Raw genomic sequence first — 144,179 nt, forward strand, 5'->3', positions numbered from 1 at the left:
AATTAATTAAACCTAACTGTAATTTAAGATATGATATCAGACACAAAAATGTACTTTCTCTAAATGAACATACCTTTTTTCTTTTTTTTTTGTTGACAGATTTGGATTCTTGAACCTAAATTTATGGGGGGAGCCGCAACCTTCAAAATATGGTCCCAATAATTTAGTCAAGAAAGGAGTAAAAGATTTAGATTTGTTAATTATTTCATTTTTTGCATATTTCAATTAAATGGCAAACTTTTTAAACTAATCTGAAATTTTTTGTGCCCAAAATCTATTTAATGATAGTTAAAAAAAATTTATTCTAGTCTGTATCATTTGCTTGGTGTGAAAAAGCATCTATAAAAATGATTCCTAACTGATGTAGTTATGTGTAAAAACAAATTTACCAATTATGAATGATAAAGCTATTTTAAATAAAGAAACAATTATGTTTTTTGTTTAAGTTTGCAATTAATTTAATGTCATAAAAATTAGTTAGCTTTTAGAAAGGGAGAAGAGGTTTGTTTATTTGAGTTGCTTGTTTTTTCTAAAATAACTTTTTTTCTAATTAAGCTTTCAACTCTAAAAGTAAATCATTGATAGCATCAACTTAAGTGCATTCTGACTGCAACATGAGGTATCGTCAAAGAGTTCTCTGAAGAACCTCACACAAATATTTTAAAAACTGTTTAATCTACTTATTTGTTTTGTTAAATTTTTTGTTTTGATACTTTTTGTGTTTCTTTATTTAACCTTTTCTGCATTTGGTTCAGATGTTTTCCCCGTCGCTGGGAGAGGTTTTTATGATGTCTCCTAAAGGTTTTTTCCAACACAAAGTCTTTGGAAAATATTCTGTGCCACCCAAAAGTGGTCGTAAATAGTGGTGGTTGCTGCATGAGTATGGTCTTTCCAGGAGGTTTCACTGTTATTATAAAAAGTTATTTTTTAAATGCAATTATCTTGAGATAAAGGAATTTTATGAATGTATTAAAAAATTATTTGATTAGCTTAAAAAGTTTTTTTAAATGTTTAATTAAGTATATTAACTATGCAAAAATGAACTTGATATAATTTCTTATAGGAGGTGTTTATTAAACAAAGCATTGAGGATGATTCAGATAGTAATGATGCTGATGGAAGTAAAATTATTTTTTGTGGGGAGAAAGATGATAGTACAACTGATGAAGATACTAGTGAGTCTGAAAAGGAAGATGATACTGTTTTAACAAAGATGAATGAAAAGATGCAAATCATAAGTAAGGAAAATAAACTCTGTATAGAACATGAAGAAACAAATAATAGTGATTCTTCAAGGTTTAATTCTCCTGCAGGTGAGAGTGTTTCTGACAAAAACAATCATAGCAATTAAATTTTGACTCAACGCCAGAGAAATAATGTCAGAGAAAGATGCCATGTTGTGTAATACTTTGTACATTGTAAATAAAATAAAATTGCATTTTATCCCAGTCCAAATAAAATTTTTATATTCTTCATGTTTGCTGTATTTAGAAAACAGGAATTGAATTATTTTGCTGTGAAAAATCTAAACTTGCTGCTCTTGTTAATCTTATGAATATTATTGAGCAACTTAATCAACAATCTTTTAATAATTTTTTTTTTTTAAAAATTTGGATACGATTCACAAGATGTGCATTATTTCCCATTATTAGTGTGAGGAACTTCATTTTTTATATTTTAATTATATTTTTTGTTTAGCAAGTTTCCACTTTTTGGTATAAAATATATATACTTATATATATTATCAAGTAAAATTAGGTTTAATTGAGAATTAGGTATAAAAAAAAGTAACTTTGAAATTGACAAAGAAAAGCACTGTGGTTCTTTAATGTTAAGTTTGAAAAAGCTTTGTACTCACAAAACTAAATCTAACATTTTGAACAACTTACAACCTATTGCCACTAAAGTATATAAACCCAAAAATTAACTGAGCTACCTTAATTGCTATTAAATGCAGCCTAAGTTGTTTGTGATGAGACTATTAAGGGATTATTAAGAAATATTTATGCATGTTTACATAATCCTGTTTGTTACTCAAAGCCAATTATCATGATTTTGTTCTTTTAATCTTCAACTTCTTATGCCTTTTTTGACTGTAAATATTTTATTTAATTCAGTCATGAAGTTTTTTCTCTTGTAAGGTTTTAATATTCAAATAATTTATTGAAATTAGCCATATAATAAGAAGTTCATTAATTTTTGCAAAATGATGAAAAAAATAGAATAGTATGAATATTTATATTTTTCTCCATGCTCTTATTTTTTTTTAAGTATTTTATTTTAGAATCTTCTTATTATCTTTTTGATTGAGTTTCTGTGATGTTACCCATTGCAGAGGTTTGACATGAAAGTATACACACAGACTCAAGATAATCATGCATTTTTATAAATGTTGACTTTATTTATTTAGTGACGGTAAGAACCTATGAAGATTAAATCTTTGGCTAAATTTGTAAAATTCAGCAACTATCGTAGAAAATAAATTTCCTTCAATGTAGAATTGCCATTCAGATAAAGTTTCTAGTCTTAATTTTTGCTTACTGATTTTTTTGAACTTTTCAAAAAGGTGGCGCTGATAATAAACAAAAATTAAAATGTTTTGTTTAACTGTTTACTGCACTAAATGATTACTTTGTTTTTTTACTAAGTTTTATTAATTAGAAATTATTTAAGGTATTTTATTAGTTAAAAATTATAAAGCATTATCTTCGCTTCAACACTAACCATACCTTACAACTAGATTTAGAATATTCTCTTCATTTGTTACCTGCTACAATAACCAAGAAGTCACAACCGCTTTCAAGACTTTGTTGTAGTGGTTGCCACCGAAATGATGTTGGAAACATCGGAAAAGATGAAAATCATTTAGCGCACTGTTTTAACGGGTGGTCTAAAACTTACCTGCCAAAAGAGTCCAATAAACTGAGTTGTATAGAGCCATTGTCATGGAGTAGCAAAATTTCCTGTCAGCATGCCAGTAGGAAGCTTCGTAAACTTCACAAATCTACTGTTAAATGTATGCAGTAGACAGGGTTTTTGCCGATTAAAAACATGTCACTGACCGTACCACATATGCGGCGGGTGATTTGTTAAACTTGAACATTTTAAAGGCATAGAACTGACCAAACAGATTATCTACACAGTTGTTCCCAAGGAATGCTAGGACATGACGCAAGCACTCATTTTGGCGTGCACGTCACCTATTAGTGTACACAACGAAACGGCCCTCGCTTAAAAATAATAACCCTCATATTAAGTTAGGCTTTTGAAAAGAATTCTAAATAAAGAAAAAATATAATCATCAACATATTTTTATTAGAACAAAAGCAGAAATGTATTAGACTTTTGAATCAGAAACAAACTACAAAGCAAAATCACGAGTGCAAATTTACATAAAAATGCATAGCACATGACTTACATAAAAACAATCACAACAATTTCAATACAACTGTATGCATAATATATTTCAAAAACAATAATATGTCTGAAAAGTGCAATGAGTTTTAAAGTGCAGTGTCAAATATAAAAGTATTATTAAAAAAATATAAACAAACTGTAATATAGATGAATAATATATATTGAAATTATTTATTAAATTTCCTCGGGTGCAGCTTAGTTAATGATTAAAGTGAACCCCTTAAATGCATCAGAAGCATCAAAGTTTAAAATTCATTGCGTGGAAGTCAGCAACCTGGCAGTGAAGGCGATTCAGCAAACCTTTTTGAAACATTTGTTACAACCACTCTCTGTGGATACCTAATAAGAAATTAATTTAAAAAAATTTATAAACCTAGCCATTTAGTAGAATAATATTCTGAATAGAATAAGAATAGTATTCTGATTCTCAAGTATTCTAAGAACAGTATTCTGATTAGAATAAGAATAATATTCTGAATAATAGTAGTATTCTGATTCTCAAGTATTATTTTTCTTGCTATAAGTACAGAACGACTTAAATAGATTATTTAAGATAAAGAATGAAATATTTTATTCAGCCGTTCAGCACTTATAAGTGAATGTTATATTTATTCCATAATGATCAAGCCATCTCGAGAATCGGATTATTAATGTAAATGCATAGATGTTATATTTATTATAGCTTTCCAAAGCATCTAATTTAATTTGTAATAAGTTATAAATTAACTAATAAGTTATAAATTTACTAATCCACAGTCTTGTCGTCATCTTGAAAGTGGTGCTTCCTATCCACAGAATTATTAAAAAATTGACACTCTTAAAGGACATTTTCATGAGCAACATATATATTTTTCAAACTCTTTTCAGATTTTGATATCAAAATGACTCTTTTTTATAACAATTAACTTAAAGGCTTTTAATTTTTATGTCTAACATGCATCTGGTTGTTCAACGTTTTTTTAACTTAAGTTTATTCCTGATTGTTTTAGAACAGAGAATAAATATGTAGAGTAATTTGCTGTGCATTTTTACGATCTATCCATAACCACGACTGTCAAGAAGCAAGCCTTTAATTTTGCATTCTAGAAAGCAAGTCTAAATGAAAATGCAAACAGTAACTCAAGTGCCTGTGTAATGACTTTTCTATATTTTAAACATCAAATTTTTAATTATGTAACTTCAGATATATCTCATTAAATTCATCATAACTTTAACAATTTTTATTATTTTTGTCGGGAAAAAACATCACACAAGTTATTAACAAGTTTGCTTTTCGTTTAACATTAAATTCCCATTCATTATCAACAGTTAATAGTCTATATGCACAACAGTTTTTTTTAAATCATTTATAACATATTGTGATTACACTGTCACAAACAGAAGCGGTATCAGATTTTTCTAGACTAGTGGGCAATACTTTCACGATTAGCATGCCAAATTAAATTTGACTCGTTAAAAATCTCTGTAAAAAATTACAAATTTTGTCCCAAGTAAGAGACATTTTGTAGGTGTCACTTCATAAGTATGATTATACTATAGTATAGCAAAGTGACATATTTTTCTATAGTGCCTTTTAATGAGTTAGGAATTTTGACCCAAAAAAGGAGCGTTTCTTTATTCTGTCAGAGTCGCTTTATAATTATGTACTTATAATATAGTATACAGAAGTGACATCAGATTCCTTTCCATATTCAAATTCAATAAGAAATTTGACCCATCATGGAGACATTTTTCTGTTTTGTCAATGCGACTTCATAATTAAGTAGTGATACTATATACAGAAGTGACATATTTTGTTTTTCTAAATTTCCTTTTTAGTATTTAAAATCATGAATTCACGGAATGAATGAAGTATTTTACCTCTTTGTTTACTTAACTGGTGCCACTTCTGAGAATATGGCAGCTGCTACAACAAGCTAAATACAAAGAACAAGAAGAAAACATATAGTTGAGAATTCCCATCTGGAAAGTTCTCGTCACCGGGGTAAAATTTGCTTTTGCAACCACAATATTATGGCGCTGTTCATATTTTAAAATTACACATACATGAGTGAAGACAATAGCACAAGACAATAACCATAGAATAGTGAAACATATTGACAAATACATTGAAGCAAAATATAAAAAAGAAAATGTGGAAATAATGAAGGGCTTTTAAAATGAGTTATTGAAGAAATTAATCTATTTCTAATGTCACACTAAATGTGAATTCTATTTAAAAAGTTAAGACCTTTCAGCGTTGAAGTGAAGTTATTCATAAATAACACGAAACATAATAAAAGTTAAAATCTTCAAAAACATGAGAGTATGTAGGATGATGTTACACAGTTTAGAACGTTTAAAAATTCCTGAATAACTGGATTAAAAACAGCACAAAAACATAAACATGATATATAATGTAAATCTTGCAAGTCGTTATAAATACATGTATTCAATAATCAATTCCAGTAAATCATAAAGTTTAGTCTTCTATTTTCTCTTAATGTGTTCTTCATTATGTAAATGTTCCTTAGTATCAAGAATTTATAAACTGTCAGCTAAAAAACAAGAAATTTTGATAAGTAAATATCATACATTTTAATACCTTTTATGAGAAAAACACAATTTATTTTTTCATACATAAGATATATTCAAACTAATCCATCAGGGTGCATAGCCAGATTTTTCAACAAAAAACAAGCACCTTTTAAGCATTCAAAAAATATTTTTAATCACTTTCCAAAATAAAAAAAAAAATCATAATTAGGATATGTGCAGTAATATTTTTTTTTTAGTTTTAAGTTCTTAATTTATAAACAGAGAATCAACAAAATACAAAAACACTTTCAAAAACTTTACATAATCATGATCAAAACCCTAGTTTTTATAAATATTGCAGAGAAAAATGTGAAAATCATGCTTTTTTGTAATTTATAACGAGAATTGACACGGCAAAGAAAAAATCTTTTTTAAAAAGATATAAATTTAAGCACTTTTTACAAACTATGAAGAAAAAAGCACCTTTAAAGGCTTTTAAAAAACGTAAATTAAAAATAAGCACTTCTTAAAAAATTTACAAACTTAGTCTATTTATATCTAGCTTTCTTTAAAATGGATGGGTTTTTTTTCTGAAAAAAGTGTTATCTTAAACCTTTTACAGGGTGCGTAGCCAGCCTGATTTTTCAACAAAAACACTTTTTAAGGACTCAAAAAATATTTTTAATCACTTTTCAAAAAAAATAAATCATAGTTAGAATCTGTGCAGTAATAAAAATTATTTTTTTCTATCATTTGAAGTTCTTAATTTATAAACATAAAAATCTATAAAATTTAGAAACATTTTCAAAAACTTTACATAATCATGATAAAATAACTAGTTTCTGATAAATATTGCTGATAAAAATTGAAAATCATGAATTTTTTTTTTGGCGATTTCTGATGACAATCGCTATAGCAAAGAAAAAATCTCTTTTTAAAAAGATAGAAAATTAAGCACTTTTTACGAACCCCAAATTTTAAAAAAAGCACCTTTAAGGGCTTTTAAAAAACGTAAATCAAAAATAAGCACTTTTTAAAAATGCTACGCCCCCTTGTTTTAGGATTAATATTTATTCTGCAAGAAATGAGATAGTCTTGTCCACTATAATATGTTAATGATATAAATATTCATATTTTGACCGGAAGTCAAAATACTTAGTTTTTTTTTAAAGCTAAAGTGGCAGGCAACACTATGAAATACAAATATGTACCACCACTTTTTCATTGTACAGGTGTTTATTTTAAAACTACTCTTGGTCGTTAATGGATTAATTTGTGGCGTATAACTACCACTATAAATATTAAATACCAATTCCCTAATATATAAGACATGTTAACTTGATTCTATGACAAGGTACCTTATGATAGATGAAGGTTGATATAGTCGATTAAAACAGTCCCTTCAAATTTACCAAAAAACTTTACATGAAAGAACACAAAAATAATCATTGCTAACTAGTATATTGACAATTTCAATAACTCAAGGTTACCATGCAGAGCTACTGCTGTAATTTTAAATAGAATCTTGATTATCTGAAATAATTTTGACTCCACTGACTTTGATAATTGAAATATTTAGATTATAGAAATAATATTCTTCTATCCATTTTCATCAATTAATTCTAAAAATTGTAAGTTTTTCTTTCTATAACAAAACAGTATTAAATTGTGTTTGAATTCAAGGCCATTTAATGAATATCTTTATGACAAAAAACTTATTTTATATTTCATTAGCACTAGTGTCTTAGCTAGCAACTATTTCTTTCTTTCTTTTTTTCATAAACTATAGCACAAATATTATCGTTAGCTGATACCAGTTGTCCTTTTGCACTTTGTTATGATTTCATTAATGAAAATTTCATTTATCAATATATATTAGTTTCATTTAATAAAAATGTGTCATTCCTTTTACAAGTAAACCTATAATAATATAAGCCAGAATTAAATAAATTCACATTTTGTGGGTGTGCAGTATTTTTGAAACATTGAATATTACAGTTAAATAATCTGCCAAAGGCAATTAAACAAAACAAAAAATTAATAATATTTAATTGTAAATTCAATTCAAGCTGCTCTTGTTTGTATTTTTAAATAAATTATTTATAGGTTATGGGCAATAAATGTTTAGCTTTAAATGAATAATTGTGGTCTCCTTGCTGGCCATATCTGCCAACTCTTAAGCTTTACGCAGAAGATTTTTGCAAATAACAATTGAAATAAGATTTTTTTTTTCCATTCTGACCTTTTAAAAATATTACAACAAAATTATCAGACATTTTATATAAAATATTGTTTTTAAAGAATTTTTTGTGTTGATGATTTCTTTTTATCAAGATTAATTACTTTCTAAAAACTTATTACAATGAAAATAAAATTTCAACAGTCTGATGAACTCAATAAATAAATAAGTAGGTAACACATTTTAATATTGATGGGTTGCAGGGAAAACCATACATGTTATTTTATTATTATATACCGAATAAAAATTAATTATACAATAGATAATTAAATACACTGTATAAAAATAAATTTATTGGATCATTTATACTCACCATCATAACAAAAAAATGTTGGTGATTTTATAATGATATGTTTTCATTTTGTATTCTTTTTTCTTTTCTTCTTATACCTTAAAAAAATATAAAATAACAGTTCTTAATAATAAGAAATAATTTTATAACTTTTAATTAATAGAATAAGTTCTGCAATTTCAAATAAGATAGAAGAGTGAAACTTTTCGGGAGTGACCACTCTCTGTTCCTCATTAAAATGTTGAGGGAAGTTGGTTGTTCTTATAGATTACCCCCATTGATTTCAAGATTGTTATTGAAAGACTTTTTGTGAACTATTTTAATTTTAGTCAGTGTCATTTTCTTGAAGCTGAAATGCCACTTCTGTTGGCCTCGTGAAAAGACGAGAATAGATTAATAAAATTTAACGTCAATAAAAACAATACCGACTGATATAATTAATGAGTAAAAACAAATTTACCATTTATGAAGGATTAAGTTATTTTAAATAAGCAAAAAATTATGTTTTTTGTTAAAATTTGCATTTAATTTTACATCAATAAAATTATATAGTTTTAAAAGATGAGAAGAGATTAGTTTGAGATGCTTGTTTTTTCCAAAATAACTTTTTCTAATTTAACTTTCAACTCTAAGGGTAAATCATTGCATCTTTAGTGCACTCTGACTGAAGATGTTGTTTCGTCAAAAAGAACTCTTTAAATAAGAGCCTCACACAAATATTTTGAATACATTTCATTTACTTCCTTAAATTTTTTGTTTTGATATTTTTTCGTGCTTCCTTATTTGACCTTTTCCCCATTTGGTTCCAGTTGCTGGGAGAGAATTTAATAGTCTCTCTTAAAGGTTTTCTTCAACACAAAGTCTATGGAAAAAATTCTGGGCCTCCCAAAAGTGGTCATAAATAGGTGTTGTCTTTCTTCTTGGAGGTCTCACTGTATATTATTTTAAAATTAAAATCCTTTTTTTTTTTTTTTTAAGAATTACTTAGATAAGAAAAAAGATTAAGATCAGCTATTGAAAACAAAAGCAGATTTTTTTTTCAAACATTATAAAATAATAATTTAAAAAACTTTAGAGAACAATCTTAGATGATATTTTTCAGTAACACAAAAAAATATGTGCTTTTTTTTGTAATTAATGCAAAGATAAGTGACATAATTTTGTTATTAAAATTTGAAAAAATGATCCTTAAAATTAATTACATTACATGCATAATTAATCACCAATCCATTGTGCAATTAATTCCATTTAAGCAATTTAATGGAATAGATTACCATTTGAATTATCAGAAAGCACGTTATTTTTAATTAATCTTCAACTTAATTACTAACATGAAATTATTTAAACCATAATTATAAAATATTTTTCTCTCAAATATTTAAAAGAAATTTACCATAATTTATTTTATATATATATATATCATAGCTGTTAATTTTTTACCCTTTCAGTTTATTGAGAGCTATTTAAAATCTCTCAATAAACTGAAAACTATATTCTTTAATAATTTAGCAAATGAGAACTTTAAATCTATAACTTTTGTTAAAATGCGTCGAATTGAGATTAATGTGACAAATTTTAAGAAAAGTTAAATTTTCAAACAGGTTTTTTTTTTTTTTAACAATTTTCAACCTTAATATATGGCTGTTGTAATTTTTAAATTACAAAATTAAGCGATCGCATTTTCATGCACAATTTGCTCATTTCTATGAATAAACATTTGCCTATTTCTTTACTATTGAAACAAAATTTTAATATAATTGTAAATCTCCCTCGCCTTATGAATACAGTGTGTAGCTACATTCAAGATATGTTAAAGGCTCTGTGCATGTACTAGGTGACCTATAAAATAAAGAGGCCTACAGAGGGTTAATCAAATTCTAAAGCATTAGAATGACAGTTGCATAAATTAGTCTGTAACCGTAAATTATTTACTTACCAGCTGTCCCGACCCATCGTTATTCTTCTGAGGGGTTTTACCGCCTCTGGAATTGTACAATTAACCCCCAGAAGTCAATTAGACAAGATCGAACTCGCAGGTGATGCGTCTACTCTGCGAGCAGACGATTGAATGAAATGCACCGGTTTCAGAATTCTGCAATGGTCTGGAGAAGGGGGAAAGGTGATTTTCCCAGGACTTGCGCCATGCAGCCTTTTCGCCTCCTCAGTGCAGCTATAGATCCGTAGATTACCTCTACCCTGGATACTGATTCAATCATCTGACAGATCTTTTTTACGCCTTTAAAAATTCGTAGACATAAGTGTTACAATGTATCAATGCATAAAAATCTATAGCAGACGATTTCTTATGTAATAAAATTTAAGGTTATAAAGAAATATAGCAGTCGCTACGTAATTTTATATGGTATACAGTGGCGTACATAGACTTGGGTGCGCCCCTTGCAAGATTATTAAATGCGCCCCTTTTTTTTTATCCTAACACAAATTATAATATAAATAATTTTAAAATTATAATATAAGACAAGAAGAGACATTCGAGAATTTATTATCATTCATCTTATTTCAATTTATATTAATTTATGGATTTTAATTTGAGTTATTTTAATATGAATTAATAAAGAATCGCTGTGAAAATATAGTGATACATTTGCATTAAATTAAATTATTTTAAATAATTATAATTCTTTTTTATCGTTTGAATTATTTAAATTGATTCTTTTTTCTATTTTCTTCTTCTTTTTATCTATACAAGAAATATATTTGCATGAAATTAAATTCTTTTAAATATTAACATTAAAAATTGAAGAAAACCAAACTGATGTTTTTCAAAATTAAAATATTTTCTTTTTATCAGAAAAAAAATAACTAGATTTATCGAAAAATATAAAGATGAGGAAAAAATGATGGTTTTTTATCACATCACGTAACATAAAGGTGTATTTTAAAATAAATTAACTTTAATGCTCTTGAATTAAAGTTAAAATTAAAAAGAAGATAAAAATTTTTATCAGCATAACTGCAAATTAAATATTTTAATTAAAGAAATCGTAGGAGATCTAAATTGATTTAAAATAAAATAAACGCATTATAGCTTAAAATAAGATTTAACATTCAGTTGGGATTAAGTTCATTATATTTTTAAACTTAAGACATTGATATTTAATGAACTGTAAGAAATTTTATGAATGTTACATCTTAAATCAGTTTTTTTTAATTACTTTTTTAAGCTACCTAAAATTAGAAACAAATCTCAAAAAATAGTAAGCAGTTTAAAACTCACAGTCGTATTTCGCATTTTGTAATAATATTGTTGTGTTTATAAAGTCAAAACATAAAAATAAAAAAGTATATGATTGTAAAATAACATGAATGGGTTATGAAATTGGCGGAAATGAAAGACTTCAAAATTAATAATTAAAATGTCCGATTTGAAAATCGCAAGTCGTTTTAATACCGGATTAAAAATATCAGAATTTTCGAAACCCCGAGGAAAAGCCAGCAACAACTGTAGAAAGAACGATAAAAATAAATAAATAAATCTCTTAAATTGTGGAGCACAAATAAAGCACCCATTTAAATGCACGATTCGTGAGTCGCATTGATACATATTAAAAATATCGGTATTTTCAAAACCTTACGCCACTGATAAAATAAAAATTTGAATTTAGCACTCTTGTTGTATTAAGCTAAAAATAAATGATGGAAAGTTATTTATATCATTTGTCTGACATGTATGTTACATATTACATCGACGTATAAAAACAATGGCAGTTCAGAGCATCTTAAAAATATGCATTTCAATGTATTAGAATTTTAAAACTATTTCCACGAACATTAATTTTCTCTAAAAAATTAAAAGGAGGCTAAAGTTATTTATAATCTCTCTTTGACATGTGCGCAACAATGTATTGATGCATGAAAATAAATAAAACGAAAATATGGAACTAAAAAAAGTATTATATATTATGCATTTAAAAAGTTTATAAGTTGTAGTTGTTGTTATAATAAACAGATCAAAGATATTTACTTTTTCCGTCTAGCGTTCGGGATTTCAACGATGCTTCGCACGAAGTGAATTTTAAAGTTTTGCAGATTTACACTGTTCTAATTTAATGGGAGATTTAAGAAAATAGTATCTTCACATGTTCCTATTATAACACATTTTAGATTAGTGGCGTACATAGACTTAAGTGCGTCCTACTGCAAAATTTATAAATAATATATTATGTTATCAAAATATATTATCTGACTTTTTTTTTAAAATTTTAATATTAAATATTTATATTTTAATTAATGTATATTAATTTTAATTAATAAAGAATTAATAACTTCGACAGAACGGCGGAATTTCAAAAAGTACTAAATTGGAACATTTTTATACACTTAACAACTGACCACATTTCAATGAAATTCATCTTAATAATTCGAGAAAATTATTCACTTTATTACAATAATATATTCAAAGTTTAATTAAAGGTTATCATTACTTGAAAAGTGAATTAAAAAATAACTTATAAAAAAATAATTTTTATTGTAATTCATATTAGGGGTGCCTAGACACGTTGTTGTTGTTGTCCTAGGTCATTATGGCAACGGGTGCGATTGTTCTTGTTTTCCAGTGGCGCCATCTGTGGCCAAGAATTCGACTTCTGCTATTACCATATGTCACACCTGTTTACAGGGCTGACCCATTCATACATCTATTCATCTACAGATCGTAATTTTGACCTGAACCAGAGAACGATCCAACATCTCCAATTCAGTACCCCAAGAGGTTTTTTTGTTATGAGAACATGAAGGACTTTGTGACCCGACATATTTGACGCGTACCAGTCACCATTTAGTACGCGGGGAGTCTTCGGCTGGCTGGATTCGAGCTCCCGTTTTCACGAACTTGAGTCCAGAACTCTACCAACCAGGCTATCCCGGTCAAGTACCTAGACATGCTGACGGCAATTATGAGAATTTTAACAAAAATATTAGTGTTTCAGGCGCAATTCTTTTTATCAGTCAACCTAGTAAAATCTTTGCATGACATTATATTCTTTTAAATAATAAAAAAAAAATATTATTTTAATTATTATTTTTTCTTTGTAGTCAACTTAGTAATATATTTGCTTAAAAATGAATTCTTTTAAATTTTAAAATTCATTTAAAACTGTAAAATACCAAAATTATACTTTTCAAAAGCAAAATATTACCTTCCTATCAAAAAATCATTACTGTCGAAAAAAATATAAAGACTTAGGAAAAGTGATGGATTTTCCATCATATCACGTAATGCAAAAGTTTATTTTAAAGCAAATTAACTCTAATGTTCTTAAATGAAAGTTTAAAAAAAATGTATGAATATTTTATTGAGAAACATAAATGCAAATTATATTTTAATTAAAGAAATTGTATGGGGTCTAAAGTGATTTTAAATAAAACTATCGCATTATAGCTCCAAATTAGATCCAACATTCAGTTGAGATTCAGTTCAGTATATTTTTAGCTTTAGGACATTTATATTTAGTGAATTATAAGAGATTTTATAAATGTTAAATCTTAAAACGGTTTTTTAAGCTCTTTTTTTTATGTGACAAAAAATTAGAAACAAAGTTCAAAATCATTAAACAGTTTTAGAAACCCAGATTCGAATTTCATGTGTTATAATAATAGTGTATTAAAATTATTGAGATTTAAAAAGAAAAATTTGGAAATATCTAGTAACAACTAAAGAAATAAAATGATTAAAAACGAATGAAAAATAACTTGGATTGGCGATGAAATCGGCACAAATACAGCGCATCAAAGTATTTGATCAGAATATTTGATAAATTAATATTTGATGATTAAAATGCCTGATTCAAAAATCGCAAGTCTTAATAATTACATATTAAAAATATCGAGCGTAGCAGTAATTGTTCAAAAACGATTTAAGAAAGCTCTTAGGTTTGGGATGCCGCTTAGATTTGTGATGCCTCTTAGATTTTTGCCCCCTTTATTTGCGGCACAAATAAAGGACACATATAAATGCGCGATTCGAGTGTCATAGTAATTTCATATTAAAAATATCTGGATTTACAAAATGAGATGTGGAAATGCGTAGCAATAAGTGCTGATAAAAACAATAGAAAAAAATACCTAGAAAAACGAGCATAAGTCAAAACTTAGTTACGAGTTGAACTTAGATATACGTACTCAGAAATAATACCTAGAAAAAGAGAGTATTTAGCCAAAGAGCGAGTATTTAGAGAAATAGAGTATTTAGAAAAAAAAGCACGATAATATTAATACATAAGCACGTCAAAAGTGATCGCTGCTGGCATTAAATATCCTTAGCGGTAGACGGATCATGGGCGAGCGAAACATGGGGGTTTTCGTGATTTTCCTCTCCATGTAACGCAAATGCGGATTAGTTCCATCGAAAAGTTCTACTCGAAGGAAAATTTCTCCCAATACTTGATCCAGTAGTTCCCTTGTCTTCTGGATTGGGTTCAAAATTGCACGGTTGTGTAGTTGAACATTAATAGTTGTAAACCCAAAAATTGGGTCGACTATTCAGCGACGATTATAAAATATAGTGTAACATAAATAAAATGCAAAATAAAAAGTAAGCGTAGCGTAATGGGGGGAGGAGAGTTTCTGTTTTAAGAAAACTGTTGGTGTATTCTAAGTTTTATACATACATATAAATGAACAGTTTTCAACAAAAAAGAAGTGTGCCCTCCCCCCCTTTTCACAATAAACCTAAACACTCAATTCTCTAATTTTCTTAAGCAGGGATTTTTCTTAATCGTAACTTCGGAGTTACGAAAACATGTATGTCTGGGAAAGTTTCCGGTCTGGGAAAAATAATCAATATATAATAGGGGAGGGGGGAACTGTGATCTTTCAATATTTCCGGTATTAGGTGAAACATATTTAACAATCAATTCAGACAGTTATAATTTATAAAAAAAGTGTAGTAAAACTGAGAAGTTTTCAGTAAAAAAAAAAAAGCAAGTACTTGAAATTTCGTTGTGTTTAATTAAATCAAAGAGTGAGTATAACAGCTGTTTAAGTGAAATTATACCCCATGTTTGTGTGGAAGTTGAATAGAAATCATTTTATATCCCTTCGATCTAACGTGAATATTACAGAATTTTATTGACGGATACTGCCAAATATTTGGTTACGAATAGGTGAATTTGAAAACTAATTGATTTTGCAATATGTCATACAAATAATAGGTCTTTATTGCAACACTTTAGTAGAATTTGAATTAGGTTAAATAGTTGTATCTAAAGTTAGAATAAAGAAATGTCCACTGACATAAAATTTTTTATTATTTTTCTAATTAATATTTAATTAATTTATATGCAGCGCTTATTGAAACTACGCAAATATATGTACAGTGCACTTAAAGAAAAAAATATCACCCTGAATAACTTTCGTTCTAATGATCGGATTTTCTACCATAACAAATTAAACCTCTGGGGGTATTGAATTGGAGATTGATCGTTCTCTGGTTCAGAGGTCAAAATTACGATATGTGGATGAATGAATGGATGTGTGAACATGTTCTAGGGTGACCTCAAATATGCTAACTATTTATTTCTAATTATTAATTAATTTACGAAATTAGAGTTCATAACGTACTTTCTCTGAATAAACAAAAGTTTTTTTTTTTTTTTTTTTTACAGATTTGGATTCTTTGACCTTCAAAATATACGAGGTAGCACCAATCTGTAAGTTGTGGTCCTAATAGTTTATACAGCAGAGTGGAAAGTTTGATTACCTTAAAAATTTCACTTCGTGAGTTTTAAGTCATATCTTTAAAATTACTACAGCAATTTCAAAAAAAATTGCACCCACACGTGAAATCCATTTACCCAAAGATAATTTCAGACAAACAATATTTTTTGATAATTATTTATCATTTTTTATTATTTAATTTAATTGTGGATGAAAAATTTTTGAATTATAAGCCATACATTTTTTAAACCATATACATCTACATATTTTTCTATCATAAAATCTAAAGGTTCAACTGTTTTTAATGAGTAGAAGCCGAGAAAAATTTAATTTAATTATTTTTAAAGAAATAATTTGGCGACAATGTAGAAATATCGAAATGGCGCGATCAATATTTAAATGTGATGAAATTACTAGGAGTTTGACTTCTGCATGTGTAGCGTAATATTTCATTCATATTTTTTCACCTGATAACCGAATGTTAGTCTTTTTTTTATATATATATTATGAAATAGAGTATTTCTTTTCGTCTGAAAATTTATTCGTAATTTAGCAAAGAGAATTAAATGAAACATTTTATTCAACAAATGTTGAGTTTTATTAAAGCATGTTTCTGATAGAATGCGGTTATATGTGTGTTTTTTTTTTAAATTTTATATGTTTAGTTGGTTTATTGAATAATTGATATAATTTCAATAATATACATACGTATGTATTGATTTGGAATAATATATATTTTTCAATTATCAAATAATTACAAAATGAAGTTAAAAGTTTTATAGAAAGTATCGTTATAAATTCTTGGATAAAATTGTAATATCAACGATGTTTATGTGAAATTGCGTTTCGATACTCCATGTTACTGCAAAGAGTTGCCGAATACGTAGCCAATATTTTCAAACATCTTAAAATTTCTCAAGATGTTATTATTGTCTTGAACGTCTTAATCTTATAATAAATATTTTAATTATTTGGCCGAGCGTGTTTCGCATGTATTTTATCAACTATTTTTTCATTTTTCAAAATTTTATTCCATACGCTACCACGTAGATTATTTTTTTTAATAACATACTAATCGATTTTTTTAGTATTTTACTTTAGGTTTTACTCTAAATCAAATCATTAAGGACTTAATGAAAGAAAGCTTAGAATTGTTAATAAGTAAATTTGATAGAAATTTAATAAAAAGAAAAAAAACCTGCCTTAAAATTACCTGATGTTATTTACTTAACATACTATTTTTTTCAAAAAAATTAAAATAAAATTATTAGGTGCTTTTTTTAAATTGTTTTCTTATTTATTCATGCAAGGAAAAGTAAATGCTTATGTGTGCAACGCAAAAAAATACAACAGGTTGCGCTGTTTTTTTTAAAAGACAAAAAATTCTGGAGTTCCTATTTAATTTTGACGTTCAAACTTATTCTTTCCCGCTAATTTTAAGAAATTTTCCCTTTTGAAAAAGATAATGGTGAAAAAATTGGTTTAAAAAAGTTGTTAATATTATTTATCAACTTTAGTACAATTCACAAGATATCGTTATATCAGAAAAATTTTCAATATGCCTTTATTTTGGTGAAAAGCAAACACCAAAAATATAAAATTGTAAAAAGATTACAAAACAGTGCTGTTTTTAGAATAAAATTTTTTTTCTTTTTGTAACCTTAGGTTTTTCTAAATACAGAAATGAAATATATTAAGACAATTTCGGACTACCATTTATTTTAGAGCTGTAATTTGTTTTTATGTTCAGCAAATAGTTATAGCATATTTTTTTTTATCTTTTCATAAATTATAAATAGAAATTTTTCTTATATTTCGCCGTAAGGAGTACAAGAATGTTAATATTTCATTGATGCTCAATTGAACCGTGTCAATCAACCCCAGAATTGTCAGACGTGAGTAAGAAAAAAGTGATTTGGAACAAAAATGTATAAATGCCAACGAAAAAGGAAAGTGAAAAACAAAAATTAAAGAAAAGAAAACATAGCAGGCGGGAGTGAATCAAAGAAAGAATGCCTTGCAATCTTGGTTGCATCGGGCGAACCAGCCGCGCTTTAAAATGCAGACTAAAGGAACAGGGTCTATAAATCCGTTATCAAAAAATGCAAGAAATCATTTATTTCCTGAACATTCTTTAAATTTTGGGGATAAATTCAATTTCAATAATGCCAAATTTTTTACCACCCCTGTCGCATCAGCTCATCTTGATACTCGGGAATCTTGTTTTATCCATATGAATGTCGATCTCTCGAATGCCATCACTCTAGGCACGTGGAAATTGATTTAGCCCAGATTTGCTTCTCTCAACCTTTGCGGTTTTTCTAATTTCTTTTAACTTTTTTATTTCATTTTTCGTTCTCGGATACTACGGTTTTTTCAGTTTCATTTTTCGTCGGCAACTTATTATTTCCTGTTTCAAATCACTTTTGCTTTCTTGATCCAGGTCTGGTTAAAATGTTAACTTATTTTTGAGGGCTCGAAACATGACGTTTTTATAATATTAAAATCTCAAATTTTCTGAAGCCAACGAAGTTTTTACATACATTACATTTGGGTGTTGATCATTATTTTGATAAGAATCTTATGCTCGTAAAAGCAAACATCCGTATTTTATTACTAACAGGGCTCTTGCAGTCCTTAAAACATTAAGGAAGCGGCTATCCCCTGTGACATGACAAAAAATTGTGATTGGGGGTCAGAAATGCGAATCCATCGGGGAAAAAAAAGATATGTTTATTCAGAGAAAGAACGTTTTGTGTCCGATTTCGTAACTTAAAATATCGCCAATACTAACAAATTAGCATATTTGAGGTCACTCCCTCGAACCATTTAGAGTGAATCTTAGAACGCGAAGATCCGATCATTAGATCAAAAGTTATTATGGGTGGTCCGTTTTTTTTTGTTTTGCGCACTGCATAACAAAATGTCTAGTGCTAAACCAACCAGAAAATTCCATTTCTCAAACTTATCTTCAAGATGATCGAATTAAAATGTTTGAACGACTTTTAAAATCGATGCTAAAATTTCTAACGTTGTAAAAATACAGCCAAATTTCTCAACAATTAAATACTTTAAAAAAAAAAAATTATTAAGGCAAAATTGTAGGAAATATTTGTAATACAAACGTATCATACCAATAATATATTAAAAATTGGTTATGGAAGTTGATTTCACGAATAATAATGCACCACAACTTAAGCTTCCTAAACGTTAAAACCATGTTTTTATTATTAAACAAAAACATTTTGCAATTAAAAATTTTATGCACCGTAAAAAGTTTTAATTTTATAAGAAAAAAGTTTAAAATTTTTTTATTCTATGTTCTTTTTTTTTAATCCTAAATTTTAAATATCTAACATGAACGCAAATGTCAAATTAGAAATAAAAATATCGATGCGGAAGACATAGTAATTTAAATCCCGTAGTTCCGCACAAATACGGAAGTAAACGTAGATGAGGAACATGCGCCGTAAAAGGTTATTGACCTCACAGACTAGAAGCAGACACTAAAGTACCAGTACATTCTATCAATAAAATCTTTGATCAAAATAAAGAGTTATTGACCAATAACCTATGATAAATACAAAAAAAAAATTATAATAATGTATATGCATCAGTATTTATTGATTTATTTTTTAACTTCCTTATGATTTATTACAAATATTATTTGATTCGTATTTGAATGAAATAAAATAACGCGTTTGTTTGTTTTCAAAACAATAAATCATAATATGGAATAGTTAAGGCGAACATTTTTGATTTAAAGTCTTTCATTTTATAATTAAAAGATATAATAAATAATTGTTTCAATTTTGCTTGTGTAAAAATGTGCCTAAAACCAACATCACGTCTACTTTACATTTGTTTCAATCACACTGGCGAATAAATTTTTTGTTGCATTTGTAAAAGTAGGTACTTGATTTCACCTAATTCGGTTGTGGGGATTTCAAATCTGAAATTAGTTTTGTTTCGAAAGCAACAGTTTTTTTAAAAGTTTGTTCTTTGTTTGACACTACAAGTTTATAAAAAACGTATAGGTTTATATGCGTATAGGTATATAGGTTTCGCGCCTTTGAAACTAATACATTTAAAAGAAGAAATGAATTTATGACCTTAACGTATCGCTTTCTTCCTACCACTCCCTACTTAGGAGAGAAGTGTGGTACCCAACTATGGCTATAGGAGATGCTCTGTCATTAAATTAAATATATAGTAAAAAAACATATCCCGGTTAAGATATAGGTTTTGCGCCTTTGAAAATAATATGACAGTTTAAATATGACAATTTAAAGACATGGCTTTTAGTTATATCTGGCTTTTTTTTTTTTTTTTTNTCTGGTTTTTTTTTTTTTTTTGTTAAATGTTATACAGAAGCTATTCAACTGATTGACTTTAAATTCTAACTGTACATAAGCAATGAATGTAAATGTACTTTCTTTATTGATGTGAAAAGTGCCCTTATGAAAACAACGGAACACTTGCATTCATTCTAAATGAATATTTTCTAATGTTAGCTACCACTTAAGTTCTTTTTTAATCGAATTTATATATTGAAAAAACTGAAGAAATTAACAAAAATTTAGATTGTTTCGCTATTATGATAGACAGGAGTATCTTGTCATCCCAGAATAAATTTAAAAAATCAATGATCGAATTTCCGCCATCTTTTTTTTCTTAAAAAAACATTTTTCAGGATCTTTTTGTCAAGTAAAATAAAAAAGTCAAAAGTACCTTACACTGAAGGCAAAGCTATACTAACTAGATAAACCATTTCACTATAACAAACTATCTGAGCATTCGACAGGTATGCATATGATATGAATGTATGAATATGATATATTCAATGAATAATGAAGATACTTTAATCATGATAGTCAAGGGTATACGGCAGGGCTCGAAAAAACTCAGAAATTTTACCCGTCCCCGAGGACGGCATGTCCAACAATGTACCCGTCCTCCTTTGAAACTAACCCGTAGCTTCTAAATAAATAAAAACATAATTTTCTCTTATTTATTACAAACCTTTACATAAATTGCACAATGAATTAGTAGTTACTAGGATTACAAATGCTAGGATTACATTATACAGTAATAAAAGAAATACTAGGATACTAATAGTAACCTAGTATTTCTTTTATGAAATAATTTAAATGACAAAGGTCAAGTTACCTGGAATGTTAATTTACCCGAGGGTACTGCGTTTTTTAAATGAATCAAAGATGGCGCTTGCCAGTTCCACAATCAAGCCAATGATTTACAGAGGTTTCTGAACAGAAATCTGAAAGGGCTTTTGCATTTAGGTAGATGTTCATAATTGCGTTTTTAATGCTTCTTGTTTAAGACCAGTACGTAATGTGCTTTTTTGTAAGTTCATTGCTGAAAAGCCCCTTTCCGCTACAGAGAAAACATCAATTCCACCTTACGCAGATGTTGCTGTATTTCTAGATTAGAGGCTCATTTTAGAAGTGAGGCGCTAGACTCTTGCAAGATAACAAAAATTGAAAATGTATCACGAACATTAACGGGAAAATGGCCGCCCTCGCGGACGTCGGATTCGAGAAATTCGTTGTCCGCGGGGAATTTTTGACCGCCGAGGACGGGCGGTTTTTCGAGCCCTGGTATACGGTGAAGGTAGTGTAAGACCGGGTAACTAATATTTAAATGCCTGTTGCAGCTAAACTGGTGAGAATTGGCGAGCAGGGCCAGAGTCTCTTAGTTAAAATATCAATTGTTTAGGTGTGTGTAATACATGATTCTATAAAAAGTCATATATGCACTACTTCTTTTACAAATGATTTTCCTCTAGAAAAAGACAAATCTCCCTATCTTGCCCCACTAGCGGGGTTAGAACAGGTGCAAAAGTGAACTCTATAGGAAATTTAGAAACACAAGAATTTCAGTAAGACATTTATCTGACATTTTCTTTTATAAGACAATATAGAATATTATATCCAAAATTCACACTTGAAGTATTCATCTGCTTCCTTTCATAGGACCAGAAAACAGTTTTTCAAATTGAAATCCAATTTTCTTTGCATGAGAAATACATCGCTGCATTATAAATAATCGAGTGTTTTTTTTTTTATCGTCTTCATCGAAAGAAACAACAATCAAGGATTTAGGATTCTTTTTAGGTAAAACAGTTTTGTTATGGATGGTGTTTTCTACGCTAGGGAACGCTGCAAGCTCGGTGCCGCCTAAATTTCCGGGTTACTGTTTCCGTTGTATTTTAAAGCCATTTGGCATCATTGTGTTTTGAGATTCTTGCAAACAATGTATTTGATTACTTATTACTTGTGTTTACAATGCTAACAATACCTGTGTTTACAATGCTAAAAGTGTTAACACTAACGTAAGATGGTGCACAGCTTGCATCAAGAACAAACAGTAATAAACTTACGGAAAGAGGCCAAATGAAGACTGCCAAAAAAGCGAGTTATTCAAAATCTAGCAACCATGTCATCTTTTTTAACAATATATCTCTAAATAACTAAAACAAATTTTCGCTTCAAACTCACCAGAATTACATAATAACATTAATATCTTATGAAATACGGCAGATTTGAGCTCAGAAATTATCCAATTTATTTCTTTTATTGAAAATAAAATTATCCGTTTGAAAATATCGCCTCGCAGAATAACATGTAGTAAGCAGCTGCAAACTTTCTAACCGGAACTAGAGCAGGCATGCAGCTCGAGATTGTTATTATTTACATTTCTACTGAAAACACCATCCATATTGGTTCTTCATACACTTGATCTGGTCTTTTTTAGGTTCCCCACTTTTTTTTTTGAGTCACTGCCAAAACTTTATTTTCTTTCATAGAAATTTTTTTTAAAATATTGTTTTTTCTTTTATTTCTCCAGATATTATAAATCTTTTTTAGATAGTGAGAATAGTAGCCGTTCTAACCGCAAGAAAACAATAATTGAGCTGTTATTGAAAGGAAACAGAACAAGGCTTCTACTGCTCTAAATCCTTATTGTTTGTTGGAGTGTGGATCCTCAGTAATAGTTAAGTTGGGCCAAAATTATTTTTATAACTGTAGTGACCAATAAATAAGGATAGCTCAGAAACATAGAGAGTTGACACTAAGACAAATTCGCTCCAGCGGTTCCCAATTTAAATACGGCTACTGAACCTCAAACAAACGAATCTCAGCGATGGCTGGTCGATACGAATTTAGCACTCAGCTCGCACCGACCACAGTGCTGACGTAACTATATCCTTATTGATAGACGGATCATGGGTTAGTCCCATTGCCGTCAGACTAAGCTAAAGAAATTTTCGTGGTTTCCCTCTCCATGTAACGCAAAAGCGGATTAGGTCCATCGAAATATCCTCCACGAAGGCAAAATTTCGCCCAATACTTAATTCAGGAGTTACCTTGTCTTCTGGATTGAGTTCAAAATTTAAAGGAGCCTATGGAGTTGAACATTGGCAGTTGTAAAACCAAAATTGGGTCACTTGTTCAACAATGGTTATAAAATAAAATAAAAACATAAATAATGAAATTTTTCAATAATCGTTTATTAAATAGTTTATCATTTATAAAACTCTTATAATAATAAGTTTTTTTTCAAACAATTAAATTCGCAGGCCAGGACTGGCATCTACTCTAGTTCTGAATTTGTTTTTGGTGCAGACATTAGCACAAAATGAACAAAATAAGTATAATTATAATTTTCGAAAAAGAACTCTTATAAACGTTGAGAATAGTTCAGTTCGTTTTTCTTCATTTCGGTCATTTTATTTTGAAAAATTTAAAGAGAAATGCTAATGCAGATTTTTATTAATTTTTCGATTTTTTTACTTGAATGTAACTTTAATAATTTCATTAAAATAACCAAAGTAAGAAACAATGGTTTATTGTTTTAGTATAAATACAAGTTTCAAAAATTATTACTGATTTAAAAAAAATGAAACTCTCAGAACCCCCAAGACCCTTCTATGTAACCCCTGAGTTCCGCATGACACCATTTGGGAACCGCTAACCTACATAGATGCCGTAAATTTGACAACATGCCAATATGATAGCTCCATCTTCTTACTAAGATCTTCTTAAAATGTAATTCAGAGTCAGTTCGCCAGGAAACAGAACTAATTTCGTCAGAATCGAGATAACCGGTCTTACCCTCGGAACCCTTCCACGGAGCCCCAGCATTCCACAGAACACCATTTGGGAACTGTTGACCAACACAGACGCCATAATTTTAAAAACACGCCAATATGATAGCTCCATCTTCTTAACATTTCTTAAACAAATGAACTTAACAATTGAAATGTAAAGATCTTCTTAACATTTTCTTAGAATATAATTCAGAGTCTGTTTGCCAGGAAACAGTAAATTCGTCATAATCGAGATACCCGATCTTACCATACTCTTTCCTCATTATTTTTCACGGAACACAAATTGTGAATAAACTATGTTGTTATTTTTAAATAGTACAGCTACGAATACTTTTTTAAGCAAGACAACAAGAATAGCAACTTTAGAAGATAAAAAGTAACGAAAAGAAAAAACAACAATTCATCAAAAATAAAAGAATTAATGTTTATTAAAGTCATATATTTTAAATTGAAACATCAAAATAATGATGATCTATAAAACAAAGGCAGAACATAAAAATATAATAACAATGCTGAATAGTTCATTTAATTCAAGCAGAACATTAACAATTTTGAAATAATACTCTCTGTCGAAGAAGACAATTTATAATCTATAGGATTATCACAAATAGAGTAAGAGAATCGCTATTACACACAGGAAGAAAAAAGTAAAATTAGGTCATCTTTGGTAGAATTAAAAATATAACTATTGAAAATAAGTAACTATTAAAAAATAGCTATTAAAAACAATCATTTCCCAGAATTATTATATATATATGTTTTTTTTTGGAGGAAATAAAAATATATAAAGCTCTACATTCCCTTGTTTATACAATAAATAGGTTGTTGTGCAAAAAATAGTTCTAATATAATTTCTATACATTACTTATTTACACGCAATTTTACACAAATCTGTACAATATATATTTTTTCCTATAAAAACCAGAAAAATGCAAAGCTTCTTTCAATCAGAGATTCAAGCAAATAAAGAAAATTTTATGTTTTTTAGAGAACTCCACACGAGACTGTCAAAGTCAAACCAATTTCTGATTATGAAATATATATATATATGCAAAGCTGTGTATAAAAATTTTACCTTAATCACCTTTATTTATTAATTAGGCCTATTAATAATCTCTGGGAAAATAAATTCTGTTAATTAAATAAAATTATTTCTTAATTAACATTTAAACAAATTTATTTGATAATCAACATTTTGTAATGAAAGGCAATACCTAAAATTAAAATAATACAAGAAGGTATGCACAATAACACTGCCAATTAATAATATTTTTAATGACTGAAAAAAGAAACATTTGTTAATTTAACCATTTTTTCACAATAATAATTTAGGATTAGGTTTTGGACGGCCTAAATTGACTTTAGATAAAAACACGTCTGATTTATTGTCCAAAAATTTCTAAAACTGTCCAAAATTCTAAAAATACCCCAAAATCTCCACTGTACACTTGTTAGATATAAAAATTAACAAGCAACTATGTGTTTTATTAATGTTTATAATTTTAAATATATTTATTAAAAATATTTCTAGGACATAATTAAAAGTTTAAAATAAATTTTCGATAATTTCTTGAAATGTATTCACTGTTTAAAATTCATATTTCGCATTAAATATCATATTTCACATCACTATTAAATTTTGGACAATTAGAAACAGAAAGATTAGGGCCAGTTTTCTTTAAATCTATAGTTTTTAATTAAATATTTATACATTTTATATACAAGAATTCCCTAAATAGTTTAATTAACAAGTCATTAACTTTCAATATAGTTTATTGCCAATATTTCATATGATAATACTGCTTAAATGAAACTCAGCTGTAGACAGACAGTTTACTTAAGAGTTTAAAGACAGGATGACAAAAACCATTGTCTCTTTTGTGGATTTTACCAATGTGTCTAAAAACTTGCAAACCAATCAAAATAATCTCAACCAAATATTTGTCATAATAAATAATTCATCTAAAGTATTACAAAATCGTTAAAATAAAAATGAGAACATTTAAAATTTGATATACACATAAATAAATAAAGATAAACAATACATTGGAACTGCATGGCTAGGAAAAAATGAACATACATTGTATTTAAATTTATAATTAATGACATGACAAGAACTCATATAAATCTTGCTATGCACAGAAACATTGTATCCTCTTATTAATTACGATCACGTTAGGTTGACCACTCAACTCGAACACTGAGTTTAGTTTAGATTATTTATTATGAACATTTTTCCAACACGAGATGAGTTAAAAATAACTGTTACTATAATATTACATTTTAATTGTGTTACTTAAAATAAATGTTTAAAATTAAAAAAAATGGAGCATTTCTCAAATTTTTGAGAAAATAAATTTTAGTGTACCTAACAATTAAAGGTAAAAACATATTTAAGAGCAAACAATTTTATTAACCAATTCAGGACTGGCAAAAGGAGAAAGAAGTACTTTCCTAAAACCACACGATTCAAGAGTTTATGTGCGCACATTAACAAACAAGTTTTCCCATTAAGCCTAATTTCAATTAAAAATTCATATAAAATCATTACTACACATAAATGATGAAATTTTCAGTTTATTATCATTAATAGTACCTGAACATGATGAAATGAAATGTTTCATATATTTCAAAAAACAACTGCAATACTGATTCAAAACATACAAAATACTGTTTAGAAAACACCAAACAACAAGCCTACACTCACATAAACCAATAAGCATTCCATTCTTTTCCACTTCACTGAAAGGTAAACAAAAGCCCAGAGCACAATAATCCCCGTGCCCAATCTTTTTGTGCATTTGTTTACCTGTTCAAATAACCTAGACAGGGCCCATGCTAAGAATTTCAAATTATTAGCCAAGTATACGGGCCCTGCCTAGAACAAATTATGAAAGAAGGAAGGAAAAAAACTCGGAACCAAAAGCTTACATTGATGGCCAACACCTAAAATTATAAAAGACTTCAACATCTAGTTAACACTAAAAAGACTGAAACTTAGTATATACCTATATTGCCAAAATGCAGTCAAAATGACTGGATTGTGTAAGAATAAATAATGTGTTATGAAATTTGTTCAATTTTTAATATTTTTTATATTATTTACAATTATAAAACAAGTTATTAGTAAATATAAAAAAATTAAATGTTGTACAAAAAGTCACAAGATTCTAAGAAACTTTGTCATTATATACATCATTGTTTCGCTAATTGAAAAAAGCAGTTAAAATGACTTCCTTGGGCTAGTGTTAAACAATTAAATATAATGTTCCGAAAAGAAGTCACTAGGCTGAGGAGATGGAAAGACTTGTCTCATATATGATACTGTGGCCCATGAATCGCCTCATACCAGGCATTTGATTATAGTCCTGAACGAGTTAAATAAAAATACACTTTCCTCCTGAATGGTATAGATTTTTCTCACAAAATTTGCTCAAATTCAAGATTTAATCTTTCCAATTATACATTATTTATTTGCAAGAAATATCACAATATATAGACACGTTGTATTCGACGTTTTGTTCATAGCATTTAGCAAGCTAAAACCTGTTATTCTAATCTAAATGTTATAGTGACTATAATCCAAAAATTATACAAAGCGAGGCTAAATTTTATTGGTAATAATAGTAATAAACCATTCAAGAGATCAAATCACCAGTTTTAAGAAAATAAATAAGCATAAGAAAAACATAAATAAGTATGCTAAAATGATAAAACAAATAATCTAACATATTCTTTATATATAATACAAATTTCGAATACTACTTTTTATCACATTCCATATCGAACAAATTAATAAAATATAAATTGAGATTTTTAAAAAAATACCGTAAAGCTTTTTATAAGCTACTAATCATAAATGCTAGATCAGCTTCTCCCTACCCCTATTTTTTTTAACCCTTTTGACCCGAACGGGATGTATATGTCCCAAAGATTAAACTTTATTCCCTAATGGATAAAAAGATCCCAATTTTGCATGGTTTTTTATGTTTCGAGGGTTCTTTTGGCATCAGAAAAAAAAACATGACCAAAGACACTTGGCAACACTCGCATATTCCAAAGGGCAGACTTCTGTTTGCGAGCACGCCAGTCAATCTCGTTTTAATTTACGTATTTTCTGAATTTTAAGGTAAGTACAACTATATTTTTGCCATATTTTGTGCAAAATAGTTCTTATTAAATAATAATTGTACCTATTTAGTATCAGATTTAGAAATTTCGACACATTTTGTTTCTTGGGATACATTGTCCCAATTGAACTTATCAGTGCGACAATATATCCCAATCATATTTACCAGTGGGACAATATATCTCATTAGTGATAAAATATTATAAGACAAAATTTTAGTTTTTGTTTCGATTATTTTATAACAGCAACTTAAGGTAAGAATTAATAATTAAATATTTCACTTTCATTATTTTTTCCCATGCAATATATAGGTAGTTTTAAAATATTCAAGACCATTCGTGCATATTGTCCCAGGCAACTTTCAGAAAAACGGGAAAAGTGGAAAACTTTAAACTCATAATTTACTTATTTTTAGTATGTCAGCATTAACATAAACTGCTTTTCATACTTAAATTTTAATGCTGCCGGGTCGAAAGGGTTAATGAGATCCAATGATTTCAAGATCTGTAACCAGGAACTGGAATATGGGTATTCATATTTGATATTTTCACTCCAATAGTTCGAAAGGGTTAATGAGATCCAATGATATCAAGATCTGTAACCAGGAGTTGGAATATGTGTATTCAACCAAATATTGGATATTTTCCCTCCAATAGTTCAGATGGGGATTTTCTTCCAATAGTTTGAAAGGGTTAATGAGATCCAATGATTTCAAGACCTGTAACCAGAAGTGGAATATGGGTATTCAACCAAATATTTGACATTTTCCCTTAAATCTTTATTGTCTCTTTAGTTTAAAAATTTTATAATAAGCCATTTTTTTTAATATTTTGTAAAATATAAATTTATTATTTAAAAAGAGGAATCGATCTAGAAAAAAAATCGTGTTCTTTTACATAACTCTTTTTTTAAAATCCAATTCACAAAAATTAAACTTTCAGAAAATGCATATCTCGTAAAAAGACCTTTCAGAAACAATCAAACTCTGTAAAAAGACTCTCCACAACAAATTAAAATTTTAAAATAAACTCTGAACAAAACTCAAAAAACCTTAATAATAAAAAAAAGCCATACAGAATTTTGACTCCTAGATGCAATATGATAGGATAGCAAAAATTGTATTACTTAAAAATTGACCTTCTGAACTTGGAATAGTAAAATAAATAAATAAATACAGGCAGACAATGCTTTTGGCCTGGAATTTAAAACAACCTCGAGTAAAATAAAGATAGAGCTATGGATGTTAAAGGTTGAAACGGCAACCTTGTACCTTAGGTGCAGCGCTGGGAAAGTTCAAAATCTTAAATGAGAGCCTCTTTCATTTTTGCAGATTTCGACTTTCTCATAAAAAGTACAGCAATTTAAGACAAATTAAGATAAGATTAGAATTCAGATAAGAATCCCCAATTTTTTACTGCATTTGTTCAATTTTCAAGAAGAAAAAAGTGCAGGGTACTTTTTTTGGAGTATCCAAACCAGCAATATTAAATGGCAGTTTCTATTTATGATTTTGAAGTTGTCCTATGTTCTATTTTTTATGAATTAGGGGTCAGATCTAACATCATTGAATGCATTTTTTAAAAACATGTGTATTCATAGATTCTTAATCCAATAAGCGTGTCTTGAGATATTTCATTAAATCCATACTTTCTAGACATACTCTTTAAAACAGTATGTAAATTATTTACAAACATGTGCATCAGTGATTTTAATTTTTCAGGAACAGATACATATCAAAGTGTGAATACCCTTCCAAATTCAAATCCTAGTTACAGCCTGAATTGGGGGGAAAATATCTTAGAAAGACATTCAGAACCAATTTTGCCCACAACTACTGATGAGATCTCTGAAATTAATTAAAAAAAACAAAGAAACACAGGTAATTTCTATTTAACAGAGTAATAAAAAAAAACCACATCTAAACAATAAAAAAACCATTACAAAATAAGAAAGGAACGCATTATTCACCAACATCATAATCTTTATCACCAATTTCATATAAAATACTAAATGCAACTGCCAGTAGAGCAGTGCCCAATAAATCCCCTAAAGCAGTGAGATAGGGTATGGCAGAGTTATCTGGATCGATTTTCTTCCCCCACATCCAATGCACCATCACCTGAGCAATATATAACAGAAGAGTCACCTAAAAGATTAATTATTCATTTATCTAAACATCATACTTTGCATAATACTAAAAATGAACTTAAAATAATAAATAGGTTCAAAATAGCAAATAATTTAGAAGTTTGTAGCAATCAATATTCAGTGTTTAATTGCAAAAAGGTGTCACTAAAAAGACAAAAATATTCTAGTTAGCGCCGACCAGTAGGGGAATACTTGCTGACCGGGTAAGAAAGTTTTTATTTTACAGCCATTAGAGAACAAAATGTCCGAGAATATTGAGTCAAATCATGAAAAAATAAATAAAAATGTGTGTCAAACTATTTTGCCCAAAAAGGAAACATTTATATTATTTATATACTTAATTTTTTTTTTATACTTCAGGTGTATATTTACATGATTAAGCTTTATATATAAGTCGAAATAATAATTCAAATATATATATAAGTGGCTGGGTGGCGCAGTTGGTTTGTGGTCGGCCTTCTGAGCCCAAGTTTGCGGGTTCGATCCCCGGCCCAGACACCGGATTTTCGGGCTGCAGAAAATCCTCAGCTGCCATGTCGTATGATTATGCGGCATGTAAAAGATCCCTGGAGTGCCTTATTAGCTCTTGGCATTTCCGTCAAAATTAAATTCCTAGTGCACTTTAACATCCAAATAGTCTTGGTGCTGCCATCTAATGTGGCAGAAACTAGACGTCCAAATTAACATGACCAACGGTATCTCACCCATTGTGGTGGTCCTGAAAGAGTGGATACCACCTCTGGAGAACGCACTAGGTCTGCTTATCGGCAAGACCGATTGTGTAGCTCATTGGAAATAAAAAAAATAATTCAAATATATAATTATGAATAATATAAATATATACTTATGAATAGAGAGAATAAAATTATAACAATTTGTTTACTAAAGCAAATAGTTTTAGTTAAGCAAAGCTTTTTTAAAAAATTTAAACACATACTATTGCAAATTTTAATGCACCTTTTTCATTTGATACAAAAGAGGAATTAATTCTTTTTTTAATTTTCAGTATTTAATATGCTGGATCTAGAACATCAAACTAACCAACAATTGTACTACCACTTCATGGATTAAAAGATATGTCACATTAATACCATTTAAATTAAAAATTTGCAGATTTATGACTTGTGGTAATATATAAATGAACGTTTAATACAAATACAAGATGGCAGTTTTAAATTCAACAATATCAGTTTTCCTTCAAGATTCTTATAAGAGTATAAGACAGATGTTTTGGTTATTAAAAATATGTAGTAAATTAATTATAATCAGAATTAAGCAATAAAAAAGATTCTAGTAATCTAATGCATGGAAAAAAATAGTAAGGTTCCAACTCAATTTTAGAAAATTTAACTTGTCTCAACTTGCCTACTTTAACTTAATTTTTTTCTTTTTTATTAGTTAAACATTTGGACACTTCTTTTTATTCAATACATTATTCTAAGAAATATAGTGAAGCATGACATTGTTTTACAAAAATTTTTTTTTCTCCACACAAACTCTTATTACGATTTGATTTAGCATAGAATAATTTTAACCACATACCATGAAAGTTTTATGAAAATCCTTTTGTCCCCCATTTACTACTTACTTTTACCATGAAATATGAGATTAAAAGACTTATTGCAGAGAGGTTTATTTCAATGGAAAAAATTGAAGATTTCTTACCAATTAAATAAAAAAAATTTTCAGATGAAATTAATTTCAGAGATAAAATAAAATTTCTTAGACAAAATAAAATTTCAGGTACTTTCAGATAAATGAATATCAATTTGTGAAATAAGAATATATCTATCATATTTTCATAAATGTTTATGAAAATGCAGACTTTTTCATTTGAGTTTCTCAAAAAATTCTAATGCATTTTTAGATATCATTAAAAAGTTAAAACATAACTTACTTGTATCACAGCAGCAAGCAAATAAAATGCTAAAAACATTGGCGTCAAAGACGTGTGACCAGCATTCATGAAACGAATGCCATAAGTGAACACCAAGTGACCCGGAATCACCATCAACATCAACACACGGGCGGTGATCGAGTGAATGCCTGGATAAATAAATAAAATACTAGTTTCATATCAACCTTTTTAATGGAATTATGCACATATCTTTTAACATATGGAACATATAGATCAGATATAGAATATATAGATATTGTACTGATATACTTTTACGTAAGTATACGTATAAAAGTATACATTGGTATACTTTTGGTGCAAGCTTATGCACAGTAAATAAATATTAAGAATTATGCATAGTAAGTAAACTTACTATATAACTATACATTTGTAAATTTATTTACAATACAGGTGTATAGTAATAAATTTATTGATTATGTAGGTATATAGTAATAAAAAATACTATAAATAACAGATTTACTATAAAGGTGCATAGTAAATTCGTTATTTAGGGCTTATTTTCTCATGTATTTACAATACAGGTTTATGCATAGTAAATAAATATGGCAAAAAATGTTTTGTCATTGAAATAGTTATTGTTTTTAAAGTTATATACTTATTTGATTATACAAAATTTTAATTACTTAATTGATTTCAGATTTTACTAAATGAATTAACAAGAATTAAGTCTATAAGATCAGGAATAAAACAGCAAATATAGCTTTTACATTTAATTGAAGAATCATTTCTCTGGCATTTAATTAACTAAGTCTCACCATTTAACCAGAATGGAACAATAAAGTGATAAGCCACATCTATATTAAATTGACCAGATGAGAAATTCTACTGAAAAATAACAAGAGTTCTACGTAAGGAATAAGATGTTTCAGTGGATTTTGAAGTTATCTAGTGGAAATACCAAATGCAATACTAAGTAGATAATAAACCAAACAATAACAATACTTATATTCTATCTAGGATCAATGCTAAGGAACAGTTTGATGCAAAAATGCTGACCTTGGAAAATATGTAACTTACTACTGTATTGGCCTAAGCCTTTATGTTTCACTTTATTCAGTTCAAAATAATAATAATAATTTTTGACATTTGCTAGAAATAAGTTACTGCACATGAAAAGTGCTCAATTTCAGAGCAGCCATCTTCATTAATTTCATATACCAGGTTTTTATACCTTTAAAACTGATAATAATTTTGTTCTACTTCGAACATTCATTTAAAATTAAGACATTTCTAATCATGCAAATCACTAAATCACTCAAATTATGAATTTTCACAATATTGGTAACAGAATTGTATTTTTTGAAGCTAGCTTAGAAATTCTGCTAAGAACATGTATAAGCGAAGGGGTAAAAATTAAGGGCAGAGTTAGATTCACATAGAAGCAAAATTATAATTGTTTCCTAGAAATTATAATAAAATTATTTGTTTGGAGGAGATTAGACCAATTTAGTTGCATTAGAGTTAATTAAAAAACTAATTGAACTTTATAAATATAATTGTTAATTATAAAGCATAAATAATGAGAAAACACTCTTAAGTTATATCACACCATGTAGTGTTGATTTTAAAATACCAATTTTAAGAGTTTGAAGGAAAGGAAGCATAAATTATCTAGCACAAGAGCACATAATCATTAAAAGGGATATTAAAAATGTTCAAATGCAAGAAAACATTGTAAAAAAAATCCCAAAAAACTAAAATAATAACCAAATTATTTTAGTTATGAAAATTATAACAGGGGGCATTTTCCTCTGAAACAGACAATGTAAAAATACAGCTTAAAAAAGGTACATTAGAATCAGTCGTCAGATAATCAGAATTCTACAGTATGTGAAGTTTAAAAACCTTACTATTTCCAAAGAAAGTTGTTAAAGGGTTTGTACAAATAACTCTATCTTCTTTCGGTAAAACTCCTAATTTTGATCTTTGATGTAAGTATGTGGATATGCGACTGGCTTGTACAGCAACTAAGTTGCCCCCAACACCTAATGAACATAAATAGGATTAACAAAATATAAATAACAAAATCTGAGGATATTAAATTTATTAAAATGAGGGCATGAGTTAAAACTGCATTATTTAGTTAATAAGTTTGCAGAAAAACAATCACATTTAAATGAAAAATAAAGTTATTTAAAAGAACGTTATAGTGTTGGGATAACAAAGATGCACTATTATTTCAAATTCAGAAGCTTGTTTTTTGAGAAATAAACAGATCAATGATTTATATTAATTAATTTTTTCATATATATTTCTTTTTTACATCTTAGTACAAGAATGCTTTAATGGCAAAAATCATGCCATCTCCCACAATCTAAAACAAATTCTTTGTGTATTGATTTAACATTTAAAATAAGAGATAGAACTACATATGTATTCATAGAAGTTGATCAAGGCAAATAAAAGATAGAGGCCCTAAAAATGGAAATAGATGTCATGGGTGAGTGTTTGTGTACTTGTATGCAACCCTCACATAGTCAATGAATAGCTTCCACATTGCAACAAAATATTAACTCAAAAAATTTACATAACTGGCATAAAAAATTACAACTGTCACTTTAAACTTTGAAGAAAAAAAAAGTACTGCATTACTTTATGTAAATAATGTAACTTTATGTTAACGTTATTTACATAAAGTTAAAAAAAAATTATAAATTAAATTTATCCACAGTAAAAAGATAAAAACATGCTACAATTCAAATTTTCGTTTAAATGATAAAATGTATAAAACTTCAAAAGAGTTTTAATTCAAAAATATGATCATTATGTTTGATGTTACTTCTCTTTAATTTCGTAAAAGAAATAAATTTTTCTATAATTACATAAATAAACAATTAAGTTATTATCTACCGACATAAAAACTGAATTTTTTGCTGAAGAAAGCTTTATTGCTTCTGAAGTCGTTCCTCCAAGCTTAAATTTTTTTTCCTGTCACCCTCTTCACAAAAAGGTTGTGCACCGTTAGTCTCCTAAACAAATATATATTACAGGGGTATAAATTGTAACTTTAAAAGAACCTATAGACCAAAAAACTTATCAATGAAATTACCCTGTCAACGAAACATCACTGTCCATTAAAGGACCCTGTCAAGGAAATTACCCTGGTGACAAAAAGGCCTATCAACAAAATAACCCTATTGATGAAATGATCTGCAGGTGAAGTGATAGTCGCTGAAATGGACAGGTCCAGTCTTTCACCATTGAATTAATTTCATCGATTGATTCATTAGTATTTCTAAAAAATAATAGAATTAAATCATCACATAGATAATTATAGTTAAAGTCAAAAAGTAGAGACATACCATTAATGACAGGCTGGAACACAGCAATACCATGAAATTTGTCCACAGCAAAATCAAGGATACACCCTCCAATACTAATTTGAAGAACAAATAAAGAAGACAGTTACTGGTTATTAAGATTTTGAACTGTTGAAATTAAACAATAAATGCAATTGTTCAATAGTAAGTGGGTTAAGAATATATTTTTGATCCAAAAAATTTTACGTAAGTAACTCAATTATTTTCATAAGAAGTGATGTAACCAAAGTTTTTAAAAAACAATTTTTAACAACAGCAAATTAATAAAATAAACAGCATATTTATTCTAAGAAAATGGAGAACATCTATTCAAGTTTATAATTGGAAAAAGTCTGATTAAGAAAAAAAAAACATTTTAAATCACAAATAGTAAATTTGATTAAAATTTAGATGTGTTTTGGTGACAAATGGTATGCATCTTCAAAATAAATGGCAAAGATATTAAAAATAGAGATGATGCAAACATCAAGTAGTTATAAAAATAAGGTTTAAAAGAGTACCTGAGAAAAATGTATAGTTAGTGAAAAATAAATATAATCTAATTTAATTCAATTAGAGACAATTTTATATAGACTTACAAAAGTCGTAACTTAATATCACTAGAAAAAAATATAATTAATGTACTAACAGTTAAAAAATGTAAAAATTAAAAAAAAAATAAAATAGGAAAATTACAAAGATTTACCATATAAAATGGTTCTAGGTTTATCTAGTGAATAACCTAGAACCATTTTATATGGTATAGACTTAATATCACTAGAATATAGGTTTATCTATATTCTAGTGATATTAAGTGGTAACTTAATATCACTAGAAAAAAATATAATTAATGTACTAACAGTTGAAAAATGTAAAAATTAAAAAAAAAAAAAAAATAGGAAAATTACAAAGATTTACCATATAAAATGGTTCTAGGTTTTAAAGTTTTTACTTTTTGAGATTTTAAACATTGTTTTAACCTATAATCATTCCTATCTTATTCCTAAAAATAATATCAAAATAATATATTACCTGGAAATTGCCATAGCAGATATAACAGGAGTCCATCCTGAATATAAAACTTCACAGGTATATTTATTGTTTTTTGCAACCACTACCCAGAGAGGGGTTAGTATTAGAAAGAAAATGATAAGTGATATTGCATAACCAGGAGTGTCTGAAAATAAAATAACCAATATTAAACAATGTCTGAAATCATTAATTCTTATTATAATGCTTTATTATATTACTTTCTCATGAAAAATAAAATTATAAAATGAATCGCTTTCATACAAAATAAACAAGTGTATATTTTAGCAATTTAGTTTCAGAAAATGTTTTTCTTCGAAACCTTGTAGGCTAATTTATCTGTAAATAAAGCAACTTTAATCTTTTATCTTTGTCAAAATCATAGCATGGTTGGTCAACACTTTTGGGAACATATATCAAAACAAAATTGCTTTACCTAAAAAAATTCTGGACAGTAATATAACTTATCTATAGCTTTTAACAAATAGCAGCAATTTTAAACTTTTATTTGTTGTATCTAGACACGATTTAAAACAAAAAATTTGGTGTTATATTGGCTCAAAATTTATCCCGAACGTCAAAAATTGACCATTGGGGCGGCAAAAACATTTTATATAGAGTATTTATCGAACATTTTTGCTATAATTTATGTTGCTTACTGTCATTTTATTTTATTTTATATCCGTCGCCGAACAGCTGATCCAATTTTAGGTTTACGACTACTAATGTTCAACTCCGTAGCCTTGTAATTTTGAATCACTCCAGAAGGCAAGGAAACTCCTGAATCAGTAACCTCCAGAGGTATTGATTTGTTATGGGGACATAGGGGACTTTGCGACTCGACAGATTTAACGTGCATCAGTCACCATTTACTACTTACTGTCATTAAACAGAATTAAAAATTACGACTCTGGACAAAAATTATTTTGTTGTCAGAGCTCAAAATTTAGATTGTGTAATGTTTGGAAAACTGCCCATTTAACATAAATGCATACATACCTAGTTTACTATATAAAACATAGCTGATACCAGCAAGAAGAGACAGAGTAGTTAAATCTCCCAAAGAGGCTGCTATTGGAGTGGCAACATTATCTGGGTTTATATGTAGCTTCCTTGAACAAATAACTACTCCAACCATAACACAACCTACAAAAATAAACGACTATATTAGTTATAACCGAAAGTTTAATTTAAATTTTGAAGAAATTTCAAATAGCTTCCCTGAAAAATAACTCTAATAATACAAAATTCTTAAAAAATAAGTTTGAACACATTTTATAGGCCCCAGGAGGAACCCTTCCTCCAAACACAAAAAGTCTAATTTTTTATATTTTGCAATCATTTTAAAAAATATGTTTCAAAACAATGGCTTACTCTAGATTTTTGAAATATCTATCTTTATAAATATAATAAAATATTGATTTCCAGTTTTTTTTAAACATTACTTTAGCTAAATCCAAATGCTTGTGCAATTATATTTTTATTCCTATTTACTAAATAAAAAAAATAAAAAACATCCTCCCTAATTTATGTACATAACAATATATACAAATATGTGTATGAAAAAAAATTGCAATTCACTTTTCAAATCACTTGCAAAAAAAATTCTAATCGGGGCTCTGATCTCAACTGACTCTGGGACAATAGTCTCGGTCTCTCAGAACTGGACCTTCCATGAGACAAACCCAGATGACTCAATAAGGATGCAAAAAAAAAAAAAAAAAGGTGGATGGTTAACACAATCATTTATATAATCAAGTTTATGAATAATTCAAATATAATGCAAAACAGAAATTGGCACACAACTGGAAAATACAATAGTTATTTCTTCCATTACTTAGATAATAATAATAGGAAATACACTTCTATGTTTTTGACTCCAGGTAAATTAAATTACTATAAAGTTAATATAACTTTTTAATATATATATATGAAGGAATTTTGGAAACTTTGGAGCACTGAAGATAGTTGCGTCAGCCCTGTTTTTTCCCTCCCCCTTGAACAAATGGTGTGTTAGCTTGCTATAATTTTTTATATATCCGCATTAAGCAACGAGTTTAGAACTTTTTATAGTGAAAAATTATATTAAAATGAATAAGCCATAAATTTCTAAAAATAAATTGAAACAAAAAGATTGCTGGTTACGAAATTAACGAAAGATTAATTTTTTATTTTGCATTCTTATCTTCTTTTTTATTTCTTGTCTTTTGTTCATCGTCACAATTAATAAACCTTTTTGGATTAGACGTAGTATTCACATTTTTCTCAATCTTGATAAAAAAAACTAGTAAATTGTACAATAGGAAAATTACATACTGTAAAAGAATAAATTTTTGGACAACCATAATAGCGTGAAAATTAAATATATAAGGACTATCACATATTTTTATGTCATAAAAAATAAATAAAAAAATGTCAGTCTCCCTTCACATCATCATACATGAAACGAGCCTTTCGGACTCCAGATCTCCACCAACTCACAATACAGTACACTTGCATTAGTATACATATGTGCTGAATTAGGAATTGCAGAGGGTGCGGATTCATGGGAGACATTCCTTTCTCTTTTTGATGGTCTGGAATGATTTAATGAAGAAGTTTGAAAATGTAACATTCCATTGATCAACAAATTAAAAAAAAGGGTAAATTTTATCTACAAACGTAACTAAACGTAACTAGTTTTTTTTCTTACTTTGTTTGCATTTTTTTGATAATTGCATGATAATTAGCACATATTTATTGTTTACTTCCTTTATTTACATTTGTCAAAGCTCAAAAGAAATAGCTTTTAACTTTCATCAATACAGATANTTATTATTTTCATAAGAGGTAATGTAACCAAAGTTTTTTAAAAAAAACAATTTTTAACAACAGCAAATGGATGAAATACACAGCATATTTATTCTGAGAAAATGGAGAACATCTATTCAAGTTTATAACTGGAAAAAAGACTGATTAAGCAAAAACAACATTTTAAATCATAAATAGTAAAATTCATTAAAATTTCGATGCGTTTTGGTGACAAATAGTATACACCTTCAAAAAAATGGCAAAGATATTAAGAATAGAGATGATACAGACTTATATCAAGTATTAATAAAAATAAAGTTGAAAAACATACAGTTAATGTATTGACAGTTAAAAAATGTAAAAATTTTAAAAAAATTTGGAAAATTATAAAGATTTATCATATAAAACTGTTACTTTTTGAGATTTTTAACATTGTTTTAACCTATAATCGTACTATCTTATTCCTAAAAATAATATCAAAATAATATATTACCTTGAAATTGCCATAGCAGATATAACAGGAGTCCATCCTGAATATAAAACTTCACAGGTATATTTATTGTTTTTTGCAACCACTACCCAGAGAGGGGTTAATATTAGAAAGAAAATGATAAGTGATATTGCATAACCAGGAGTGTCTGAAAATAAAATAACCAATATTAAACAATGTCTGAAAATTATTTATTCTTATTATAATGCCTTATTATAATACTTTTTCATGAAAAATAAAATTCTAAAATTTATCACTTCCATACAAAATTAACAAGTGCATATTGTCATTTAGTTTTTAAAATTTTAATCCTAGAAATCTTGTAGGTTATCTGTAAATACAGCAACTTTAATCTTTATCTTTGTAGCATAGTTCGTACAGTACTTTTTGGGACATACATCAAAACAAAATTGCTTTAACTAAAAAAAAATTCGTACAGTAATATAACTTATCCATGGCTTTTAACAAATGGCAGGAACTTTAAACTTTTATTTTTATTTGTAGTATCCAGACACGATTTAATAACTTATTTTTGGTGTTATATTGGCTCAAAATTTACCACGAACGCCAAAAATTGACCATTCGGTAAGCAAAAAATATTTTATATACAGAATTTATAGAATACTTTTGCAATAATTTATGCTACTTATTGTAATTTTTTATTATATCTGTCGTTGAACAGCCAACCCAATTTTGGGTTTACGACTACCAATGTTCAACTCTGTAGCCTTGTAACTTTGAATCCCTCCAGAAGACAAGGAAACTCCTGGATCAGTACCCCCAGAGGTTTTGATTTGTTATGGAAACATGGGAACTTTGCGACTCGACAGATTTAACATGCATCAGTCACCATTTACTACTTACTGTCATTAAACAGAATTAAAAATTATGATTCTGAATAAAATTTATCTTGCTGTCAGAGCTCAAAATTTAGATTGTGTTATGTTTGGAAAACTGCCCATTTAATATATATTTGTGATGTGCATACATACCTAATTTACTATATAAAACATAGCTGATACCAGCTAGTAGAGATAGAGTAGTCAAATCTCCCAAAGAGGCTGCTATTGGAGTGGCAACATTATCTGGATTTATATGCAGCTTCCTTGAACAAATAACTACCCCAACCATAACACAACCTACAAAAATAAACGACTATATTAGTTATAACTGAAAGTTTAATTTTAATTAATAAAACAATAAAGAAATTTCAAATAGCTTCCCAGAAAAATAACTCTAATAATACACAACTCATAAAAAATAAGTTTGGACACATTTTATAGGCACCAGGATCCCTTCCTCCAAACACAAGAAGTCTAATTTTTACATTTTGCAAGCATTTTAAAAACACTTTTCAAAACAATGGTTTACCCTAAATTCTTGAAATATCTATCCTCATAAATATAATAAAAAACTAATTTCCAGTTTTTCTAAATCATTATTTTAGCTAAATCAAATGTTTGCGCAATTATATTTTTTATTCATACTTACTAAATAAAAAAACTTCTTCCCTAAATTATATACATAGCAATATATATATTTTTTTATTTCCAATGGCAGATCAAAAGACAACTGTAGTTGAAAAACAGACAATAACATGAGAAGCAGAAGGAAACATGAACAATACAACAAAAACAAAGCTACAGCGAGTCTATAGATCGTTCATTTTGAGACGGGCTCTCCAATACTTCTCCCACAAGTGTCCCGAGTTTAGTGCGGGGCAGTGCCTAATGTGGTTTATGTCCACTTCTTCTTGGATATTACACAGTGTGCAAATAGGGCTTGGTAATATATTTATACAGAATCGATGTTTGGAAAGGCAACATAACAATATATACAAACATATATATGAAGAAAAAAAAGGTTTTTACTTAACAATATATACAAACATATATATATAAAAAAAATTATAATTCACTTTTCAAATCACTTGTAAAAAAAAAAAAATCTAATCGGGGCCCTGACCCTGGGACAATAGTCTCGGTGTCTCAGAACTGAACCATCCACTAGGCAAGCCCAGATGACTCAATAGGGATGCCAGAAAAAAAAGGTGGAAAGTTAACATAATGATTTATGTAATTAAGTTTATGAATAATTCAAATTTAATGCAAAACAAAAATTGGCGCACAACAGGAAAATACAATAGTTATTTCTTCTATCATTTGGATAATAATAATAGGAAATAGAAAATTTCAGATTTAATTCATAAAATTTATTGAAATTTGTTTTTTTTAATAACTTTATATTTAAAATACACTTCTATGTTTTTGATTCCAGGTAAATTAAATTGCCATAAAATTAATATAACGCTTTAATAAAGAATTTTGGTAACTTTGCAACACTGAATATAGTTGGGTTGGCTCTGTTTCTTCCTGCCCCCCTCTCAAGTATGGTCTTGAACAAAGGGTGTGTTAGCTTGCTATAATTTTTGATATATCTGCATTAAGCAACGAGTTTAGAACTTTATATTGCGAAAAATTATATTAAAATGAATAAGCTATTAATTTCTAAAAACAAATTTAAACAAAAATTGCTGGTTATAAAATTAACGAAGGATTAATTTTAGTTTTTTGCATTCTTATCTCCTTTTCTATTTATTCTTGTCGTTTGTTCATTTTCACAATTAATAAACCTTTCTAGATTAGACGTAGTGTTCACATTTTTCTTAATCTTGATAAAAAGAAAAAACTAGTAAATTGTACAATATGAAAATTACATACTGTAAAAGAATAAAATTTTTGCTAATCGTAATAGCATGCAAATTAAATATATAAGGAGTATCACATTTTTTAAAAATTTTTTTATGTCATGAACAAATAACGGTTCGTAAACATATAAATAAAAAAATTTCATTCTCCCTTCACATCATCATACATGAAACGAGCTTTTTGGACTCCAGAGCTCCACCAGATCACAATACAGTACACTTGCATTAGTATGCATATGTGCTGAATTAGGAATTGCAGAGGATGCGGATTAACGGGAGACATTCCATTCTCTTTTTGATTGTCTGGAATGATTTAATGAAGAAGTGTGAAAATGTAACATTCCATTGATCGACAAATTTAAAGAAAAAAAAGGGTATATTTTATCTACAAACGTTACTAGTCAAACTTGAGTTTTTTTCCTTATTTTGTTTGCATTTTTTTGATAATTACATGATAATTAGCACATATTTATTGCTTACTTCCTTTATTTACATTTGTCAAAGCTTAAAAGAAATAGCTTTTAATTTTCATAAATACAGATAAGTGATGACAGCTAACTTTCTCAATCTTTGAATATGTTAAAGTGTTACGTTAACATTCCGATTTCCAAAAACTGGCAAATATAGGATTCTATTTCCAATTTTTTTTTTGTTGTTGGCTAGGGTAAAGTAATAATGATATATTCCTTATACCAGGTGTGGGCATTCTTGTAAGAGAGTATATTTCGTCAAGCATAATAATAAAAAAAAAAACATAAAATGAGCAAAAAGCTTAAAATCAAATAATTTTTTTTTATCTGAATTTATTAACAAACTGATTAATTTATAAAACATATTTGAATGCATTAAACAAATATGTTGAGCCTAAAAATGTCACAAAAAACACAAGGGAGACATGTCAATCCAATCTCAAAAAAGAAAATAACTTGATTTAAAAGATCACATGCTAACTCTTTTGGGAAAGCAAGAACAACACAATTGTACAATGTTTTCAAATAAACAAAATGTGAGACTTTTCCGAAGCATAAGCAGTTAAGTAATATAATAATGTTTCAAATGTTCATACCTAGCACAAAACTTGCCAATGAGGCTGTTACCAAACTAGAAGCACACAGAAGGGCAGCATGCTCTAAATTAAATTTGCCTTCAGGTATCCAACCCATGATCATTGCAAATAAAGATGCTAGGAAGCCCACAACTATTGCCTGGCACTGAAAAAAATTTTAAAATCTTAAACAAAGCACCACAAACAGTTAACAATACTTAAAAATGAAACCAAATATTTAGGAAAAAAAGTCTTTCAGCCAAACTAAAAATGGTATAAAATATATTAATAACTAAAAATAAAAATGTAAGCTTTAAGAATGTGAGTGAATATCAAAATCTGAAACAAACAACTACAACATATTAGTTTATTCGAAAAATAAATTTAAAAAAAAAATTCCTTTTTTTTCAGTGTTTATTACCTGTATTAGTGCCATGTTACCAGTTGCCAACTTCCACTGTTCTTTTGTAGTATCCATGTTTCCCAAATTAGCCTACAATATTAAACATGTTTCAATATTTAATTAGATATAACAATTATTGCTGAATAAATAAAAAAATATGCAAAAAAGGACAAGATATGATTATTATACATTATATATAAATTTAACTGTTTTTAAATACATATGCAGTCGACCCTTGATTTATCATTCCTACATCTTTCTCTTTCCCATAACTATCATCTTGTATTAACTGTCCCATCATGAATGCTACTCTTATAACGTTAATTATATATGGTTAGATCGCTTTTGATATTATCGTTCATTTTGATATTATCGATTATTATGGTTAGATCGCCTGCATCTATCGTTCAGAAATTCTACCATAAGAAACATTTTTTTTTTTGAAAAGAAAAACAGTAAACAGATGCAGAAAAAAAAATTACAATTTGTGACAATTTGAGTAAATGTAACAAACATCATGTTTGATATTTATACATTAATTGATGTAAATGTTGGGGGTAACCTGTAGTGCTCAAGGTTATGCGTTGGTTCAAGGAATGGTTGCAGAAGATGAAAAAATGCAAAATTATTGGCCTTACACACCAGTTTTTGACAAAGCAATTTTATAACACATATTATCACATGAAAACAAATTTACAAAAAAATATTAACGTTAACTTTATAAAAATATTTTTAAAAATGCATTGTTACTTTAATTTCAACGGGATTAATATGAATTAAAGCATTGAAAAAAACTTTTTGGTGCTTTAAATGCAGAAGGCTTGTGAAGACGATAATATTATTTTGAACTATATAGGCTATTCGAGGAAGTTGATATCAACAAATAAATCAAAATAAGTCGCTTAAAGATTGCAGGTTACATATGTCAAATGGGCCCTTCTTCCTTGAAATTTAAGATCTTCAATAACAAGTCAATGGAAACTAGAGTTAGAGATAGGCCTAAGAACAGATGGCTAGATGGTGTGGAAAAGGATATCAAAGTCCTAAAAATTACAGGGTGGCTACTCAAATCAGGTCACAAATTTACCTGATTTCTCCAGTAAAAATTATCATAAGGTATTTTATTTAAAATGCTATTTTTTTAATATATCAACTTGATTAGATATGGAGGAAACAATATGTTTAGTTTGCAGAAAATAATGCTTTTAATGAAAAACATTTTTTTTAAAGCATTAAGTAGTTTTTGCAAAAAATGTACCAAATAGCAAATACAGAGTGACAAAAAAAGTCTTGGAAATGTACTGCTTAATATATTTTCATTAAGCAAAAGAAAAAAAATTTCAGGCGATTATACATCTATAAATTTGTATATTTATTTACATTTACAGTTATATTTATTACATTTAGAGCCATTTTATATTGTGTTTTATCCAAAGAATGCTCCTGATAAAATTCATTGATATAGTTTTTTTAAAATTAATATCTAAAATCAAATGTTTAAATAATGTTGTTTGTATTGAATTAGCACTATTTTTATATTCTATAAGAAAAAGCTAGGTAAAATTCTTTAAATTTTATTCTTTTTTTTAATCTTATTTGAAATTTGAATATTTAAAGAATTCCAATCTAACCACATGGTTTCTTAGATTAGATAAGTGATTTTTTTTTGTTTTGTCTTTACAACTGGGCAATTCCATGATGTCGGACCTAAAAAATGAACATAAATTCCTTAAAAAATTATTCCATAAATTCCTTAAATTCATGTGGTATTTTAATTTAGGAAGGTAATAATGGAGAGAACTTTAAAGCAAGCAAAGTATTGCTAAGTTGATGATATTCCAACCATTTGACAATAAATTTCCATCTAAATAAAAATGTATAGAACATATGGTAAAATAAATAGATTAAATTAAGAGAAAAATTCCAACTTTTCTTTGAAGTTCCCTGATTTTTCCAGCTTTTTATCCAAATTTCCCTGACATTTTCAGGTTTTTTCCAGTATAAAAAAAATCCTTGATAATTCCAGGTGGGTGGCCACTAGGCCTGGGCAATATACCGTAATACNTCAGTGGTCATGGACTAGAATACCCTTGAGGTCAGACTAACTGTGGGAGCTTTTCATGGTTTTTCTCCCCATTGAGCCATTTTATACTGTGTTTTATCCAAAGAGTGCTCTTGATAAAATTTATTGATATAGTTTCCTTAAAATTAATATCTAAAATCAAATGTTTAAATAATGTTGTTTGCATTGAATTAGCACTATTTTTTTTAATGAGATATTCAGAATTTGCAAATGCAAAATTGTCAAATTTCTTCTTGCATATTCTATAGGAAAAAACTATGTAAAATTCTTTAAATTTTATTCTTTTTTTAAAATCTTATTTGAAATTTGAATATTTAAAGAATTCCAATCTAACCACATGGTTCCTTAGATTAGATTAGTGATTTTTTTTGTTTTGTTTTTACAACTGGGCAATTCCATGATGTCGGACTTGAAAAATGAACATAAATTCCTTAAAAAATTATTCCATTGATTCCTTAAATTCATGTGGTATTTTAATTTAGCAAGGTAATAATGGAGAGAACTTTAAAGCAAGCAAAGTATTGCTAAGTTGATGATATTTCAACCATTTGACAATAAATTTCCATCTAAGTAAAAATGCATAGAACATATGGTAAAATAAATAGATTAAATTAAGAGAAAAATTCCAGCTTTTCTTTGAAATTCCCTGATTTTTCCAGCTTTTTATCCAAATTTCCCTGACATTTTCAGGTTTTTTTCCAGTATAAAAAAAATTCCTTGATAATTCCAGGTTGGTGGCCACCCTGAATTACTAACTGGAGAACATTCTCAAAGAAAAGATCATAATGGAGGGAGGTCATAGGAAAGGCTCTGGCTCACAAAGGGCTGTCATGCCAATAGAAAAAGAATATGAGTTACAGTAAAAGTCTTTTATAACAATTCACAATAGAAAAAAAATTCCCATCATAGCGAGTTTGTCCTCTTAAACAAATACAGATTCTTACATAGCAGAAAAAAAACACAAATGTAAAAGTGTGCAAAGGTTTTTGATTACATTGAATGCCGATTTCAATGGTAAGCTATGAATAAGAAATAAAGGAAGGCAATATAGATATGTTATCAACAAAAGAAAAATTATTTTGAACTGTGCAACAGGATTCTTAAAAACAGGAGATTGCTTCCTTTGTAAAAAGATAAATTGGTTAGTTATTGCCTACACATGTTTGCTTCATAAGCATAAAGGGTTAAGGTTGTATGGAGGTAATAAGGGGAAATGATTGTATGCTATTCTTTTTTCTGCATTGAAAGCAGATAGAAATAAAAAAAAAGATCTTCCATTTTACTCTTTTCCAGATAGTGCTCATTTAAACAGCAGAAAAATGTATTTTTCACAAAAAATTGTCACAAAAGCAAAAAACTAGTAATTTTTTAATTATAAAACTAATCTTTGGTATTTTAAACATTAGCCTTTTGATGGTGATTTGAAAATTGGTTATAATAGTGGACTGTTCGTACATGCTGTATTTGTTTGTTGTTGTATGGTACTAGTTAACCTTACTGCAACCAAAATAAAATCAAATTAATAGTATATCAAAATATCCTAAAAAGTTAGGGACACAATGTTATACAGATCAGTAATAGTATTTCTATTTTCAGTAAAACTATTTAATACAGAAGGAAATTATAGATAAAATTTAAAAATTGTGGATTTTAACAAAAATTGCAAGGTTTAAGCAAGTTATTTTTCATAGCAATATTAAATTTCATTTAAAGTTTCCATTTCATTTCATGTCCTATTCGAAAAGCTAAACATTTGGCACAACAGGAAAAGTCCAATTAACTACTTTGTTTTACAGTTTAACAATTTCAAAACTGCTAATAATTTATATTTTAAAAAAAATACAGAAGATTTCTGAAGCTAAATACATTAAAATTTCATAAAGCGGAAATGGGAGAGGGGATCATCCCTTGGAGCAATGGGAAATGCGTGCATAAAACAAAGCATTTTGGGAACCCCTGATTAAATGCTTCTGACATGTATTTAACAAATGAATTTTTGCATAACTTAAAATAATAAAAATGTAACTACAACAATAAAAAAAATTAATATCCTGTTTAGAAAAAATATAGATAACAAACCTGCGTTGATAATCTAGATGCAAGGGTCATTTCTAAATTTCCTTTAAGACCTAATAATGCAGGCACAAGAATAAAAATTTCTGATACTGTTTTAAAAACATCCCAATGCTGAAAACAAAATAGAGAAAAAATTATTAAATAAATCTAACGCAATTCATACAGAATTTGGACAAGTACTCAAAACAGGAAAAAATTAACCACACCGTAGGTAGCAGAACATTACAGGGTTCCTGTAGAAAGATTTATTATTTGGGAAGCAAAGAAGTTTGGGTTTTTTTATCTGCAGAATTTTTTGAAATATATTTTTTTTCTACAGAAAATTTTTCCCTTTCAGCAAAAAATGTCATTCATGCATATCGGAGGTTGAATAAACGCTCGTGATTTTTTTCGACTTTTCTTGAGAATAAAAAAGTTCTGCAATAACAGGCTTGAGCTAGAATTTCAGATTGATAATATAAGAAGAAATTTCCAAATAGCAAAAATTTAAAAAGGTTAATATTTTTCAGAACAGGAGAATATGGCCAATAATATTAGAATATGTATTCTTTTATATTTAGATTTAAAAAAAAAAATTCTTACATTTATAGTTAAAAATATATATGTACCTTTCTGATCTATACATGAAGGCTTTTTTTGTAAACAGAAAGCGCTTCTACTACTTTAAATTAGTAATATATATATTTGCTACTATTAAAAATGTCTCTCAGAAAGGCATTAGCACTAGAGAGAACTGCTGCAGAAAGATCTAATAACAGACTTTATAATGTATTAAAATTGAATAATACAAACACAAGTACAAACACCATTAGTTAATTTATACATAGGCAAAAAGTATAGTACAAATTAATCATAGTGCAAGTTAATACCCTATTTTCAGCTGCAAAATAGAAGATTTTGCATTTATTGAATGCACAAATTGACACTTGAATTCTCGCTCATCATTCAGAATGCTATCCTCAAAGATTGAAGTTGAAAAATCCTATTTCTTGCAATTCAATAATTATTCTTGTTACATTAAACATTCCATTAATCAAGAGCCCATTCAATTAAATGCTAGTACTGTCTATAAAGTTAAGGAAAAACATACAAAAATGCAAACATAAAAAATTTAATAATGTATTACTATAAGCCGTATTGGGTTACCCAGATTAATCTATCTATTATATATTAATCTGGGCGCACTGCATGCAGCCTGAAATAAATTAGGCTGATTGCATAATGAATGAAATATTTTCTAATTAGCCTAAAGGTTCTTAGGCAAGAAACCTAAGAGAACGCAAGAAGCCTAAAAGAAGTGAAGCTGTTTCAAACTTCTCCATTCATCTTGGGTCAGTGCAGAATGAGATTGGCAATTTGGCAAAGAAACCGATTTTTCACTTCGCCTTTAACAGAGCAGTGTGGTGGTTCTTGGAATATAGAGTTTGCTCCCATTCCTCTAATGAGGTATCCCAGGTTCAAATCTCAGCAATGACTAGTTATGTATATTCTGCTGTTGGGTCGCACAGACCACAAAGTTGACTTAAAATATCCTCAGTGGTCACGAACTCATGGACTAGAATACCCTTGAGGTCAGACTAACTGTGGGAGCTTTTCATGGTTTTTCTCCCCATTTAACTCAAATGTGTTTTAATTCAATCAAAAATCCACTACAAAAGCTAGTTTGTCCACATGCTTGATTCTGGAGACCCCTAGTGCTTTGGGTTCAGTTCAAAATTGTAAGACTATGAAATTGAACACTGATTGTCACAAACTAAAAAATGGCCATTTAGCACCTGTTATTAAATTAGCCTCTGACATATATACTATTGTGGCCCTTGCTAGATCTCGGGGGGTTTAAAATAAGGGAAAAAGCTAAAATATCTTTGTTCAAAAAATATAAAGTTCAATTTAATAGATGACACTAAATGTTTACATCATAACACGTATCTTTTTTCTTATAATTATTAACTATAAGCACAAAAAAATAAAGAACTGATTTCTTCTTTTAATACTTTTGAGGAATCAAAACATCCAATTTATTTCAATAAATGTTACGAGAGCTTAGTATAAATGACATCTTAAACCACCAAATAAAATAAAATAAAATACTCATTTCAACAGTCATAAAATACTCAAAACAGTTGTTACTTTCTTAACTGAAACTATAGAATTCGGGGTGAATTCTTAAATACTTTTTATGATTAAAATAATGCACTTATATTCAGAAATACGTTAACAAATTTTAATCGTGTAAAAAGTAACTGTGCAATAACAACAAAATAAACTCGGATGAGCGTTTGCAATTTACTATCTTATTTTTTTTCTTCAAAGTAATACACATATATTACAGAGCTTTGGATAAGCTCTTTAGAAAGTACTAAATATATATAATTCAAATAAGACATTAGTTCTTGATAATCATCAACATAAGTTTCGTTTTTGGAAACATTGTATAAACACCCCTTTAAGAAGAAAATTCAATGCTTAAATATATAGAATGCAGTTTCTAAACTTTTGCAAAAATACACTTTAAACATAACACTAATATTTTCATAAAGTTTCAATAGTTTGAAAATATTTAACTTAATATTTTACTATAAAAGTATACTTATCAACGGATGCGGGACCCTGTACAGTATTTTTATTCAATCTTCAGGTAAACCAGTACCACTGGTACAGAACAAATCGTTTGTTTTCTTGCAGGAAAGGGATTTTCCGAAACAACTGATGAACTGGAAAGGGTTTCCCTGGTTTTCTACCTGAAAAAATTATTGAGCAAACGCTCAGACTATTTTCGAACAGAAGACGTTGGGCGCCAGTGTAATTCGTAACTTCAGGGAAAGGCCATATAAAACTTTCCCATTTGTGAAACTCGATATTTCAGAAAATCCTGATGTACAGTCCGCAAAAAAAAAAAGATATCACCCTGAATAACTTTCGTTCTAATGATCCNTTCTCTGAGCATTCACTGGCTTGTACGTGGTGGCGCTGTTGTAGCTTAGCGATGTGGGTGCTACACTATTGATATATTTGTCAACCAATATTTTTGTTGATAATGGCATTGAAATGTGTCGATTGTTTTAAATAAATTATCAGGATAGTTAATATATATGATGAGTTATCAGGGATGTTTATTAATAATATTTAAAAAAATCTCTTTTTTCATTAATAGTTGGGAGGATATAATAATTAAAAACTAATAACTGAAACTTTACAGTGTATCAATACCTGTACAATATCAAGGACGAGACCTGCTCCAACAGTCCCAAATCCTGCAATTAAATAAGGCACAAATACTTGTAATGCTATAGAGAACATAGATTCTTTGGGGTGAAGCACAACAGTTTTATCTTCTAAAAGAGTTTGATGAGTATCACCATCTGAAAACTCATCGTCAAAGTTCCAATCACTTTTGCTTGAGTTCATTTCTGTCATTTTGTATTTAATTGTTATTTGCCTGGATGAATTTTTCTCATCGTAAGTTTCTGTTTTGTCACCTACCAGGCATTCCAACTCATTTGCTGCCGCTCGAGGCACCATCTTTCTTTTCTTTAAAATGACTTCACTTTCAACAGTTGTCATATTCCGGGCAAAGACACTATAAAACAGATATTGAATATTTTTAAACAAATTAATATTAATGCATTCCTGAACTAATAACATAATTCCTAAACTTAAGACATTCCTGAACTAATGTAAAAAAATAGGAAATAAACTTTAAAACTATTAGCATTAAATTTAGAAATTAAAATAAATAAGAATTAACGGATGGTGAAAAAAAAAACGAAATTTATCCAATTATTATATTATTTTTTTGGATGACTAAAAGATGGCGTAAAAGTTTCAATTTTACTAAAGAGTTCTAAGAAAAGTAAAATTATGAAAAAAATACAAAGGAAAAAAACTGACACATTTGAAAATTTAAGAAAAAACATGTAGATATGGAAGAAAAAAAAAATAAAGATTGTGAGAGAATCTTATAAGAAAAAAGTAATTTTAGACTGTTCACTATTATTAAGAATGATCTATTTTAATACCGTTAAGTTATCATTGTCTACCTCATAGTAATTGTGTGGGATTCCTCCCATCCCTTGAAATTGACGATAGGTCATTCAGACTAAATGCTTAGAACAATTGAGAGTTGATCAGTGACCTCAGATTAGACTTAAGATAAAATGAAAAACTTTCTGTGACCACAAAATCTGAATTAAAAACTTTCTGTCAGCAATTGTAATTAACTCTTAATTACTTATAATAATTTAATCATAATTATAAACTCATACATTATAAATATTGCAGTATTAATGCAGCCACCTATTTTGACAAAATTTGTTTGACTTTTTAAAAGATGTTTTAATTTCTATAAAACTCTATTTTGATTATTATACATAATATGTCAAATGTAATGATATTATTGAAGAAAAAGTGTGGCTGCATGAAGGAGGGAGAGAAATTTTCATAACATTCTTAAACCTGTGGGCGAAAATTGGAAAATTTTGACTTTCTTTTTTAATGAGAAATATTAAAATTTTTTGGGTGATGTTAAAATATATTGACTGTGAGATAAAATAGTGAGTTTTGACCCTTTTTTGATTATAATGAGTAATATTAAAATGTTTTTCAGGATGTTGAAAAACATTCCCTGAAGGATAAAATAAGAGAATTTTGACTGATTTTCATTTATAATGAGTAATGCTAAAAACGACTTGACTTAGGCCTAAAATAAGGAAATTATGAGCATTTGTTTTTTTAAAATGAGTGATACTAAAAAAATTTTTGAAATCAAGACACATTTTTTATTGACGCCATTCACATTTGTGTAGGTTAAACAGGTACTAAGATTTTTATATCTTCACTTTTTTACATAATTGATTTCATGAAATTCACTTCCTATTGACATAAATAGGTCATTTTATAATAACTTAATTTAAAAGGAATTGTAAAAATTATGTAATTTATGAAAACTAGACCCTTTACTATTGAAATATATAATCTGTACCTATACTGATGTTTCAAAATTCAGCTAACGCAAATTTAATACATTATTTTTTTTAAACAGAAGTTTAAAAGATTTATCTTTGGTTCTAAAATAATAGAGTAAATCAAGTTTTTTAATAAAATGTGCAAGTTCTACAATAACTAGTTTTTAATTTGACAAGGAAATTTTTAATACTTGATTGATTATTGCACAATTGAAAAATTATACACTAAACTATAAGACTAGAATACTATTATTTTAATGATAAAACAAAACATTTAAGCTTTAAAGAACAAAAAAAATAATAATACTGAAAAGTAATGAAAGGTCATCATGCATTTTCTGAAATTCTTGACAGTAAAATAACTTCACCCCTTAATATTTTACGATAACATTCATTGTAAGGACAGATTATTTAATTAAATATAAAAACATATTTCATGCAAAATAACAAGCATTAAATGTATCATGCATTCGACTATAACATTAACTGGAGTAATCAGATTATTTTAAAACAAAAATTATATAAATTCAGGTTATCTCAAAAGTAATATATATTTAACAGGAAGCTATAGCAGGGGAGAAACCCCTCATGTCAAATTTTCTTTCACCTACAAAACTAATTTAAAATATAGAAAAAGTGAATTCAGGTAAAATTAGAGTAAATGATCAAGTTTTAAATGTTGATTTTTTTTCTTAAATTATCAAAATGTAAACAAATTATGGCAGGATTACTTAGGATTATTAATTGGGAAGTTATTCTGCAATATTTTGTTTGCATTTTGATAAAATGTTTTGAGCTGCATGGTTATTGTTTTTTTTCTACGTTTACCTACAGTTTCTAAAGTTTCAGTTCTCTAAAGTTTCAATTTTAAAATACCTTTGGGGGTGAAACAGAATTTGCCATGAAAGGTTTTTCTTGCCATATAGCATCCTCTTAAAATATCTCTTTAAGGCTTTAATTAAAGGAGAAGGGAAGATAGAGACAAGTGTTCATTAGCCTGGGACTGCAAAATTCCTTATAAAAATGTAATTATTAATTTTTAAAATTACCTATAATTCTTTTTACTAACATCAATTTTTAATAGAGGGTTTTTAAAAATTCTACAAAATTTGAAAATAAAACATTTTGAGCTTGGAGAAAAAAGGCAACAGTGAATTTTGTCTTGAGGCCTGCACAACCTATCTCCAACTTTGATCTCTTAACCAAGCAGTTTTAAAATTTCAAATAATATGATATCAGAGTTAATTATCATTGTATAAAAACTTTTAATATCTGACAAAGTTTGATAAAATTAAAAAAATAAAATGAAAATATTTATAGGTTGCATTACGAATAAAACAGATATTTGAAAAATCTTATTAGTATTAGTACATGATATTATAAAAACTGTATGACCAAAGCCAATTCTAAAACGGGAAAAAAAAATGCCAACATTAACTTTTTTGAACATAAAAATCATACCCATACTACATAACATGATATAGAACTTTAGTTTTAGAAAAATTAAAATTTTATTTAAATGAATATTTATAAGAAAATCGAATTATTTTGATACATTTAATTTAATTGATCATTATAATGAGATAAGAAACATTTAGAAACCAACAATGTGGAAATATAAATAACTTTCAAAACTGTAATAAATTTAAGAATGATTCTGCAGTTTATTTTTATCTAATTTGGAAAATTAAATAATATCTACAAAGCAAACTTTTTAGTTCTAAATGGTATCTTTATTCATAATTAAATATAATGCAGCATAGGTTAAGCAAATATTCGAAATACAAAAAATAAAGTATTGCGAATAAAAATAAATTTATTTCTCAAAATAACTCAAGGAAAACAAATATAAACATTTTAAAAGAAAAGTACTGATGATAATAACTCATTAAGAGAAAAATATGTAACTAAATTTTAACTAAAAAAAAAAAGAAATATTAATCAAATTAGCTTAAATTGGTGCAATGAATAAATAACTTACTTTTAGAAGAAAGGATCATTTTATAATCCCAGTTATCTGTCACATGCTTGAAAATTCATGCACATTGAAAGTTGAAATGTTCTATAAGTTAAACAAGATTAATATATATATATCACACATTATATAAAAATAATTATACAACTTTTCAAAAAATATTATACAAAAGTTATTGTGTTTCATAGGAAAACAGGTTTAACAGCATTTTTCATGCATACATAACATCGATTTTCCGAACTTGTTTCACTTTAAAATTATTATTTAAGTTTAAAAAGAAAATTCTATACAAGGCATTTATTAATCAAACATTTTTTTTTCTATTAATACTGTTGGAATTACAAAGCTGAAATAAATAAGAACTGATCAAAATCGAAAAAAAAAAAAATACAGTTTGTTTGCTGATTAATGACTTCAGAGGGAAAGACTTCTTAAATAGAGCGTGTGTTTAAAGAGAATTAGTAAAAAAACTTTACCAAGTTAGGAAAGTTTTATCTTATAATAAATTTAGTGGATTTAAATACATTCTTTAAATTTATTTTTAATGCGCAATATACATTAATATAAGGAAATAAAAAAACAAAAATAAAGTGAAATAGTACAAAGAAAATTATTTAAAAAAAATTTTTTTTAATGGCATCAACTGCAATCTCATTTTTGTAGCTTTTTTTCTTTTCAAGTTTTCGAGCATAGTATGAGATAGCATAAATTTTCAATTAACAGTAAGTTAATAAATAAATTTAATAAAACAGTTACGGTATAATTAAACATTTTTTAAATTTTCAACTCTACGTTCTTCATCATTTTCATTGATAACGTAAATTTCATATACATCATCTAATCAGTTGTTAAAAAATATCTTCATCACAGTTATAGAAATCTTTTCTGTCTTTCTCATCCACTATAATTAAACTTGTTTTCACTCACTGAAAACTCTCTTTGTTAAAATGACAGGTTAATTTTTACACCTTAAAAAATTTCCTCCTGAAAGAGAGTCATATTTGTTCTGAAAAAGATATTTCACTTATGATGAAAGATTGCAACACATTGCCTAAAGCATTGTTTATATTTACCAGGAAATTTAAAAATCAAAACTTATGTATATTAAAACATAAATAATACAGTACAGAACCCGTTATCCGGAAATCAGAAAACCGGAAAACCAAAAAACCGGAACAAAAATTCGATAAATTTTCTCGCCATTTTTAAAAAAAATAAATTTTCCCTCGCAAGATTTTACGATTTTTCTTTCTTTTTTAAAAAATGTTTACCTTACTATCATTTTGGAAATAATCATTAGTGTATTACTTCATCGTTTTTTCTTATTTTTAAGATTATTTTAAATTTTTTTTTTTAGTTGGGTTTAACAATTAAAAAAACTTTTTTTGTAGCGATTCAGAAAACCGGAAAAATCAGTTATCCGGAATAGCGATGGTCCCGACCATTCCGGATAATCGGTTCCCTACTGTACTACAACTAATAAAATTTCCTTTGATGGCCATACAACTTGCAAGTTATATAATAGCCATAAAATGGTTATCGGAAAAAAAAATTGGATTTGAAAGAGTAAAAATTAGAATTTTTAATATTATTTATAATAAGTATAATATTTTATTATACTTATATAATATATATTATAAAAGTATAATAATATATATTATATAATATATATCTCTATAATACATATTTACAATAATTTATATATTATATTATCTATAACAAGTTTCCTATAGGTTGTAGAATCTACAATTTTACAACAGTTCACAACAACTCATATTTAATTTTTTTTAATATTTAGGAATTTGAAAATTCCCATGAAGACCCTGTACTCACAAATGGTTTAACTCTAGAAGGACCAAAAAATTGCAAGAATATAATATAGCAATCAGAAGAATAGTGATCACCTTATGGACTTTTAAAATAAAACAGTTAATTCTTCAAAATTTAAACTTGTTGATTAAAAATATTAAAATTTTAGTGGTTTGTTTTAATGTAGAAAATTGGTGGGGAAGTTTTCATTCCACCCCCTCCCTGAAAGGATTAAGCAGACACTCAATTGTATTTGTAAAATCACAACGCAATTTAGTAATATATATTTAAAAAATATTTGCCAAGTTATTTTAATTAATGTAAACAATGTTAAGCTTAATGATAAAATACATAACCAGGATCATTTTTATTTGTGGGTTATGCTACTTTATTTAAATCTTTAAATTCTCAGACATAAGAAAATTTTTCTTTTTAAAAATAGCATTGAACGATTGCAGTAAGACTTCGAATAAATACAATCGCATTCCTTTTCGCAGAAGCAAGTTGAATAACATTCACAAATAAAACTTGCAAAACGGAATCTATTTTTTAAACTATTCCTATATAATGTAGATATAAAAACAATTCAAAACCAACGAGTAATAATGAAAAGCAATGAATAATAAGAAATTATAAATAACTAATAACACTTACGAAACGAAGTTGAATTGAGAAGAAAAAAAAAGAATTTTTAATGAAATTGCGAATCAGAAAGCTGCAAAAAAACGGAAGAAATTAATAACCAGAGAGGAACTTTGAGAAAAATAATCTAAATAATTTACCATCAGGAAACTATAAATTATTTCATGATTTATAACCCGCTTACGTCAATTTAAACATGAAACGAAACATTACTGACACTGTTTACATTTTAGTGTTGCCATATTAGGAAACAAAAATTGAGATGAAATTGTTTGATTGATGTGCTTTCTTCGATTAAAATGGTCTATAGATAGCACTAAATAAAATTCTAAGCTTAAGGTAACATTAGAGAAATTTATTGAAAATTTTTTAATTTGGATTACAATTGCGCACTTGCAACTAAAGAAGTGAAGTGATTATGCCTAACCATGTGATTTAATTAATACCTTTATATAATGTCAAGCGCGTGTGTCGACAGGCTCGTGCTTAGGGTTTTAATCCCCCCTGGCATTTTATCATGATTTTTATTAATCATGTTTTGTTTAACAAAGCATATATTAAACGTTGGTTTTTCTTATTTCAGTCAGATTTTTTTTAAAGAATTATTTTTGCTTTCAACGATCTGACAAAGCGTATACGCTTTGTTTATATATAAATAATACTTGATATTATTTAAGAATAATTCTGTAACTAAAATTCTTAATAAAAAAGTTATTATTTATATATTGCAAACTAATTACTGAATAAATAAAGTCAGTTATTTTTTTTAATTATCAAACTGAAAAGATTAATGAATTTCGAAGTCAGAGAACCAACTTGTCGAATCAAAAGTAAATTAGTTTATATCTGAACATATTTTCGAAAATAAATTATTCTTGGCAGAACAATTCTTTATTTACAAGTAGATATTTAATAAGTCTTAAAATGACTTGTATTAAAATAAATGTGTATAAAATAAAATAGGTATAAGTGATATATATTTATTGATAATAAAACAACAAATTAACTATTGATAATAAACAATAAAATCCACATACTACAACGAAAAATTTTAATTAAAAATTTGCATTCTTATCTACATTTAACTGCAAAAAAATATATATATTGTTTCTTTATTTATTAACTTGCTTCTTAATTTTATGAATAAAGCATTTATCATAAATGAGATTTGATATCAATGGTTTATTATCACAGCCTTAACTAAAATTAGTTATTGGGCTTGTGTATAAATAATATTTTTTAGATAAATCTATCATTTAAAAAAAATCACGTGATACAAATCTATGATTTTTTAAAAATTAAATGACTTTTTAAATTTAAAATCATGCCCACCCAGTTTTTTTTCAATTATTATTTTTCTTGACATTTTTCATTGCAGAGTTTAGGGATTGGTCCCCACACACACTCACAAATTTTTAATGCAATTAAATTCTATGACATAAAGATTAAAAGTTAGAAAAAGTTCCATGCTGTTATTTAAAAAATTACACTCTTGATATAAAGGGAAATTCCCATTTGGAAATGTAAATTATGACAACTCGTATGAATTATATAGCCAAGGAATCGAAAAAATATTTCTAAGATTTAGCAGATGTAAAGAAAAACTTGTAATAAAACTATCAGTCTAAAATATTTTTGCGACCCTAAATTTTAGCACTTACCTCTAAGCTCGGCCCTGTCTGTCGAACCTGATTGATTTCTAAATCAACAAAGGCCAGGATATCTACGATGACGTCACTTGCAGATATATAATTCAGTAATCTTAAAATAAGATAGCAGAAAATATTTTTAAAAACATTTTTCAGAATCCCCAAAATTGGAAATTTTAATGAAGTATAAAATTGCACAAAAATATTGACGTATTCTAATTTTTTTTTTTTTTTTTAAGTTTTGACAGTAATGAGAATTTTTCGAAATTCTTTAATTAGGAAAATTTTGATTCACTGATCTTATTTCTGTAACAAAATTTTGCAAAAAATAGAAAAAAGCGATTATTTTACCAAAAAAGAAAAACGCAGTTTTGAGAAGAAATATTTAAACATAATTCCTTTTTCTTTTTCTCTTGAGTTCTTTTTTCTTTTTTTTTTTTTAAATAATTCAATTAAATTTTTATTTCTCGTAGACAATTTACTAATTTTTTCGAAATTATTTTAATTAACAAAATTGATAATGTAAAGTGTTAATTGCATGTTTCGTACATTAATTAGTTACATTTATTTTAGTTCTCAAGCGCATTTTTGCTCAATAAGCTTTATTAAAGGTTGATTGAGATGGGAGGAAAATTTCAATAGTTCCAGAGGCTGATTTTGAAGGCAGATTTCAATATAGTACAACTGATGGGCAAAGTTACCATGCTGCCTGAAATTTGCCAACAGGTCCTCTTAATACTTACTAAAAAGAGAAAGGAGTAAAAATGTACTTAACCTTTTACAGGGCAAAAAATTTAAATCACAGTTTTCGTTAAGAATATATTCAAAGAAGCTAACTTGTTCAGCTTTGAGAAAAATTTTATCTTAATGGTAGCAAAATTTATGGTTTCAAATATGAATCTTAACTCTTAGAACTATTAATTTTAAGCTATCTTGCACACCCCTGCATGTAAATAATTAAAAAATTCATATAAAACGACACTCTGCCTCAGTCATCTCGTAGTGAGCTAAAAATAAAAGGAAAATAAGTGTAATTTCTATAAGCAGAATTATTTAATTCTTTCGCAATCCATAAAATCTTTTGCTGAAGGATTCTTCATCGATCTGTAAGAGCTCTATGTTCAAATAACGTACTTCCAAAACAAACCGAACTGCTTCATCTATAGTTGAACATTTTAAATTAAAATGGTTGATTTAAAACTTCTAAATTCAAGTGATAAATATTTAGCAAGCTTATTGGTTTGCATTATTTACAAAAATAAGTGGCACAGTTTTTATCTAATGGCCACTGATAGGAGATAGGAATTTTAAAACACTACAAGTCCGTCCCCAAACCTTAGAAGTTATTTTTTACCCTTCAATAGATAGAGATATACTAAACTGACTTTTCACTAGAAAGTTAAAAGTAGATAACTAAAATTTTATAAACTTTCTGGATGAGATTTATTACAATGGGACTCACTGTTAGCAGTCTACTGTGTGTATTGTGTTATAAATTGGGCTGATATTCTCCACAATTATGAATACTACACAATTACAATCACTTAAAACAACATGCCGCTTTATTCTCCTATAGTTAACAAATGGTAGGAATATATTTCATAAAAATAATGAGTACTTTTATTGTTTCTTCGGCGAAAAAACTCTTCAAGGCAGCCGTTTAGAACAGCTGTCCCCGGGTTTTTTTCGGCTATGGAACCCTAAATGGTCGAGCTTATTTTGGCGGAATTATAAAAAAACATCGACCCTGGCATTATTAAAAAAAAGTTCATTAGCAGCGGTAAATATACTAACAAAAACGAAAAAAAAATTATTGTGAAACTATTTAATGAGTAGAATGAAATATTTAACGTTATGAATTTTTACTTGGTGTATGCATGTGCTGAAAATGAATAAAATAAACTGTGTTATGGTTAATAAAAAAGAACTGTTATAAACAATGTGAATATATAACAAAAAAAAAAATTAATTTTTTATTCTCGAATTCTTCCACGGAACTCTAGGGTGCCATGGAACATCTTTTGGGTACCGCTGGATTAGAGTATTAACGGTGATCTAATCACAAGGATAAACTATTATAAAGGGGGAGAGGTAAATATTTAGGACAGGTTTTAAGCATATATCAAAATGTCTCTTTTTTGAAATGAGTGTTTTCTTGTTTCCATAGCAACAAACAACGCCTGACTAAAATGCAGAAGAGGTATTATCTTTGCGAGAAGTTTCGGCAGAATTTCAGAAGCAATATTTATTAATTATCGGTAAGAAATAAACCAACTTACCGAAATAACTCAAACTTGAGAGTACTTTAATGTACGCGTGTCATAAAAGAATGAATACTTCAGAATATTTCCTCTATATTCCAATATAAATATTGTAATACTCGGCCGAAAAACACAGCCAACGAATTTATATTGATTAGTAAGAAATTTACCAATAATATTCCCGCATTCAATGAAAAACTAGCTAAAATTAAACTTTTATTTCATTCTCCTTTTTAATTTTATTTATTCACCTGTGGAATTTCCATGGAGATAATAGTAGAAATAACAGAAAATCGACGCGCTTAGCCGATTTCGTGGATACAAAAACAATAGACGTCATATAACGATTAAAGAGTGATAACAGGAAGAAAAAAAGTAGATTTGGTTTATGAACAGAAGATGTATTTTGTGCTAGATCAACTAGTGTATTGTTACCCATTAGTGATCGTGATACGTTTCATGGACGATTATAAATATCTGCTATAAACTTATAGGATTTTTTTTTTTCGTTACGTAAATTACTTTTAAGTACTTATTTTTCTTCAAATGCTATCGTAAGTCACAAAAAACGTCGGTGAGTTATTTTATTTTATTTTAGGCATAGCTTAAAATGCACCCAGCTTAAATAAAATAACAGACTTTTAAGAAATCTAAAAACAAGAGGTGAAGAAACTGGAGTCAACAAAAACAGATTTTTCAATTTTATGCAATGAACCTAAATTGTTAAGATCTAACGCTGCTCTTTGAAAAAATGCGTACAAAACCAATATGGAAGTACACGTAAATGCTTAAAACACACAATGAAGGATTATATATGTCAAGGCGAAAAGGGCAAGATTGGTAATAAAATAATTTAAATCTATCTTATTTTCAGATTGAATAAAATATCCCCGATTACCCAGCTTTTTTACTGTTTTTTTCATTATTTACTTTAAACTTTTTATTATTTTTTTGTTCAAAAACAAGCAAATAGTGATAAAAAGTTTACACTTAATAGTAATGCACGAACGTGCTAAATTATGAAATTTATGTTGCCGTTTTAATTGTTAAAATAAAATGATTTGATAAAATCGAAATTTTTATTAACATCGTAATTTGTAAAAATTTACGATCCGAAAAAATTCTTTCTGGATAGAAATGACAAGAACGAATGAATGATTCTTTTTTATCTCTCTAAGAATGCATTAAAAAGGCTTTTTTTTTCCTTTTTAGAAAAAAGGACTTTTAATTATTGTGAAATTATTTAATGCGTAGACTGAAATATTTAATGTTATGAATTTTTACTTGGTGTATGCATAGGAACTGTTAAAAAAGAACTGTTTCAAACGATGAGGTATATTATTGAATAGTTATGAGAAAAACTTAATACTTTATTTTTGAATTAAGTTATTTTATTTTGAATTGAAAAACTCGATAAGAAATACTTATGAACTTTCTGTAAATGCGTAAACCTTTTATNCCCCTGGATGGGTAGACTCGCCCCGGTTTACGGTATGAGAAAAACTTAATACTTTATTTTTGAATTAAGTTATTTTATTTTGAATTGAAAAACTCGATAAGAAATACTTATGAACTTTCTGTAAATGCGTAAACCTTTTATAATTTATTCAATATATTGTTTTTGAAAAAAAAATTAAATAATTTAAATTTTGATAATTTTTTTTCATTCGCATTATGCATGAAGTTCATATAAACAAGCGAAATATTAAATAATTTATGTACCATTGATCGGATGCATATATTAATATTACTGGTTAAAAATATCTTAACTCTCGGAACCGCCGTTATCTTTCCACGGAACCCTAGGGTTCCGCGGAACACCTTTCGGGAACTGCTGGTTTAGAGCATTAACGGTAACTGTAAACACAAGGAGAAACTATTTCATGAAAGGTGGAGAAGTAAATATTTAAAACGGATTTGAAGCATATGTAAAAATGTCTCTTTTTTTAAAATGAGTTTTTTCATGTTTCCGTAGCAACAATCAGCACCTGAATAAAATGCAGAAGATGTATATTTGTAAAAAGTTTCAGCAGAGATTTATAAGTAATATTTAGCTCTTCTCGGTAAGAAATAAACCAACTTACCGGAATGATACAAACTTGAGAGCATTTTTATGTACGCCTTTCTTAAAACATTGAATACTTTAACATATTTATCTAAACTTCAATATAAATATACTAATATAAAAAAAATACTTAACTGAAAAACACAGCCAAGGAAAAGGTATTTATTTGTAAGAAATTTATCAAAAATATTCACCCATTTAAGGTAGGTAAATGAAAACCAAGATTAAAATATCATCTTCTATTTCATTCTTTTTAATTTTACTTATTCACCTGTATATTTTATATGAAGATAATAAGAGAAAAACGTAGAAAATTAACTCGCTTTACCGATTTAATGTTAGTAAAACAATCAACGTCATATAACGGTTATAGTATAGACATCTGATAATAGATAAAAAAATGATTAAGGTTATGAACAGAAGATGTATTTTGCGTTATCGCAACTAATTAGCTTTTACCTGAGGAACACATGATTCATTTTTATGTTCGGTTGTAAAAATTCGCTGTATGAACATAGAAATAATTTTATTGCCATAAATTTTACGCAAATTATGTTTAAAGATTATTTTCTTTAAAATATTATCTTAACACATTGCTGACCGATCACGAGTTAACTCGTGTCTTCGTGGTCAAGCTTTGGTGACCGGTCACGAGTTAACTCGTGTTTTCGTTAGCAGTGATCTCGTGGTGACTATTTTAAAAAATAGGCATAATTTTCCTCACTTTTCAAGTTTTACTATTTAATTCTCGGCCAATTTATTATAACTTTACGAAACCAGATATATTAGCAAAACTTATGGTGCACCATTACACACAGGTGATTGTTATACTTTTTATCATACGGAATTAAAAATTAAAAGTTCTTAAAGTTTATTTATATTGTTTTACTTCCAGATTCGCTTTCAAAACAATATCCGGGCACATGGGGTAATTTTCAGAGAACTTGCCGATCAGCAATGTGTTAAGTAACAAGTCACCGGTGAGGTTTTTCATTTAAGGTATAGCTTCTTAAAATGTGATTTTTAAAAAATCTCGAAATGAGGGATGATGACCTTGGACGAAGTAAAAAATGCGTTTTTTAAATGTTCAGTAATTAATCCAATTCTTTAACACCTACATTGCTCTTTAAAAATGTGAGTACGAAACCAATATAGAAATACACTTCAATTTTGTTTCCTTAAATAAAAGAGAAAAAGAAACAAATGACAATAATAGAGCTGAAAGCCTAAGTACATTAAGACGGAAAGAAAAGAGAAAAAATTGGTAAAAAAATAATTTCATTCTACCTAACTTATTTTCGAAATAAATTAAATATAACTAGCTACCAAGGTTTTTTTTTTATTACATATATTTTAGTTTTTATTATTTCTTTTTAAATAAATACGTTGAAATTAAGATAAAAATTTCAAAATTATGTGAAGTTAGATTCTGAGATACAAATAAACACCAAATAGTAATGCGCTAATATGTTAAATTCCAGTTAAATTTAAAAAATAATATGTTACGGTTTAAATAATTAGATTATTATGTTATTTGTCAAACGCAAACTCCCCTCACCTCTCTTCCCTCAATTTAATTATATTTCGGTAAATGAGTAAATAGGCCCCTGGGCTAGGTACTTTGTACCCAGAATTCACATCGGCATTGTCAATTATTAAAGCAAAATGATTTGATGAAATCAAAACTCGTGTCAGCTTAACACTAGAAAGACGGAAAATTAGTATATACCTATATTGCCTAAAAGCAGTTAAAATGACAGGATTGTGAATGCGTAAATAAATTCGTTTCAAATTAATTTTTAACATTTTTTATATTATTTACAGTTATTTAGCAAGTTATTGGTTAATATCAACAATAAAAAAAATTATATGTTGTTCAAAAAGTCACAAAATTCTAAGAAATTGTGTCACTATAGACATCATTGTTTTTCTAATTGAAATTAAAAGCAGTCAAAATGACTTCCTTAGGCAATCTAGTGTTAATGTCTAGTAAAAATTAATGATTTCATAAAAATGATCACAGATAATGACCACAGGTTTTTTCTAGATAGAACTGTGTAGAACAAACGAATGTTTTTTTTTATTTTTTATATGCCGATAAGCCGACTTCATAAGTCTAAGTATTGTTTTTATTACTTAAAGAAGCAGAAATTCTGATTGTTTTACGACTTATAATTTACAATGCAAAATAATTCGATTCTTTTAATTATTAACACAATAATTAGCTACCACAGATTCAACAAAACAAAAGTTTTTTTTAAGATTTCATTAAAAAAAGAAACAATTATAAATTTTTCAAAAAATAGTCCCAGTGGTTAGAAAACTACATTATTTTTGTAGTTAAGTACAACTACTTTGTTACAAATGTTGTTAACTACAACTACTTTTCTTAAAATGTAGCGACGCAAATTACTTTGGAATTGCATTCACTACTTCATAACTTTAAGAAGACGAACATGGCCGCCTCAAGACTTATCAGTGGGCACCTAAAATGCGTGACCTTTGAAAGCGGCCGCAAAGTCTTCCCAACGTGCACCAAGTGCCATCTGAAGCCGGCTTCCCCCGATTATATCCTCGATTGCTTGGGGCTTGCTCTTGCGGATATCCGTGATAGCCCACTTCTGGTGCTTGATTTTGCTAAAATTCACGGTCTCATGGATTTGATCTAGCTGTCGCTAGAACCTGCAGGATTGGACACAACAACAACAAGAAGACGAACACTACCTGCAAACTAAGAAAAAAAGAAGAAGCAGAAACTACATTAGTTTCACTACTTGTAGTGCTTTATTTCCGACCACTGAAAATTCCTTTAGTCATCATTAGATGTGATGCACTTATCAAGTTTTTTCCCCCCACGATTTGCAACCACTCTAATACTATTCAAGCTTCAAATCGTTCAGTGCCCGGTGAGAAGCTGTTCCACGTAATCAAAGCGATAATCGTTAAGATTTTTTCTTCCTTCTCGGTTACAGGAAAAAGTCGTTTAGGTTTGGCGACTATAGATGATGGGGAACGACAGGTAATGTATAAAGAGGTTTTTTTTTTATTTTTTGAGGGACAATTTAGCGGAAACGCGTCTCATTTACGTCGCACTAGAGCTGCACAATGGGCTATTGGCAACGGTCTTGGAAACATCCCTGAGGATGATCCGAAGACATGCCATCACAATTTTGATCATCTGCAGAGGGGATGGCACCCCCGCTTTGGTAGCCAGATAACATGCGCGTGAAGTCTAGGACTTCACAGTTTAACGAGGAAAGATACTTCTGCGGAGGGGATGGCACCTCTGCTTCGGTAGCCCGACGACCTGCACGCGAAGTCGAGCACTTTACGGTAGAACAGTTCGCGTCTCATTTGCAAATCCTCGGCTAAAATCCGCATGCACGAGCTCCAACTTATGACTGTGCCTTTGGAAATTTGATCGATCGTAAAACGACGATTTTCGTGGATATTCTGACAATTTTTTTCAAGACTTCTTTGTTTCGAAATGTTGAATGATGGCAAGAACCAGCAAGGTCTTCAACACTCAACTCATCACGGTTATATAAACCGCCTAAACCACTCGAAAACTAATGTGCGGCTCATAGAATTCTCTTCAAGAGGACGTTATATCACGGAAAACATTTTTCATCACAAATTCTGTTTTTTTTTCCACCATAACTATTTTACCGGGCTCGAATCCCAACGATGGCTGATCAATACGAATTCCGCATCCGGCTCGCACCGACCACAGTGCTGATGCAAAATATACTTAGTGGTAGAAGAATCATGGGTTAGAGTCTCTTTACCGCCAAGCTTTGCCGTAGGTTTTCGTGACTTTCGTACCATGTAATGCAAAATACGGGTCAGTTCATGCAAAAAGTCCTCCACGAAGGCAAATTTCTCGCAAGACTTGATGCTGGAGTTCCTTTGTTTCCTGGATTAGGTTCAAAAACAAGGTTGCGGAGTTAAACGTTAGTGCCCCTAAACTCAAAATTGGGTCGGCTGTTCAACGACGGCTATAAAATAAAATATTTAAAGTAAAGAAAAAGTGATTTCTCCCAAACCTTAAGTAAGCCATGAAGATTTAATCGCTGAAAAAACAAATTGTACGTATCAAGATGCAAGCAAATTCTTGGAGAACTTTGATTTTACCTGATATTTTGAAAAATTCTTTAATAGTATTGGATACTTCTTGGATTACTTTAGGTTTGTGAGAACTCTTTTTTTTTCTACAATGAAATTTTTTAATTACTTAAATAATGGCGGTGGAAGAGAATTTGTAATTCAAAATTTCTCCCGTTGCATAGCGTCTTCATAAGAGATTGTTGCAGTGTTTTAGTAAATTTCTGTTGCGGATTTTTCTAGCAGCGAACATAATTTTAAACTCACTTTTTGTTCTTCCATTTCGATTTCACAAACGGAAGGAATAACAGCAAGAGAAACACAAAAATTATACGCTCAGAGGTTAACCTACAATCTAAGGCCGTCTACAATCACAGTTGTTTTGTGAAGATCTGCCATCTATCGGAAGAATTCTATACTATACGTCTATGAATGGCAACGCAGTCTCAGTTCGGCGTTTTTTTAGCCCCCTTTCCTGTCATTTCCACTCCAAGGGGGAACATTTCTAAATAGATATAAATATTAGTAGTTTTAGCAGACTATATTATTTTTTTTTATTTGTCTTACCTGATCTAGGCATTTCACTTTAGTTCATTTCGATTTTTTATCGGATTTTACTGCATTATCCATTTAAATTTTTGAAAACAGTTGTGAACAATTTTTACGTCTGCTGAAGTTAGTTTCTCCTTTAAAAAAAAAACTTTTTCTGCTTAGTAATAAATAAAAGAATATTCTTTTACAAAGTTGAGCTCTCCAACCCTGCCAAAATACCTCCAAGATGACTCACTCATTTAACCATAGTCTTATTTAATACCAAAGCTTTTAATACCTTGGCTTTGATTTTCTTTTATCCTTTATTTTAAGTAAAATGTAGGCTACACTCCTGTTCACTATCCAACCTCAGGAATCGCTCACTCACGTGATTCAAAACCTAAACCATTTTGCAAGCAGAGAAGCTCTCTTATTCAAACTGCGGTACTAATGACCGTTAAAGCTGCAAAAAATCAAGTTATTTGGGTAGATTTACATTTGCTCTTCTCGTAACAATTTAAAACTTGTTAATGGTAAATTAACAAGTTTTAAATTGTTACGAGAAGAGCAAATGTAAATCTACCCAAATAACTTGATTTTTTGCAGCTTTAACGGTCATTAGTACCGCAGTTTGAATAAGAGAGCTTCTCTGCTTGCAAAATGGTTTAGGTTTTGAATCACGTGAGTGAGCGTGATTCAAACAGTTCAAACAGTCACGTGAGTGAGTGAAAACCTCAGAAATTTAACTACTACTATTGTTTATGAAGCTTAAACATTTCAAATTCTTGAAAGTACCTCGTAAAAAGGCAAGAATCAAAAGGATAATTTAAAAAATTCTTTCTGTATTTATAATTATGAATTTGAATAGATTTATCTTTATAATAAAAATTTTTTATGAGTGCTTGCTCTGTACATACTTCTGTTTAAATACTCACATGTCCGGGTGAACTAAATTAGGAATTTATTTTACAGTCCTTGTCAAAAGTCTGAGTGCACCTTTGTTTTTCCCACTAAGTTACTAGCATGATAGACAATGTATAGATTCAAAACTTAGTTTACTAGACTTGCTTTCTAAAAGTAAATGTTTTTAATTAAGGAAACAAACATACGCATTTTGTTCATGATTAAGAGAAATTATTGAGTAAGTTTGCTTTCATCAAAGTGTCCACATTTGTTCCTGTATAAGATCTTTGCATAAGCAAGACATTCGTTTAATCAATTTATCCAAAGTTTGACAGTGTATGAGACTCCAGCAGCTTTGAAGGGTCTTTCATCCAATGAGATGCGAATCCCAACGATGCAGGTCAATACGAATTCCGCACTCGGCCCCGCACGAACCACATTGCTGGCGTAAAATATCCTTAGTGGTAGACGGACCATAAGAGTTCTCTTGCCGCCAGGCTAACTGTGGGAGGTTTTCGCCTGTTCTTGATGAGGGTTAGTTCCATCAAAAAGTCGTTCAAGAGGGCAAATTTCTCCCTATACTTGATACAAGAGTTCCTTTGTCTTCTGGATCGGGTTCAAAATTAAAAGGCAACGGAGTAGAACATTAGTGGTCGTAAACCCAAAAAATGGGGTTGGCTGTTCAACGACTGTTATAAAATAAAATATAATAGTACACAACTAATAATTTTTCATATATTCGATCTCTTTTGCTAATATTTTTTTTTTCTCATCAAAAGACTTACCACCTGGAGAAACGACTATTAATTGATTAACTATTTATAACAGTACTATTATACATTATATAATTGTATTTATAATTAATGTACAAAGTGTGTAAAGTTTTATTCAGCCACCTTCAAATTAAACTTTGTATTTTAATTTATTTAATAAATATCTACTTGTGATTGAATAATTAATTACATTAAATTCGGTTTAACGGTCCAAATCAAATCGGATTTAACATCTATGAGCTTATTAAAGAAATGCTTTTTTTCCGGTGCTAGCTTTTTCTGATGTTATATTTTCGGGCTTTTTCTTCCGGTGCTTTTTTTCCGTAATTCAAAGCAATCGTACAGTACAAAACGACTTTTTTTAAATATAAAAACATAGTTAATAAAAGCAATAACTCACTCCAGACAGTAAAAATATAAAACCATTTAATCACTCAAATGTAAATTACATAAATTATGCCAATTTAACAACAAAAATGTCGTTCTAACACAATAGTTTGGCTTAGACACCTTTTTGGCGGGAAATGATAAGTTATTTTTAAGAAAAAACAATTTTAAACAATAAATTTCATTTTATGCACTCGAGACTAGACCACTGAGAACGCAGTAAAGTAGCAAAAAATTTGGCACATTAAACAGTAATTTAACGGCAGTCCGGTATCCGTAATCACTTAATTGGATAAAAATCCAACAGCTAGAAAATATAAAAATCGATTTTTCAAGCATTTTTTTTTAAAAAAAAAACTTTAATAAATTTATCTTTATGTACGTTTGGCACCTGATATTATGCGCATGTCACAGGTGTTTGTAATATGTTTATAAATTCGGTATTGGCACATTTTAGGGCTCCAATATCTGCTGTTATATTTTGTAAAAAAAGTAGGTGATTCAAGGATATGCAATTTTTCCACTCTCCACGCTTTTCCTCACTGTTACCATGGTTTCAGGAAACCATAGTAACGGAGAGCGGATAATTATGAAGAGTTGCGTAATCTTAAGACACCCATTCTATTTATAATGAGAACAGTATGCCAAATGTAGCAGTAATCAGACCCTCATTGATACACCATTGATGGCGTGTAACAACTAAACTGTTAAACTTTGTTAATTTTAAGAAAGAAATTTTTTTTGGACACATTCATTTTCTACTTAAAAATTGCAAACTGAAAAACCTAACATTCGACCAAAGTTCTGAAAAAATATATTTGTGAACAAGAGGATTTTATTTTTTTTCCAAAGGGATTTTATATTTATTTTCAAAATATACAAATGAGTAAAATATATTTCAATTTCGAGCAATGGCTGAGAACCGATACGCTTGAAAAAAAAAAAAAGCTTGCATCTTCATTTTTAAAAGAATTTATTGAATAAAGTGATGAAACAAAACAAAAAAAAAGTTTCTGTTGCTGATAAAAATGCAAAAGTAAGAGCAAGCTCACAAAAGTTGAACCACTCAAAACTGCATGCTTTGCAATAAATCAAACACCGCATGCATTGCAGACAAATATGCTTCAAAGCATGCAATGCAATGCAATAATGCATGCAAGACAAACGAAAACAAATCTAAACAAAACTTTATATGAGCGGTGGAACATAATGTTTTAAAGCTCTTTGTATAATAAATGAAAAATAAAAACTGTTTCAAAAATATTTTTTATCAAACAAAAACTTCCAAAAATTTAAAAAAATAAAAACAGAAATGAATAAATTAAAAATTCTTTACTGTTGCTTAAATAAAATATAAAATGGTTTTAGAAACGCTTGTGGTGCCATTTTCAGCTACACTTGTGTTTTTATAATTTTAAGCCAAATTGTCGACTAACTTGTGTTTGATAAGGAATAATATCCGCTTCTTTTAATTCATTTCCCTAAAAATAGCCTTACCGGGTTACGGGTGCTATTTTTAGCTATACTTACATTCCCTACAATTTTTAACCTAATTGTTAGCAATTTTTTGTGTTAAAAAAATTCGAAGATCAGTTGCGTTCGTGTTTAATGCTGTTTATCTTATAATTACTTTTGAAGCAATTAAAAACAGAATACGATGATGCCATTTTAAGGTTCACTTGATAATATATATTTTTAATAATTTATTATAGCTACACTTGCATTTTTTAGCCAATTTATGGGTGATTATTTTTTTTGTTTGCTTTAGAAAAATAAATAAATAAATCGAACTCTAAAGTATTAATTTTCTCAATGAGTACTAAACTGCGTAGGTTAGTTTCAACTGTACATATAATTCCATAGCACTGCTGGAGAGATACATTAATTCCTCCTTCAAAAAAGTGAGCAGACATATTAGACAAAAAAAAAAAGATTGTACTCAGTAAAAAATAAATAAAAATTTGACGGATGAAAACCACAGATTAGTTAGTCACACACTCAGACAATCTACTTTTTAGGTTCTTTGTCGATAGATTCTTGAAGTTTCTTTTCGATATTGCTGAAGGCATCCTTGCCCATATAATCAACTTGACCACGCTCCCATGCATATCTTCGGGATTCAGAACTTTCCGTTAATCCTGAACCTGATACACCCAGTTGAAGCTTAGAGAGCTCGCCGGCTATTCCAGTCTAAAGAAGAAAAATCAATTATAATTGCTGTCAATGGATTAGGTATCTTAAAACTGTGCAATTTTCCCACTCTCCACACTTCCCTCCTCCATTACCATGCTTTTGGTGTATCATGTTTATTCCAACTGATTACTTATTGCAGTGGGGGAAAACAAGATTAGCTGAAACCATGGGAGGAGAAAGCGTAGGAAGTGGAGAAATCGTGTAACTTCAAGGCAGCTTTTCGAATAACAACTGGTCTAATGCATGACTTTAAATAAAGTTATTAAGTAAAAAGTGGTAGCACGCATAGGGTGATTCAGTATAGCTTACAAATTTAGAAGGGGGATAGAGCACGACGTAAGGATTAAAAATTGCTCAGCAACTCATACCAGGAAATGTCATTGTATGTCGCTAGAGCTGCTTCCCTATTATGAACTGGCTCTTCATGTGCATTTGAAAAGGTGCTTTTACGAATATTAATTCTTAATTTTATCTTTTTAGTATTAATAGTCAAAGATCGCATTCAAATAGGCTCATAAATAGTCATTTTACGTAATGAATCAGAGATTAACTTGTCAAGCTCGCCAAGTTGATCTCCAAATCATTAAATTAAGATGAATGCTCTATTTCTGTACCTATTCGAATACGATTTTTGACAATTGCTGAAAATGTATAGATAAATAATAAAAGCATCGTTTCAAATATGCACGAACTGCCAGTTCATAATGTGGAAACATCTTCAGCGGATTAAAATGACAATTCATGACTTTGCTGTGCAATTCTCAATCCTTATACCTTCCCCCAAGTTTACCCCTCAAATTTTTACTTACCTCTTCGGGTTTAATAAGACACTATGCTTTGATCTATCACAAATATTTTTCATGTTAGTGCATTATGGTAGACAGAATTAAAAGTATCGTCATTTTCCGAAACAAAACTATGCTAGTAATAAAATACTGCACATCCCCCTTTTTTTAAAGCAGTTGTTCTAATAAACGGATGCTACGCACAAATGGATTAAAGTCACAATTTTTGAGATAAATGGCACAAATATTAGAATGATTCTAACATGAAAAGCCTTTAAAAAATCGATATTAAAATATCAATTTATGTAACATACATGTTTCGTATTCAACATAATTTTCTGCAATAAGATTAATATTTACCTACAAATGAAGAATATCTCACTTATATAGTAAATAAGTTGAGAAAAATCTTAGTTTTTACAAGAATGGCGATATTGGATATTAAAATCGTGTGGATATAAATCGTGTTATCGGATTTAAATATTGCATGAATAGGAATAGCGGCATTGGACTTTAAAACTCGTGAATATGAATCGCGATATTGGTTTTTAAAAACAAGTGAAGACGAATTACGATGCATGATTTTCAGGTTGCTTGAAAACGAACTGCGTAGCTTGTAAGTTACGTATAAATACGAAATCTATTTTTGATGTTGCAAACGAGTAAATATAAATCCCAATATTGGATTTTAAAAATGCGTGAATATAAATCTCTTAACTGATTTCAGCACAAATTCACGATATTGGATTTTTAAATCGTGTGAATACGAATCACGATGTACGATTTTTTAATCAGGTGAATACGAATCGCAACGTGTGACTTTTAAATTCGGTAAATACGGAAATCAATGTTTGATATTATAATCACGTGAATAAGGACCGCGTTATTAGCAGATTCCGGGTACAGTTCCAACTATTCAAAATGGCGAAAATCCGCCGAACCGCCAGAATTACATGTATGTAAACATCTCGTTAACGGGATTCAGCGAAAGATTCAAAATTTAAATCTTAGATTGCTGAATCCCGTGAAAATTTCGTAGGATTAGAAGTTTTTGATTAGCGGAACCAACGGTACTTAGAAACGCGGAATTCTGGGATATTCCCTGAAAACTCATATGTTCTGCTTTTAATTTTTACATCCTGAAGGATGATACGAAAACTACGGAATTTTGGGGTACACCAGGAAAACAATCACCCCTGAGAATCAGCTGTATTGCCTCAAACGAAAACAATATAAATTATGTATCTTTTATGTAATGTATATTGAATATATACATTATATAAAAGATATAATGTATATATTTAATACATTATATCTTCTATATAATGTATATATTCAATATACATTATATAAAACATTATACATTACATATTCCCCGGCCCAGACACCGGATTTTCGGGATGCCGAAAATCCTCAGCGGCCATGTCGTATGATTATGCGGCATGTAAAAGATCCCTGGAGTGCCTTATTGGCTCTTGGCATTTCCGGAAAAATTAAAAATTCCTAGTGCACTTTAGCATCCAAATAGAGTCTCGGTGCTGCCATCTAGCGTGGCAGAAACTAGACGTTCAAATTAACATGACCAACGGTATCTCACCCATTGTGGTGGTCCTGAAAGAGTGGATACCACTTCTGGAGAGCGCACTAGGTCTGCTCATCAGTAAGACCGATTGTGCAGCTCATTGGGAAAAAAAATTATAAATATATTTTAGTACACTTTTTTTAATATAAAAAAATTACGAAGATTTATACTTATGGATTAGTTTTACTGAATTCTTGTTCTTTTATACACATATACAGCCTTGTTCTATAAAAATAATGGCTGAAAAACTAAACTAATGAAGGAAAAACAGCACGAAAATAAATCCAGCGTTACTATGGGGTTCGAACCCGCGACGTCTAAGGTGCCGAGTATTTGGCGAAACGTATCACATCACTTGGATTCCACTCTATTCATATTTTAGTATAATTTAAGCTCTTTAATAACTTCTTCAAAGTAGATATTAATTCATAGGAAGGCTTATGTGCTTACGCATTCTTCGGAGAGATTCGGTTGGACGTGTTTCATGAAGACATCCCACCACATTTGCAGGTGTTCCTGAGAGTGTGGACTGTTAGGTTGTACTCGACCTGTTTCACTATTGTAGAACTCCATCCACGGCTTGATGGGACCCAAGAAGTGAACAATTTTCACATCCTTTCCGAACCTGCAACATATTAAACTCGATAAATAATTAGCACAATCACACTCAAGCTATGAGAACAACGTTTATTGCGTACAATTAGCTCTAAGATTGTCACTCTAATTATATTTTATAACCGTCGTTGAACAGTCGACCCAATTTTTGGGTTTACGACTGCTAATGTTCAATTACGTAGCCTTGTAATGTTGAACCCAATCCAGAAGACAAGGAAACTCCTGGCTCAAGTATTGGGAGAAATTTTGCCTTCGTGGAGGACTTTTTGATGGAACTAACCTGCATTTGCGTTACATGGGGAGGAAGACCACGAGAACCTCCCACGGTTAGCCTGACGGCAAGGGGACTAACCCACGATCCGTCTACCACTGAGGATATTTCACGTCAGCATTGTGGTCGGTGAAAGCCGGATGCAGAATTCGTATCAACTGGAATTCGAACCCGGTTCACCTCATTGGAAGGCAAACGCTCTATCCCCTGAGCCATCACGGCTCTTGTTACTCGAATTATGTTATTTAAAAATATAATAATCGTGATTTGTCCATTCACTACACTTTGCTGTTATCATGGTTTCGGCATATCAAGTTTTTTTTTCCGCCATGGCAAAACGTATCAGTAAGAAATTACAATACACTGGCGTTGGAAAAATGTAAAATTTATCAAAAAGAAGAGAGAGAGGGAAAGAGTGAAGAGTTGGAAAATTGCGTAACCATCGCCTATTACATTTGCAAAAAGAATAGAAAGTATCTGTACGGTAAAATAAGAATTAGAGATTTTAGTTGTTAAATGTGCGTAGTGACATTGAGTAAATTGGTTGATTGAATTAAATAAATTTGCTTCCGAGTCCATATCGTGCTCTTTTTTGTGAGTGAGGAACTAAAGATTACGTTATGCTGTCATTTATTGTCCGCAAATAACAAAATCTATAAATCTCCGACATTCATTTGGATTGTTCGAGTCTTAGCGCTCGGTATTAGCTACAAGAGAGGTAGCGTTCGCTTTAAGTTGTAGGCTTTTTGAGGCTAAACGCGCTTGGAAGTTTCCTCTATTAAAAAAAAAATCCTTAGAGATTTTTACTAAGTAATTTCATCTACTGAAAGCTCCAACATCTAATGTTTAGCAGCAAAATAAATTATTTCTCTCCCCTCTCTCAAAATGAACCTAGAATTATCATTCATTTAGCTCTTCAATATAATCATCGAAAAAATATCTTAACAAAACTTCTTCATGAAATCAAATTAGTGCAATACTTCATCCCATGGATTTATACAGTTGATGATACATAGGAAAACAAAAATACCTCTTATACAAACTACATTATATCAATATATAAACTCCTCCTAGAAGATGTAATTTTTTTAACCCTTTTGTAAAGTCAAATAAAAAGTAACTCTTTATAATTCAAATTTTGGACACCTCGCGTAAAAAACGTTAGTTCAATCAGAGAAGTATGTTTATGTATCAGCATGCATAAATTTGTTAAAATATTTCGGACAGAAGATTCAAAATTTGAATTTTAAAACTCAGTGTACGAAAATTCGATCATAAGTTATTCAAGGTTATTCGTTCTTCATTTTAATGTTTAAGATGATCCATTACATCTCAATACTGAAGCTCTTTTGTTAAATACCAAGTTATTAATCTTAATTTATTTATCTTAATTCAATTTATTTATTTATCAAATAGAAGGTTAAATTTATTTAATCCAGTAATTTTTAATGTAGAATTTGAGTTGTTTAAATAGTGAATTACTAAGTTTAATTAATTGATCAAATAGAAGATTAAATGCATTGAATTGATCAAATATAGTTGGTTAATAAGTTTAACTTCGTGGGCTCTGCCTCCTGTTCTCTGACGCTCCCCAACCCCAAAGATTGCTATATATAAAATCTTATGGTTTTCTTTGCATACCATTCTCGCTACTAAGTTAAATCCATTTGAAATGTGTTCTAGTGGAAAATCTTAATTTAAATTAATTATTTGAATAAAATTACTTTTGAACCTACATAAGTATAATTAAAGCATAATATAAAACACTCTGTTAGTTGATCTATTTGCTTTTAACTTCTCAATTCTTCCCAACGTACAGTTCAGTTTGTTTCAGTGTTCCGTTGTCCACGTGAATTTTCATTCAGAAATGTTTCAACATATGCGTTTACGCTTTCATGCTTATGTGACTGTTCACACGCTTGATATTTTAATTCTTTATTGCCAACGCGAAAAAGAAACGAGGATGAATTTCATTTATCACCGTGTGTGAGAAATATATATAATTTGATTAAATAGTAGATTAAATTCATTAAAATGAGCAATTCTTTAAGTTAAATTTGTTGAATTAATTAAATATCATCATAAATTTATTGAAATGATCAAATAGTAGTTTAGGTTCAAAATAAAATTAAAATAATATTAGGAATCTGAAAGCAGGCTTACTGATTATATGCAGGCTGATATGTATAAGCAACGTTAGCATTCATATTATAGATAAAAGACAAATGTTTTGATATGTCAGCCGTTCTCCAATTACTGAAATAAGCGTTTAGAACACCTTGGTCACCACCTGGAAATAAAAGAATTGTTTATCTCTATGAGGTCTAAAATTACTTTCATATTTATTTTATTTGTTACTTTTTAAGAAAAGTGCAAGCTTTAAGCAGTCTTTAATCGTTAATATATAAAATACTGGAATTTTTATTGTTTTAAAACGTTTTTCAAAGAATGTCACCAATGTCAATTTAAGTAGTTAAGAAATTAAACATTTTATGAAATAAGATCTTCTTAACACCATTGTCCAAATTTTAAGTCATTTTAATAATGTGAAATCGATTAACTATAAAATATGGTACCTAATAAATGCTTTGGCAAAAACCCAACACCTACGGTTTAAGTAACATATTGATCAAAATAAATATATTTTCAAATAATTTTTAGGTGGCTTTAAATTTAGCATTAACCCACCCTTAAAGGCCCAATGCTGCCATATAAGCGGCATGGCACTTTTTTATGAGTTCAATGCCAAGTGTATGGCAGGAAGAACCATATTTTTATGACAACTATAGTTATAATTTACATAATTGTACTTAATTATACAATTATTAATATTTTTACTAAGTATTACAATCATGGTCGATGGGAGGTAAATTTGAAAAACGTTAAAGGTTAAATCTATTGTTGTTTTAAATAAAACCCAAAAAACTGAAGCAGTAAGATTAAAAACTTTATTCATTTCAAAAATATATTAATAGGAAATAACAGTCGCCATGTTTCAAGAGCTAAAAATTAAAATGCTGAATGTATATGAATGCCGATTATTCTGTTCGTTCCTCTCCATAGTGAGTGGAAACGCATTTTATCCCGATTTGCCCCTCTCGGCTGCTGTGGTTTTTTAGCTTTCTTTTCTTACCTTTATTTTTCCATTTTTGGTTGGTGATTTAATGTTTTATATTGCAAATATCACTTTTGTTTCTTCTCATTCACGTTTTGAATATAGGAGCCTATTTTTGAGAGCTTGCATCATGTAGACTGTTATTTCCTGTTTATATATTTTTAAAGCGAATGAAGTTTTTAATCAGCAAATACCTAATAGTGTTTATTTATTTGTTTATTTACTTTAATAATAAATGATACAGAAAAAAATCTTAATTAATAATAAACATCTGTTAATATTTTTTCATGATATTTTAATGTAATTTTATATCTTGAACATTACTTACAAAAACATTAAAATAATTATTGCATTGAGAAACGGAGTGAGAAATTTAACTGAAGTTATTCATTCTTAAAGGACAACTATTTGCTTATTTTTGCTGGCAAAAGGGGTGGGAAGTCGAAAATTGCTAAAAATATGATTGTGTAATATTTGAATGGCCTTTTATTAATCAAAACATATACTGCGAAACAGGTGTTGATGTAAATAATAGCTCACCATCGAAACTTCCCTTTCCTAGAGCTTGTTGGATTATCTCTTTGTATGTCTGATGATTGGGAGTAAAGACAAACACACCGGAGTTGAAACAGTCTGGCCAGCCACAATCGGGAACTGCAGAAAGCTCTTCTTTTTCAAACAGCTCATCACAATTTTTAATAACCTATACGAAGAAGTTATAGTTAGTTAATAACATAAAGAAGTAACGTTATGCCGGTAAAAGAAAATGTAAAGAGGGCCAAAAAAAGCTGAAACAATCTGAATGACTTTTGATCTAATAATCGGATCTTCACGTTCTAGAACTTGATCTTAATGGTTCGAGGAGGTGACCTCAAATATGCTAATTAATTAAAGCAGATGATAATTTAAGTTACGAAATCAAACACAAACATGCTTTTTCTCTGATTAAACATATATTTTTTTTCAACTGACTCGGTTTTCTGACTCCCAAAATATCGGGCTTAGCCGCAATCTGGGAAATAGGGTCCCTATAGTTTGGTCAGGAGATAGAACCAAAGTGTGGACTACCTAATGTTAATTTTCGCTTATTTTTCACCATATCTCGAGAACTTTTGAACCATATCTCGAGAACTTTTGAACCATATCTCGAGAACGAATTGAAAACTTTTTGCACACAATTAAAAAAATTCGTTTCTTCAAAGATAATTCTAGTACATTTTTATTATTGTTTATTATATTATTTTATTACAATTGCAGGGGTCTGTCCAGACATTTTGTGAAAGGTCCGTTTTTGTAAAATTGTGAAAAAATTACTCTTAATTTGTGAATATAAAATAAACATTCTTTCAACCAGGTCCGCTTTTGTGAATTTGTGCAAATAGGGTCCGTTACTGCAGAAAAACTTTTTCAAGGAGTTTTTAAATTGTAAAGACATACAAGATTAAGCTTAACACTGCAAAATTATAGTTGAAAAAATTAAATTTTAATAAATAAGCAGCAATTGCAGCTACTAAATTAGCTATGCACCTTACAAATATTTAGTATTTAGTCTATACTGCTGAACGCAGAATATTTCGGACGAATAAAGGAAGAAGCGTCTGCCGAAGGCAAAATTTAGTTCGTTTACATCTGTCTTTCTTCCCCCCCCTTCCTGGGAAGGGTTTATTCGATTAACAAAACAATAATGAAGATAAACAAATTTGTGAAAGGTCCGATTAAAAGATAAATTATTTTGTGAAGGGTTTTTAAGTTAAAATATTTTGTGAAGGGTCTGTTTCTATGAAAAGATATTTTGTGAAGGGTCCGTTAACATACCCAAATTTCTTCTAAACAGACCCCTGAATTGAAAAATTTTTGGAATTATAAGTTATAAATTTTTTACATCATTTCAAAGTATGCAATTTTACTTGACAAAATACAAAATTAGAGCGAAATCTCTTGAATAGTTTCTGAGAAACCGAATTTTAACTATACGACTTTTATAAAATTCGATTTCTCAGGAACTTATTCGAACGATATCCCTCGAATTTTGTATTTTGTCACGTAAAATTACGTACCAAATTATGTAAAAAATTGTATACCTTACAATTAAAATTTCTTTCGACTATTTTTTAATAAAACTAAAAATAAATATTTACTAAACAAAAAATTTTTTTTGCATGGAATTATCTTTGGATAAACGAATTTCATAATTGTGTGCAAAAAAATTTCAATTCCTTTAAAAAATTCTTGATATGGCGAAATACGCAATAAGTTAAATAAACATTAAGGGGTCCAAACTTTGGATCGCTTTCCTGATCGAACTATGGAGAAGATATTTCCCAGATTGCGGCCAACCCCTATATTTTGGGGGTCAGAGAACCAAATCCATTAAAAAACGGTATGTGCGTTTTGTGTTTGATTTCGCAATTTAAAATATCGGCTGCACTATTTAATTAGCATATTTGTGGTCAAACCCTCGAACCAATAAGATAGAATCAAAATTGGATCAAAAGTTATCCAAGGTAGTCCCTTTTTTTGCGCATTGCTCAATTGCGTAAAGCTCAATTTAAAGAAAAGCTTTAAAAAGTTAGCTAAAAATTTTGTTTTATGTATAACTTTTTATTTCGATCATTGTTCTTTTGAGCAATAATCGCTGCTGAAAAAAACGGATCCCACATCTTACATGTCCTTTTTCATAAAAACAGATTTTGAGCTGTATTCATTTTCTTAAATATACATTTCTATTTTCTAAAACATGCATTTCAGTTTTCATAAAGATAAAATTCAATTTTCTTAAAATCAACGAAAAGCTCAAAGACGAAATTCCACATGATTCAGTTTATTAATTTGAACAAGATTTCTTAGGTTGTCAGCAATACAAAATTAATAAAACTTAAATGTAATGTTTACCGACTAACTATTAATTTATCCCTAATTTAAAAATAATTACCTGTAATATTTATCAAACATTCTGTCTATTTAAGTTTTAGACTTCGAATATTGTAGAGATGCCAAGTCAGAGGCTGAATTTCATCCTTAAGTAAAATAAATCAATAAATTGTCGTAATTTTGTGGTTTGAAATGGCAACTATCTGTTTGCACTATTTCTATTGGACAATACGCATTCCCATCCCAATAGAAACATATTCCTATAGTTTTTTATCTAACTTATTGATCATTGATGGATTGCGGGTGGACAGATAAGTAAAGCAACGTCAACTTGTCTCTATTCCAAATAAAAATCTCAAAATGAAGGGCGGTTTTTCTTTATAATTACTTATTCATAAGATATTTTTATTATAGGACATTCTTAAGCAATATTTTCTTAAATAAACACACTTTAATTGGAACAGGCACGTTTTAATAGTTTGACAATTGGGTACTTGCACTTCTAGAAGAAGATCACAAATACCCACACATGTGACCTATGACGTCAGCATCAGCTGATCGTTTATAAGCAAAATGGCGTGTTAAATTTGAGCTAAGTTTCTCCACGTAAGTTAGAATGTTAATTAACGAAAAGTAAATAAAATACAGAGCCGTATCGCACATCAAATTTGTTGAAATATAATTATTTCTCGTCTGCATCTTTTACTTAACAAAGATTTATTATTTTTTAAATTTTTTTACTGTAACCGTGATATATTTTTGATTTGTGTACCTGGCAACTTCGATACATAATTATTTTGTTTTATGTTCTACATAACCTCGTGCCAGTCTTTAAGTTAAGAAATATATATTGAAAGAATTGAAATCTTTGTGAAAGAATGTAGAATGTGTCACTTAAGAGAATTGATACTTGAGGAGTTAGGTTTACTCGAAATAGAATGGGAAGAACAGTTGCTAACGTAAACAAATGCCACGTTTCAACAACCAATCAGAATCGCGATACCCACACTACGTCATTTGCAGGCATCCCATTATAAACAGTAAGTACTTAATACGGTATATTTATTTTTTAATATAATCTTATACAAAATTGTGACCAGTCAACATACGCAATTAAAATAAAGAATACAAAATTAAATAGGATTAGGAATTCTTAATAATTAGGAATTAGTACTCCACACTACTGTTAAATAATCGCTTTTTCGAAAAACATTCAACGATTTTTAAATTTTTTTTAGTAATCAGAAAGTAAACACGAACTTAAACAATGCATCCAGTTGCGATGGCAATTGGGAAAAATAATTATGTTTAAATTTTCTCCCAATTTAAACTGTGTTTATTCGGATAGTTTAATTGACTACTTTCTGATTTCGATATAAAAATCTGGTTATAGTCAAGAAACAGAAAATGGTTGAAGCAATAGTGGGAGTTGGCTTAACGGAGCGAGGAGGCAGAGCCCCTAATAAATAATACTTTAAATATGTGTGTTGTGGGAAGAGACAGAACGAATCAATCTTTGTTTGAAAAGAGAAACGAGTTTTATAAATAGACATCGCACAGACCTTCATTTGTTTGGTGCGTGTTTGAAAATCTATTAAAATTTCTAAGCTGGCGACATGGAATTAAGGATCCACATCTGTGACGAAGAATTTTTAAGAATTTATCTTTCTTTTCCAAAAGGTCTTTTGTATTTTTAGCATTGTTGATGAGTGTGTTACAAATGGATGAATGTGCTCTACTTACTAAAATATCTGCGTCTAGGAAAACACACTTTTGGAACTGAGTGAGCCGCCAACAGTGAAACTTAGTGAAAGTGACGCCAAGGTCCGGCCTTGTGAGAATTGCCAAGTTAGCTTCATCTTTACTGTCTAAGACGTCAACTTCCTGCACCAAGTCGTACACATTACCTAATAGACCTCTGAAATCATAGCAAAGGGAACACTTATTCATACAGATCAGCCATTTTTTAAGATAGAATAACTTATGACGATTTTAAAATAGAATAACTTTTGACGCCACAAGCATCAAACATAGCATAATTTAGCATAATTATATTTTAAAAATAACTATAAATCAGATGCATGCAGAAATGTTGGAAATACCATGGATAACTCCCCGATTAGTTGCTCCAAAAAAGAGGAGCGTTATAATGTAAACTGTATAGGGGGCTAAAAATATTGGAATAAATAGAAAAAAATTGGAACGATGGAATAATACATTAACATAAAAATTTAAACTAATATTTTAAACCTTATGACCTGCAGGAACCTTACACTAACTGAAACATACGAAATATAGCTGCACACTTTTCTAAGCTCGTTGAATTTGCAGTTTAAGGTCAAGATGTCGCAACTATGCTGAGTTGGGGCAATAATAATCTATTACGTACTCAAAGCAGCAAAAATAAATAGTGCTCCAGCTACAATGCCCGACTTACATAAAGCCATTTATCTAAAGTCTATATCTAAATATATATTTACAGGTAGTAAGCCACTTCCTGCTCCACCTGAACTAGAAAAAAAGAAAAAAAATAACATTTCGTAAGTAAGAAATGAGAAAAAGTGCCCTGTTGAAATGAAGTAGGCTTATTAAATCCAAAATATCCTCCACATTTTAATATCGCTTAAAATATGCTATGTTACATGTCATTTACTAATCCCAGAACAAAAACTTGATAATATGTTCAATTTCATATCAATTTTGGAAGTCTTTAATTCTGACACAGACTGAAACTTTGGCATATATAGTCCTATTGATAAGGAAAACTCTCACGTTTCTTAGGAAAACAGATCAGGTAAACGGTCGGGCCATTCATGGCATGCACCAAAAATAAACACCATGAAAATATTGCAACGTAAATGGAGGCAGTGTTCTCTTCTGGGAAATCCAACTTGGGCAACCGATTCTCTCCGCAAATGACAATAAATGGATTTTGATGTTCAGCAGCCTTCAAACAACCTGGGGGAGGGGCTAGATTAAGTTTACCACCATAGCTGAAGCCTTAACTGGTAGATAGTTTTCAACATGGACTATCCTAAATTGTTTTTATATCGCACATTTGTTGTAGGACACATAAAACAAAACAGTAGAGGAGAAAAAGAAATGTTCTCCAAATGGATAGCAATGTGAGGGCTCACAGATGTTTTGGAGAAGTCTTCGATTATGATGATAAACTAAACTTAACCTTTCGCCATTTCCGCCAACAGCTGGAAAAAGCTAGAGGCTCATTTGGTAGTATTTTAAAGAAGAATTGTAAATCCACATCGGATTTTCCAGATGTCTTCATTTACGCTGCCAAATCATCACAGTGGTGGTATTTGGATCGCAGGGTGCAATTGTCATGATTGGCTTGTTCTTTCTCATGACCTCAATCTCCAAGAAAACTTGAAGGATTATCCTCAGTGAAGCAGTATATACAAAAAAGAAAGTTTTAGTCTGTGGCAGAATTGCACACTGCTATCATTGAAACTTGACATAATATTGATGCTATATTGTTCTCCTGGGATCGGTAAATGGCATGCAACGTCACATATTTTAGGTCATAAGAATGTAGCGGATATTTTGGTTATGATTGGAGACTTGATTACGGCAAGTATTTTCCCCCTCCTTTACCATATTCCATGCGTCTTTTCTCTCAGACGAAGAGAATTAGGTACTCCTTTTAAATACGTGTTCAGATATGAACTTTCTTAATATAAATGTTAGGTTCGGTTTGGTTTCTTTTCGTCCAGCTATGGCACAAAATCAATGCGGCTTTATTTAAGTAAGACACCCAGCATAAAATGTATCGAATAAAAGATACATTTGGAAAAGAATGAGAAAATAAAATTAAAAAAATAAATAAGATTACGCCTAAAGCATTTGGGGATCGTGAAACCTCTCATTTCACTTAGTAAACACCTTTAAAAGTATTGATAAGTAAACTGTATGTTTTTCGACAAATTTTATTTGTTAAAATGGAATGAAAAAAAATAATATTCGAAGAATAAAATAAATTATTTGGAAAATATTAGTAATGATGAAATATTTAGTTCAACGTCACGAAGAACAGGCAACAGCTTAACCCTTTGACGCAGAATTTTTAACAAACATACTTTTTTTCTTATTTTCATTAATTAGGTTAAAATATGTAAAATGTATTATTTTTAGCACTTGAATAATCATGGTTATGAAATAAAGCATGAGATACCAGTAAAATCTTCCAAACTATGATTTTTCAAATTTGAACTTATTTGCAGTTATTTAAATCTAAGAGAAACAGTTATACATCATTGAAATTTCTTTAATTTACAAAATCAGCTGTTGATAAATTTTTAAATATAAAAAAAATAATTATTGCGATTTTTTTTTAAATTTTATATTTTAGTACAAAAATAATTCTGATAGTTTTACAGATATTTTTAGTAACTATTACTTTCGTTTATAAATAAGAAACACCAAAATATATTTTTGCCTGCAATTAGAGCGCCAGAAAAAAAAATATAAAAGCGACACCGGTTTCCTATCTGCGTCAAAGGTTTAACAGCTTTTAATTAAAACGGCCTAATGAAGTAGCAAAACAAACTTTGTTTTAAGCTAACAGTAAGGCTTCGGCAAAAACGAAATTGGGAATAAAAACTGGAAAAAAACTCTAGGACAGCGGTTCCCAATTTTTTTTCCCTCGGCTACGGAACCCCGAATGATCAACCTTCTTTCGGCGGAACCCTGATTTTATAAAATAAAGACAACTATGAACGCATTGACAAATAGAAGAATGCTTTATTTTGAAAATATTTCATAAGAAAAATGAAATGATTTTATAGTTTTATCACTTAACTTTTCAATTAGGTATTATATCCGACAGTTGAATTCACAGTCCTGGATTTTAATGCAGTCTAGTATTGAAAAAAATTTCTTTTTGATACATTTATGTAAGTTATATGAATAAAATAAATGAAAATGAATAAAATAAGCCAAAGTATTATTTTCGTTGAAATGAGAACTTAAAAAAACTACCACAAAAAAATTCTGCGTTGAAAATGGTTATTAGGGAAACAAATTTCTTTATTAAAGAGTAAAAATAATTAATTTTGATTTTTAAAAGCGCGATGCGAAACACTAATGAAATTTTTTTATAAATGTATGCTTTCTTTTATTCAATATTGTTTAAGAAAATGCTATTTCTTTTTATTTGCATTTTCCTTTAAATAACTTCGTAAAGACAACCGAAGTATTGAGTAAATAATAGATTATTGATTGGATCCAAATATGATTACAGGTTTAAAAATGATTTTAAAAAATTCCCAGCTATTGGAACCCCTTTAACTCTTCCACGGAACCCTAGGGTTCCGTGGAATACTATTTGAGAATTGCTACACAAGGGTATCTAAGAATCCTTGTATCAGTATTTTTTTGAAAAGTCCTCCTAAAGATAAGTGCAAAGAGTTAATTATAACTACTCTAAATCAATGTATATTTCAAATCCACTAAATCTTATCTTTTGTATGCCACAGATTTCTTGCATTTTGAGAGTGTCAGTGTGATAAGATATCACTTTTTACGAATTTCGATCACGAGATATTTTATATTGCATATCCAGATCGAAGTTACAAACTAATAAAGGTCGAGCTCAAACTCTCACAAATACTCAGCTGGCGATAAGTAAACAAATCTAACGCTTAGAGAAATGCGTCATCCTTAATTTTATTACAGGTTTCTGTTGAATATATAACATTGAAACTTAGTTTTAAAAAAAGTTCGTGACAATTGATAAAAAAACTTTAATTATCAAGCTGGTTTCCACAACTATATTTACATGGCAATATAAAAACATAGCCCGACCTGATCGCTGCCTGAGATGTTTGATTTCTGTGATTTGTTGGGAACTGTGTCTTGCAATCAGTTCACAATAGGACTTCATGAAAAAAAGTTAATAAAAATACAGTAAAAAAAAAAGGAAAACTGTCACTCACCGTATTTTCTCTGAGACGTGTGGGGTAATGATGACGGCTAATTTTTTGGTTGTCTGAACATTCCTCAGACTCTGAGCAAGAACCAAAGCTCCCAAAGCATACGTGTCATTTGTGACACAGGTTACAAAAGCTTGCTTATCCACTAAAAAGAGAATAAATTTATTCAAAACCAATAATACAAATAATGATAAATTATAGTTGCATTTATTTTATTTTAATTATTTATTTATTATTTATTTAAGGGAAATACATGCACTATTGTGCATTTATCTGCAGCAGGACTTTTCGTAAAAAAAAAATATGCCTTCTTGTTTAAAAACAGTAATTTCATTAGAAAAGTTTAAAAAAAAATTATAAATACAAAATCGAATATTGCCCACTGGAATTTTAACTTTCTTTATCGGGTATTGTTAGTATCCTCCTAGCTTTCAGAACAACTACATAACTCTTCGGTTCTAAATGGGGAGTCAGTATATCGAATGCACACTTGGAGGGGGGCACATTTTAAGGAATGAGAATACCCATGATCGGAAATGTCCTCGCACTCGCCACTAGAGAATGGCTGAATGAATTTTAATTTTATGATTTTTTAATAAAAGTTGTCAAAAATTGCCTCGTTTTATCGTAGTTGTTGATTAAGCGAACAACTTTGCGAGCTTGCTAATTTTATTGCAAATTGACAAATCAGTAAATCGTGATAAACAGCCACGTCTTGACTGTTTGATACTATTATTAAAAAAAAATGAAAATTAAAATAATTCAGATAAATAAAAGTTACGAAAATGCACAATAACTTAAAATAAGCTCCCCATCCGTATGATGACATTTGCAGCAATTAAATTGCTGCCACGTAATTCTCCTTCAAAAATGAATAACTCAATCACTATATATTAAATACGAGATTCATCATGCATCCATGAAGTTTATGAACAAATTTTCACTGATGAATTAGGTTTGATTAGTAGAATTTTTTTTCTAATTGCTGCAAAAAATCTTTTTTCTTGAATATTCACATTTGTCTCTTAAATTTGAATGATCTTTAAAAAAAAATAAAAAAGTAGGAATTATTTTTAAATGTTTTAATACTTTTAAATCTTTTGAAGCGCAAATTACAAACTCCGCACAGAGAACACTAAAGAAGTATGCCAAAAGAGCAAAACGTCATAGGAGTGAAAGACACTTTATCTTTTATAAATAATATGAAAATCTTAATGTACATTAATACTAATGTAATAGCTTATGAATGCAGAGTTTAGGGGATGCGACTATGCTGCACTCAAATGAAAGTTCATTATGAACGATTCAGGAAAAATGGAGTTATAAACTAAACCTGACAAAACAGTGAAATCGCATAATTGGAGGAAAATATAATTATTTTTAAGGAAATTTGTTTCTCATTTCTGGAATGCAATCTGCGCCAAGAATTATAAAAAATTGTTACTAATTTATGAAATACCGTAAAAAAAAGGAAAACCGTCTATTTTCAAACCACAAGTGTACGGATTTAGAGTTAGATATCCATTCTCTGAAACATTCTAAATAAGTTCCAGTGCTTTAGAATGTAACTTAAGGTAAAATTATGTAGTTTTGTTCCAGATTTTTGAGTTTTGGGACACTGCTTGCAAAACACGGACATTGACAACTGCGATCCTTAATAAGCAAATGCCTTTTACTTTATTTTTGACAAGAATTTTAAAAATATATATTAAAGACAGTGCTTACTAAACGCTATAAATGTAGATAAATGAGCTGCTGTGGCTCAGAGGATAAAGTGCTCTCCTCCCAATCAGGTAAACCGGGTTCGAATCCTGGCAATGGCTGGTTGATTCGAATTCCACACCCGGCTCGCACCGACCACAGTGCTGACGTAAATTATCCTCAGTCAGACCGTCAGGCTAACCGTGAGTCGATTTCGTGAATTTCCTCTCTCTATAACGCAAATGCGGGTTAGTTATATTAAAAAATTCTATGCGAAGGCAAATTTCTCTCAATACTTGATTCAGGAGTTGCCTTGTCTTCTGAAATGGTTTCAAAATTGCAGGGAAACGGAGTTGAACAATGGTAGTCGTAGTTGGGCCCATGTCCAAGAGTTCGTGGGTTCAATTCCCGAAGACCGAAGACCGTGTGTTGTAAATGGTGACTGATGCATATTAAATTTGTCGAGTCTCAAAGTCCTCTAAGTTCCCATAACAAATCAAAACCTCTGGGGGTACTGATCCAGGAGTTTCCTTGTCTTCTGGATTGGTTCAAAATTACAAGGTTACGGAGTTGAACATTAGTAGTCGTAAACCCAAGATTGGGTCGACTGTTCAACGACGGATAAAAAGTGGTAGTCGTAAACTGAAAATTCGGTCGGCTGTTCAACGACAGTTATAAAATAAAATATAGATGCATGTAAATGATAACAAAGAATTACAAGGATAAAAAGTTCAAAAGCATCTCAATTAAGTTTGAAATTAATACGGAAAAGAGAAGAAACAAAAAGAATGGTTAAAAAAAATAAAACTAGAAAAAAGTACACAATATATAAACAGATACATTTTTAATTAAAAAGAAATTATAACATAATTACTTTTCGTATTGAGAAGATTTGAAAATGCTTGTTACCGCAACCGATCCTGGGCATGAAAAAGAAAGATTCTTTGTCAAACTTACTTTTTTTACTTTTAAATTATCTTTTTTTAAAGAGATAAGATATATTTCCACACTAATATTACAACTCTTATCGTGAAATTATTTATTATCACTTATTATCAATGGTTAGAGACTACTTGATTTGCCTTCTATCCTGTTAGCAAACGTATGATTCATGCGCTCAACGCGAATTACAACCAATGGAAATTCCAATCATTCAATTTTAAGATGAATAAATATCTAAAAATATCTAAACTCATTTCAATTTTATGAACAGGATGTTATAGTTATCGGTTAACGTACGTATTATCAGGTTATAGTTATTGGTTAACATACGCATTATCGGGACCAAATTTATTATAACGAAAGAAGATAGCCTAATACTTAGTGAGCGTCTCCTTCCTTCCTTCCTTCCGTCACAGAATTTTTTTAAACTTCTAAAACAAACTGAAACTTAAAAATAAATTATCTCCTTTTTATCTCTTAAGTATGTCAACAGAAAGTTAGGTCACTGCCTCCTCGCATCTTAAAAATCTTATGTAATGCATTTATTTTAACGTTGAAGCAATGATCGTAAAACGTTGTATTAACCTTAAATTGATGTTAATTTTCCCACAATTAAGACTGTTGGGTTCTAGTACAGCGATTTCCAAATAGGGTTCCGCGGTACTTTAAGGTTCCGTAGAAGAGTTAAACGAATCGGAAAGTTGGGACTTCTTTTTAAGAACATTTTTGAAACCAATTAATTACATTTAGATGTTATCCATGACCTATTTACTTAATATTTTGGTTGTCTTTATGATATCATTGAAGTAAAATGCCAATAAAAAAAATAGCACATGGAAAAAAATTTTAGGATTTTTCAAATAACAATGTATTGAATGAACTATGAAAAGGACGTGTATTTATTAAATATTGCATTAGTATTTTAGTTTTTCAAACTAAAATAAAACAACTAAATTTTTAATAAAGAAATATGTTTTCTTCGCAACCATTTTCAATGTTTATTGCAGTTTTTAGTTTTAGTCATAATTCGGCTCATTTAATTATTTTTCGCTTATGTTTATACACCAAAAACAAATTCAAAACAAGACTAGATTCATCTCCAGGATTGTGAATTTAACTTCCTGATATAACCTAATCTATATAACCTAATTTAAGATTATTAATAATAAAACTATGAAAAAATGCCAGGCATGCTCAAAATAAAGCAAGTCTTCGATTTTATCTATATCTCTATTTAACTTTGTATATTTTTTAGAAGGCCCTGCCCGTGATTGCTTTACTTTCACTATTGTTTCTTTCCCTTAAAAGGCTATATTTTTCAAAAAATAAGAGATTATTTTGTTCATATAATTTTATCAAAGAACATTTAGTTAATATGTTAATAGTTACGAAATAAACGATTACGTGGATTTGAAAAATAAACTGCTAATTAAAAATTAAAATTACGAACACAGACTATGCCACTAAGTAAATAGTTATAAATGAAATATTTTAAATGTTAAACAATTGATAATTTCTAAGAAAATTAAGTTTCTTAGATTAGCTTATTATATCATGTTCCTTGAACATTCTGCATTCCTTCGTAATTACAAGTTTCTAGCTCATATAGTTTATGCACAGCAAAACGAAATATAGCGTAAAGCACACACAGAATAAAATTGTGTAAAAAAGGACTCATCAAATGAAGCCACTTAATTCCTTGCAGCCGAGAGGGCTAATCTGTCAATTTTATGACCGACAGAACGGGGGTTCGAGTCCTAGCCTTGTCAGCAGAATATTTCCTCCATTCCTTTCAACACATGAACAGTTTCCAGTGTCCTGCACTCACTATTTCATAAACTTAGACTATTCGAATACGAAAATCTCATTCACGCAAGGATGACAGTACCATAAAGCTATTTAATACCAAAGTCTAGTACGACTTCCCATCTCTTACGATAGGTTTCACGGTTCATTTGATAAACCACAACCTAACTCTAATGTCCATTACCTAACGAAAAGCCTGGCTATAATATTCAGTTAAATTTCTTTTTTGAGGTTTCGAAACCATGCTAGTCGTAAATGGATAAAAAAAAAACGTATAGTTTTGAAATTCATGCTTTAGTGACCATACCAGTTGTAAACGGTTAACAAAGTGTAAAGTTAAGTTGAACACGCACTGGTATAGCTTACAACTTTTAAATATAGTGAGCCAGTTGCATTGAATACACACCAAACTACTATGGACATAGACATGGAAATCATCATTGCATTACTAATTGTCATTTTTACTTAAAATTACAATTCAGTCGTAGTGATGGTAAACAAAGTGAAAATTGCTGTCTGACGGCAATTACTGAAGTTTTGAATTTTCACAGATTAAAAATAATAGATCAAGTGAAATAGGGTGATCGGAATTAAAAACGAATTTATTCTGATTTCTATTCGATCAATAAAAGAGATTTCATTGATACATATTATGAAAATGTGTTAACATTATAAAAGCCAATTTTTTCAATAAAGCGAAAATCGATATCGATTTCTCCAAAGAATAATCTTATTAATCACTAACTTATGTAAGTTAAATATCAAGTTTCAAGTCGTGGAGGTTATGAAGTCGCTTCAGTTAGGTAAAGCAGTAGTTAAGTAAAATGAACATTAACTTATGAAAAAACAACAAAAGATACATTTGCTTAAGTTTAATTATGACTGGCGATCTAACAATGAATACTCAATTTAAACGCCAAAAACGGGGAGTGCAAATTTTCCATCGCACTGTTAATAAAGTTTAATTTTTTTCGTTCCTATTTCATTTTTAAATCACACATTAAAAAAAAACCTAAAAATATAAAGAAAATAATTAAAAAAAATAGAAAATAAAAATAAAATCTATTATAAACTACAAAAAATAACAAAAAAAGTCTTTTAAATACTTATTAATTGTTATTACCTAATGAAAAATAATTTTATATTAGATCAGGTAGATTAGGGAAAACAATTCCGAAATGCTAAGTACAGGCTACAGAACTCTAATCTACCTTCTTTTGACGGAACCCAGACTTCAGAAGTAAAGCAAATGAAGACTAACGTATTGGACTTTAAAATGACTACCATCATGTGGGGCTTTGTGCAGGATTTCGCAGTTTTTGAACTTTGACATGTAAAAAAACTATGTTAATTCAAACTTTAGTAAAATTTATCAATATTATATTTATAACTGGACTCAGACGAGTGAATTTGATCAATATTGGCATTTGTACTACAGTCAAACCCCGCTATAGTGAACACGGTTTATAGTGAACTCCCGGATATAGTGAACGAAATGTTACGTCCTGTGCCTTGCTATACACGTATAATGTAATTTTTTGTGGATATAGTGAACCAAAAAAGTGAGGAAGTTGGATATAATGAACTTTTTTCTGTCTTCAACTAATGTTTTTCTTCATTTTTTTTGTATTAATTTTGAAATTTTTACTTTAAAATAAATACATATACCGATTTTTAAAACCATCTATAGAGGGGAATTTAACGATAGGCTTCTTTTATCTCACTTTCCCATCCCTAAATAAACCAAGCAGATAGTGCACCTGTAAGGTGTCAGTGGGATCAATATGAATTTTCTGTCAAAATTGCTCATCAGCTAAAGATTACTAAATTTTTTTTTTTCTTCCTGTAAGCAAAACGAAGAGTAATGAAAAATAACACATTTTTCGCTACTAAATAATATTTTTCAGTCATTTATTTAAATAATGTGTAATAAAAGGGAGGAGTTTGGGAACCATTAGTTAAATTGCCTGCGGAACAGATATAGTGANTAAACAGAATTCCTTTTAGTACATACATGTTAAGTGAATATTTTTAACTTTAGTGGGAAAACTGTTTTCTGCCAAGAAAAAGCAATTATTGCGAAGCAATCATTGGGGTTGGTGAGCGGTAGCGAACAGGGGGCTTTGCCCCCTAGTATTGATATAAAATTGTTAAAAAAGTTAATTGTTGACATTTTTAATAACAAAAACATCAAGATATGAAAAGATATTAGTTTGATAATAATTTTCAGCGTTAAAATACCATTTTTTATAAAGAATTTTTTCTTAAAAAGAATGTCTATTTCAAAACATTTGAGTTTAAACAAAAAGAAACCATACACATTTTTGAACATTGAAATGGATAAAATTTAAAAAATAATAATTATTACATATTCATTAACATTTATAATATTGACAAATTTGAACATAACATGCTTGAATGAACATGACAGAACTTGCTCTTCAGTTTCTGTCAAAATCACCTAATGTCCTATAAAATATATTTTTATGTGCTAAATCTTTTGATTAATTCATTAGAAAAATCTTTGTAGAAGAAAAATAGTTTACCAGCACTTTTCACGTGATTCTTGTGAATTTTATTAGAGATAGTATTTCGGTGGATTTTGTACTTCCGAGAAGCTTCTGCAATCGACAAACCACCAGTAACTCCTTGCAAACATTGTTGCAGCCTTTCTAAAGTGTAATCGCGATAATTTCTCGCTCCAGGTATTTTTTTTTTATAACGTCTAACAATTTTTCTGTCGAAAAAAGAAACGAATGAAACTTTGCACAAAGTAGCCCCACGGTGCATTTTTTTTCATTTTCCGTTTATTTGTTATTAATTTTCTAATTTTTTTAACCCTAACATGATATAATTGTTTATTAATAAATAAAAAATTTTGCACTTACGACAATTGTTTTATTAACGTCTTTGCATTTCACAGGTAAAGTTTCCACGTACACTTTTCGACAACCGACGTTTTCGGAAAGTTGTTGACATTGGATTAACAAAACACACTCAGAGATTGTTTTAAAATTCGAAAAAATGTTTGTAGTAATAGTGGAGACTTCTATCTACAAATTCCACACATTTTTAACGTGAAAAAAACATAATACTGAATAGCAGCACTTGAAAAGTGCCAAATTCGAATTTGCACAAAGTAGCCCCACATGACGGTACTTTATTTTGGCTTTTAGACTTTTTAAATTTAATTAAACAGAGTAATGATTTGAAAAGCGCAATGTTAAACACTATTGCAATTTGCACGATTGCATGTCATTTTCATAATTATATAAAAAAAATATTCCGATTCGCTTTCATTAGAATTTTATTTTAATCTTGTAAAGTCGATCTAAATAATAAATTAATAATAGATTATACTGGGGAATAACTTTTTTGCTACATTTATACTCATGTTTATATTGCCTAATTCTGATGTGGTAATTTTAAATCTGACATTAGTTTCGCTACTACAGCTAGATTTTTTAAAATGACATTTTTTTAGCCTCTTCTTATACACATAACGTTTTTAAACTTGTATATTTCGATAAAAATATACTAAAAATGTCATTTTAGTATATTTTGGGGAGGGAAAACCTATATCAGATTTGTTAAAAAATCTCAGCTAGTGTAAATCGAAAAAAATTGGTTCCCCACTGTCATAGAATCTAAATATAGTACAAGATTTCAAAAATGATTAAAAAAAAAAAACTTTAAAAATAGTCTCTTCCACGATACCCTAGAGTTCCACAGAACACCATTTGGGAATTACTGCTCTAACTAATCGAGAAGAAATCTTAATTGCAATATTCCATCGTCAAACACGAAAGCAAAATACAAACGAAATAAAAAAAATAGCGTTAACAGCTTGCTTAAATAAAATGACTCATTAAGTATGATAAAATACATAAGCATTCTCTTCTGCATAATAGAAATTCAAAACCTATTCTTTAACACGTAATTGACAGAAGTGCATTTGTTTAACACGAGGAAGCATCTGTATGACCCCAACAAGATTTTTATCACACCTTGCCAAATGAAGCTGAGGAAGTTGATGAGACGGCTTACTTTTTAACTTCCTCACATTTTTAAATAGAACTAGAGAAGCAAAAATAGCTAGTTACATTTATTGAGCTCAAAGCGTTCAATTTTCTTACGTCGTTAGAGTCAAAATATATTGAAATAGTAATAATTTAATGAATTAAAATTAAGGAACTTAAATTAATAAATACACAAATTGACATGTGTTTTTTGAATAAGAAATGTTTTTTGCAAAAGTGACAATTTTAACAAAAAGTTTTGAAGGAATTGCTTTAGACCAAAAATTTCCCCCAAGGCTGTCTATATTTTCTAAAAAGCTTTATTCGCACGGTCAGACATATTCTGCTTCCCTGAATGCAATTAATAACAACAAATATTGAGAATAAAAAAAAAACGTTGAGATCAGAAAATAGTTATCAGATATTGACGAACTCTTTAATTCAACTTAATCTAAAAAATCATATAAAATTTCGCCATAAAAGAATTAAAATCATTATTTAAATTGATATGATTAACAACTCATAGTTATTACCAATAATACTCGTATAAACCAAATTGTTATAATATGGGCCTTAAAGTATTAAGAATACCATTAGAAAAGTCAATTAGTAATTTCAATGATTTTGGGTACATTTTTTATAATATAATATGTAATAAATATGTCACATATAATAGATATAAATCATATAGTATGAAATGCAAGTATTCTGTATGATTTAGTATCTAATAAAATGTCTCCAATTTCAAAAAAGAAACTTGCCCCAGGTTTTTGACAGTTTTCGACGTATTTTGCCAATTTATTACATATTTCGACAGGTTTTTGATCATGTCAAAAAGCAGTCTCAAAATTAAAAAAGAATCCTCTATTTTCAGAGTTTATTGATGAAAAAAAGATTAAACAATGAGTTTAATCAATATTTCGATTATTCCAAATAGATCTGGATTCTGGCTCCAAGTACTTTTGGATATATGAGTATAGGAGTTATTGTTCAAACCATGTATGGATCTAAACACTTTTTTTTTCACTGTATAACTTTATAATAAAATTAGACCTTTCACGTCAGTGGCATAAAATTTATTTAATTTGTAGCACCATAAAGTGACTATTCTATTGGATTAAAACGTAATTTTATTCATAATACGTTCACGTTATGTTACCTTTGTAGCTTTGTTAAACATTTCAGTCAAGTATTTTAAGATTAATTTTTTGGATAATTGAATTTTATTTAATTAATGAAAATGGGGTCAACGGGAAACTGAGAAGCGAGAGCTTGTAAAAGGAATACAATTATTTTTATATTTAGTGGCTCCGCAGGTGACTTAACAAAATAAAATTATATATTTTAATATAATTTGCTAAATTAAATTATTGGTAAATAATTTAGCTTTTTTTAATCATAAATTGAATTATTTGAAACACATTTAATTTTAAATTGCAAAAAAAAATTTTAGAACCTCATCTATTTAGAAATTTCAAATAAAAATTTTATTTGTTAAGATAAAGATTTTAAAAGAATTAATAACCCTGTTGCAGGAAAACAAATAACTATACATTTAGAAACAAAAAAAAAATTAAAGTAAAAACTAACTGTCTGTTGAAATGTTTGCGAATGTTATGAGTATGTAGTAAAATTAGTAAATAATAGTACAAAGAAATAGATTAACGCGATTAAAATAATACTTTTTTAAAGCTTTACTTCTCAAAATTTAATCCAAAAATGAAAATAAATAAAAAATTTTATGTAACTCTGGTCTAGAACGCTACTCATGTGAAATGAATAACATCTTACAATATCAGTTAGTTCAATTTTGTAAATCAAGAGACTTTGAAAAAAAAGTATGAGAAACAAAACTCTAGTAAATCACGTATTTAATATATTTTTGTATTAAAAAATTATGCATGATGCAATTTTTTTTAAATACGAAACATGTAAAATTTAAAGGACTTTAAAACTTCATTCATTTGTTAAATTCATTTTAAACTAGTTTAAATTTAGTTAAAATGCTTGCAGAATAATATTTAAATCGTTTTTTAATATATCAAAACTAAAGACATAAAAAAAGCAAATTACTTTTTATGTTATCTGTAATTACAAGTCATTTTTCTTTCGAGCATGGCTAGAACTATTTGAATTGATTTTTAAATTTTTTTTTTAAACAGAAATAATATTTTTTTGTTGCAGAAATACCGAGAAAGGAGTTCAAGGAATAAATGCTTCTGGAAGAATTTCAAAGAAATCATTGCTACCTGTTTTATATACAATGTTATGTTTGTTAAAATAAACGTACTAAATAACGTTAAAAGGTATATTTACCGCTTCTTTCTGAAGGGGGGTGGGCAAATAATTTCAGTCAGCAAAAAAAATCCGTTTACTTTGAAGGAAAAAAATATTTATCATTTTGTTTCTTTTGGGAAACAAATCGTTTGAGTCAGTAAAAAGAATTTTTTTTTTTTTCTTTAACTCTTAACTTCAACTTTTACTTTAAAAGTTAGTCATAGAAATGATCTCCTTTAAAAATATATTAAAAAATTTTGAGAAGTAATTCTAAAAAAAAAAAATCTTCAGTCAAATTTTTTTTTTAATAATGCCGGTTATTTTAAATAATTAATGGAAATATATTAGGGAAGGATTTATAAATAATTCCAAGAAACTGAAACAGACGTTACCCGATTAAAAACTTCATTTACTTTAAAAATATATTAATAATTCAGAAATGTATAAATATTTGCCATTTATATGCGGCTGAAGCAAATGAAGTTTTTTACAGGTAATTTAGGGAATATTTTCTGGAATAATTCTTAGTAGAAGAGAATTACAAATAGTGTGTAGAAAAATTTTGCAAACTCAAATATAAAAAAAAAGTAGGTCGGAAAATAAATCAGTTACGTAACTATTGAGGAAGTTGAAAGAATGCCAAATTTAAAGACAACTAGTGGTGAGTATTCAAATCGAAAACGTCTACAATTATACAAATAGTTTTAAAAGTTTTACCATAATATAATTTTCCTATTTTGGGGCAAACCGGAATAAATTTTAGTTGTCCTTTCGAATATTACGAAAAATATATTTGTCATATTCATTCTTTTATAAATTGTATTGTAATACAAAAAAAAATCGTTATCGAATCTAAAAGAATAAAATATATCGCTCCGATTGTTCATAAAAAATTGTTGATTAATGAAAATTAACAATTTCTGAATTAGCATTTTATGGTGAAGCCACTGATTTCTCAGCTCTGTTCAATCAGAGATTAAAGTTTTATCGAAATTAATGCAACAGGATGATGAAAATTATCACTAAAATTTTTCGTCACCTGCTCCGAGAACAGGCCTCCAAGTCTTTCGCCTCTAAAAGTAAAAATTGTAGATGATATTGGGCAAAAGTAACAGTTACCACCGGCCTAAGGGAGAATAAATTTAAAAAACGGGGAGTAGAAAATGGTTTTTGAAAAATGGCGAGATCAAGTATAGGGAGAAAGTTTGCCATCGCGGAGAGCGTTTTGATAGAACTAACCCTCATTTGCGTTACTTGGAGAGGAAAACTACGAAAACCTGCATGGCCTGACGATAAGGGGGGGAGGACTAACCCATATCTGCCTACCATTGAGGATATTTTACGTCAGCACTGTGGTCGCATCGACTCATCGCTGGGAATCGAACCCGGTTTACACCAGTGGAAGGCGAACGCTCTATCCCCTGAGCTGCCATGGCCCCCCCAAGGACAACTTTCGCTACAATCTACTAAACTTTTATTTATAAGTATTTTCTACATTTAGCACTTTTTTTTAATCCTTTAAACTTTAGCACAACGGTAATCCTTCTCCCTACCTACAATATGTCTTACAATGTTATCATAATTTTTCAATTTATAAAAATAAATAAATTTAACTGCAATATTAATGCAATATATANTATTTAAATGTTACAGTATATATATATGAAACCAAAAATTAAAAGTAAACATTACGCAATTAATAAAATAAATACAATCCAGCAATAATAGTTATCAAAACTAATTTGACATTCAAACAAATATAAGTGATTGTTAATCTATCGATCGATTTAAATGTACATTTATACAGGTGAAAGCATAATACCAAACAGATAAATACACGAAATACTCTTGCATTATCTAAATATTCTTTCTCAATTATCAGTATTTAAATACTGATTCGAATAAAAAATTTAAAAAATAAAATATAAGCATTTACTAAAACCATGTAATAAATATTAATCCAAATGAGAGGTAATCTTAATTATAACTATTATATCTATAGTTTTCAGTAATTTGCTCCCTTTTTGTAAATATGTTTAATGCCTTGTAGAACCTTTTATAACATCATATCAGCTTCACAAATATTTTTAATGTCGTGTAGAGTCTTTTAATTTATAGTGAAAAGAAGTTTTAGGAGCTTTCTAAATTTTGTATTTCAACTACCAAAACTTTGAAAATTCCGAAATCCTCCCATGTTTATGAGTTTTTGAAAATATAAGACAGTAAAAAAAATTAATAATAAATAAATATTGTAAAATTCCATTTAAGAGTTTTTCAAAAAAACCCATCAAAATTGGACATTAAATATGACCATACTTGATAAGTATAAGTCAAAATATTACTATAAAATAAATTTACATTACTTCATAAAGTAAATCCAGTTTTAGCTAACAAAATTTTGATCCTTTATCGTCTAATCGGTTAATTACACAATAATATTTCCCATCCACAAAAAATATAAATTAAAAAGAGAGAAGAATTTACAAGATGGTAGTATTTGTATTTATTTCCTTATTAACTTCGTACAGTAAAAAAGGCTATTTAGAAATACTTCAATTAAAGTTTCACATTTTTTAAAATTTTAATTTTATTATCACTGTCAATGATCAAAAATCTTATAAACAATTTGGGTGTTAAAATGTTACATGTTTCTTTAATAAAATTAAATTATGTGCATTATAAATTAGTACTTGGAAAATTAAACTGCCACAGTGAACACCAGACTTTTTTTAGAAAAGTTAATAGGTTTGCTAAGGTCTGACATTTTGATTAGAGCATAGACCTAATTTAACACTTATTTGCCCTCTGCTTAGATGTATACAAAATATGTTGAATGATATATTCCATATTAAGAAATTATAAATTTTTTATTCGGCATTTTATTAAGCTTTAAAATTATATAAAATGTTTTCATTTTTTGAACTTAAATGTTCTTTAAACTGATATACTAATCAAATATAAAAGAACCGATTTAAAAATATAGTTAATATGACAAATTTGGCTGGGAGCTCATCCTTTATTTTAATATAAATTTTTCTAAAAAATAATATAATTTTTTCCCTTCCAAACAAACATGATCTATAAAAATGTGTTGAGGAATATCATTCTACGATTCCAATGGAAGTAATTGTATAGAGAAACTAAATTTTATGATGAAACATACAATAAAAAAACATTAAGCAATATTTGTTCAATAAAAAAGAAAGAAAACAAACTTACTACGGAAGAATTCGACTTCTATTGTCACTAGTAGCAAATTATAATCCTTCCAGTGATAATCAGCAAATAAATTGTGTCACGTGTCAGTGACGTCACTTATTGTTCTTTCTTTAATATTCTACGAACTGAAATTAATTTGCTATTTCTTTCAAATAGACAAGATAAATAAGTTTGAAACTTTTCGATTTATGCACCAATTCACATCTGGCGAACAACGCCCACAAGAAAAGAACTTGAGAATGAAGAGTATTTTTTTTTTATTCCCTATCACTTTCCAAGACTGAAAATAGCTCGGCCTTCTGCGTGTTTTTCTAAGATCGTCTGCTCTTTCGCCTTCAATTCAAAACGTTAGAAGTTACTTTCCTGATAACCACGTGATACGTAAAAGAAGAAAAAAGTAGATTAAATTTGAATAAGCAAAACGTGGAGTAGTGTTACGAAATAAAATTCGCGTATTTTTACTATTATATATTTTGAACTTGCATTGCTGTTAACGCGGGAGCTTGATCGTAGCAATGACGTCAATTTATCGGCGTCTTATCAGCTGAGGAGAAAATTGGGAATAAAATTCTAACTAAAGCCACATGCTCTTAAAAAATGAAAGCCTGTATTTTTCTGAGTAATTATTATGCTCTTTTTTACTAAGAGTAATTGAAAGATGCAAATTCCACATTAATAAAAAATAAAAAAAATTTCTTGACAATTTCACTATTTTACATTAAATATAGTAGTGTGTCCGTTTTCAAAGAATATTCTGTGAACGTAGGGAATGAAAATGGGAGAAGTGGTTCATAAAGATGACTCATAAATTTTTTTTTCATAAATTCAAAACATTAAAAAAAAATTTCTTCACAAATTTAAAATATTTAAAACAACAAAAAAAATTTGTCAAGACTATTTTTTAATTTTAGTAGTAAACGAAATAATATAATGTTTAATGTTAACACATATATATTAAAATTAAATATCAAAAACGAAAAAAATTGTAATAAATAATAAGTTTTTCGCGTAATAGTTGCATTAATTTCTAACACATTTTTGCTACCGATGAGAAAAAAAAAATCATATATATATATAATATTCAGGGTGTTAGTAATTACCATCCACAATAAATATTTTTAGAATCCTTATAAAAAATGAAGTAAAAAAGGTTATAGTTTAAGGATCACAAATAAATATTTAAGCAAACAAGAAATAAAAACGATATCAAAACCTCTTGAATCACAAATGAGGGATGAAAACACCAAAACCAGTTTGTCTAATGAAACTAATTATCGCTCTTTTAATTCCACAATTTAAACAAGCCTTCAAACAGATTTTGATGTTTTTAGAAATGTTGAATTTAGTCATTTAAAACCACGGATTACTTATGAACTCTAAAATTCTTACATTTTTCGATCATTATTAAAAAATAATAATAATAAATATTAAAAAAAACTTGCATAAAAATTTTTTGTATAGGCGAGTTTTATAATTATGAGAAAATTATTTTTAATAAGCTTAAATATTTTCAGAAAGGGGGGGGGGGGTAAAAAGTAATATCGGGACTATAATTTCCAGATTGATACTTTCTCACATTATTCACATTAAGAAGGTATATATAATTCAGGGGAAGTACACAATTGTGACTGTTTCCGTAACTGCACAAATTAGCCAATTCAGGTGAATCAATCTAACATAAGCACATTACATCTTAGTACGAAAAAATCCAATCATTAAATAAATAGTTATTCAGGTGTTTCAATTTTAAAATTTCGCACTGTTTATTTTTTTCCAGAACAAATTAGCTTTTTGTCAACCAGAACATATTGAAATAAGAACTTAATATTATTTCAGAGAAAGTGTTTTTCAGAAGTAATTATTAAGAAGTGTTTTTCAGAGTGGATATTTGTGTTTGATTTCATAACTGTATTATTAATTAATTGGCATAAATAAGGTAGTATTTTAGGAATTTTTTTTTACACATTATAAGGTATTTTGTAGGTATTATATGGTATTTTATATAAGCTCTTACACTAGCATAAATAGGGCATAATAGTATTAATTATGCCTTGTTTATGCATAATAAGTAGCATAAATAAGGTAATCCTTCTTATCGATAGCAGCTATTATCTCGTAAAACTCCGAACAAAAGTTATTTAAATGTTACAGTGCGCGAAATTAAAAAAAAATTGGTTCCCTTCATGTTCTTATGATCGAATTTTCACATACAGTGTCGATTATAATCTTTCGAAAGGATGATCTCAAATATGATAATTAATTAATGCTAACTATGAATTAAATTGCAGTAACATTTACTTTGCCACGACTTTCGGGGATATCCTAAAATTTGAAAAATCCCCAATTCCACAAACAACTAAAATACATATAAAATTTTAATTTCAACATTTACAATCTTTTAACTATATCTAATACATCTTAATAAGATTCACAACTAGAATATTTCGAAAATCATTATTTCAAGAAGATGAAATTAACGTTGGGAAAAAGTATCATAGAAAAAAATAAATACTGAAATAAAAGAGAATCCCGCTAAAATCGCAATGCAAAACTGTCTAAGTGATGGTAATGTTTACAAAAATGATAAAATGTTTCGAAATAATATATAGATTTTCTTTAAAAAAAAAATCTCAAAAGAAATTTAAAATTTATCTCTTTTAATATGATTATCGTAATCACAGTACGATATGAAAAATTCTACCGTAAAATTTTTTCCGTAATGCGTGTAAGTGTAAAGAGATTTTGTCAAAATCAAAGTTTCTCCGAAAATCCCTTTGAAATATGAGGAAAAACAACTATTACTTCGGTTCTAAAGATCAGAGAACAAAACTTTTAAGAGATTTAGAAAAGTAATGAACAAAAGTTCAAATATAGACAATAAAAAAAAAGACAAAATGCCGATTTTTACCGAATCGGGCACCTTAATTAATAACAATAATATGCAGTTAAATCAGGTTTAATTTTGCATCACATGTTTTTTTTCTATTTTATTTTTTGTTGCTTTTTTTCTGGGCCGTTTTTCAGTGCTTTTTTACCATTTCCCTGTGAGAATACCAATACTCAAAAATGTTACAGACTATTTTGTCTAAGTTTAACTTATCTTAGTGCCCTTTTCGAGGAACAATTTGTAATAATTATTGTTGTTAACTGATAATAAAATTCTAAAGCAATCGGAAATTTGTTTAAGTGAAACAGAATTTTTCAAAATCTCCAGATCTCTTTGTTTTCCTTCTAATTTTCCCTCTTCATTAAATTCTAGAAAATCTTTTTCTTCTGCCCTATTAAGATCTTATATGTCATCAATGCTGGCATTTCTTTCCATCTTAGTAAACTCGTAACGAAATGATCAATTCTTCAACCAAAATTGAAGATTTTAACCATATCTCGGGCACTTTTAAGCGAATCGAAGAATTTTGCACTTTATTATAAATTTAATTTATTCAGAGATAATTTCACGTAAAACAACGTATTTTATTTAATAAGGATCGAAAAATTTTTAGATTGCAAGGGATAAATTTTTTTACGCCAAACTATGGGATTTTAAACAACAATAAAATACAAAAATAGAACGAAATTGAAAAAAATAGTTCTTGAGAAACAGAATTCTTATAAATATATTAAACAATTCAACCGATTTCTTTAAAATTTTGTACTCAAATGACTTAGTTTATAAAAGTGTAAAGAAATTGTCTACATTATGATTCAATATTTTCCCGGCCCTATTAAATAAAATATTAAAAATTTATCAATATTATTTTTTGCAGGGTTTTATCTTCAAATAAATAAATTTTATAATTCTCTGAAAAAAAATTTCGATTCGGTTTTAAAAATTCTCCGAATTATGCAGAAATTCGCAAGAAATGAAATTAACATATAAGGGTCCAAACTTTCGACCGCTCTCCAAGCCTATATTTTGATCATCAAAAATTTAAATCCTTTGAAAGAAAGCTATGCTTATTCAGAAAAAGTTAAATTTTTGTGCATATTTCAGCTACTTAATTTATAGTTAGCACAAATTAAAACGGCTATTTTAAGTCAAGTTTTTTAAACATTATAAAATCGGCACTTAGTTTGCGAAAACCTTAGCGTTCCTGCAAGTGTTATTTAAGGTGATATCTTTATTTTGCACACTGAACATTTTTAAAAATATACAAATAAAACATTGTCCACAGGCATTTTTTGAAATAAAGCCAGGACCAAGAAGAGTTTAGAGAGCTTAATTTACATATTTTCAGATTTCTTGTCACGAATTTACACAGATCGAAATTCGCAATTTAATATTTGAGTTAGGTGAAAACAAAAATAAATAAAAGCTACTTTAAATTAAAACCGAGAATGAAACTAATTCTAAAAATTTAACAACTGTTCCTAAACAATGATTGCTCAAATTTCGATAAAATTTATATCTTAAATATTAATGCATATAATACAGAAGAACAGCGTTAACTTTGTCAAATTTTTTATTAATTAATTTTATACACCGAAAATATTTTGGTAAAATACAATTTCTTTATTCTTGAAATTTCACATAATTGTAGATTCTCTTAGCTTTTTGTATTGTATCTCTTCGACTTCTTCAAATAAAACAAGTTTTCGTTTAAGAATTTTCATCGAGAAAAATGTGACTAGGCATTAATAGGTAAACGAAATAGCAGTTTATTTTTAATTAAGGAAAAAAAATTAACGTTATTTTATTGCTAATTAAACATCAAAGTATTTTCAGAGACAGAGTTGAAAACTAATTGTTTTATTCTTTTTAAAGTAATTTTGTTGCTGTTATTAGTGGTGTAGCAAAGTCTGTGTTGGCACCATATATAGAGCTGTAAAACAAATAGAGCAAGCCTGATGTTATATTTTCTCATCTCTCTTCGTTCCCATTCTCAGGGGTGGTTGCGAGCCCAAGTCAGATTTCCGGAAATTCTCTTGAGTTTTTTTTTTTTTTAAAANAAAAAAAAAAAAAAAAAAGTTTAAATACAAGGTTTCTTCCTTTTCCTCAATATTTCTTAGTTTACTTAAAATACATTTAAATTTTTACACATAGCTGTACCATTTACACATACCTATGATGGCCTGGAGAAATAATTAAAATTTACAAATATGTCTTTCTTTCTTGAGTTTATGATTATAGCAACTATTTACTGATAAAAAATGAATATTAATCATGAATATATACTTATAAAGTATCTCTCTGGCTCTCCCTTACAAACAAATAAATTAAACTGCGTTTTTAAGTTCCACCTTTGAAAATTTGATTTCCGGAAACTTCTGTGATCAATGATTTTTTAACAGCTGGACCTTCGATCTCCGGATCACTGTTAGCGAAAAATCCGGAAATTCGGATTTTTTCCGGAGCACAATCAGCCCTGCATTCTAAAGTGCTCCCTCTCATTCGGTGAAGTTAAGATGAGTTCCCCTTATTGGCAAATTTGTGTTTTGTACTTATAAAGGCAACGAAGATCTCCTTATTGCTAGGCTACAAAAACCTCAAGGCTTTCACCAGTGGGGAACAAAGTAAGACTGAATTTTCAATTAGAAGCCATATGGAATGCAGTTCCCGATTACAATCAGAATTTATTCGGTTCTGTGTATAGGCTCTCATTGCTCAGCGCGGCGGTCAGATAAAATATTGATTTCCAATGATTTTTTTCATTTTTTATATAAATTTTGATTGTTTTTTGTACCACTATCAGTAATATGTGGAATAAATTTCATTCTCTTCTGACAATTCCTTCATGGTGTTGCTTTTTTTGAAAATAATTAGTGTATATGGAAGAATTTTTTCCTTTAAAAAACATTAGAAAGAGCTATGTGATCAAAACTTCACGTACTACATTTTAGCACTGAAATTAAAATGAATTATATATTAAGAATGAATTATTGCATATAATCATTAATTTATGGTTAGAATTCTTATTTTTCATATTTACTTGTAAGACAGATTTATAGGCATAAATTTGGACTACAGAAGAATAAAATGAAAAAGTCGGGATTAATATGATGTTTTAAGGAAGCGAAGAACATACTAAAAGTTCATTCATATAATAAATATAACAATTTTAATTGCAAAAAGTAATTAATTAACTTATCTATGAAATTTATAAAGTCTTCCTTTAACACAGTTTTCAGTGCAATTAAATGCGCCGCAATAAACCACCCTATTTTAAGATTTTTGGCTTTAAAATTTCATTATCTAATATATTTCTTTTAAATAGCAAGATGAAACGGAAGATTGAAAATACTCTTTCACCCTACAGTCACATGGTTTCATTATAAGGACAAAACTCATTGTGATGTTTATGCTCTATTATAATCGACCTCTATAATTGGAACCCGGGTCGGAGTTCAAACTTATCACTTCAATGTTCATGAAAATTTAAAAGGAAATTTGTTAAGAAAGTAATTTTTTTTTAATCTAATTATTTTTCTAATAAATCACAAAGTTTGGCATAATTTTAGTAAGTTTTATTTACAACAAAACATAAAATTTTTTGGGGCCTCCTTAGAGCTTTTAGTCGAGGGGAACTGCCTTTGTCTTTCATGCACTAGTTTTTATTGAGTTTTTTCTCAATATAAATCAACACTTAATGACAGTTTTTTTTTGAACCTTTCAGGGGTTGAGTACAATTGCAAATAATTTTCCTAATTATAATTTTAATATAAGTTGCATTGTCTTAAAAATTGACCATATAAATTGTAAAACATTTAATAAATATTTATTTTCAATGTACAAAAATACATTATTGTGTATATAAACTAGCCGCAAAAACTATGTCTCTCTTGATTTCACGCGATGCATCTTCCATCTTTTTGGCAAGTACTGTATCACCCACAAGAGATGCACCATTTCTAACATCCTTTAATAATTCACTCAACCTCTGTATACTGCGAACAATTATACCTTCATCTATGTCTGTTTTTTCCATTATTTTTGCAAATACCTTTGAAAAAGAAATTAACATTTAAGATATAATTTGTATAACATATTTTAAAAAGAAAACATGAATTCTTCCTTCTTTTTTACATAGATGTAGAGTGCATAAGAAAGAAAGAAAGAAAATCCATGTTTATCCAGAAAAGCATACATCATCCGGTTTTATAACTTAAAATATCATCTGCACAAATTAATTAGCATTTTAAAAGTTAGCCGTCACTCAGTCTATAAAAATTGCATTTTAACATGAGGCAATCCAATAATTCGATAAAAAGATATTAAGGTTTTGTTTTTATGCAATCTGTTATTAGTCTTATGAACTTTTTTTAAGAAGCTTGAAAAAACATAAAATAAATTTGAAAATAATCATTCTAATAATTATCAAATAAAGTATAAAAATTTGGAAAAATAATTAATATATTCTGGCATTAATTACTGACAATAATAGTTCAATGAGCACATAAAAATATGTAAAAAAAGAAGTTTTTCTTTTTAAAGTTTTATCACAGTGAAAACTACAGAACCTTCTAAATTAATTAATACAAAGAGAATACATATATAAACTTATGAAAGCAAAATGATTTTGAAAGAGTAACATTTACAAAGCTTTGTCTTTCTTGTTTCGAAAGGTATTATCAATTTTAAAAGACACATAACAATCTGTACTTATCTGAAATAAATTAACTTTAAAACTGTTTTTTGTTAAAAAAAGGTATTTAGAGAGTCTATATGAAGAGGCTTGTTACAAAAATTAAAAGGACTATTTTACAATAAAAGAATCAATAAAATTTATCTTCATTTAAAATTTCGACCAACAATTTCAAGATAATGAAATAAAATGCACAAGTACGTCGATAAATTTTAAATTATTTTTAATAAAAATTTATTTTTTTATATTTAGTGAAGGTTTAATAAAATATATGTTCGATAACATAACATAAGAATTCAAAAGACCATTTATATGCATATGTTTTTCAATACTTATACAAAATAAATAACAATAAATAAAATGGCACATTGAATTTATTGTTATTTATTTTGACACGACGAATTTCTTCATTTTAAGCTTCTAAGAACACTATTTTAGTTATACATACATAGTAAACTGTAGGTTCACATTGTGTACCCCATATGGGACCTAAAATTAATTCCTTTGGTAGGGTGCACTATTCCAGGGGAATATAATACGTGGTATATTTCTGAGATATCTTAGTTCGTTATTGATTGTAAATAATGCTACACTAACATTAACAAGAAAAGAAGGAAAGGAAATAGAATGGATGGTACTTATTAATCCTAAGAAAACTAATTTCTATTTGAGATAAATTAATTATTATGGTGAAATAATTATCTTAGTTCCTCATTGATTTTTTAAAGACAATTCTCTTCGTTTCTTATTGATTGCAAATAATGCTCAGCATTAACAAGAAAAAAAGCAAATAAAAAAGAATGAATGGTACTCGTTAATCCTTAGAAAAATAATTTCTATTTGAGATAATTAATTTTCAAAGTAAGAGAATTAATTTTTATGCAGAGATAATTATTTTGTTGCTTATTGATTGCAAATTATGCAACACATTAACAAGAAAAGAAGCAAAGAAAAAAAAGAATATATACATACACCAGTCTGACCGAGCAACGAATAGGCGTATGAAAGCACAACGCCCTTTATTTTATCATCATTATTAAGAGAGCGAGAATCAAAATCACATTAAAACCACTGTGTTCCACTATTTAATGTTAGGGAAAAGTTTTGCAAGTATTCCCCATCATTCCCCTACTGATATGAAAAAAGGGAAATAATATTAATTGTAATTCGTTCAGACAATAGGTAGACAATTTTCTCTGGTTTTTATTCTCAGTTGAGGGAAAAATTTAAAATGATAATTACTGTACTCTTTAATCTATTTTTAGAAGAGGATGCGAATTATTAATTAGGTGAATGGCTTTAGTTTTTAATAATGAATTAACATAGAGAATTTAGGCAAGTAATAAATAATATAAAAATATTTGTTAAAGCTTTTTATATAGTATTATATATAGATATACAAACATATATATCAATATTATATACAATATTTTTTAAGCTTATATTAAAATTATGAGGATAAAAGCATTAATACTTACAGTTCCTTTTGCCCATTCATAAACAACTTCTGCTAGATAGAAATTGTACTGAGATACAAAATTAGGATCACTTATTCCATTTCGAGCCTGCTCAGTAGCAATTTCCCCAGCGACGAATCTTATATCTTCAACTTTCTAAGGGAAATTACAAAATAATAATAGTGATTAAATATTTAATTAATTATTTTAACAAATGAAACAAGTATTTTATCCATTAAAACTGCAGAAAATTAATTAAAAAACAATTACTTAATTCTTGGAACAATTCTCTCTTTACTTATAGTAACAATAAAATTAAAAAGGAAATAATTTAAAGAGAAAGGCAGCTTAAAAAAATCTATTAATTTTAAGGAATAAGAGGGTCATTATACCTTTGAGAAGTTAATTATAATAACAATAATAAAGGTATTTTAACCTACATTAATACGATATTTTGGCAGCCATGAAGTTTTCTTGTAGCTTTACGCAATAAGACATTTTTTTTTCCATAGTAATTATTACTTTTCAAACTGAAACACTTAATTGATATTCTACTAGTTACATATTTACTCTCCAAACAATAACACATTTCTTTCAATTGTTTAAAGAAATCATGTATAAGTTTGAGAAAATACTGAAAATATTGCCTAAATTCTACCTTACAAATAAATGAATAAATATGTCCACCTTATTTCTAAACCGACAGAAGCTGTAAAATACAGGTTTCTTTTGAAAATGAAAAAATTCAACTCATTAAAAAGAATTGATTAAATTAAATTTATTTATCTTTATTGAACTTAATATTTTCTGTCCCTACCAGAAACGTTCTGTAGTGTCTTTATTGTCATCGGCCATTAACGCAGACGGAGTGCGATTGCTCGTTTTCTAGTGGCGACATCTATGGCCAAGAATTAGACTTCTGCTACATCCATATGTGACACCCGCTTATAGGGCGGACCCATTCCTTCATCCGCTGATCGTAATTTTGACCTGAACCAAGTTTGAAGCAAATTTTGCTTATAAATAGAATCACATCGCCAGAGATGTCAACTTTCCAACAATCCATGATCAAAAGTACAATAATACATATGTTAACAAATTTAAATTTTATTAGCGCAATTTCAATACTTTTCAACTTAAAGTGTCTTATTATTCAACTCAATACTAGTATAACTATATGCCTAATATTAATAATATTATGCATGAATTTACAATGAAATAAAAAAAATAAACATTTAAGTGAAGTGTTACCTTTTTTTTAATATTCACTACAAAGAACAAAATTTTCTTGGTAGAGAAAACTCTTGGTAGAAAAAAAAACTTATTTTGAAAAGATTATTACAAAAATTCCTGATAATCATAAATTTTTATTACGCAACCGTAACACCATAATCTTGAGTACGAAATCGTAAAAATTGCGGAAAAATCGTAATAGTTGACACTCCTGCATGTCTTTGTAACATATTACAATAGAATGTAATCAAGTTAAAAGAAAACACAAAACATAAAAATTTCTTTTGAATTGCATACTTTTTTTAAGTGACTTGGCAGTTCTAATTTGGTGTCATCACATTTTTGTTGGAAAACCATACAGGATAAAAGAGCAGCGACCTCACCAGGAGTACAATCACTAAAGATGGATTTGACTAGAAGCTCTGTAATAAGTAGTTCATGATTACTCATTTCTCGGGCCACAGAACCTTTTAGTTGGACATTTTCTTCATTGTCAATATAACCTAACACCCTAAGTACCTAAAGAAAAAACACACTTCTTTCAGTATTAAATAAAATTATGTCAAAATGCTGAAAAAAAGTAAAATCAAAACTGGTATTCATCGATTATAGGAACCATTAAGTTAAGTTTGCCAATGTGTGAGTACAGCGCCAAATTCTGGTTACACAGGTCACGAGCTAACAGTAGTACAGATAGGTGTATCAAATACAATACCCGAAGGATAATAAACTATAACAATACATACTGAATATGATAATATCATGATCTTCATTAATAACTATAATTATTAAATTTGATAATATCGCAATCATTCTTGATAACATATCAATTAGATAATATTGCAATTATGCATAACAATAAATTTTGAATGTGTTATTATTTTGAGTGTTGATAAATTTTATTTGAATAATGAAAATATTGACCACGTAAAAATAATATAAATTAGCTTAATTGCAAAAATATCATGATATATTTTTAAATATTAATATTTTTGATAATACTTTGTGACAACGAAATTTCTTATCGATTATGCAACCAATGTTTGTGCTGGCAACAACTCAGAAAAAGCAGACTCCAACATATGGTTCATATAACTGATAAATACCCTTAACCTCAATTCATTAAACACTATTAGGACATAAAATAAAATAGTGAAATAAAAACCAAACTTAATTTTTAAATAAATAAACATTGCAAAAGTTTTTTAATTTGATTTTTAATAATAAATACAATAATCAATAAAATAATTAATTTTGAAAACATAAAAGAAATCATAACCAAGTTAAATTTTATTAAGTTTACACTAGTTTTTATTTAATTCACATACTTTCAACACAATTTATACAGTGTTTTGTGAACAGATTAAATTGATTAAAATAACAAAATATCAAATTAGGCATAGTAATACAGCATAAGTTACAGTGTGAAATTTCAAAAGGGAACAGTAGAAAGTGAATAAAAACAAAAGAATATGTACTTTCATTTGTGCTTTATTTGAGTTATTATCATTATTATTTTTGTTGTTGTTCTAATTTCAAAATTGTCCTATTTTTCAATGAATAATTCAGTTCGAGTAAAATAAAGATATCTTTGAATTTAGTTTTGTGTCTTTTTATAAAATACCTACGTACTTGTATAGGTTTGGCTTAATAAACCTATCAGAAGGTCATTTCTGTCAGGTTCCGATCCAAACAGAAAATTTTAAAGTTTAATATCTTTTTAATTTTAACAAATCAATAAATATAATAAATATCTATAAATAATTACAAATCAATATAATAATATAATAAAAATCAATTATTAGGATTTGAAATTCTTAATACAGTGAAAACTCTGTGAAGCGGAAATTCATGGGACCAAAAAATTTGTCCGTTTATGAGAGTTGTCCGTTTACGGGAAGGGTACCCTAATAACGAAATTTAACACTGTAAATTGTTTTTAGAATATTTTTAAAGATGTAGAAATAATTAAATAATATCTATAAGGATACTATAAATATCTACAAGAATATTTATTTAAACTATAAGAAAGATAAAAAAGAATATATAAAGAAGTTTGATATAAATACATAATTCTGGATGTAGCTACAGATAAATAAATATAATTTTCCTATTAGCATAGATACTCAAGTTAGACATATGATACCAAATAGGAGCTTTCTGTCCTCAGTTCATTTCAATTATTAGGTTTACATCCCCTTACACCTACTTATCATTTGATAGGGAACATGGTTAATACCTTCTTGAAAAAAAACCTCCCACGATTCACAAAAAAAAAGGTAATGCATACCTGTAAGTCATGAGGATCTATTGAGTTGATTATTCACAATTGATCAGCTATCAAGTGTCTGAATAAATGTTTCATTTANAATCTTTCACTGCTACTGGACAAATTTGTGTGTCTAGAGTAGTCTCTTAGACAAAAATATGATTAAAAAAAAAAAAAAAGTTTTTTAAAAATTAGTTAAAATTTTTGGAGTCTGTTCCGCTTATAAAAATTTGTGTTAATAGTAAGCGCTTCAATAGGTTTTAATGAAAAACTTATTCCTTCATTTAAAAAAAATTAAATAGTAAGTTTCAGTTTCAATTTTTGTAGGAAATCGAGAAACAACATGAAATCAAAAGTGATTTAAAATTTTTATCTTTTAAAATAAATTGTTTGAAATTACAGTCGCAGATTATGGAATTTATAATCAGTAATACCTTCAAATAAATCATATTTTTAAGCAGCATGAAACTACAGATAAGTCAATTTTGTTAATGTAACAAACACTTATCAATAGTAATATTAGGGATGCCAGTAAAAGTGAATTCAAGGCGTCTGGTTTATAAGACCAATGTTCTAATCAGAGTCTTTATTTTAACTTATATAATATGCTAATAACAGAATATAAACTGGAAATATAGAGACATATAATTACATTTTTACGCATCTGATACTCTGGATGGAATGTAAGGCTTTCTTCTGACAATTTATAGGAATATTCTTTAATATCTTCCTCCATCTGCTTATATGATGATAGCTCTTCAAACTGAGATGAAAAAAAACTGTGTTTATCAAGGCAAAACAGCAACAAATATTCTGAGAAAATCAATATATGTACTTACATGCTTCAAAAATTCTGGGCATTTCACGCAAGTATAAGATTCCAGAGATTTTTCTATGTTTTCTACAGAACGTATTTTACTAGCGAAATTAATGTCTTTTAGTACTATATTGGCAGAAGGTAAACCTTTCATATGAGATTCACATAATGAACACAGCTCTTGAAATGCTTCACTGATAGCCCTTCCTGGGCTTGTATTCCTGAACAAAAATAATTTTTTTTTAAAAAACAAAAATAACTTAAAAAAACTTTTTTTTAAAAACAAATATGTAAGATTTACATACTTTAAAAAAAAGTTTTTAACAGTAATTAAAACAGTAATAACAGTAAATTCAGTTTTTCTTTTTCTGTTTTCTAAAACACTGCTTGGTTGTTAATGACTAATATTGATGGCCTGGAATTCACACTTAATAATGACCCAAAGAAATACTGGTGAAAAGGACTCTGAGTCAAAAATGTTTTGATGCTCCAGTTTCAAAAACAGTCTAAATATTTAAAAAGTCAAGCCTAATAATCTAAATATTTATGCTCAATTTTGGGTTTCAGATAATTCGAAATTTTTTTTTAAAAAAAGAAGCACTAAATATTAAAAGGAAAATAGTATTTTAATTATAAAAATGAATTTTAGATAATATTATGATTGGCATGTCAATCATTATAAATTAAAATATATATTATCTAACCTAATTTAAAATAAAATTAAATAATTGTCTGTATTAAAATAAAAGTAAAAAGTTGTAATCGAAGCACCAAAAATCTATATAGATGAATTTAGTTTAAGCCTAAATATTTTCAAAGACAGAAAAAAAAAAGATTATTATTATAAAACTAAACGAGCCCTGCAGCATAGAAAAAAATTTAGAGCTCTAACTCCAGGTAAAATACAATGCTTCAACTACCATCTGGTAAAGGTCCACATTACATTACCACTATTTAGGTTTTAGAGCAGATGTTGGTAATCATCACCTGGTGAAAAATTATAAAATAACAAGCATGCCACGTTAGACCTTCAATTCTACGAAAGATTTTTCCATATCTTTTGAGGTTGGGAAAAGTAAGTGGATGCACGTCTGCATTTTTTGTGAAACAGATGAAGCGGATAGAATTAATTTTAGTTAAAGAATTTGGAAATCAAAATTAAAATGTAAGCTTCCTAATAACACAATGCATTTCTGCACTTTGAGTTTTTCCCACTTTGTGTTTATTTATTTTTAAAATAATTTTGATAATTTTCTTCAGCAGTTGGGATCATTTTTAATTTGCCCGGCTTGGTTATAAATTGCACACAAATGTCAAGAGAATACCATGGGAAGAAAGGCAATAAAGTACTTTTCATTGGAAGGTAGTTTGGAATTAAAGGAATAGTACTGGACATTTGTTGTTTTGTAATCTTATCTCGCGGTCTTAGTTCCATGCTCACAACTGTGCATGGATAGTCTTTTCTGGCTCTGAAACTGCCAAGGACATTACATTAGAGCGAATTCCAAATCAGTAAGATATGGACGGAGAAAGTGCAATATGACCAGACAGCAATTAGAGCACTCAGTCGAAACCCGCCCACGCTGTGGTAGGTAAAGTTGCATAAAATTATTTTATTTTATAACCGCCGGCCCAATTTAGGGTTTACGATTACTAATGTTTAACTCAGTAGCCTTGTAATTTTGAACCCAATCCTGAAGACAAGAGGACTCTTGGATCAAGTATTAGGAGAAATTTGCCTTTGTGGAGGACTTTTTGATGGAATTAACCTCCCACGGTTGGCCCCCATGATCCGCCTAACACTGAGGATATTTTTCGGCTGCACTGTGGTTAGCGAAAGCTGGATGCAGATTTTTGTATCAACCAACAATGGCTGGGATTCAAGTCTGGTTCACCTCATAGAAAGGCAAACGCTCTATCCCCTGAGCCATCGTGGTTCGTCATAAAATTATTGTAGAAAAAGGTTAACAATATTGTTCTTTGCAAACTTATTTACACATTTTTCAGTATCAAGCCAATTTATATGAGCTTAGGAATGGCCCATAACATATGAAATGATTCTAGAACAATTGACAATGTTACTGAATTTCGTTCTAGCAAATGAATAGTTTGGTGAATATGTAATAAGTTTAATTTTTTATTGTTTTTTGAGTAACTGAATTAGTTTTGAGTTACTGATAACAAGATTGGATATATTATGTTTGAATGTACAAAACACTTTGTTGGTAGACGGTGTTTTAAGAAGAGTATCTCAAAAAATAGAAGAAAAATATTTTTTTAAAGATAAAAATATTTCTCTTATGTCTTACTTAATGTTTTACACATCTTACATATTATAAAACACAAAGTATTACTTTATAAACAAATTCTTCTCCCCAGTTTTGGAGTTAGTAAAAAAATTCAACCTAAAGACAAGAAAGAGTAGAGAATGAAATGTTAAAAGAGACTTAAAAGTTGGAGTTAAAAAGAGTTAGTTAAAAGAGAACTTAAAAATTAAAGTTAAGAAGAGTTAGTTAAAAGAGAACTTTAAAATTAGTGATTTTCAAAGTAGTAGTGATTTTCATAGCATCCAACTTTATCAAGGCAACAAGCACATAAAATAATTATTAAAATAAAAATACTTAAATGATTTAAGCACACAAAACTTAAAATATGATTAAATTTATTAACGTACATTTCAATTATTTAATAAATTTAACTAAGAATAGAATTAAAAATATATATACAGAATATAAGTTACTTTTATGGTATATATTGCAAGTCACATTAGTGCACCAGACTTAGGAATTTTTTTGGCAACAAAGACATAAAATAATTATTAAAATAAAAATACTTAAATAATTAAAGCACGCAAAACTTAAAATATGTTTAAATTTATTAACCAACGTTTTTATAACAATAACTAAGAATATAATTAAAAACAACGATACGGAGTATAAGTTATTTTTATAGTATATATTGTAAGTCACATAAGTGCACTAGACTTAGGAATTATTTTTAAATGTATGAAATAAGAAAAGAAATAATGAACATTAATAATTTACTGTGAAAGTATCCAAAAAAAAAAAAAAATAAATGCTATTTGGTAGTTATCACAATTAATTTAATATAACTAATTTTCAACAGAATTTTAAAATATAGAAGGCTCCTAACTATATATTCTAATGTTAAAGAAGTGTCTGGTCAGTGGTGGAAGAGTCAGCTGGTTAACAAAAAATCAAGATGGGATGGAGTTCCAATTCCTACTTCATGTTACACATAAGATAATTATTTAAAGAAAACAGTTCATTAATTATTATTAATAAACTATGTTAATATAGCGACTAAATATAATAAATGACAATTGAAATGTAGTCTGCCAGTTGTCAAACAATCTTCATTTTTTTAACCATCAATTCATGTGCATTTTATTGTTACTTTTTTAATAAATATGAAATTATAATAAATATTTTATAATATTCCAAACATTATTTTATTTCACATTTGTTTTTTAAAATTTTTTCTTAATTTTAGAAATGAACCACGAAATGTTTATCATATCTTGAGAAATGTTTTAAAAGAAATGTCTTACTTTATTAATATCAACAGGTTTTTTTTAATTGTTTAAAATTTAAATTTTTGCAAAAGTAGCCACATGTGCTTAAAATGCTATAACTAGCCACTGACTGTTATAGCATTTCTCATTTTTTTCAAGTTAAACTTTACAAATGGCTGGTTTTTTTATTATGTTTCATAGTTTCAAGCCAGATATTCAAGAGCATACTGTATATTAAATGAAAGAAATAAAAGAATAAGCATAAGAAAAACAATTTTTAAAATGTTAAAAAGTAGTAATTGTAATTTAATTTTAAATGCTTATCAATATGAGCTCCTTTCAATAGCCAATACAGTTTATGAATACAATCTTCTGACTAAGCTTCAATGCATGCAAAATTATACGAATTAAATGTAGATAGTATTAAATGAACAGAACAACAGTAAAAACTGGCTTGCACTTAAAACAAGAATTCTTTTTAAAAAAATTGCACATTAATATTGCAATTTTAAAACTATATTTCACCATTAACATTATTTTAGCAACTGTGTCAAAAATAGTGTTGTCCTAATATAATTGTCACCTTGACTTAAATATTTATCTCTAACTTTATATACATTTCAAATCATATGGTCATAAAAATAGCTTTACCCTAATATAGCTGTTACGATGAATGAAATAGTCATTTCTAAACTTAGTTACATTACAAACATTACTGTATAACTGTTACATTCATTTAAATATTCATCTCTTTATTTACATGAAAAAATATTTTTAAAAAATCTTAAAACTTACATTGCTTCCATTCTTTTCCAATCCCTAACAATTGCAGCCTCGTCAATCCTGAGTGACTTATTACAGATAACTTGAATTTCATTAAATGTCACAGTTAAAATTTCAGGTTGTTTATTGCTAGGGTAAAATAACTGCTTAGTCCAGGGCTGTATTTTATGTGAAGCTTCATTGGAACTCAGAGACTTTTCCTTTTCACCGATTGCCAGCACTTTACACTTGTTATCTTTGTCTAAATTTAGTAATGTGCACAAAATGTTTTGTTGGCAAGCTGTAGATATCACAAGAATCCTGCCTGACACTAATAATCGACTGGAGAGAGCAATACCACATTTTTGAACCTGAAAAACAATCGCAATTCAGATCTATTCAATGTCAAATAATAAAACAAATGTAAGTTGACCATTTAATGGTCCATTTAGATAAGTAGTCAACTTATGAAGATGACATATAATTGTTTGGGTTAGTTTAGTGCTTGATCATAAAACCCAACTTAGACAGATGATCTATATGCAGAGGTGGTTAACTTAACTGGTTTACCTAACATGTTAAACCATTTAAAAAAAACTTAAAAAGCACTTGTGGGACACAAATTCGAAGCGCCACTAAGACAAGTGGTTAACTTTTAAAGGGGAAATTGAATAGTTTATACCAGTTTAGTACTTGATCATTAAAACATATTTAGAAAGCTGATCATCATACAGAGATGGTTAACTTAGTGAGTTTCACAATATTATAATTTGAAATAATTTTTTTAAAATTAATAACTAGTTCGAATATTCATTTTAAACTTACCACACAATATTCTTGCTGTTTTGATGAAGCCATGAGTTATAACAAAAGGACATTATGCTTGGAATAAATAGAAATAACACAAAACTTAAAACATGTGTTGAAAGCTTGATGTATTTTTACAAAATTATATAAAAACCAATTTTAAAAGCACAGTTAAGATTATTTTTTACGAGTCCTGATTAATGAGAACACAGGTTTAGTATAAATAAATAATTTATAATAAATCATTTATTTAATGTTAAATAACAATGTAGAAATTCTTGCATTCACATGAATATACTGTTACAAATGTTGAAAATTTATCATCTTGCACTTAGAAGAAAAAAGTGTGTAAATTGCAATATAAAGCAAAATTTCTAAACATTTAAAAAATATATATATGCGTTTATTCCCTTTTCTTTCACATTTATAATATTAATATTCACATCCATAATTAATAAATATTTTTTCATTACATACATAATTGTTTTAGTTAAAATTATTTTCGCTATCATTTATTTTAAAGTCCATTTATTTCTTCATTACTTTTTATAGATTTCAAAGACGTTTTTAAATATTTTTTGCAAATTATCATTCTTTGTTTTTCGTCTAAACAAAAACTTTGTAAATATGCCACTTATAATTTTTCTACAAAAGTGATCCAGTGGTTGAGGCAGTAGAGCAGAATTCAGAAGATTGCACAGAATCACTTTGGGGCTGCCTAGGTAAATATGATGAGGATGATGATCTCTCAATTCATCACTTAGAAGTTGTTTCTGATTGCTGTATTATTGTCGGAATAAATTATTTTTAAAGTCGGATGATAGAGATGATAGTTGTAAAATTATAATTGTAAAGCTGCAAGACTTCACTCACAAAGTAATATAACAAGACTCCACACATTTCTTCAAAATAATAAACAAGCCTAGGGTCTATGTCCCATTATATTCATCACCATAAAAATTTAATAACATAAAATTGTTAATTGAGTTTCTTTCTCTTAAAATAACTGAATTAAAAAAAAACAACTAATCCCCAACCACCTAAAAGTTCGAAACAACGAATTTCCAACAAAAAAGACTATAACGTCTGAACCGTGTATATCATTTGTGGATAGTCAATAATTTTGTGCTTTTAGAAAGAGTATTGATAAAAAAAGAGGTCGGACCGAAACTCCAAATTATTACATCTTTCATTTTTGTATTTTAAGAAAATAGGATCCTTTAAACACGCACAAAAATGAGGAATATTGGGCAAAAAGCTAAAAATTAGTAGATCAGTACAAATAATAAATAATTTTTAATCAAGAAAATCAGAAATATCAAGACAGCTACAAACTAGGCAGGCTAATTTCAAATATGGTGACATTTGTCCTAGAAATAAATTTGTTTCTATGCCCCCTCCAAAAATGGTTCTGCACCTCAACGGTACTTAATTAAACATTTAATATGCAAGTTCTTTTATATAACTCAATTTTTAAATTTCACATATCTTTTAAAAGATTCAACAGCTTGCTTATAAAATTAGTTGTTTATTTAAAAAAATTATTAAAATGAAAGTTATTTTAACAGACAGCTAGTACAAAATGGAAATAATAAGGTAAAAATTTAAAAAGTTGTCTAGTTTAGTGCAAAAATGAATCATTCATAATAATGTAATATACTAACCATGATTTCTTGCTTCATTGGCTTGAGTTGTCTGATTGCTAAAATGTATTCGGACAGGTCAATGTTGCACACAGAACAGTCTGTTTTTTTAGTTGTCAGAAGCTTATTCCTAGCTTCATTCAACATTTCTTTGTATAACTTTCGCTGCTTCTCATTGTCTGACTCACCAAAGGAACGTTTAATAACATCTTCAACACGGAAAGTTTTTATTTTCAGCAAGTTCAGAATCATGGTATAAGTTAACTTGAATTGTGATTTGAGTTTTGCTGGTTTTCCCTGTTAAATAAAAAACCATTTAAAATAAAAATATTTATTGATTACATTATATGATACTTACACAATAACTAAAATGCTTTTTAGTTATTGTGTAATAAAAAACAATTTAAAATAAAAATATTTATTGATTACATTATATGATACTTACACAATAACTAAAATGCTTTTTATTGCATGCAAAATTATTTATGAACATTCATTACACATTTATAAAATTAATAACTTACAATGTATCAAAAATCAAATGAATATTTCTAAATCTGATTATGCGTCATGACAAAAATTTAGCAAGAAAACTTGCATGGATACACAAGGANTATATATATATAGACATACATATATACAATGCCAATTATGATTATTTTATAAGATGAGTCCTATATACTTGCAGCTTATGTACAGTGAATAAAACAAACAATGTTTCTTTTTTAAAGTTAACTGATTTTTACGATATGTCATTAAATGTAACATTAAACAAAAACATAAATGTTTATTTATTTAAAATAGTTTTATCATTTATACTTGGTTAATTTGTTTTTACTCATAATTATCTCAGTAAGTGCCATTTTTAGTGTTACTAAATTTCATTCATCGATCTGGTTTTCATGATGCTAAGATAAGTGGCATTTCTGCACCAAGAAAATGACACTGGCTAAAATTAAAATCGTTCGCGAAAAATCATGTACCTTCGATAATTACCATTTTACTGTGGAACGGAGAGTGGTTGCTCCTAAAGGGTCACACTGTATATGTTTATGCAAAAACTAATGCTAACAGAGAAGTAGGATAAATTTTTATTAAATTAATAAACATTGAAAAGGACCGTTGCATTTACTTGGCTGAAAAAATGCAAATAAAATAGCAAAAATACCAATTTTTACTATTTTGGAAGATGTTTTCTTTGTTTTTGGAATAAAATCATTCTGCTATCAAGGATGGGGTGTTATGAATTTTCAGATACTTTTGAATTCGATACAAAAAAAATTTGAGATCATCAGAGTAGATTAAAATCGGGTTTTATGCTGCTAAATTGGTTCTGCTAATTTTTGTTATAATTTACTAAACTTTTGAATATCTTCTGATACTCCTGTAATAAAATACAGTTAGGAAAGCTTTACACTCCAAGCTCATTAGATATTTATGAAAGAGAGAAAGAGAGTCAGGCTTTTAGATTCTAAACATTTAAAACAAATTATATGAAAATAAGTTCAAGAAGATTAAAAATTAGGGATAACACTTATGAAAAACTGCAACAAATTATGTTTAGTAAATAGATACAAATTGAAGAACTTGCAAGCATCATAGTATGAAGCGAACTAGACTCGGGGACATCAGCTTTGCAAAGAACTATAACAGTTCCAGTGTCATCTAGGCCTCTGCGTCCAGCACGTCCGGCCATCTGGATGTATTCAGAAGATTCCAGATCACGGAAATTGAATCCATCGTGTTTTCTAATTGAATCAAAAACCACAGTTCTTGCAGGCATGTTAACTCCCATGGCAAATGTTTCCGTGGCAAATAACACCTTTGAAACAATATTACAGATAATTAGAATTTATCTAATTAAAAAAACTATAGCAATATAAAAAATGTGAGAGCATGGGGTGGCATAGACATTGTATCTAGTTATAATTATAGCACTTTATAAATTTAATAACTTTATAAATTCAAACTTTATTAATTTGAATTCTGGGTAACTGGACGTAAAGCATGCATGTTAGAAGTCATACAAATCATGCTAATGACTCAAGACAACTTTTAATAGCTAGCCAAACATGCACTTTCCAAAGCTATGTTAGCTAAAAAATCGAAATATGAAAATTATTATTTAAATAAAAAAAAACCTTCCTTTTTTCGTTTTCTAAAAAAATTATTATGATAAAAAATATATAAAATATTTACTAATAATCAAGTGCTAGTTTGAATTTAAGCGGCATGCTATAGTCAAACTGATCACCAAGTTTCAACTTATGTGGTTTATTAGAATCTTTTACGCCAAGTAAGAAAAATATTGAGAAAATCGGATTTTTAAAGAAAAAACTTTAAACAAAATACTTGAGCTTGTACACGATAGCAGTTTAGAAAATAGGTGAGTAATTTTCTGTTTTCAATGAGAGGGTTTCAGTATTTTTGATGTAACTTCAGAAAATTTTTGAGTATCATCTTATAAGTGTTTGGATTTTGTTTGGAAAAGCCTTTAGAACACCTTATAAAATTAATTAATAAATTTTTGATAACAAAGCGAAATGAGTTACTTTTAACAATCCTTTTTGAAATAGCATTTCTACGACTTCTTTTAAAATTGGTAGAATTCCACTGTGATGAATGCCAACTCCTCGCTCTAGTTGCATACCCATAGACCTCACCTGAAATTGAAATCAGCAGTTTTAAAAAATTAAAAAAAAAATGTTTTTGAAACAGTTTATAAAATTGAAGATGAGGGATAGTATTTAATCAAGATTAGATGAAATCAAGATTAGATGAAATCAAGAATCATATCATAATTTATAATCACAATTATGTGTGAATTTCACAAACAGTAGGTCACAATAAATTATGATGATCTGTAACCAAGACCATAAGTAATAGATTTTTATGCAATTAATATTAACTAGTATATAATGCATTACAATTGTAACAATTTTTTGTAATTAAAGCCCATCACAATAAACAACAAAAAGACATAAGGCAACAGCAGAAGGCTATTAATTAAACATTTTACTAATTTTTAAAGACTTAGCTAAAATAAGTTATATTTATAGCTCACTAGCTTTTTTACCTCACTAAGCTTTATTGATCATGGATTTTCCCAAACATTATAGATTTATATCTGACTATAATAATATTATTAAACTCAAAATTATGAGTGTTTTAAAAAGTCACTTTTTCCTAAGCTCTTTAACTGTAGTCAGTCATGGGATTTAATTCCTTGTGGAGCAACAATTGTTTTATTAAATCATTTATTTTTGACAACATAACCTTTAAAAATGTGATTGATTTTATCTTGTAAATAAAAAAAAATATCTAAAATTTTAACAAATTTTATTTTACAAATAAGTAAATTATATTTTAAATATTTGCATTTCTAAAGCAAATACACACGTGCAATGGTAAAATTTCATCATTAGTTGCAGTCATTAATTCAATATGCTATTAGCAAAATAACATCTTTCAGTTAATAATATTTCATCAAGGATCCAACCATATGAATATTTCAATGGTACCAAATCTGGTAGCAGTTAAATGTAGTTTAACAGAAAACAGAATTCCAATAAACTCAATTATTAAAAGAAAGCATTCCTGCAACAGTCTATTGCATGTTATGGAAATTAAGGCTCTGCAATTTCGTGGTCAACAGCATGGTTGTGGCTATGTGGTCAGCATTGGTCATAATTCTGTCTCTTCTACCCAGATAAGTTCTTATTCATCCACCTGAAGCTAGATGGGCATCAAGTCGCCACTGAATAACCAACCCTAATCTTTCCTAATAGCAGCTCAGTGCATTTAACAACTGAGCTAAGTATCTCAAAGCCTATAATTACCTGTGGTAGATTTTGGTCCTCCTCTTTGAGCTTTGAAATGCTGTCACGAAAAAACTTATTGATTTTGTCTTTCTCTTTCTGTGTAGTTAGATCTTTGCTTTGGAGCATCTCAGCATGAGAGTTGCACTTCTTTCTGGAAAATGTGAAACAGACGGCCGGAAGCAGGTCATTCTTTTGTAGATGACCGAGAAGACCCATGTAAACATTTTTCTCCTAAATAAAATATAAGGAAAAAAAATATTCAACAAAAATTTTTAGAAGTCTAACATATTTGTTAAATAAATTTAACTCATACCTGTTGCTTTAAGATTTGATTAAAATCTCAAAAGAATATATTTAAAATCTTTTTAGCAACTACTATCACTAAGGTGCTATATATAAGAAAAAGAAAAACAGTCCTAAATCATTGCAATTTCTGAAGGAAAATTAAAATTGGACAACAGAGAAACTAGGAAAATCACTTGACTAACTTATTCTAAGTAAGTATTTTTTTCATGCTATACAACTATAAAAAAATTAAAATTAACCAAAATAAATTCAATGCCTTAAAAAATATTACATAAAACAATTTACTTATTCTCTGTTAATTCGATTACAGAATAGTGTTTTGATTATTGAGCAAAAAATCAAATTACATTTACAGTTACGCTAAAACAAAAAGAACAAAAACTTTTATCCAAGTAAACATGATTAATCTCATTAGAGTTTTCATTAAAAAAAAATAAAGAAAAACTGCGAAAGTTAGATTATACCTGAGCTGGAGATATGTTATATTTAGGCCCCTTTGGTCCTGTACTTGATTTTGATTTGGATTCCTTCTCCTTTTTGGCTTTCAAAGCCTCCATATACCTGTATAGCACATATTTGTTATCGTGAAAAATATTCAAATTTGGCTATTTAGACTCTCAATAAAAAATAGAAAAGACAACTAAACTGTTGATAATCTTACTTATCAGTCAAAAATTTCCCAGTAGAATCAACAATTGGGAAGATTTCATTTTCTGCTTTTCCTACACTACCAGTGTACAGGTGATGAACTAAAGGAACAGGACGTTTAAGGGTACTGATGACAAAGATTTTTCTCTTCTTGATACCACTGAATTAACGGAAAAGAATATTTTTTTAATAAATACATTTTCTCATTGCTTTACATGCATCAGTAATATAAGGTGCTGCTACAACCCACTAACATAACACAGAAAAAAAATCAATGTATTTTCTTTATTAAAAAATATGTAATGTTATGAAATTTAAACATGAATTTTTTTAAAAAATTATTGGAAAGAGTAACCGATTGAGAAATTGGTAATAATATTATGCTTGTGATACGTAACTGAAGTATACCTTACATTTGACAACAAGTTTTTCTCTTTCAAAATACTTCAACACAATCAATAAATTCAGTCTATAACTACTTGTGAAGAAAGATTTTAAGGAAAAAGTTATTTTTTATCAAATTGTTACATTATAATTGTTTTTATTTGAATTTTAATCAATGCATTAGTGTAATCTCAATAACATACTGAATTATTTAGAATATGTCCTATTTTATCTTGTCTTTCAGCATTTCCTCGATAAGCTGGACAAGGCTCGATATACTGTTTAAGAAAATGAATACAGCTGAAAATGTGCCTTTTGACTATTTAATGCTGCAGATAAATTTTGTTTGTAAGCTTATGTCAATTTAATACCACTATACAAATTTATGGGACCCACGACAGCCTTGTAAAAAAACTGTTGACTTTTTCAGAAACTTAATTAAAAAGATGTGCTAAGTGATTTAGGCAAATGGACACATTATGAATTTTTTTTGTTTTTGATAATGATGAAACTCTCAAGTAATTTAACCTGCAATTTATTCTTTAAAAATAACAACAATTTTTAAAAGAGAAATTTAAAAAAAGGAATCAAGTGTTATGAACATTTTCACGCTGCGTCTATTTACTTTAAAAAAATTAATTTCAAGCTTTGTACAAAATAAAAACATAACTGAGGTTTTACTTTTTAAAGTCTAAAACAGATAGGAAGTATCTCCAGGGTTGTGCCTGAAAAGCAAACCAAAATGAGGTACATAATAACACATTCCTTGCACAAAATAAAATCTGCACAGCCAGCAAGTTTAAAATAAATAAATGTGTCAGTTGGTATTGTCTTATCAACAATCAAAAAAATTTAGCCTTAGGAGATTTCTAGGAAAATTAGATGTTAAAATGTCCTCCAAAGACTTACTGGAAACTTGTCTCTTAAAAGCAATTTAGTGACATCGAATTTTTTATTTGATTTGAAATTAAATTTTTCTCCAATTTGGTGACACAGGGGTGCCCAAAAGAGATGCCTGATTTTTTTTTCTTTTTTCCCCCCATAAACCACAATATTAAGGAATCCCTAGTAAGATTCTCCGCTTCTCACAAGATAATAAATTATTTAAATATTTTTGTCTTATTGTCAACGAAAGTTAGAATTTAAAGTTGTCAAATGAAAACCAATTTATAATTTTCTGATTTAATGCTCAAATTGAATAATTGTTAGAATGTAACATGCTATTACTAAAACAAGTATTTAATATCTAGCGCTAAAAAAATTGTAAGAGATTATTTGTCACATATTTTAAATGGAATGGATATTAAAAAGACAAGAAGAAGGGGTCAGACAAAGTCGTTAGTTGTTCTTTGAAGGTTAGAGTTAAAAATGAATTGTTACTAACCCCAGCCAGTCTGCAAACTCTGCTGTATTGGGAACAGTTGCACTAAGCATAATCAAGTTGACATGATCAGGAAGCATAATGAATACTTCTTCCCAAACAACACCTCGCTGAAATAAAATAAATACATTTTTCAAAAGAAATTATTGATCCAAAATTTCCTAGTTTTTTTTTACAAATATCGAATAATATTATTTTAACAATGAAGTAAAAAATGTAGAAATAATGTAAAAAGTTAGGAACTTTCACAATCGACATTAACAACCAAAAGGGTAACAAGATATCTGACAACATGACAGCAAGATATCTGCCATAAAGGTAATGGACATGCAGAAAAAAATGTAAAAGCAACGTAAAAAGTTAAGTACTCTCATAACAGTCTTGTAATCAGACTTGGTTGTTAATTGCTTATATATAGGCAAGTTGCTGAAAATAAAATCTGATTATTAATCTCTCGTGAGCTTTTTATCAAGCTGATGGTTTTGTTTGAAGTTTTATTTCTAAAAAAATATGCTTAATTTTTAAGCAGATAATTATAGCAGATAGTATTTTCAAACAGTCTTGAATTTGTTTTGAGAAAATTTTTTAAAAATTTAATATTTCAAGCAATTTTAATTGAAGTTAACCGTGAATAACAGAAATAAATTAATTATCTTTTTAAAGAATATTTTAACAAAATTAAAGATCACTGCCTGTTTTAAATACAGTGTTACCTCTAAAACAAAATCATTTATTTTATTTTATCTTAACAATGTATTAAACACAATAGTGCATAGGTCAATAGAATGACAAAAAAATTATATAAGAATAGATTGTTCTTTGCTTAATTTAAAAAGAAGAAGAAATAAAATGTAATTTATTAATTTAGTCACATTAATCATACAGCAAGCAATCATCAGAATATGTAGAAAATACAATAATAAGTTGGAGTAGTAAGAGACCAGTTAGTTTATAAAATAATTACTACGTTAGATATTTACCAGAATTATATTATTTGCTGCTAAATTAAGTAATCTTAACCTCTATGATCACATTGCACTTAGAATGGGCTGTTCCAGGATTATTTACTTAACACTTGCGAAAGTGTAAAATACAAATTCAATACAAAAAAGCATAGCAGTCAAAATAATAATTAGAGAAAAAATCATTTAATCAAGAACTAAAAAATAATTGAATATCTAACCTCAGAATCATTAATATAGTGCACTTCATCAAAAATAACCCATTCTAATTCACGAACAACATCAGAACCATGATATAGCATTGATCTGGAAACAATTTCAATTAATTTTTATGTATTTAAGTATGTTAATAATAAACTGACAGCAATTACACAAGAAAAAAAATCCTCATTGAAACAAATCAATAAGAATTTATTAAAATATTATATAATATTTTATATGAGGGAAAATAAAGATTTATTAGATAAAATACTATTTTACAAAAATCTGGAAGTCAGAAAGAAAAACACCACAAAATATGAGAACTACTTTTAAAAATGTTTAAGATCAAAAGTAATGCAAAGTTAAGATAACTTTATTACTTTTTAAAAAAAAAATTTANCAAACTGACAGCAATTACACAAGAAAAAAATCCTCATTGAAACAAATCAATAAGAATTTTTTAAAATATTATATAATATTTTGCATGAGGGAAAATAAAGATTTATTAGATAAAATACTATTTTACAAAAATCTGGAAGTCAGAAAGAAAAACACCACAAAATATGAGAATTACTTTTAAAAATGTTTAAGATCAAAAGTAATACAAAGTTAAGATAACTTAATTATTTTTTTAAAAAAAAAATTAGAATTTAATAAGAACTCATACGGTAGTCTCCACATCTAATGCGATTTTTTTAATAAAAATTTCTTTTTTTCATTACATAATGTATATTTTTTAAATTTCAAATCAGTTTTTTATAAAATTGCTATTTTTCTGTTTTTTTTCTCAATATCATTTATAAGTCTATTTTAATTCTAACAGATAAATAAAATTTGTAATAAAATTTTAAATATAAGTTCGTACAAACTACAATTTTTCGATGCAACATACATTGTTTACAAACAATGAAATTTTTGTTAAAACAACTGTATAAACTGCTTACTGAAATAAAAAAAATCCAAAAGCATCTTTAAAAAACTAGATTTTCTTTAATTCCACTTCAATTTGATTAAACCTTCAAATTTTAATTAAAGATCCCAGCCAACTTACACAGAGAACATGTAAAAAATTGATTGTAAATTGCGAATGACATGTAAAAAATTTTAAAATTTTTTGGCAAAATTTAGACATTTTTGATCATGTTAACACAATCCTTAGGGGCCACTATAAGCAATTAAAAAAACAAATTAATACTTAATAATTAAAAAAAATTAACAATAAAAAAATATAAACAGATTTCTATAAGTTGGCTTCATTATGTCATGAGTGAGACAGAATATAACTTAAAGAAATATCTAAATAATGAAAAAAAATTTTTTTTTTAAATTGGACTTTATAAAATAGAATATTATTTGCATGATTATGAGCTAAATAAAATCTGAACGGTTATTTTAATAAAAATGTCATAATTAACACTTAAAAAAATATGTAGAAATCAGAAGTTAAAATATAAAACTGTTAACTACATTGTTACCTTAAAATTTCAGTTGTCATGATGAGACAAAATGCAGTTGGGTTGATCTGAACATCTCCAGTTATTAACCCAACATCACCAAACTTTTCTTTGAAATCTCTGTACTTCTGATTGGACAGAGCTTTGATCGGAGAAGTGTAAATAACTCTGGGAAAAAAATAATTAGTGTTACATAAAGACTTCAAGACCTTATATTAATAAGTTCACCCAACAATGTTTTCAATTAGATGCATGAAATCAGTAGTTGAAATGTTTGACTTATACTGAAATTATTAAAATTTCGATCGATTTCTTGGGAATTATTAATGTTATTGCTGAGTAAATTTTAATTTCAAATTAAATAGTTTCATTTCTCTATATACGATTAGATTCAAAAGTATTTAAGGTAAAATTAAATTTTGAACTAATATGCAACAATTAAGGAATAAATTTTAAACAAACATATTTGTACAAAACCTTGAAATTATGTAAAACTATCATGAAGAAAGAACTGAATATCATTGTACATTTATGAAGACATCTTATTAATTCCTTAGAGAATGTTCATGAACTAAGAAATTAATACAAATGTTACATTAAATTCATTTGTATTATCTTTTAATTAACTTTAGAACTTAAATAAACTAAATTTTAGAATTTATGAATCAAAAAATAACTCTGGGGAACAAATGGTTTGTTACCTTTATCTAAGTTATTTGATCTTACATAATTCAGGTGTAGGGTTTTCAAATTTGAAATTAGTTCAGTCTGAAAATGAATTTTTTTTTCCAAAATATTTTAAGTTTAGTTTATTTTTAGTCTGAATTTACAAGTTTATAAACCACATATGAATTTATATACNAGAAGTTATAGTTTTATATAGATTTCTCTGCATCTTTGAAAATAACACTTAAGACAAAAAAACAAACGATCTTAACATATTGCATCATTAATTGAAATACATTACAACCTTCTTCCTAGCACTCCCCACATAGCAGAAAAGTGGGGAAGCTTAGTATTCACTTGAGCGAATTTTAAACAATCCTGGTTTGAAATATATTATTAAATTGCATAAAAACTGTAGCTTGTATACAGAAATTGAAATCAGCAATTAAGATAAACTGAAACCAGCAACGAGAAAATGTCGAAAATCCGTTTAAAATTCTCATGCAAAAGGGAAAAAAAATAGTTCTTCAGTGCAATTTATGAAACTGGATAATTTATAATTGCAACTCGAGAAGAAGACGATTACAGATACACAGGACTGATGATCTCCGTGCCAGCTGATCTTTCATAAACAAGACGGCGTGTTAAAGTTGAGCTAAGTTCCGTAGACGGATTACGGGTTAGAGCCTCCTTGCTGCCAGGTTAGCTGTGGGAGATTTTCGTGGTTTTCCTCTCCATGTTATGCAAATGCAGGTTAGTTTAATCAAAAAGTCTTCCACAAACTAAATTTCTAAGAATACTTGATCCAGGAGTAACAATTGAATTGTGTTGAAAATCACAAGGCTACGGAGTTTAGCATTGCAGTCAAATTAGGTTGGCTGTTTAACGACGGTTATGAAATAAAATAAAACACATGAAATTATACAATATGAGGTTTGTGACAATACTCAGAAGAGATATATCATCTTCTGTGAGCACATTTTTGAGCCATGTTCAATTTTAGAAACTTTATGAGGAAGAAAAAAAGCAATATAACAATAGTTTGATGGGTTTTCGGTAGAATGATCCATAAGAAGAAATAAAATTCTTTTAGAGAGTACTCGGAAATTCACTCTCACAAAAAGGTGAAAGGGAATGGTTATGTAAATGTCCCAGTGTTGGTAAAAAGTTTAAAACAAAGTTACTGTTATTAAAATATATATATATACCTTGTAACATGCTTCTGAGCTAAGGCAATAGCATACTCTGCTACAACTGTTTTGCCAGCAGATGTATGAGCTGCAACGAAGACACTCTCTTTTTTCTCTAAATGCAACACAGCTTTTTGTTGGAAAGGATCCAATTCAAATTCCCACTAAAAAGATTAAAAGTTGTTTAAAATTAGCTTTCTATCCTTATAAACAAATGAATAATTTTATAATTAATCTGAGACATTTTAATAAGTTAATCAATTCATAAAATATGTATATATTGATGCATATGTGCAACAAAAGTGTTAAAACTATAAATTAAAAATAGTTAATGTGCTAAAATATTTCTTTAATTTTATTTCATATCTTAGTTTAAAATTAAGTCACTTAAGGGTACTGCAATATACTCAGACAATCACTTTATTAATAAATATAATTAAATAAATAAATTTATAATTAAAAAATCCTTATGAAACACAAAATTAAAGAAATTAATTAAAGAACACATTAGAGATTGCAAATTCATACTTAATCGAGATAAAAACCAAAATACAAACAAAATCTTTGCATCACTAACTAANAATATGACAACCGAAGCTGACGTCTTCAGGGGGTACCAGCTCTGGAAGTCATATACACATTAGAGATTGCAAATTCATACTTAATTGTGATAAAAACCAAAATACAAACAAAATCTTTGCATCACTAACTAAGGAAAAAAGATTTAAAACATAAAAACCAGTTTGATTGCCTGATGAAATTCAGAAGAATCTTATTAGCATCTTTTGTTTCTTAAAAAAACAAATAGGTTTTAGTTTTAACTTGCACAGTAAAGGGCAATTCAAATATAATGTAAGCACCTACTGTGAGGATTAAATAAATAAATTTATAATTACTCCTTTAAATAAATTTATAATTAAAAAATCCTCATGAGACACAAAATTAAAAAAATATATACACATTAGAGATTGCAAATTCATACTTAATTGTGATAAAAACCAAAATACAAACAAAATCTTTGCATCACTAACTAAGGAAAAAAGATTTAAAAACATCAAAACCAGTTTGATTGCCTGATGAAACGCAGAAGAATCTTATTAGCATCTCTTGTTTCTTCAAAAAAAAAACAAACAGGTTTTTGTTTTAACTTCCACAGTAAAGGGCAATTCAAACATAATGTAAGCCCCTACTGTGAGGATAGAGTTTATGATTTGCTTATTTTTGCTGACATGAGAAGGGGAGGGGGTATGAGCAAGGTATTAAATAAAAATCTTTTTATATTAAACATTTTCTTAAAAACTAACTAAAATATATGATAAAAAAATCATACCCAGAAAATTCTGAAATTTGGAATAAAAGTTGAATTTAAGGATACAAAAATATTGGAAAAAAAAATTCTTTTTGATTTCAATAGGAAAACATAAAAGATTTCTAAAAATATATTTTACTCAAAATTTTACAAAAAATGAATTAAAGCATAAATATGTTACATCTTTTATTTGAGTTTTATCCTACTACTAAAATACAGTAAAAGTTAAGGCATAAACGAGGAGGCGTTATGACTCTTTGACATAAGCAGGGGAGGCGGCTTGTGATTTCCAAATGTGCCCAAAACAGGTAATATATTAAAATTGTAATATTTGAAAGGCCCCTATTGATAATTAAGGTATGGGTAACGTTTCTGTTTTTTCCTAACCATAGTAATAATTTGGAACCTTTAATCCTCCTATGTATAAATTTTTTTGACTACATTTTAAAGAAGGATTCCAAAAATATACACTAAGGACAGACATTAAAAAACAGTCAGTAGAATAGCAATGCATAAAGTTTTGTTTAATAAATAATAAAAATGTTTCAAAAATAGGAAAGATAAGAGAAAGGAAGAGAGAAAGAAGAATAAATTAGTTTGCACAAATATAATAAAGAGAATACTAACTTTAAAAGCCATTTTTGGAATTCGTTCATGAAAATCAGCCACAGGTTTCCTGACATCATCGATGACAGCCCATTCATATACAACTGGTGGTTTTTTAAGTTCTGCTTCAGAAATTTTCAAAACAGGTAAAGACATCTGCAACCATTTTAAACCAAGTGTAAAAAGAATTTTTTTTTTTTTTTTGCAACAAAAACATTTTAAAACCATTGACTTCAATACTCTAGATATCTCAAAAACCTTATTCTGTCAAAAAAAATATTTTTCCCCTTTGAATTATATATTCACCTAATGTTAATTTGAATTCTTATGTTAGAAAGTTTTTTCGAAAAACCTTGTTGTGCCGATTTTTTCTTGAAAGGGAAATTATTTTTTTGGAAAAATCACAATGTAAAATTATTGCACACTAAATCTTTTCTATTAAATGCATAATTTTTTTTCATCTTACATTTAAAAATAAAATTATCATTGTTGTATTTAGACTTATAGTTAACTATCATTACATACATATTTTATAGTAGTTATTCTTATGCTTCATGATTCAAAATTTTTGAGTAATATTTTAGAATATATTTTTCTACTTTTTAGAACATATTACAATAGTTCTAAACTTCTTACCTCGAAAACTCACTATCTCGAAATTTTTTAGCTTTTCTTTAACTTAATTAAATACCTTTAAAAGCTTAAAATTAGAAATGGCAAAACTAATTACTTAGAAAAATGAACAGAATTAGAAAATCAGAAATTAATTTTTCTGAAAGAAAAAAATTCAAATTTATTGAAATTAAAAACAATGGGATACAAAAGTTCATTTAAACATAAATTTTAACATTAAAAAATTTGTTCATAGAATTTAATTAAAAAAATATAATCTAGTTATTAAAATAAATTCAAGTTAAAAACTTTGATTTAAAGAAAGTATATAGGGTTAAAATTTTTTAAAATTCTTGGAGCTGAAAGGGTTTAATTTTGAATTAAAATAAAACTCTTTCAGCTCCAAGTAAGATTGAACATTTAGTAAGGAATATACTTCAACTTTAAAACACTTATTTTAAATAAATTGTATGAAGAAAAAAAAAGGAAACATTAATCTTGAAGAAACTATTTTCCTTAATAAAAAAAATAAATTATTAGGATACTAATTTGCAACTTTTTATTATCAATACTATTTTAACATGACACTTACTGTTTACAAATAATACATTTATATACTAACAATTAATAAATTTACATTACTTTACGATAATTATCTTGATTGCATTAACAGTTATAATACTTATTTACAGTTAAAATTTAATGATATACAAATCATTTCCCAACATATGATCATAAATGATATAAAATGGTCCTCATGTAGGTAGGAAATGGTTTAAAAAATTTCTTCATGGCTATCCTGCAATTTGCAAAATTTTCAAATATTGTGATAATTTTATCTATTTGATCATATGATAGTTTTTTCGGGCCATTAAATAATATTTTAAAGGTTTTGCTTAAAGATTGCTTCTTAATTTTAAACTTGCTGAACTCATTACTGTCCAAAACATGATCTTTAACTAAATCACAAGCAGAACTGCTTGCTGTTTTTTGAGAGAAAGATCATGAGAAAAATTTTCAGTGTTATAAATGTGGATGGTTTATGGAGAGGATATAATTTTGAACTATATAGGCTATTCAAGAAGGCCGTAATCAACAAATGAATCAAAATAAGGAGCTCAATGTTTGCGGTAATTATGTATATAAAAACAAATGTTCCGATTATGAACAATAATGCTATTTTAAACAAATAAACAATTATGTTTTTTTGTTCAAGTTTACATTTAATTTCATATTATAAAATTTTTTTATCTTTAAAAGGTGAAAACTGGTTTGTTTATTTTAGATACTTGTTTTTACTAAATATTAAGTAAAGAATTCAAAATTTTAAAGCAATTAAAAATAATAATACTCCCCAATGGAAAAATGCACTTAGCAGTAGTGAATCTGAAAGGAATTGAAGCAAATGAGACAGTGAAAATATGAAAAAATTGGATAAGTATGACAACCAAAGCTGACATCTTCAGGGGGTACCAGCTCTGGAAGTCATAAAAGCAAAACCTTTTCTATCGAGAGAGCAAGACAAAAGTCCAAAATTGCACTCTCTGTACCCCAAATGTTTTGTTTAAGTCCAGGAAAAGAATATAACAAATAACANTCTTCAGGGGGTACCAGCTCTGGAAGTCATAAAAGCAAAACCTTTTCTATCGAGAGAGCAAGACAAAAGTCCAAAATTGCACTCTCTGTACCCCCAAATGTTTTGCCAAAGTCCAGGAAAAGAATATAACAAATAACATACAATATAAAATACAAAATTACTCACTATTTTTGAAAAAGAATCTTCAGCATCTGAAGACTGCTCAGTTGGTTCATTTTGAGCCTGTAAAGACAATGTAATGGTATTATTTAAGGAAAAAAGTTGAATGATCCATTGATGTATGCATCAAAAGAATGCTAACAATAACTAACTAACATGGACACTGATTTTTGGAAATAATTTGCCAATTTATTATTTTTCTTAACAAAACTTTAAAAAATATATAATTGTTTTAAAATCAGGGCCTGCGCTAAGTATTCCCCACCTCACCAAAAGTGATAAAATCGCAAATTTGGCGAAGAAAATTGCGTTTAGGCAAATAATTTTTTCCACTGAAAAGAAAAATATACTTAACTTGATCCTCAAAATAACGTTAAAATGAATTTTTTAAAACAAAGCTATCACATTAGTAGGTTGCAAACACTGAAACTCTACTTTTTCAGTGTGGATCTGCATTTCAACACAGTTTAAAAAGAAATCAGAAAAGTATGAAAAAGAAATCAATGGTAAACAAGTTGAATTTGCGCGATTAATCATGGCATACTTACTTTTTCTAAATCAACATCATCATCCGCTATAACTTCTGAATCTCCAATAATGTCCAAATGGATGGTATCTTCCATTGCAAACACATCAGACAAGTATATTTTTTGAGGTTGAGGGCGAATGTAGTCTACCTCATCTGGCGTCTTTCTCTCAAACTTCATTCCACTCGGAAAACCAGGGGGAGTGTCCAACAACTCTAGAGGACAATAAAGAACTTTTCAATTACTGTATTCAATAAAACACTTTCAGAATGTTCTCATTGAAAATTATAAAAAATTGTGCTGCTCTGTGTACGCAATTCATTCCGGATGCTTTTCAAAGTACAATGATCGTCACACGAAATAACATTCCTTTGCGAATAATGTGCTATTTTCATAGTAGCTATTATTTATGACTGTTTGAGCAACTCAAACCTATTTTTAGACTGCACTCTCTAAGTAAATGCTGAAAATGATGTAAAACGCCAATATAAAGAGAAGGCACAGTTTTGTGAAACGGAAAAGCATTTGTTACCTAATTTTTTTTATATTTAAAATATTACTTCAATGCTATATGCTCATAAATATTTATAAAAATTGAAAATTATCATCTAGATGAAAAAATCTTGCCAAATTGATGATTTTTTTAAAAAAGTTTTCGAATTTTCAAAATATTTAAATTAGTTATCCATTCAAAAACCCAGATAATTTTCTATGCCGAGATAGTATATTTCTTAATAATTACAAGTAAAGTAAAAAAAAGCATTTCCACAGCAATCTATTGTGGACTAAAAAGGTAATGGGGGTTAAGACTCCACAATTTCATGACCAAGGCATGATGATAGCAATGTGTTCAGCATTGCGCACCAACCGCCTTTACTCCTCAGACAAGCTGGTACCCATCGATCTGAAACTGGGAGGGCAACTGAGCTATTATGGGCTCACAAACTTATAGTTTTGCTGAAAGTGTAAAGCACTTAAACTATGGCCTTGTTAATTTTCTTTGCAAAAGACGCTGTTAGGATAATACAGCAATTAAATTATAAGAAGCATTAACACATATACGGAAAAAGGCTACTTTAATATTCTGATTACAACAACACACAAGAATTTTCTAGCTGTGAACTATATGATGATGTTTGAAAATATATACATAACGTAGAAAAACCACTAGATTAGATAAATTCGCACCTCCATCAAAAAGTGATGTATCTATGGTTTCTTTTTTCAGCAGGTCAGTAAATGATGGTTCGTCCATTCCACCAGGCCAAAATGGGAAACTACTCATACACCCTTTCACACCTGCGTCAGGTGGGCCAGGTGCACGATGCAGAGAGGTGGAAGTTTTGTGCGTGCCTTCAAACATATCTTTCACATCCTTTATATAATAAAAAATAATATGTTTTAATTAGATAACAAAAAAAATCACATATTTTAATTTCTAAATAATTTTTTAAAAATACATTTAATATATTTTGGAGTAAAAATACGAAGGAAATATTTAAATAGATTAAACAAAATAGTATATTGTAATGAGATAACTAAAAGCAATCCCATATTCTAATTTTTAAATAAAATGTTTGAATAAAACTTTTAAATAAAGTTTTTAAAATACATTTCATGCATTTTAAAGTGCATTCATGAATAAAAAAAAGTATAGTTTAATGAAATAAATAAAATAAATTCCATATTTTAATTTCTAAAAAAAATTTTAAAATACATAATATAGTAAAAATAGGAATAAATAGTAAAAATATGAATTGAAGATCTGGAATAAAGGAAATAACATATATTTTATGAGAATTGAAACAAATCTCATATTCAAATCTCTAAATAAAGGTTTTAGAATACATTTATTATATTTTAAAATAAAAATATGAAAAAAAAAAAGAATATGTAATTTAAATTAACATGAGATTTAAAATAAAGGAAATAACACACTTTAATGAGAGAACTAAAAGAGATAATTTTATTCTAGTTTCCAAATTAAAATTTTAAAATGCATTGCCATTATTTTAAATAGAATAAGACCATTTGGAACTAAATGAGTTCTTTCCTGTTCTGTTTTTTTTACAATTTTTAAAATCTGTGTTGCATTTTGATATTTCCTCACATTATAGTGTTAAGAACATTACTCTAATTGATTAACTTTTACCAATAAATATATGTCGTTATTTATAAAGATAGCTTCATTAAAAATACCTGCTCTGTTTTGATAGCAGATTTTACATTCATAAATTCGAAGAAACTCAGAACAACTTCTAGCAAAAGGTTCTTTGTCTTGTAGACATTTAAATTAAAAACATCTTGTAACACCAAACTCTGTGTAAATTTTATAAAAAGAAAGCATTTAATGATGATCACATACACAAAAATAAACATCACTTCGTTGTTCAATAGATTCAAACAATCAACCAATCTTTTTCATTTCAGTACAACTCTAAAAAAAGTTAATCTGGATAAATAAAAACTTTGATTTACGTATGAGTTTCCTAACAGCCAATATTTTTAATTCATTAAAATACTAATCTTACAAAAATCCTTGTTAAGAAAAAAAAAGAGAGAGATGAAATGAGAATGATATTCCACTTTCAAAAATAACAGCACAAATTTTAAAGTAAAAATATGAAAGATTTAAAATAAAAATAGCGTTTTGAAATTTGTTTAAGAAATGCATTGAATTTGCATTAAAATATATCAGGTCAGGCTCAGAATTTGCATTCAATATTTTTCTAAAAGGGTTAGTAATAAAGACTTTAAAAAGTGTAGTATTTTTCTTACTTCATTAAAACCTAATAATTTTCCTGTCATCATATCTCTTTTGACATTTAGTGTTGTCTGCAGAGGACATAAGTCAATAGAATAAAGTGATGCAATATCAGGCTCCCTTGGTATCAATCTAAACATATAATACAAAGAATATTATCATACATACATAGCTTACTTAATTAAGTATCAAGACAAACAAGTTTTAAAACAACAAGCAAGCAATTAAGATCTATAAATTTTTTAAAAAAGAAAACTACATAGGAAATAAAAACATTCTATCTTTGTTTGTTTGTTTATTTTGTCAAGTAATCAAGACTTGTATCTTGTCTTAATCAGTTAATTTTGCAGACAACCACTCCCTCCCCCTTAAAAAATAAACATGATGACTGTCGAAAATGCTCGAAAAATAAAATAAAATTCAATTCACTTGGAACTAATGTTAACATTCAAGCAAAACAATCACATTAGGTCAAATTGAAAAAATATAACCTTTACCACTTGTTAATTAACAAAAAAAACCTTGGGGCATTAAAAAGAAAAATAAACCATATTATCTAAAACTTGTTAATTCAGATGTTTATTCTGTTTTTTGTAAAATAATTTTAATTGAGAAAAAAATTATGGTAGTTATTAAATCATTCTTTCACAAAAAATTTGTAATATTTCATTAACCATCATAATTTTTTAAAAACACTTGACATATTTAAATAAAATATTTTAAGTGGATTTTTAATATGATTAAATTATAAGAGATTAAAAAATAAAAATTAACTTGTTTAAATCACTGCCTAAAAAATCAAATTTCAAATATAAAAAAAGTCTTAATGAAATCTCTCAACTCTAATTGTTATTTCAACTATTAATTCAAAGTAATTGAAATTACTTGACACATCGATTTTGTTTAAAAGTTTCATAAAAATGAGACTTACATTAATAAAAAAAATCAAAGTTCTAAAAAAGCTAAACATTTGAACATTTCATTAATGTTTGTGTTCAACTATATCTATTTTAACAATATTTAGACAAATAAAAAAATGAAATAAATTTCGAAAAGAAAACCATAAAAAGATACTCACTTTTGCACTGCATCTAAGTGAAGAATTGGTAATTCTTCTATATTTTGGAGGAAAGATTCAAGTTTCTCTTTCACAGTAGGTAAAACTGGCGGCAAACCACAAGGTAATCTCTGAAAACATTATCAATATCAAATATAAAGGAATTTTTTTTAATATTTATGCAATTTAAAGTTCCAAAACAAAAAACCATTTCAAATAATTCACTAAAAAGCTTATTTAAAATATCAGATTAGCAAGTTTTAATAAATGAGCATTAGTAATAAGATAAAATAAAAAACTAGGGTTGGGTGTTAGTACAAGGCTCAGGAAATTCAGCATTACTTGTCAATATTTTACAATGAGACAAATACTACAGATATGTACAAGATACAATTTACAAAAATGCAAGATACAATGGTACAGATACAATTCAAAAGTCATTAGGGATGTCCAATTATTTTTAGTATAGAGGGATTATGGGGTTCTGATAATTAAAAAAATGATATTTGCTATGCTTACTTAAAATAGATATCAAGGTTTTTCATAAATCATGCTTTTTGTCAGAATTTTTTTTAAAAAAAAAGTGTTTTTTTATTTTAATTATATGTCTTTGCATCATGCTCAGAGATGTTTCTGAAACTGTTGCCAAATAGCCCACTGAGCAACTCTATTGCAGCGTAAATTAAGAACTTCTATTTAAACTAGCTTCCTTTAAAATTACCTCTATCAAAACTCTGATAAAATATATTAATCCTTAATGCTACTTAACATTATAACTAAAGTATTAAAGATTTATAACTTAAAGTTAACAGCCCATTGTGTGCCAGAATCATGGAGGTTACAGCTTTAAAATTTTGTTACCAATCGAAAGATAGTGGCAATGTGAACAGCACTGTGTATATACTGCCTGCACATCCAAGACAAGCTGGGTGTTCTTTAAGNCCCAACTATGTTAGATGCCAAGAACTAAAAGGAAGAATTTAAAATTTGGCATTTCTTAAATATTAGAAATAAGCTAAACAAAACTTCAAAACTTGTAACTACTAACAAACTCTGTAACTACTAACAAACTCTAAGTCAGGAATGACTTGACATTCTTCAGTAATGTAATATGTCAAACAAAATGATGCTTGGAAATGTTGAAAATTTTGTTTAGTATCCTAATATTTTACTTCAAATAGTATGATTTAATATAATCATGTTAGGAAAATGCAAAAATCTCTTCTTAAATATCTTTCAACAACTTTTTTTCTAATTTTATTGCCCAAATATGAACTAATTTTAAATCATAAGCAGTTAAACTCAAATTAAAATACAGTTTTATCAAAACTATGGGTTTTTGACATGACGGTAAAAACCATGGTATAAACCGGTAAAAACCGTCATGTGTCAAAAACTTGCCAACCCTGCTATAAACTTATGTTTTTCTAAAGTTAAATGCCACTGCCTGATATACTGTTATAGTTAAATGCCACTGCCTGCATTGAATTTTTCTTAAGGTGAAGTGTCACTACTCAGAATGCCCTATATTGTTGTTAAATGTCACTGCCTGGTAAACAATTTTTTAATATGACCAATACATATTTTCTTAAGTTTAAGTGTCCCTTGATGTTCATGGCTAATGTTTACTTCTTTAGTGATATCATCCTTTAAATGGAAAATTATTTTACCCGATGCCAATGGAAGTTTAAATCTTTCTAGTCACTTTCATCACATAATTTAAATTTTATCAACCTTGACAGATATATACACAAAAAATTCTGTTAAATTGCGGAGAAAAAATATTGGGAATATTTTAAAATATGTAACCAAGAATGTTACTTACGGATGTTCCCAAACGATTTTTATGAGAGGCGGGGACGATTTCCATTTCCCCATTATCACCTAAGGGTAATAGTTCTAGGTCTGTTGGGATTTTAAATTCTGATTCCATCTGTAAAAGTTAGATAGACAAATAAAAAAAAAACTTAGTTATAAAAATCATGAAATACATTAAAAATAGATATCATTCGACCTTCAAAAGTAAATTTTTTTTTAAAAAAAAAGTACTCAAAGGTAGGAAAAAAGTAAGACTTTGAAAATGACAAACACTGTATGATTATTTATCTAATTGTAATGATTTCAATAAAACTATTACCTTTAATAAATAACACCACTAATAAGACATAAAATAACAAAAGTAAATTTTTGTAGTCAAACGATTTTGATTGACGTGTCACACCGGTTAGTAATTCTTTGTTTACACTAACACACTCTCCCAGTGTTTTCTTTTTTCGAGTTTCAGTTCAGCAATAAATGATTGATTGATTAAATCAGGTTTGAAGTTTATATGAAACTAACATAGATCATTTATGATCCGAAAAAAACCCAACCAAGCAGCTATTCACACTGGAAGTAAAAAAATCGATACGCCATCTGGGGAGTAGACCGGTTCCATGTCTTGGCATTACCCTTTACATCTCTTTCCGCTTGTTTAGGAATGTGCAACAATATTTTACCTATATTACCTAATATTTACCCTATATTTTTCATGTTTAATTGCCACAAACATTTTTTGAAATTTCCCCGCCGCTTTCTTGTAGAGCTATGTTCAATGAATTGTAGTTTTTGTATTCATATAGTTTCATAACTTAAA

At 28.3% G+C, this 144,179-nt stretch overlaps 4 protein-coding genes and 1 long non-coding RNA gene across 13 annotated transcripts in view; 1 reads left to right on the top strand and 4 right to left on the bottom strand.

Moving 5' to 3' along the window:
- LOC107442475 (uncharacterized) overlaps positions 1–1,475 on the top strand; it is a 9,943-nt gene extending 8,468 nt beyond the window's left edge. For both annotated transcript variants that reach the window (XM_016056051.3, XM_071181964.1), the window contains one exon: positions 1,064–1,475. In XM_016056051.3, coding sequence (XP_015911537.2) covers positions 1,064–1,351 — 288 coding nt within the window. In that variant the 3' untranslated portion in view covers positions 1,352–1,475. The remainder of the gene's footprint in view (positions 1–1,063) is intronic.
- Positions 1,476–3,295: 1,820 nt separating this feature from the next.
- Positions 3,296–10,606, bottom strand: LOC107442472 (uncharacterized). Its single transcript, XR_001583868.3, has 3 exons — positions 10,402–10,606; positions 8,487–8,563; positions 3,296–5,954 (listed from the first exon to the last, which is right to left on the bottom strand). It is a non-coding gene; the product is annotated as an uncharacterized lncRNA (long non-coding RNA).
- Positions 10,607–24,672: 14,066 nt separating this feature from the next.
- LOC107442473 (solute carrier family 41 member 1) lies at positions 24,673–61,868 on the bottom strand. 7 transcript variants are annotated; one of them, XM_071181965.1, is made up of 14 exons: positions 61,709–61,868; positions 59,442–59,541; positions 57,793–57,853; positions 55,336–55,416; positions 51,601–51,970; positions 48,394–48,501; positions 44,250–44,321; positions 43,850–43,994; positions 41,069–41,215; positions 36,800–36,944; positions 35,771–35,844; positions 34,319–34,453; positions 32,448–32,596; positions 24,673–30,548 (listed from the first exon to the last, which is right to left on the bottom strand). In XM_071181965.1, exons 5-14 carry the CDS (start codon positions 51,952–51,954, stop codon positions 30,363–30,365), a joined length of 1,515 nt encoding a protein of 504 aa, XP_071038066.1. In that variant the 5' UTR covers positions 51,955–51,970; positions 55,336–55,416; positions 57,793–57,853; positions 59,442–59,541; positions 61,709–61,868; the 3' UTR covers positions 24,673–30,362. The 7 variants fall into 7 exon arrangements, with proteins under 7 accessions (XP_071038066.1, XP_042906783.1, XP_071038067.1 ...); XM_043050849.2 differs by lacking the exon at positions 57,793–57,853; XM_071181966.1 differs by lacking the exons at positions 57,793–57,853; positions 59,442–59,541.
- Positions 61,869–70,475: 8,607 nt separating this feature from the next.
- On the bottom strand, positions 70,476–102,361 carry LOC107438476 (glycogenin 1). 2 transcript variants are annotated; one of them, XM_016050780.4, is made up of 7 exons: positions 101,798–102,361; positions 87,837–87,978; positions 83,629–83,803; positions 79,555–79,717; positions 78,063–78,189; positions 75,464–75,638; positions 70,476–72,643 (listed from the first exon to the last, which is right to left on the bottom strand). In XM_016050780.4, coding segments are annotated over exons 1-7 (966 nt in total). In that variant the 5' UTR covers positions 101,799–102,361; the 3' UTR covers positions 70,476–72,460. The 2 variants fall into 2 exon arrangements, with proteins under 2 accessions (XP_015906266.1, XP_015906265.1); XM_016050779.3 differs by lacking the exon at positions 101,798–102,361 and adding an exon at positions 90,409–90,669.
- A 6,127-nt stretch (positions 102,362–108,488) lies between these two features.
- Positions 108,489–143,738, bottom strand: LOC107438471 (superkiller complex helicase subunit twister; the record flags this gene model as incomplete). The annotated part of the gene is given in 24 exon segments (XM_043050844.2): positions 108,489–108,735; positions 110,856–110,990; positions 112,365–112,586; positions 114,989–115,099; positions 115,176–115,374; positions 119,484–119,821; positions 121,922–122,197; positions 123,492–123,722; positions 124,453–124,563; positions 125,740–125,952; positions 126,492–126,588; positions 126,689–126,835; positions 128,444–128,550; positions 129,624–129,708; positions 131,079–131,225; positions 132,932–133,077; positions 134,850–134,984; positions 137,203–137,259; positions 137,745–137,938; positions 138,912–139,098; positions 140,502–140,619; positions 141,566–141,675; positions 143,370–143,477; positions 143,682–143,738. Coding segments are annotated over 23 exon segments (3,675 nt in total). The 3' UTR covers positions 108,489–108,534.
- Positions 143,739–144,179: the final 441 nt, after the last annotated feature.

The sequence above is a fragment of the Parasteatoda tepidariorum genome, chromosome 6 (genome assembly GCF_043381705.1).
Source record: "Parasteatoda tepidariorum isolate YZ-2023 chromosome 6, CAS_Ptep_4.0, whole genome shotgun sequence".
Taxonomy (NCBI): domain Eukaryota; kingdom Metazoa; phylum Arthropoda; class Arachnida; order Araneae; family Theridiidae; genus Parasteatoda; species Parasteatoda tepidariorum.

Excerpts from the sequence above, each read along its gene's own strand:
- LOC107442473 (XM_071181966.1), bottom strand. The coding sequence starts at position 51,954 with ATGACAACTGTTGAAAGTGAAGTCATTTTAAAGAAAAGAAAGATGGTG. Across the intron at positions 44,322-48,393 it reads CATCTAGATTATCAACGCAG|GCTAATTTGGGAAACATGGA; the intron begins GTTTGTTATCTA and ends TTAATATTGTAG. Across the intron at positions 32,597-34,318 it reads AACAACTTTCTTTGGAAATA|GCATTCACTCGATCACCGCC; the intron begins GTAAGGTTTTTA and ends TTATTTATCCAG.
- LOC107438476 (XM_016050780.4), bottom strand. Across the intron at positions 79,718-83,628 it reads TCCTAGACGCAGATATTTTA|GTTATTAAAAATTGTGATGA; the intron begins GTAAGTAGAGCA and ends TTCTTCGTATAG. Across the intron at positions 72,644-75,463 it reads CGAATCTCTCCGAAGAATGC|ACTGGAATAGCCGGCGAGCT; the intron begins GTAAGCACATAA and ends TTTCTTCTTTAG.